Raw genomic sequence first — 144,179 nt, 5'->3', positions numbered from 1 at the left:
AACTTCAAAAAACGGGCCATTGTCAGCAACCCGTCTTAGTTTAGTCAGGATACTTGAGCAAGCACGTTGTACACCGTTAGTATCGACTTCCTTACGGCACTTCCGGATGCGACGTGTCAGCTGCTTAAAATTTTGGGCCTTTCAACCATTTTCATACGCTAAAGCTTTGTCCTCTCCAAAAAAATTCTCCATCGTCCGGCATTGTGGTAAGTTTTTCGCATTCTTTTCTTTAGGCACAAAGTAGATGTTTTTGTTGACCAAGAGCTCTAATGTCGCATTTACCTAATGAGAAGAGGGTTTGTCCGGCCAAAATACGAATTCATGGTGTTTATGTTTGAATAAAGTTGTACCCAAGATATTGGGGAGCACACACTATTTATCTAAAATTAACACTTGCTTTATTTCAGAGAAACGCTCGCAAATGCTTTTTAATCAAAATGCCCGCATATGGGGCGTAAGCAATTTATTTCACTTCTATACAATATGTTGTATATTTAATGTTGTATACACAATGAATAAAAGCACAAATTAGTTTATATAACGAATTGAAAATGCGTCAAAAAAGGTAGCGCCCAGGTTCGTATAGCGAAAACCAATATATAGGATCGCTGTAGCAGCTGTCCAAAAATCGAATGTCCGTTTTGCGATGATCCCGTCCTTTTTTCTTAGGTGTCTTCGTGCAAGTTGTTCTCAGAGGCAGAGTGCGGTGAAATTCCTTGAGTGTTCACAGGTGTGGTGTGTTTCATTAGGGAGTGTCAGTTTTTCCCGAGTAGAATTGTGCACTTGTAGGAGGGAGTTTAAACTCATTTAAACATCCTGGGCCCCCTAGGCGAATATTTTGCCTAGTATTACACGTATATGCTTATATTGCATGTATTTCGGTGTACTGCTGGTTGAGTAGCCGGGGGCGCGGCATACATGGTGATAGAGTTATATCCATATTTACCTGTATGGGCAGAAGGCATATTCGGTATGCATTTTGCTGTGCGTGCAAAAGATATGTAACTTAATTTTGCGGGTTTTGAGTTTGTATGTGCTTTTCATACTTATTGTATTGCGGTTGTTTCTTTTAAAATTTTATTTATTATATTTATTGTTTGTTTAAAACTTCTTTACCATCGGTTTATTACGGTTAGCGACTCCACGCCTGGCTCAGATATGGCCAGAATGGGTGCTCCTTTGAAACCTTTGAAGAGGGATCTTGCGAGAGTGAGATTTGTGATTTTCGCCCACTTTTTGAAGTGAGGTTTACAACTTTTACAAGTGTTTCCCATAAACTACCCGTTTGATGAGCGCTTAGATAGTTGCGATAAGTGCGACCTTTGCTTTTTGTAAGTCTGGGTGCGTCACTGCATCACATTGTAAATATGGTGATCTCTTAACTTTATTTTTGAAGTTTTATACATTATGAAAATGTTGTCAACTATCAGGCACTATAGTAAGAGAGGTGTCGATTTTTCGACAATCTTTGGACAATTTTGTTATATGTTATGTTAAGTGCGATTTTGGCAAGTAGTAGCGCGCCACATAAATCAAGATTTTTGAAGCAGGATTTTTGTATCATTATTGGCAGAAGCCATCCTGCGGGGTCGAAAAGTTACATATTTGTGTTTTTAAACCTGATCTTGTCAGAAGGGACTCTAACTTGATTTTTTTCTGCCAATTAGTGGAGTGTTGGAACGTTGGGAGTTTAGTGGTAGTCGTATGACGTACCGGCCATTATTTGATCGAGTAGTTGTGGCTTTGTGGAAGTCTTCACAATACTGATCCTTTGGGGTTGTAATTGATATGAGGGGGCATTTTTCTAACTCCTCAAATTTCCTTAATTGTGAATTAAGGTATTCTTTTGAATTTTCGTCAACTTGAGTTGTTGATGTGGAAACTGGTTCAGTAACTAGTCCACTTAGAATCCAACCGAATATAGAATTTTGGGCTAGAAGGGTCGTTGAAATTTTTTCAACACCTTCAAGCATTATTTGCGGTATAAGGTCGCTGCCTACTATTATATCTATTTGAGCGGGGGTATTGCAGTTGGGATCTGCTAGCTTCAGGTGTGAAACCTTTTGCCAATGCTTGCTATTTGTATGATAGCTTGGAAGCATATTTGTTAGCTGCGGTAAGACTATAGCTTCTGCTTTAATTCTCTTATCCGCTTGGGAGGAAATTAGGGTAATGGGGCAGATTTTATTTGAGTTTTTGACTACTCTTCCGCCCATTCCCGTGATTTCAAAGTTAGCTTGTTTTGTTGGCAGTTGTAGCCTATTTTGTGCCCTAGACGCTATGAAAGATCGTTGTGATCCTTGGTCTATTAAGGCCCTAAGTTTAAACAGTTCTCCTCGGTGTTCGATGGAGATGACTGCTGTGGGTAGTAATGCCCTATTTTGTATTTCGCTGTGTAGCGTTTGAGTGTTTTGTGCCTTTGAGCAACATGGTGTCATTAGGCAATTTTCGGTATTGTGGTTTTCGGGATTTGTAGTTGATACTAAACCCGTGGTTCTTTTTATACTAATATATGCACTCTTTTGGGGTGAGCTGGGAAATGTGCTGTAGTGAAGCATTGTGTGATGTCTTTTTCGACAGTAGATGCAATTGAATTTGCTTTTACAATTTTTATGAGTATGCGTATGTGACAAGCAATTTGTACATAATCTTTTTGTTCTTATAAAATTGTGTCTTTCGTGAATTTTTAATTTTTTAAATATCTCGCAAAATTGTAGTTTATGCCCTCTTGTGCATAGTTCGCATGACGTATGCTTATTCTGTTCGGATGTGAACGATTGCGTTTTGTAAAAGCTTCTGTTTAATTTATTTTTGCTACTAGCTTGGGGTCTATTGAAGCTTCTTTTTAGGTCGTGTTGAACAATTTTTGTTTTAATTAGTTTTTTATCTACCCTTTCAGCGATTTCGTACTGGGTAGTTAGAAAGTCTTTCATTTGTTGCCACGTGGGGCATTTCTTTCGTGATGAGAGCGATTGCTCCCATAAAAGTAACGATTTTTCTGGTAATGCGGCAGTGCATATGTTTACCAGTATGGGGTCCCAGCTGTCTGTGGGAATATTTTGTTTCGATAAAACCGACAAACAGTTTGAAACAGTGGACTGTAGTCTTATAAACTCTTCACTGGTTTCTTTTTGAATCTTAGGCAAGTTTAATAGTGTCGTTACTTGGTTATCGACCAATATTCTTTCATTTTCATATCTTGCTTTTAGAGCTTCCCAAGCCAAATTGAAATTGTCGTCATTAAGTGCGAACTGTTTGACTATTACGCCTGCTTGACCTTGCGTTTTGTATCGGAGGTGATACAATTTTTGCGCTTTTGATAATTTTGGATGGTTGATGTATATGGCAGTGAACATGTCCCGGAAGGACGGCCATTCTTCATAGACTCCATAAAATATTTCTGTGTCACATGCGGGCACCTCGAGATGGATGCCCGAACTTGCCTCTTGACTTCGGATTTGTGGCAGCTCTACTCTCGGATGTGGAGTAGGTGCAATCGCTTTTATTAGCTTTAATTGATCAGAAATCATAGCTTTTGTTTCTTCGTACTGGTCTAAGCAGTTTTCGTATAGTACGTAAGCCGATGATTTAAAATCGTGTGGTAGATCTGAATTGTCATAATCTACTATGGCGTCATGAGCCGTTTGGAGACGAGTCCAAAAATTGTCAATATATTGTTTTTTTATTTCCAATAACGATTCAGAGATGTCTTGAATCGGTGAAGATGAAAATCGAGTGCAGTATCGTGTTAATCTGTCACTCTCAGAAATGAATTTGGTGGCACAAATATTTTTGCCTTTTGTTTGCTTTGTGGTAAACTGTATTTGCTAGCAATATAATTTTGTTGTGGTTTTATTTTGAATGTATTGCTTTAATTTATTTAATTATTAAAAATCGCACTTTTAATTCAATAATACTTTTTATGTCCTTATATTGATGTATTTAGGTACACCCTAATAAACGGACTTGTTAGTATATATTTATGTGCTCGTAAAATTGAGAGCTCGTTGAAGAGATCAATTGGTTGTGCGTATGTATGTATACTTTCTAATGCAATTGAGAGCTCGTTGAAGAGATCAATGTGCTTTTAGTTTTTTATGTACGCAATCCTGCTTGTTTGTTACAAGGGGTATTGCGGGGTGTATGCCAATGTGGACTTTGAAAATATGTACAACTATAATTGTATATGTTTTAATATGTTATTTATTATTTTTAATTTTTTAATATCTAGTAGTGTTATCTTTACCACAACGTTTATTGTTTTATTTTTCATTTAATTTTACAACTTTGTAATTTTGTAAATTTTCAATGTGTAATTGACCCAATGTATATAGGGTATATAAGCATAGGCATAGATTATATGCCGTATGTATAAATATGTATGTTCGCACTGCGAAGAGAGCGCGAAATCGAAGTGAATAATGTGCAGGTATGTTCCCGTATGCACTTTGTATGTAAATATGTATAACAAAAATATATATAGGTATAAGATGTAAGCAAATATGCATATATGTATGCTTTTGTTTGTTTTCTCTCTTTTTGTAAATATTAGAATTTTGATTTATACTTGTGCCTTTGCTTACTTAGTTCATGCTTATTGTTTTTTTTTTTTTTTAAACATAAGGGGTATTGCGGGAGAAATGTGCAAGTATAGGTATACTTGAATTTGTTTTTTGTGTTTGTTAATTGGTGTGTTTGAATACACAAAGGTAAGCTTGTAGTTAGGCAACAAAGTAATATTAAATTTTTTTTGTTTTAATATATAAGTATGTTTTTTGAAATATATGTTATACCAGACTGTGTTCGGGTTTTCCCGCAAAAAAAAACTCGAAACTGAGACAATTTGGTAACCGTTTTTTTTGGTAAACGTATTTATTATTACAGGTTCTATATATATAAAACTGTAATTTTTACATACATATATGCACGATAAAATAAAATAATAGGAAACGATACGACTCACATTTTGCTCCCTCAAGGGTTTTTTGAGGGGATAATATATATGTATGTACGTCTGTGTATTCCTTTGTTGTCAATTCCATTTTCTCCGCTTCCAGTTGTGCTTGGTTTTAGTGAGTGTTGTTTTTGTTTATTATCGTTTGTTTTAAATTCGCGCCCGTATATGTTGTTTTTATTTATGTTGTTGCATTTAGGTGCTTTTGTATTTCGCGCCCGTTTGTGTGAATTTTTGTTTGTTTAAACCCTTTTGTATTTGTTATTGTCTTTATGTTTTGGGCTACACGCACTTTTTCTTTATATAATATGTATATATACGAGTATGGATATTTTTCCACCACTGCACTGCGCTTTGTTTATATATATATATATATATATATATATTTTTTTTTAAGTCACTGCACTCTTCTTTAGTAGTTTTGTATATGTTTATGTATATTATTTTGTTTTCCACTACACTTAACTTCACTGTATCTTTGGTAGGTTTGTGTTTAAACTTTTTGTTTTTTGTCACCAAATTTTGTGTCTTGGACGTAAATTATAGTGCCTTTCGTTTAGGCTCGAAGGACCATGAATAAAGTTGTACCCAAGATATTGGGGAGCACACACTATTTATCTAAAATTAACACTTGCTTTATTTCAGAGAAACGCTCGCAAATACTTTTTAATCAAAATGCCCGCATATGGGGCGTAAGCAATTTATTTCACTTCTATACAATATGTTGTATATTTAATGTTGTATACACAATGAATAAAAGCACAAATTAGTTTATATAACGAATTGAAAATGCGTCAAAAAAGGTAGCGCCCAGGTTCGTATAGCGAAAACCAATATATAGGATCGCTGTAGCAGCTGTCCAAAAATCGAATGTCCGTTTTGCGATGATCCCGTCCTTTTTTCTTAGGTGTCTTCGTGCAAGTTGTTCTCAGAGGCAGAGTGCGGTGGTGTCGTTGTGTGGGGTGAAATTCCTTGAGTGTTCACAGGTGTGGTGTGTTTCATTAGGGTGTGTCAGTTTTTCCCGAGTAGAGTGGTGCACTTGTAGGAGGGAGTTTAAACTCATTTAAACAATGTTTATGTATGAGAGGAACCAAAATTTTGTCCAAACATTGATTGATGTACGTGTCATGATTTATTGCCAGCATTTTTAGTTTCAAGAATGGCTCAGAAATACTCTAAGGAGAAACTGCTACGTAGAGCATAACTTTTGACTCAAATTTTGTTTTTAATTTATACATTATCTCAGAAATCGTTGTAGACATATCGTTTGTGTAATAAATATCGTTGCCCGGCATTTGCGGACCGCTGAGTGAAAATTAGCTCTCGTCATCCAAATTGAATGGTTTTCCACTCCTGCACATCCACCGACATTGTGATTTCTCTTGACTTATCTGCTCTTCAGTGTAACATACCCTGGACAACGCTGCTTTTTCTGGTTTCAATGTTAATACTATGTTCGCACCGACACAAAATTCGTATTTTCATAAACAAAAGAGGTTTTTACGCGAAAACTTGTGTTTTCATCCATACAAAATCTGTCAAACGAAAACACAGTTTTCGCTGAAAACCCCTAGAAAACTTACATTCCACTCATTATAATCGGTGCCTGCTCTAGTTTAATCGATATTATTAGAAGACATATTTGTCCAGCCCTAAATGTCTGTTGACAATTTGTTTACATTCCATAATTGGCCTAAACGTACCCTACAATAAACTGCTGTTGGGTTCACCAATCCACTCACATTTTATATGTCAGTACTGTTTATTTACATTTGCATTTTTAAATTCAGAACTATCCACTGATTGGAGAAAGACGTACGCAGAGCTATTGAGAGGAGGAGATGGCGTCAAGTGAAAATTTATTTTTATATTTTCATATTTTATTATATTTTTTGTTGCATTTCTTTTTATATTTAAGTACATTATTATAACTAATTTTGATTAAAAGTTTGCAAGTTTGCAATGTATTAAAGAAATAAAAATTATATTATCTACTGCGCAAAAGAATTTTTCACTTCTGATAGCGTTTCAGTCATAACTGACAATTTTCAGCTATGACGGATTTATGGTCAGCAATGACTCAGAAAAAACAAAACAAACAAACAAAAAGAAAACAAGGATCTTAAGAAAATGATAGAAACTTTGTTCTGCGCGCTGACAAAATTTTTTCAGCTATGACTGTCATATATCCAAAACACACAATGTCGTTTTGTTTTTTTTAATTATAAAACTCAATAGGAATATTGTCTGAAAATTTCAAGTCGATTTTGGACACTTTTCTGACGCAGACGTTAGTTAATTTTTGTACATGATGTTGACATTATATCCACATACGTCTAATAGGAAAAATATATAACACTAATGTTTCACATAAAAATAATCACGCATATGTAAAGTGACATTTCTAGTTTTTGTTCAAAGTATGTCATTTTTCTTTTAAATTTTCATCTCACCTAAATAGTAGCGAATACCACAGAAAATGGTGAATTCCCTGCTTGGAATTTTTCAGCTCTGCTAGCCGTCCAATCGAGCATCATACAAAAATTCTATTTGCATCTCTCGTTCTTCTAAGTTCTCTGATTATATTGTACTACAACAAATATAAAATATAAACTTCATAGTCGAAGTTAAATAAAAAAACAGCAACAGTACATACCATACATATAAGCATATATACAATATATAATATACCCAGTCTTTCGATAATTATCTATTGTAAAAATAAAAGAGAAAATTTTAAAACTACAAATGTGATCAGCCAGGAGGGGGCACAGCCAATGGGGGTTAGGAGCTTTGTCGAAGTAGACTTCGAAATTTCAATTCTAATTTAAGAACGTTTAATGTATTGCAAACTCTGATACTAATTTCTGGAAATTATATATATCTGTTACTTACAATTTGAAATCACATGTGTCCAACCAAGCCAATCAAAAAGATGGTTTTGAGGCTACCATCTCTGTAAGCCACCTATCGGTTATATCACCGAAATTTTACCCAACAGCGCTATCAAAGATTTCTGTTAAAAATTCTTAAAGCCCAATTGACAATTCTAACCGAAACTCTTGTGTGCGTGTGATCGTTTATCAATTTCTTACGCATTGGGTTTATGTTAGTTGCACGGTGTTAGTTTCCGTGTTAATTCCTTTAATGTATTGGAGTTTCCGTAGCCGTTACTTGCTAGGATTTTATCCAAAATTACACTTAGCATTTGGTATTACCAGACTATATAATTATGTAACTTTATTAAGTAAAATTTTGCAATTTTATGAAAACTCTTTGTAAATCAGTTAAAGCATAAATCATCGATAATCAAAATATACTATCGATAGTGAGAAGAAAATAAAACTATCGATACTATTGATAGTCCCATCGATTGTTTTGCAGCTCTAATGGCAAGCGTGAATAAAAAGTTTATCATGGATAAAATGATCCGAAACTCTTCTCTTTGCCTTCTGAGAGAGCTCATGATCTCGTGGTTTTTTTTGGCAGCACTAAAAGTTCATGAGCTACTGAACAGATGACAAGCAAAACAACGAACTACCACTAAGAACCGCAGAAATAAATTGCAAAATCAGTGGTTTATTTGTGTGATCAGATTTTTTAGTGACGTTTACGTGTGCTTCTAATCTTTATTTAAAGAGATTTAATATAGTTTTGTTTTTTAGAAAGAGCGGTTATTTTGTCGCAGAGTATTGTTTTGCTTAGCAGTACCAATTGTCAATGTATATACATATTTTGGTTCGATTTCCCTGCAAACTATCAATATGAAACAGAAAAAAGCCTAGCAAGTAAACACATGAATTGTTTCCATCATTCCTTGAATATTTATATATGAATCATTAAAAAATTATGAAAATAATAACATGTAAGTGTTATTATAGCATTTTTTTCAGAAGCCAAATTCAATGTTGTGTGTAAAACTCTAAAACGATTTGCTAATATATTCCAAAAAAAGGAGATTTTTCAGATCAAGAATATATATAGATATAGGCGCGGGAAACTTATAGTTTTCGAGATATTTGCGTTTAAAATTTAAAATTTCAAATATTTCACGTACGTTTTTCGATTTAAACAAAATTTTCACTATATATCCACTAACACTTCGCTAATTCTTTTGTATATATTTATTTTATAAATGCGCGACAAAATGATAAGGTCACTTCGAAGTTAGCAAACGGAAATTCCTTTAAAAAATTCTATATATAAATGAGAGAAAAAAATCGCTTTGGGACGTGGAAAAATACCGTTGAATTCACCAAAAATTGCGTTTACTTAAATAAAGGCACAATATATTGCGACAAAATGATAAGGTCGGTAATTTGGTAACAAAATTTTTATTTCAGTTGTAACATTTTTAAGTTTTTATTAATTTATAAACTTTGTTGAGCATGGAGTTTATAAGGTTTTACATTACGTCAGAGCGAATTTGTTGCAAATTTCCACAGTTAGTTTTTCAATTGATCCGTACTGTTTATTTTCGGCATACCACTGGCGTACTAGCAGTCTCCATAACATTCATATAAGGACACTTACATGAATTGCTGCGTTACGTTGTTCAAAAATTAAACTTTTGTTGGAATTTTCAGCAAGATAAGGCAGCAAACCGTCAGAGCGAACACTATGATAATCCAGGTTGTTCATCCGATTTGATGAAAAGTGGAGTTCAAAGGTACCACTGGAACTGAAAGCGCCCCACACCATCAACGAACCTTCGCCGGAATTCCGATTCGAAAAGCACATTGGTTCCTTACGTAAATCTGGCCAATAATAGTTGAAACCGTCTGGTCCATCAGAATTAAATATTTTCGGATGTAACCGAACATTTTATACTCTCGCAAAGTTAAATGGTATATTCGTTTGAGACTTCTTTATATATTTTAATAATTAGAAGTAGGAACTGTTGCCTTAGTTATTTACTTTTCACTCACAGTGAAAATAATTAGAGTAATTTGTAAACTAAATTTACTCAAATTATGAGAAATCGTTCTTGTGCTTTTTGTATACGCTTATAATTAATTTTATATAGAATGCATTACAACTGTATTGAGAAGTATGAAAAGAAATCGTTTTTGGACAATGAATAACATTTTTTATTTATTATATCGATATTATTATACATGTTTAGCTTAAAAATAATAAATATTAACAACTTTAAAAATGATATAATATTATTATATTAATTTGTATATAATATTTACAATATTAAACATAAATTTTTGTAGAGATTCTTATACATATATCCAAATTATATTTCTTTTTTCCTTATACTATTTAATTTCTATCATATATTTATAAAATAATGCCATATATAATAACAAATTATATACATAATTTAAATTTTCTTAATTAGATTATTTACATTGTTTTTTTTAATTGTCTTAAAAACTACTGTCAAAATTCCTATACCATTCCAATTCGATTATATTTGGAAAAAAAAATGAAGAACTATTGCACTAAGTCTGAGTTCGAAATAGAGACACAAATACTGTCATGATAGCTGTGTACTGTCTCAAAAGTAATTGCATTTACACGGGAAGGATCCATGTTTGAAAATGCCCAATCAATTTGTGTACCGGCAGGTGTAGTTGAATATTCTGCACCAAGCAGGGAACTAAAGTTTTTTTCTTGGAGCAGATTTCTTATTGCAGTCCCTGTAGACATTAAACAAATGTTAAAATCTCCAACAATTAGTACATTTTGATTGCCTAACTCAGAAGTAAGGACTTCCTGAAGTTCTACAATTAATTGTCTGACAGAGAAAGCTGAATTTCTATATAGAACCAGAATATTAATATTGAAACATTAAACAAAACCGCTTCTGAAACTTTGCGGCCTAAATAAATTTTCTTTACAGCCTTTGATTCTATAGAGCAACCAATACTATGCTTTGCATATATTATAATGCCCCCTTTATTTCTCTTGGTTGTTTCCGTGCTATCTATCCTCAGCTCGTTAATTGGAGTAAATCCTGGTATATCAAAACTTTCGCAAGGTTAACTCCAAGTTTCTACAAAACATAAAATATCTGAAGATAGCATCAAACAGTCGCTTTTTATATCATTAATGTGAGCGTGAAGACTCTGAACATTATGGAATAAAATTTGATGTCCTGATGTTCGGGAAATCATAAAATTGAAACTTGTTGTCAAAGCCATATTTGTGTTCAATTCCCTCAGTTCCATAAATACGGGATCCGATTCAGAAAATTTGTTAGGAGGAATAAAATTTCCTATGATGAATAGACCTTCTGCAGAAGTAGCTCGACTACAAGCGACATATATTGAAGCTCTAGGCATTCTGGGTCGAGTATGAACTACAACTTTATTATATGTGGCACCCTGACTTTTATGAATAGTTATTCCCTCAGCCGGAACAACTGGAAACTGATTTCTTTCAATTGAAATTTGTTCATTTCTTTTATATTGAAAAGATTTTAGAACTTTTTCAATTGGTCTCCTAGAACTTTCTAGAAAATGAAAAAGAACAATAGAAATCAATTTGCATAAGTTGTCCAGCTGCCCCATTAACCAAGCCAAACCATCACACGTGTTTATGTTCACTGTAATCATATATTTGGCGGAGGTTTTTAGTGTCAATTCATAGGGCAGTCCCTGCGTTTCAGAAGTTTTGAAAAGTTTAACTCTTTCCAAAATATTATCATTTTCATTTATACCAATTCCTTTAATTGAGTCTTTTGCAGTTGAAAGGAAAGCTTCTGTTGGGATTCGACTGAGCTTAAGGGCATTGAAATTATTTGTCTCTTCATTGGACCAAAATAAATGTATGGCATCATTGGGAACTTCTTCGAAATTAACTACTCGAGTTTCAATGAGTGATATGTCCTCATTTGTCATAGTACCAGATGCCATATGATTTAATGCAATTGCAAAGGCCTGATCCTCCCGTTGTCTCATTATCTCTGTTAATTCAAAGTATTTAAATAACTCCCACAAAGGGGAACCAACTAAAGTGCTGTATGCATCATTGGGATTAAGAGAGTATCCACCTATCTCCAACAGGTGAGAGTTGCTTCAAATCACCAAACACTAAGATCGATATACCACCGAAGGGGCTATCTGTTTTGAAAATTTGTTTTAATCTCGCATCAACAGAGCTAAACATACGAGCACCTACCATCGATATTTCATCAATTATGATTAATTTTAAATCGATAAGTCTGGAATACAATGAATTCACTGTGTCATTGCTAAGTGGCCTCAACTCTCTATTCAACTGATTAACAGGTAAAGAGAATATTGAATGAAGGGTCATTCCACCTATTCCGAATGCTGCTTTACCCGTAGGTGCGCAAAGAAGAACTTTTAAGGAACTCATAAAATGGGAGATTTGTTTTTAGGTGGTGCATCAAATGTGTCAAATAGGTTCTTTGCTTAGTATTTAGACTTTGAACTAAAGAAAATAATTCCTCAACTGGAATAAAAGGGGGTAGTTTAATAAGTCTAATGTTGCAATCAGATTCAGTGCCATTATCTGTTGAATCTTCGCCATGCAAGTCCAGCAAATTTATATTTGGGTTTATTTCTGGAAGTGCCAACACTCTGAACTGTTTTTCCACGATAGGTATTCAATTTTGAGCACCTTCCTCCAATTCCATTTCATTATAAAGACTTTCTAGAACATTTTCGAGTTCTCTTTGCTCAAAAACATCATATTTTCTTTGATTTTCCTCAATTATAATACGATGTGTTATGCAAGTGTGCTCCTTATCGTTTTCAATGAGATCTTGCTGTTCATTCCGCCAAGGATAGTAAAGCATTAACATTTTGCGGAAATACTCAACTCTGGCCAAATCTGGTTTAAACCTTCTATACCGAATAATACAAGGTTTGGTACGTTTTTTCACAAAACCGCTACCGTCTTTAAGAGGCATGACAACCCCGCTTTCTGGTAAATTATCGTCTTCCCTCTCTTCTTCTTCATGATCACTATCTTGTGCTCTTCTACTAGATTTAAAATATTTATACCTAGATGCAAAATCAGCTAAACAAATAGTTTCTAACTGATCGGATCTTTGAACATAACGATCTAAAATACCGGCTCTGAATATTTCAGTCGAACCTGAAGGAAGGTTCTGAAGTTCCGCTCTAGGTTTTACCATTCGAACACGTTCCTCAGGTCGAGAGGTATTTATAAATATTTCTGCATTACTTGCTTCCGAAAGATGGAGCCCAATGCAGCAATATACTGCTTCTTGTGCAGATATTTCTGTGCCTGATATAAATTTGTGAACGATCCTGTAATTTTCTTTTTAGAAAAATTTTGGGTTTTGTTAAACTTGACCTAAGGGCTAACAAATAGTCATCAAAAGACATATTTATTCTACTATCAGACAGGAAGTGTTCAAAATCGTTTAAATTAGAAAAGTCTTCTGTAGTCATATTTGAATTTAAAACGTTTTGAATTTTGAAAAAGGTTTCCTTGTGTCTTTCTGAATTTTGACTTGTTTCTGTAAGAGGTAACAGTATTTGCGTTGAAGGCATTGGTGGATATGGTATACCAAAACGACAAAACTGTTGTCCTCTTATTTCCCTAGTACAAGACCGACTGTGGTTATGCTTTTGATAACCCAAATAATTTTCTAAGTGGCTGATCGAACCATCGGTAGAAATATAATTGTTAATAAAACTAATGACATCAGGGAATGTCTGAGGATCTTGAAGGTTGATCCTGGGAGCATTATTAAGCCAATACATGCGGTGTATATGCGGAGAACCTCTCTGTTGAAACTCCACTCTCCAGTAGAAATTTGTAACAAAATGCTCTCCAAAAATGCCGGCGTTATTTTTAAAAAGCTTAAGAATTTGTCGATAGCGGTAGTCAAAATATCTAGCACAAGTAACCGCGTCTGACCGAATTAAGCGATATCTATCTTGGGTTGTTAAACTGTTGGCTTCCTCTTCCGAAATATTTTTAGAATCAACAGTTTTAGAGAGGATGACCAAAAGCTCAACCCACTGAGATTCTACAGCCGATAAAGTGATAAAGAAGGTTGGAAGCCCAAATTGGCGAATCATAGCGATTGTCTTTTTCTTCTCAGCTTCCCAGTGCGCAGGTGAGGATCTAACGCCTTTCAAAACCTTGATCGTGTTGAATCAAGTTTTGAACAAAGTTTTCATTTAATAGATTTTGGGCCGTAACTCGGTTGCGACCTGAAAACTTTCTAAGGCAAATGGATGTACTATTCTTAATTTGTAGCAGTTCTAATTTTTTGTAATCATAGAACAACTTTGGAATGGTACACGCTCTCCTGTTAAAACGGCGAACGTATTATCTTGCTATACGTTTCAGAGCATGTACGCTTCTGCCCAACGTATATTGTTCCAAATGACAACTCTTCTGAATTATTATCTTGAATAATGCCAATTGGTCTTTGTCCTTCACCTGGCGCTATAACAAAATGGTTATAGTCTAAGTTTTCTACAGGCATATTGTCCAAAAGAGTTTCTTGACCGCCTGGATTTAGCTCTGAAGGTAAAAGACCCGTGGGAATATTATTACCTGAGGGATTATCATGAGAAGTTTGTGCCGCATGAAAAGATTAAACCAATCGAGAATCCTCTGCAGATGCAACAAACGAAATTTCTTCTTGGTTATTAAATTCTGAAATCCAGTTTTCATTAATATGTATATTGTGCTCACGATACAGAGGGGTATTCACTAAGAACTGCAAAGCTTCCATAATCTTTGCGGGGCGTATGGTATCGATCATGTAATCATGATTGTATTCCAAAGGCCTTCTTAAGTGAATTTGTGTAACATGAGCCTCATCAAAGGACCTTGGTAGAGATGTCACAATATTGTTAACAGAAATTGGTATATTAACAACAGCACCTTTGAGCAAACTCTGACCTTGATATCCTAACGGACGGATTGTCATAACAGGCAATCTAGGCATTATAAGACGTTTTTCAATTGGGGTTAAACCTTTCAAACAATCCGGTATTTCAGGAAAGTCTAGACCGTTAGCTAAACATATTTTGGAACGTTCATTTTAACAATCGCATATTTGCAAGTAGCACAAAAATTGTAATTTCCATCTTCTGAAGGAAATTTTTGCATCAAAAAGAAGGCGGATGCAGCATTCGGGTGACCTTGCGCAATAGTTTCGAAATTTAATTTGCGAACTTGGTGTGAAAACCATAAGCCGCCGCAGAAAATACATATTTCAGTAGGGCCCTTATTAATATTTTGGAAATAAATGTTTTTGAAATCTGTTAAATTGCCACTATTATCAGTTTCTATAACATTATTTTCTCTCGTTAATCGGATTCGTTGGGACTGACTTTGGTTTTCAATTTGTCTATTGAGTGGGTTATCTCTACGAAGGCGAACTTGACCTTGTCTAAGACGTCTCTGATTCAAAATTTCTTGCCTCATACCCCTCCTACTAAGCTGTTGACGTTGTGTTTCTCTATCACGCTCCTCTCTCCTTATTTCAGGATTTCTTCTTGCATGTTCCCTTTGCATTTGATCACGAATGCGCTCTAAATTCCTATACTCAGGATTTCTTGCGCGAAGTTCTCTATGATCCCCAGTGTTCCTACTTTGTTCATCATAACGTACCTCAGGATTTTCTCGACGAGATCTATGACCTCGAGTATTTCTTATTTGCTCTTCAGAGCGAATTTGGGGATCTTGCCGCCTTGTTCTATGTTGAACAGTATTTGCAACTTGCTCAACAGATCGAACCTCGGGGTCTTCACGCCGAGACCTATGACCTCGAGTATCTCTTATTTGCTCTTCAGAGCGAATTTAGGGATCTTGCCGCCTTGTTCTACGTTGAACAGTATTTAAATTTTGTTCAAAAGACCGTACCTCGAGATTTTTCCGCCTGGTTCTATGTTGATTTGTATTGATAATTTGTTCGGACAGACGTACATCGGAATCTTATCTACGATTAGCGTGACTTACAGTATTTTGTGACTGCTCACTATCTCTATATAAAGAGTTTGCACGAAGAACTCTCATACGTCTTCTATTCTGAAGACGACTTAGTAATATAGATTTTCTACTTAATCTAGGCATAATTAATTAATAATAAATGGTTTAATATATAAAATACTTATAGATAATACTTATATAATTCAGTCCGTCCGGGTGTTACAAGTTGGATTATAGGTGCTGCTCTCTTTCACTGTAATTCCTTGTAAGTCCTTGCTATGACTTCTTTCCTGTTCCGTGTATAGGTACTATGGTATACTGGTGCACATATGTATATGTGTTTGCTCGCCACTGTATATAATACGGTTTTGCTCGTCACTGTATATAATAATACTTGAAACACTGTATAACTAATACATTTAAATTAGTTGGAATAAAGCACTTTGCTGGTAAAGACATCTAGTGAATCTGAAACTACAAACACAGTGTACTGATATTTATTATACTCTTGCCACATGTTGGTACAGCTTACGTACTTTTGTATACCTATATATTACTTAGCTATTCACTAACATAATAATACATAATATTTAGTTATATTTATATTTTAGAAATTAGTAGTTTATTTCATTGTATTGAAATTAAGTTTTTGGAAAACCGTCATGCGACCCGTGCCGAAGATCAACCTGGCTGGGGGCCCTTAAATAGCCCAGTCTCGCACGGATCTTACGGATACCTGGCGCCCTCCGTAATAAGATAGCCTCACTTGCGTAGCGGGGGCTATGCGCAAGCGGACATACTTTCCCCTACACTCGTGGGTCCAAAATATGAGCCAAAACATTAATAACAATAATAAAAACAAAAACAAAAAGGGGTCCGGACCTCCTTTAAAAAGACCGGAGGGAGCGGATTGCTCCCAGAGAAGAGCAGCGTTTGGCACGAGCTCGACAACAGCCAAAGCGAGGACAGGAGCGAAGCTTGGTCCTGGAGCAAAGGCGAATACTAAGGGTTCAGTAGCCAAGGCTGGCGCCACAAAAACAGCAACACTGGAGGCAGCCCATACCAACCCCTGTAGCCAAGGCTTGGCAGCTAAGCAAGAGAAGGTGGGAGATGCCAAAAGCGAAGCTGCCAGCAGTGGGTCAGCCAGAGAGTGGCCTTCCTTCAGGATTGATGACCCGGCAAAGGCAAAGTATGCAGAGAGGCGACGCGCTGCATACCTGTTGAAGAAGGTGGAGCTGCAACCGCCAACCAATGAGGAGCTCACAAAGGAGCTCCGAGAATCCATTGACTGCGCGAGAGCTGTCCTACCTAACTTCAAGCTAGAAGCGCCGGTAGTGGCTACAAAAAGACAAAGGTCCGCTGAAGAGGCTTAGCCGTCAGCTAAGAGACCGAAAACTAAGGGCGTGACGCCCGTAAGATCTTTTGCTGATGTGGCCCGAAACCGCATTGTCATTGGGGTACTGGATGAGGGTGACCCCGAAGGAAATGTGTGCAAGCTGCACTGACGAATGTGGCTTTGGAAGTGCTACTAAGCAATCCAGGTCCACCCCCGTCATGTGCGGATGCCGGATGGTATCAAGGGCAGATAAAGATGATAGCGTGTGACGACGAGAGATCGGTCCAGCTATATAAAGCAGCAATAGCTAAGGTGGGAGAGGTCTACCCCGGAGCCAAATTAGTGGCGGTAGACAAGAAAGATATCCCATCCCCACCGAGAGCAAGGGTATGGATCCCGGCTACACCATCGCAGCCGGACCAAATAATGCAGCTCATAAGAGCCTGCAACCCAAATCTGCCAACGGAGGGATGGAGATTCGTCAAGACTTTTGACGACCCCGCAGCAGAATCTGGTGTGGAGACGAAGCGAGCCACAATGCAGATTCTGCTGCTTCTAACAAAAGAATCCGTAGAACCGCTAACGAAAAGTGGCGGAGAGATCAACAACGGATTCACAAAAGTAAAGGTCATGACCTACAAAACCATACGCCGATGCGGGAGAAAACTTGGCATCGGAATCGGAGTGCGAAGTCGAGGAAGATCCAGTGGAGTCCTCGAGCGACGCAGAGATCACGGATCAAGGTGAGTGTACTTCGGGGTCTGAACTTGCGGACAGACTCTCTAAACTCTACACTGAGAGTGAGCTTTTGAGCGACTCTCATGATGATGCAGAGAAGACCATAACTAATGCGTCTTCTCCAAATTAATTTACACCACAGCAAACTAGCGTATCTAGCCCTAGTTAACCGCATGGCAGAAGAACGACTTTGTCCTCATTCAGGAGCCATGGGTTAACGGAGGGCGTATTTGCGTCTGAGGGCACCAGGTAACAATCTATACGCGAATGGTTGTGTAGGTAAGCCTAGGACATGTATATTGGCTAACAAAAAGCTTAATGTCTTTTTATAACACAGTTACAGTAGTAAGGACACTACGGTGGTAAGCTGGGAGACGAGCAAGAGGAAATACCGGCTCGCATCATGCTACATGCCGTACGACGAGGTAGCAGTACCATCGTAGCTGTTCAAGGAGCTCGTACGAGACGCCGAAGCATCCAAGTGTTCGATCATACTTGGGTGCGACTCCAATGCGCACCATAATCTATGGGGAAGCACGGACATTAATGAAAGGGGTGAGTTGCTCTTTAATTATCTAATAGGAAGTAAGCTTTTGTTATGTAACAAAGGTAGTACGCCCACATTTATAACCAGAAACCGACAGGAAGTATTAGATATAACACTGGTATCGGAAAAACTGGTGGATAAAATAACACATTGGAGGGTATTGGCAGAACACTCCTTCTCAGACCACCGCTACATTGAGTGTATAATTGAAGAAAATGTAGTTAGGGACGAGAAATTTAGGAATCATAGGAAAACGAACTGGCAGATGCACATGCAGGAGCTAAAAAAGCGTATTCCTATGATTCCACCATTCCAACCGGATAAGAAAGAGGACCTAGACATCCTCGTTAAACGATTCATAGATTCTTGTCGTCAAGCACTAGAGGTATCTTGTCCATTAACGTACAGTAAGGGAAGAATTAGACCTCCTTGGTGGACCCCAATACTTAAGAACATGCAGAAGAATTGCAGGAGGTAATTCAATTCTGCCAAACTATCCCAAGAAGATATAGGGTGGGATAACTATCACAACCACCTTCGGGCATACAAAAAGGAGGTAAGAAAAGCAAAAAGAAATTCGTGGAAATCTTTTTGTAGTGACATCGAAGATACGGCAGAAGTGTCCCGACTGAGAAAGATAATGACACAGTCGAAACATAGCATCGGATACCTTCAGAGGCCAGATCACAGCTGGACGGAATCCAGTAAAGAGACTCTGGGCCTACTAATGGACACTCACTTCCCAGACAGTTCCGAGAACTTCACAGGGGAGCATATAATGGAGAGTGAAGTAAGCTCAGAGACCCCTCCGCTAGACATAGTGTCAGATGACAATGTTTATTTGGCAATATGCAGCTTCAAGCCTTATAAAACGCCGGGACCAGACGGTTTATTCCCGGCCCAGTTACAGCAATCTATGAGCTACACAATAAACTGGATAACAACCATGTTTAGAGGGGCGCTGAAATTGAACTATATTCCCTCGACATGGAGGGAAGTTAAGGTAATATATATCCCAAAGGCGGGCAAAAGCTCACATATTAATCCAAAGGATTTTAGACCAATTAGTCTTTCATCATTTCTTTTAAAAACGCTGGAAAGACTAATAGAAATACATATAAAGGACATACTAAACCCAAGAAAAATGGCAGTTTCGCAGCATGCGTACTCGAAGGGTAGATCCACAGAAACGGCATTAAGCTCAGTGGTAGCAGAGATTGAAAAATCTCTGGAAATAAAAGAATACACCCTCGTAGCCTTGTTAGACATAGAAGGTGCCTTTAACAACATCCAGCCGAAGGCCATATTGAGCGCGCTTAAAGATCTGGGCATCTCTGAGCCTCTCCGGAAATTAATTGAACAGATGCTCTTGGGTAGGTCAATTATTTCAACGCTGGGAGCTTCAACGATGTACAGATCTGTCCGAAGGGGCACACCCCAAGGAGGCGTGTTATCCCCACTTCTCTGGGTCCTGACAATGAATAAAATGCTTGTGGATCTAGAAAAGAAGGGGGTACATGTTGTGGCCTACGCTGATGACGTGGCAGTCTCGGTTAGGGGCAAGTTCCCGAACACCCTCGCTAGTCTCATGCAGACAATACTAAACGAGATTAATCGATGGGCCGTATCATGCGGACTGAATTTAAATGCTAGCAAGACAGAACTAGTATTGTTTACTAAGAAACACAGTACTCCCGAAATCACGCCGCCATTTTTAAATGGCACCAGGCTAACGATAGGGGATAAAGCAAGCTACTTGGGACTAATTTTGGACAGGAAGCTTTCTTGGAAACAAAACCTGGAAGCGAGGGTAAACAAAGCTGCTACAGCGCTTTACACATGTAAAAGAATGATGGGGCCCAGGTGGGGACTGACACCTCGGGTGGCTCACTGGCTGTACACAGCAATTGTAAGGCCGATCATGACCTACGGGATAGTAGTATGGTGGCCGATTACAGAAAAGAAATATGCGATTATAAGCATGGAAAGTATACACAGAGCAGCTAGTATTTGCATCAGTGGAGCTCTCAGAACTACGCCAAGCCAGGCACTCAACATAATTTTACACTTGCTGCCAACAGACTTATATTGCAAGCAAATGGCAGCGAAGTCAGCTCTTAGACTGAGGGAAGCCTCCCTACTAGTCGCCTGCATCAAGGGGCATTCTAGGATACTTAGGAAGTTCCCGTTTCTTCCCATAACTACGGATTTTCGCAATCCGGGGGAGCTGAACCTAAATCCGGTCCTCAATATTGCCTTTCCCTCCAAAGAGGAGTGGGAAAGGGATGTAGTGGACAAGGAAGAAGGTCACTGCAATTAAAGAAAGCCTTCTTGTACTAACAAAAAGCGTAATCACAACAAGAAGTGTATTTATATATACAGACAGCCAAGCGGCTTTGAAATCTCTGATGTCTCATAGGATTTCGTCGAAGACAGTGAAGGATTGCCATGATCTTCTAGCGGATCTGTCATTATATTTCACGGTAAATCTGCAATGGGTTCCAGGACACAGTGACATCCCTGGTACAGCAGATGAAATAGCCAGAACAGGCACCGCCCTACAACTAGATCCTGGTAAGGTGGACATAAATATGCCTCTGGCTACGTGTAGATACTTAATCGACAAACATGTCATTAATATAGCCGATTGTCAGTGGAATCAATCCCTGACCTGCTCAACCAGCAGGCAAACGTGGCAAGAATGGAATATGAGCCGCACATGCCGACTGTTAAAATTCAAGAGGAATGATATAAGAACTCTCGTAGGAGTACTAACAGGCCACTGTCTAATAGGCAGACATGCAAGTAGACTTGGCGCGCCACATAACGACTATTGTAGAAGCTGTCAGGAAGTAGAAGAGGAGGAGACCATTACACATCTTCTATGCGATTGCGCAGCACTATAGGAAAAGAATCGCAACCATCGGTCGTGGGTTTCTTGACGACGTCTCGGAGGTTGCACAGATAAAACTTGTCTCACTGATGAAGTTCATCAGAAGTACGGGGTGGTTCAGAGAGGAGCCAATAGAGTGAGGGGATCACAGTCCCAGTGGCATCACAATGGCCCTCCTAAAGGCCTAAGTGTGTCGAATGACAGCCACTTTACCTACCTACCTACCTACATATAATTAAGTATGGTATACACATATGTAGAGCAAGTATGTAGATTTTCTTCTTTCTGTCTTAATATCTAAACCTTTCATAAGCTGCCAACGGCGCTAGGTAAAAATGTAATTTCTTGAGTTTACAGTTCACCTCATGACCTTCATATTAAAATGTGGCGCAAAACTGAAATAATAGACAGTAGCATGTAAACCGATGGTCGCAGTTTATCTATAACCACATAAAAAGGGTCTTTAGCCCTTTTGATACTACATTACTAATATTTATTTCATGCAATTTTTTCTAGAAAGATTGATCATGGATTTATTTTGTGGCAATACTATTTTTTTCTCCGAAATGTTAACTTTTATAAAAAGAAGCTATTTAACTCAAACATGGTATATGTGATATGAACTGAACCAAAGGGGTTAGATTTAATATGTGGGGTATATGAGGTTGCTGTTGTACCAGAGGAGCGGAAATCAGTATATTAAGGTTATAAGGTTTAAACAAAGTCTAGACCAATTTCATTCATATGCAGCGATATACATTATTTTTAAGAAAAACTGTCCATTTAATTTCATTAAATTATCAAATTGACGAAAAAATTTATACCATCAGTAGTACATGTGAGCTGGGAAAATCAAAGACCAGAAAATTACTCCAAACCGTATATAAAAAAATGTTGAATTAAACATCCATTATTAAATGATATCGTGATTAAATTACAATCAAATTTCGTATCTTTTTTACTTATATTAAAGGCCATAAACTAAGTATCAGTTTTATTGCTTGAAGTGAGATATACATAAGTATGAATGTGATATAATATTAACTCCACCAAAGTGCCTAAATTTTATATTATAAGCTTAGGTGGCAAACGTCAACCAGAGAATCGGAATTCATTATATGAAGGTGTGAGGTTTAGACTTAGTATATACTAATTTCATTCTAATTCCGCGTCAAGCCACATAATTTTTAAGAAATCTTTTCCACTTAATTTCGTTAAAATATCACGTTGATCAACCGGAACGGTGTAAAGTCAGGTGGAAAGACGGAAATGATATATATATTGGGGATAGAAAAATATATTAATTTTGACATTGCTCAGCTATACTCGAGAACATATTTTGAAGCAATTTTATATATAAAAAAAAATATTAATACTCACTGACCGACATATTCGGCATAAAACTGGTTAGAATAACGAAAAGCATTATAAGTAGTATATGGAATTTGAGAACAGTGTTAACCCGATTTTATTAATTTTTTCCAATACCACATACTACTAACATGCCACAGACTAATAAAATGCTCCCACTGTTTCATTAAGGTACCTCACATACCATCACCAATCAAATGGAGTAAAGTCAGACGAATGTTCGAAAATCCTGATATTAGTTACATGGGAGCTAAGGAAAATTTTCACCCGATTTGATCTTGTTATGAGTAAAACACGCTCTCATTTTCATTGAGATAACTCACATATGCGGTATAAAGTCACGCGGAAGTTCAAAAATATTTATATTAGATATATGAGGGATACAAGAACTATTGATCCGATTCAACCCATTTTTGAAACAAAGACATACTATTATCGATTGTTTCATTTATTTATTCTATTATATGAATTTCAATTATATATCTTACACAATGGCCGATATTTACGGTAAAAAGTCAACTATAGGTACTGGGGTCCACATATTCAGTACCTAGGGGTTTGAACAGTTTTGGTTCGATTTACGCCGATATAATCATTGTTGCTTGATTTGCATAGTGGAAAGTGAAAGAATCAAGTGGAATTTAAAATGGTGTCATATGGAAAATAACCGTATACCATTCCAGTGATAAAATTTAATGTCTCTGGCGTGTTTAGTGCTTGATTTATCGCGCTTTTAGTAGTTTTTAACAGTACCGTTACATGGGGAGTGGGCGGGGTTGTCCCGATGTCACCCATGTTCACACCGTAGGTAGAGTTGCTAAAAACATTTGCTTCCAGTGAATTTTGTAATTATAGCTTTAGTAGTTTAGGAGATATGCACATTAAACCTATTAGGGGCGGGACCACGCCCACTTAAAAAAAAATTTAACTGCAGATGCCCCTCCCTAATGTGATCTCGTGTACCAAATAATAGTCTTGTATCTTATTGCGGAGCTTAGTTATGACAATTTATTTGTTTTTGATTAATAGCGTTTTGTGGGCGTGGCAGTTGTCCGATTACGCCCATTTGCAATACCAACCGTCTGTACCAACTGTACCAAGAAACATGTGTACCAAATTTCATAAAGATATCTCAATTTTTACTCAAGTTACAGCTTGCACGGATGGACGGACAGACAGTCTCCCGGATTTCAACTCGTCTCTTCATCCTGATCATTTATATATACATAACCCTATATCTAACTCGATTAGTTTTAGGTGATACAACTAACCGCTAGGTGAACAGAACTATTATACTTTGTAGCAACATGTTGCGAGAGTATAAATAATATGTGCATTAAATTAAACGTGCTTGTGTTAATAAATTGTTAACCTGATGCTAGTTGGTCCTCATATTTCTTATTTATAAAGACTGACTTTATCATTTCGTCGCAAAATATTGTGCACTTATATAAATAAACGCACTTTTCTTAAATCTAACGGTATATTTTTTCACTCTCATTTGGATATAAATTTTTTTTAATGTGATTACCATTTTCAATGAATTCCCGTTTTCTTACACTATACTAACTACGAAATGACCTTATCATTTTGTCGCGCACCTTATATAGTGTAAAAATAGCTGTATTATAATATCTAACTAATTTTTCAATTTTATTAATTCACACAATAACAAAAGGATTGCAATGACAAATAACCAGTGTTACCTTATTGACATCAATGACAATGAGCAATAGAAATTGTATGCTAAAACATATCCACTTTTGTAAGTATTGGAAACCAACTTACATTTCGAATTTTCTTTACAACTGTTCATCGTCTACTTCCCAATATTCATGTTGTTGTAGCGGGAAAAAAAAAACTCTTAAAGTAAGGATTAAAATCTGGTTACTTAGACCCGATTGCGTGGGAACGGACCCAATATGCATCATAATTTCGAATGAAGTTATAACTTCTACTTCAAGTCAGGCATTCCAACAACTATTCGACAGTCCAGTTCTTCAAGATTTTAGTGTATAACATACATTTCAAAAATAGTATTAATTTCTGAACACAGTACAAACTAGTATTTTGTAAATATAAGTTATTTGATCGCAATATTTATATATATATATATATTTTTTTTTAAATAATTATATTTATCTTTAATGTGAAATTCAATCTTTCAACGACTTTTATATAAATATGAATTTGCCAGCGGTATATGTACATATAACTTGAATAAATGGCTTTAATGCAGCAAATTTTTTTTTATTTATTATTATTTTTTTTTTGCCGGGGAAGGTTGAGAAAAATGTCATCACAGCAATGGTATGTACCACTTGCAGGTCACTAATAAACTCTCCTCTAGGGAACCGCTTTCGCATTATTTCAGGGTGGCGTTCCATATTTCTCATCTTAAGACTTACATGTCATTGCCTGCGTCCAAGTCCCGTTTTTTAATCCGTAGTTTTCTATATAATTTTTTACGTTCTTCTAGTGTAAATCGTTTTGAAGCATGACAGGTATGATGTTATCCGCATTCAGGGGCCAACCAAAGTATGGAGCCTATTTCGCTGCATTTGCCAGCGTGTGCATTTGAAAAATGTGTGTTCAGCGTCGTCCTCGATCTCGTCGTTGCATATACAGGACGGCTCTTCGACTTTTCCGATTTTATATAGATACTTCCTAAAATAGCCATGACCGGATAGCATCTGAGTAGTGTAAAAATCCACCTCACTATGTTGCCGTGGCGTCCTTGCTCCCAGCGAGCTTGCCATTGTTCCAAGGTGTCGTTCTTTATTTCCTCTTTTGTAGCAGCAGCATCTGTTCCTTGTTTCTTCAATGTCCACATTTTCTTTCGTTCAAATGCTAATCAGTCGATGGGTGTGTTTCCGCTTATTACATATACAGCTTCGCCCTAGACTGTGCGATATACCGATGCTACCCTTAGAGCAGCTGTGCGATACACTTTTTCGGGGGATTTGCGTAGATTATTTTTCCTCAATGTGTCTGCCCATTACTCTGCTCCGGAGAGCAAGACATTTAGTCTTGTCGACATCAAAAGTTTCCGTTTTTCCTGTCTCGGTCCTCCTATATTAGACATCAGTCTGCTCAATTGACTAGTTATTATGGACGCTTTTTCCGCAGCGTGTTGAATTTGTGACCAGTAGGTAAGCCTGGAGTCTATTCTTACTCCCAGGTAGTTGACAACCTTTTGTGTCCTCAATGTTTCTGTTGTTGTCCGTATGTCTATTATAGTCGGAATGTGCTTCTTTGTTAGCAGGACCAGCTCGGTTTTTTCAGTGGCAAGTTTCAGACCTTTCGCAACAAACCACATTTGAGCTCTGATCATCACCTGGTTTAACTTCCTGCGCACATCTTCGGTGTCTCTCGCAGTGATTATCGCGGCAATGTCGTCTGCGTAGCCAACTAGATAAGTATCATCGGGCATATCGAGGCTTAATATGCCGTCGTAACTGACGCTCTAGAGGTATGGGCGGATGATTGATCCCTGCGCAGCTCCTGACGTGACCTTCAAGTGTCGTGGCCCTTCAGAGGTTTTATACAGCAAAACTCTGTCTTCCAAATAGCTCCTCACCATTATGCTGAGATATGTGGGTATTTTAAAACTTCAATCATGTTTTCCCATCGAGCGCTGTTGAAGGCGTTCCGAACGTCAAGGGTGGCGAGTAAAACAACTCGTCTGAGTTTATTGCATCCTCTGTTCGCTTCTTCTACGCTCCTCACGACAATCTCAATAGCCCCCAGTGTTGATTTACCAGGTCTGAAACCGTATTGCTTCGGTGATAAGCCGCCTGCCGTCGTGATTGCTTCTTCTATCCGCGGTTTCAGCATTCTCTCGAGAAGCTTACCGGCTGTGTCAAGCATGCAAAGAGGCCGGTATGCTGATGGACTATCTGGATCACCTTTTCCTTTACTAATTAACACGAGCTGTTGTTTTTTCCAAATTTCTGGGAATACGCCGGCTTTGAGACAGATATTAAACATTCCGAGTAGCACGTTTGTGCGGCTTTCGGCGATTATTTTTAGTGCCTCTGCTGGTATACCATCTGGTCCGGGTGCTTTGTTGGGTTTAAATTTATTTGCGGCCGTTTGCAACTCTTCGATGGTGAAGAGGGGTGCGTCGTTGGGCGGTTCCGTCGATCTTATTTTCTCGGCTCTTGTTTCATGTGTGGGAAAAAGGCATTGACGATTTTTTTTCAGTTGCGGGGGTGGGGCCCGAGTACCTAGTTTAAGCAACTTATGGAGCAACTATAATAGTCTCAAAAAAAAACATCATAGTCGTATGAAACCCATCGGAAGCGAAAGATCTAATAACAAACATTAATGAAAAAATAATTAAGGGTGATCTGAGGTCGGGAAAAGGAGGCGGAGGGGCGTGGCTGAATTTTTAAGGGCTAAGAATGGCTTATCTCGAATCACGGCTAATCTATAGATCCTATAGAAAAAAGTTATATGGCAATGTTGTAGATATTGAAATGTTCTATAACTTTTGAATATAGACTTTTTTCACATAACCTCAAAACTTATGTAAAAATTTCAATAACCAAATTTTTGGGTTTATGCTCTCTATATGTAGTGGCATTCATACGCAAACAATTTTTGAAATCCTTGTACAAGTATTATTAATTTCAATGTCTTTTAACAAATGAATATTGGACTATTCTGCTTAGAAGCTCTCCATATGTAGTGGCATCCATACAATTTTTGAATCCTTGTACTACTAATTTCCATGTCTTCTAACAAATGTATATGCGAACGCCTTTTTCATTTGCATAACTATTTTTCCATCCATTATCACATTATCCGTCGTTTACTGTTTGAAGAATGAAACTCTGAATACATAGACGTTGGCAAGCGACTGTCAGATATATCATACACACGTTCTTATGGGCGCAGTTATTTAGTCAACAGCACGACTTCACTGCAGCAGACTTGCAGTTGTCGCTGCCGCTAAATTAAAACCATTTCTAATTTTGCCGACGAAAATGGGCAGCTGTAGTGATGTAACTAATATGAGAAATGTAAAATTTTTTAAAGCTCTAACAAGTCTAAAACTCTCTTACCAACAGAAGCATAAAATAGCGCTGATGTATCATTTGTAATAATAATTTATAATATAAAACAAATAAATCGTCCTATTTACTTATTTTTTGCACAAAAAATTTCACCAAAATATTTAAATTTAATTCAAGTGGAAAGATTTAGTATTCAACAACGAAATTGTGTACATAAGATGATTGATATGTCGCTGCCATCTTCAAAATGTTCAACTAGCTGTCTTCAAGACGACATTTGCCGGCAAGAAAATTTCGCTGTCGTGCAGTCGTGTCGTGCCGTTGGCTTTGTGTTCAAAGCATGAACATATAATATTAATGGCTATTTTAAATGAATTTTTGAAAGCGCCGCATAAATAAATATGTACTCGTATATGTACAAACGACTTTATTCTAACTATGATACATCTCACAATAAAAATTATATAAATACATAAAATGGCCAAGAAATCTAATTTATTTAGGAAGAAGTGTGTGTATATATTTTGACTAAATTTTATTCGCCAACGCCTATAAGCGGACAAAAATTGTGGTACCGTTAGTGTCCGGTTGTGGGAGATTTGACTGTATACATATATAAGTTATTAATTAATTTTAATACTAGTTTAAGTAAGTTTAAGTAAGTACGGGGATTGGATGGAAAGCTGTGACGACTCATTAGAAGGCCCAGTCAGTGCGTGTACTTCCTGGCTGTAAGGACGCGGTAAGTCTTAGCAATGAAAGGAATAGTGGTGTAAACTTTCCCGAACACATTACGATGAATAAAATAAAATCGGCAATCCGCTTCTTCGACCTATACGAATCTCCCAGTACCTCCCTGAAGTTAATATTTGTGCCGCAGTCATAGGGAGAGGCTAGGATAATTTTCATACCGAAGGCAGGTAGAATAAACCCAACTTACTCGAAGGATTTGATGCTTAACTTCCTTCCTGTTAAAAACGTTAGAGAAAGTCGTGGACGGACACATCAGGGCCGCAGCGACTTCTGGAAGCCTGTTCAAAGCGCAAAACGCATACACAAAAGGCAGATCAGTAGAGACTGCACTTCATACACAGGTATTTAATGTCGAAAGGGCTCTTGATTATAAGGAATATACTCTTGAAGCAGTCTTGGATATTTCTGGAGCAATCAACAAATCCAACAACGTTTTTTACAAAATTTATTCTAAACAGTATCCAGTCAATAGGTGTCCATTCTACTGTACAACGTAGGATCAGAAGCCTCTTGATCGACGCTTGAATGACCAAAAAAGTCTGTAGAGGCACTGCGCAAGATGGAGTGCTATCTTCGCTCCTATGGACATTGGTGGTGAATAAACTGCTAAGGGAATCAGACGGCAAAGCCCCTAAGATAGTGGCATATGTGGACGACATTGTCATCTTAATAACGGGTAGGTGTCTACACACCATTAGCATTATTATAACCATCACGATCACGGGGGAATCCGGAGAAAATGGATCAGCTTGTGTTCACAAGGAAGTTCAAACTGCCTCCATGGAGGCTCCCCTCTATAAATGAGATACAACTCTCTCTCAAGGACTTTTAAACCCATGCATTGTCTCAACGACGATCTGGACAAAAGCATGGCAAGGAAGGTTAAATGCACGTACCACGTGGTTACAAATGCGTAAGTAGATAAATTGTTAAACTAATATAAACAAAAAAAAAAAAAATACGGTTGCACCAAAACTATAATACTATTCACAAATACAAAGGTTCCTTACAAGAACTTAATTCCGATCGTTCAATTGTGTGGCAGCTATATGATATAGTTATTTGGTCTGAACAATTTCTTCAAAGATTGCATTGTTCCGTTGTCAATAACTCATGCCTAATTTTGTGAAGATACCTCGTCAAATGAAAAAGTTTTTCGTGCAAGGACCTTATTCCCATCGTTAATTTACTATGGCAGCTATATGCTATAGACCTCCGATCTATACCACTTCTTCGGAGTTTACATTATTTTCCTAAATAATAAACCATGCCAAGTTTTGTAAAAATATTACGTCCAATGAAAAAGTTTCTCTTACAAGCACTTGATTCCGATTGTTCAGTTTGTGTGGCAGCTATGTGCTATGGTGGTCCGATATCGGCCGTTCCAACAAATGCGCAGCTTCTTAGTGAGAAAAGGACAGGTGCAAAATTTCAGATCGATAGCTTAAAAACTGAGCGACTAGTTCGTATATATACAAGTAGACAGACTGACATGGCTAAATCAACTCAGCTCAACATGCTGATAATATAGTATATGTATGTACAATATATATTTTCCAGGGTCTCCGACGTATCCTTCTGGGTGTTACAAACTTCGTGGCAAACATAATATACCCTGATCTGAATATAATTATTAAATTACATTATTTTTTATTATATTATATTATATTAATACTTGTACTATTTATTATTATATTTAATACAATTAGGTGTGGTTAAAATCATTCTTCGTTTGGTCGAGCACAAACACTATCATTGGGTGGTAAATCATCGTTTCATCCTTGGCTTAGCGAGAATATTTTAAAAATAATATACTAATTATTAAATATAATTATTTTATACACTTTCATGAGGTGTGATTAGAACCATCTGGGCCATAGTGCTTATTTGAAACGTGTTTTAGCAACTAATGACTCAATTACGAAACTACTATTTAATACGTCAAAGCCTCCATCACCTCTTACTACGGATGAGGTATTGATTTCAACGGATTTATGCAACCATATTGCCTATTTTATGGTGAAACGTCTTTTAGCAACTAATGACTCTATTTCGAAAGTACTACTTAGTACATCAAAGGCATCATCACCTCTCACTGCGGATGAGGTATTGGTTTTAACAGATTTATGCAAACTAATTACTCATTTTCATTATGGTACTGTGCTCACTTCATCCAGCAGCACTATCACAATTTCTTTGCTAATTCCACTTACTTTTGGTCTATATAAAAGTTTGAATAATTTGAAAACCCAAGTGAAAACATCTGAAGGGTTTGTATTGCCTACTTTTTTTAATGGAGCGATTAAAAATGCGTATTTTTCATATTCAAAAACAGCACCGTCACAAAAATAACCACTATTTTGGACGCGCGATTCAAAAATGAAGGTTTTCGTACCTAACCAGTAACTCAGTGTACAGAACAGCCTTCAACGTCGTTCAACACGCAATCGCAACCACTCATTCAACCACTTTTGAGTTTCCTCAATAAAAAAATTTAGGAAAAAATTAAATCACACATAGGGGATGCAATAAATTCAGTTCGATACTATCTCGAGCTTCCAAATGCTTCAACAGTTTATTCACCTTCGGACTATTTGAAGGTTATTACTTTTAAAGTCCTTTTGAAAACGTAGACATATTTAGATCGTCTGTGAGGCCACTCCTGTTCTCTCCGATCACAGTTGATACATTTTTTTACTCTTTAAGTATTAAAGGGTCAAAAATCAGTTGTTTTCACATATCACAAAATCACAAAAATGGATTTAAATAGTTTTTCCATATGTTTAACGGATACATGTATAATAATATTTAATCTTAATAAATGTTGCGTATTTTAATTTAGATGCCCAATAATTGTTATTTTGTCCGATCTGGCTACAGTGGAAAATGTTATAAAAAAAAACGCTAATTTTGAGGCGCTCTTACACTGGAAAGAGTTGGGCATCCCATTATCCCTGGCCATAGTTTCTTAATTTTTTTTATTCAAACGAATAAGTAAATTTTAAGGGGGAAAACTATTAGCGGCCTTTACACGGTCATTTTTGTATGCAAACATGGTATGATGCAAAAAAAAAATGGTTTTCGTTTAAACGGTCGAACATGCAATCATACTTTATTTCTCTGTTATTTGTGAACGAAGCAACATCAAGGATGAAATGACAAGGATGACATGAAGCGAGACTCTCTCATTTTCGCGGATTTTTCTGTTATTCTCTTTCCCTGATTATTAAAATCAGGGAATTTCGAACAGCTGATGTCAAAAAAGGCGGGATGCCAGAAATAAACCCGCTAAAAATAGCTAACAAAAGCAGTGCGAAACAAAATTTCAGGGAACGACACAAATATTTTTGAACAACGTGCAACTAAATTTTATTTGCTAATTTAATTTAAAATGTTCATCATAAAACCATGATATTTTATTATGACTTGTATTGTTTCTCTGTTATAATTTTTTTTTATTTATATATATTTTTTTATATTATATGATTTTTTTAAAAATTTATAATCCAGCCATCCAGAACGCTTAGATAAATTTCAAAGAAGTCCTTCCACAGTTCTTCGTTTATCCGTGACGTCATTACGCCTAAATGTTTGCTTACGACTGAAAAAATATACTGCGTGCATGATGCAAGCGTTTACACCATAAACATGTTCATAACAACATCATGTTTTTAAAAAATTTTAAAAACCATCGCACATGTATGACGAACACGAATTTATTATGTTTACACGCTCATTCTTCTCATCACGCCGCACGTGCTTGCAAACATGAATGACAGTGTAAAGGCCGCTATTGATAGTATTTTTTTAAACTATCGACACTATCGAGTAATCCGACTTTCGATAGTTTTGTAGCTCTATTTTCTGCTATTGTTTTTCAAATAAATCTAATGATTATTTCATAAAAATGAAGTGTACAAAGCCATAGTCTCTTATTTTAAGCGAAAAAGTAGATTTCAAGGGGGAAAACTATCGAAAGTATTGTCGCGAACACGAATTCCGGAACAAATCAGAATCGACGATAGACTGCTAGAACTAACTATGTAGCCAAATTCGTAGTTGCCAGAATGTTCGAGTAGCGAAGTTTTGCTACCAATATACTATATAAGCGCACAGTGTTACATTAGAGTGTTGCCGTGTAAAGAGAAATTGAGCTATAAGTAATAAGTTTTTAACTTTAATAAGGAGTAATAAGTGTTAATTTGTTTAAATTAGAAATATCAATAAGCTTATAGTCATTCAATTGAGACTTTTATTTAACAATCTAGTGATCGAACTCAAAAGTGAGTTACAAGGTAGGCGATTTATCGATAAATCCGTTACGAATGGTGTCAGAAGTGGGATTGTCAAATAAATTTCCAAGGAGATAGATTATTATATTGTAACGGATTTCTCGATAAATCGTCTAACTCACTCATGAGCTCGATTACTGGATTGTTAAATTAAAATACACTTATCTTTATTTCCAATTTCAACAACTTAACACTTATTGCTCGCTATTCGAACTTACAACTTATTGCTTATAGCTTAATTGCTCTTTACACAGCAACACTCTAATTAGAACTGTGTCTGCTGCACAATCCGGCAGCCCTTATATAGTAAATTTTTAACAAAAGTTCGCTACTAAAACATTCTGGCAACTACGAATTCGCTGTCTAGTTGCTTCTGGCAGTTTATCGTTAATTCCGATTTGTTCTGGTACTCGTGTTCGCCACAATATGAAAATGGCCGAGTTGAACGATTTGAAGATTCCACAACTGAAAAAGGAGCTGGAAAAACGTGGTTTTGCGACAATTGTATAACAACCTGAATTAAAATCACGGTTTGAGGCGGTAAACATTAATGTTGAGATGTCTTTCAATTGGAAATAGAGGAAGAGATACCGAAGAAAAGGAAGAGACTCGCTCATTAAACGCTATGGACATAAACATGATTTTGGCTGTAATATCGCAGATGTCAGCGCAAATGTCCCAAATGTAAATAGAGATGTCAACGCAGACCCTACAAGCAGTTAGAAACGCGATTGTCAACACATATATCAGCACAGGTGTCCTCACAGTTGGAAGAGCAGCTTGAAGCACAGATGTCCCTACAGTTGAGGGATGCACGGATATCGCAGGTGATCTCACAAAAAGCAGAAGTCTCCTCACAGATTTCGAAGGAGCGGAATAAAATTAAAACTGAAGTAGATAAATTGAATGATCGTCTCTGCGAGCTACAATTAAATCGGCCAATTATGTCGTCAGCTTCTATCAAGGTAAAACCTCTATCCTTTGATCGCACAGTTCCGTTCCATGTTTTTAAGCTTCAATTCGAAAAGACGGCATCTTCAAAAAATTTTAAGGCTGAAGATTAAATAGCAGCATTGTTCATTGCATTAAAACGATCTGCAGCGGAGATATTGCAAACCATTCCAAACTGCGAGTCGAGTAATTATGAAACGTTGATTGGTGCATTAGAAATACGGTATACGGTAATAAGCACAGGAAACATTTGTTCCAAATCGAGTTGCAAAATCGCCGCCAGGGAGCCAATAAGTCTCTGCAGGAGTTTTCTACAGAGGTTGACTCACTTAGCTTATGCACATAAATTCGTGGAGTCCATCGAGGACACGAAAATTCAGAACTTCTTCAATGGAATAGTGGATGTATAGACGGCAAGAAGCCGTCACATTCCATAATTCGATGTGATCTGGTTAATAAAGAGGTGAGACCATTAGCTGGGGCGAAGTTACGTACTGCAACTGGAGAAGATATCCAAGTTCTCAAAAAAGAAACGCGCGAGATCGTAATTGGGAAGGCAGCAGTGTTACACAGTTTTATAGTGGCAGTAATCGTCGACGAAGTCAAAATTGGAGTCGACTTTCTTGCGAATTGAAAATCTATATGGAGAATTATGACCAATGCAAATATGGGAGTGCCATGTTTGTTCGGTTACGATAATAAGTTCAACGTTAGACGAGTGATAACAACAGAGAGCCAGCAGATTCCACCAAAATCAGAAGCACTTATTTGGGCAGAAATAGATGGAGCCTATATCCCAAAGAAGTTTTGGATTGTTGGGGCGACAAAAGAATCGACACTAAACTTACTTACAGGTAAAACCCTGGCTATGACAAGACAATATAAACGTGTTCCTGTAAGAGTACTTAATGGGTGAAAGTCACCAAACAAACTTTCCAAATGAGATATATTAGGGCAGTGACAGGAGATTGATTGATTACCAAACACGTCCTGAGGGAAATTCTATTGGTGAAAACGACATATGAAGCGAAATTAATGCATAGGAGTCTGCCGAGGAACCAAAAGCAGACCATTAAAATAAGGCTGATAAAGATGATCGCAACATTGTTGGAAACATTTTACCAATCCGACAGGCTCCTAGAAGTATTCCACTAGCGAAACTAAGCCAGTCCATGAGCGAAATCGGCGTAATCGAACCGTGAACGAGTCCATGGAGTTCTGTGTGGGCTATAGAAGTTTGATTGATGTAACGAAGAAAGAACCGGTGACACGCTAGACTTCAGGTTCAAAATGGTTCTCAACACTTGATTTGAAAAGTGGTTATTGGTAAATGGTGGTAAACGAAGAAGACAAAGAAAATACGGCTTTTAGCGTTGGAGATGGTCTATAGCGATTTTCCGTAATGCCCTTAGAATCTTGTAGCGCTCCTGTTACCATTGAGAGACTTATGGACCAAGTATTAAAAGGATTGTATTTGAAGAGCTGTTTGGTATACTTGGACGATGTCATCGTGTTGGCTTAAAGCTTCGATGAACACCTTAAGTACCTGGAAAAGGTTTTTCAACGGATTGCTGGCGCTGATCTAAAGCTGAGCTCGAGGAAATGTTCCCAGTAAGGAATTAAGTTATTTAAGACACAAAGTGAAACAGAGGGCATTTGCACAGCTAACGAAAAGATAAAGGCAGTAAAAGATTCGCCCTCCCCTCAAAACTTACATGAATTACGAAGTTTCTTTGGATTGTGTATTTATTATCGACGATTCGTTCCAAATTTGCTTAGCTACGCTGACCTCCATTAACTCACGAAAAAGAGCAAAGTATTTTCAGTAAGGGAAAATCATACAGCATTAAAATGGCGTCCATGATTCAGGAAACCAAAGGTCATTTGGCACGACGGATTGAGAGAGTTACTACTTCTCTATAGAACATCGCAAAGGTAGTATTAATGGTAATGCAGATGCGATGTCCCACCATCCCTGTAATTTGGTTGCAGACACTGCTTATAAGCTGTGGCCAAAGAAGACATTATAGATGTCCGATTAATGAGAATAACACAGACTAGAATTAGAAGAAACAACGAAAATGACGGCACAGTAAAAAGGTATATTGAGCACAATCGAACAATTTAAAATTGGTGTCTGGTTGCTAGAATCGCGTATGGGAAAGCGAAGATGGGCTAAGCTCCCAAACTCTGATGATTGTTCAGAAAGTAAGAATTCCCAAAGTTTTCAACGAGCTGCAGAACGGTCCAAGTGGAGGACACATGGGTTTCTCTAAAACCTTGGAGAAATTAAAACAGAGATTTTATTGGATTGGTTGTCGTCAATCAGTTATGGAGTGGATCGCCAATTGTGTCGAGTGCGTTGCTACTAAAGGGCCAAGGTCTAGGAGTCATTGCCAGATGAAGCAGTACAATTCGGGAGCTCCGTTTGAGCGAGTTGCCATGGGTGTAGCTGGTTCATTTCTTATCAGTAAATTAGGAAACATATATGTTTTGGTAGCCATGGACTATTTCATCAAATGGCCAGAGGTATACGCAATTCCCAACCAAGAGGCAGGATCAGTAGCGGATGTATTCATTAAAAATTTGGCATCGAGATACGGTGTTCCACTAGAACTACTTTCAAAACAAGCGAGAAATTTTGAATCAGCTCTTATTCAGGAGATATGCCTGCAACTGGGTATCCGAAAAACCTATACAACTGCACTACATCCGCAGTCTGATGGCATAGTAGAACGATTCCATCGAACATTTGAGGAAAGTTGACTCGAACACTTGACTGAGTTACAAGGTAGGCGATTTATAGAGAAATTATAATTAAGACAGTATTTTTTTAAACTTTCGAGTAGGCCGAGTATCGATAGTTTAGCAGATCTCTAACAATTGGTAGCCCGTTCACTAATGCTGGACTAAACCAAATTTGCCAAAAGTTTTGTCTATAGTGGCAACGTAGAAATTAGTTTTTCTCATTTGTTTTCATTTGATAAATGTTGCCTTTGTTTAAGTTTTGTATACGATTTTTCACATATTTAGATTTTTAGTTATAATGTAAACGTTCAAAACTAAAATCCGATTATTAAAAATAGTCTTCCTATTTATAAATAAATGTATTGTAATGACAGTGATTTTGAGTTAGTTTAAGAATATTTCAAATATATTCAAGTTTATTTTTTAATTACTACAAAATATCGAGACTGGTAACCCTGCATAGCAAGAAAGCAATCAGCTCACTCCAGATATCCTGGCGTACGTTCTGTAGAAGCGGACGGTAGATACAGTGGTGAGTGTTCATTTATAGTGGGCTCTCATAGGTTAGGTCGCATCAGCTGGTTCGGTCTACTGTTTTGCGTCGGTGACTGTTTCCAGCATAACCCATTCGCTAACGCATGTAAATAGGAACACATAGTTTACATTTTCGGTAACAAATGCATTGGTTATATCTAACGCATGTAAACAGAATCGGTAACGCATAATAATTTCGGTCGGATAATGCCAGAAACGATGAAATGCCAATGCCGCATGTTTTATGCTTTGTTGCGTAATCTTCTATTAGGTTAAGTTATATTCATAAAAAAAATGATAAAACAAAACATGGAAAATAGTAATATGTATGGTATGTAATGTATATGTTTAATATTTTATTGATAATTGTTAGCATATAGTTGAAGAGCTCAGACATGCGCTATATCAGCTCGATCATACCTACACGACTATTTCATGAATGAAGCCGCCGGAAACTTATATTTTTGAGATATTAAAATTTTAAGTTGAAAATTTTACTTACTTTATCTTACAATATTTCGATTTATAGTTAATTTTCTTTTTTTAATAGTGTGCTCTTATTATCCACTAACACTTCACTACATTGTTTCTACGTGTTTTATTTATATGAATTATTTTAATATTTGCTTTAAATAATTTTTTTTTGCACAATTTTCATTATATGCACAATATCCATGTTGACAAATAATAAGTGTTGCCATGTCCTCATTAACATTACTTTTATTTTGGTTAGATTTCCATTTTGCATTGGTGGCATGCGACCGCGCTTAAAAAAATATCCCTGGTCGATCCAACACCGCTGATGACTGCATTGACGGCCTTCGAATGCCCTTCAAAAACATAACTCTGGCCGATCCCAAATCGTTATTTATTTATAGAAGTAAACTAAGTGATTATGGTTCATGTATTTTTGATAAAAATATATATGTAGAAACACTGTAGTGAAGTGTTAGTGTATAATAAGTGCATAATATAAAAGAAAAATTAACTATAAAACGAACAATTGCAAAATAAAATTTGTAGATTTCTGAACTTATTTCAACTGCGAATATCTCGAAAACTATAGGTTGCCGGTGGTTATATTCTTAATCTGGAGAATCTGCTCTATCCAACCATACCCCTTTTAATTCTGAAATATTGGGATGATATACTGGAGCAGACCTAGTGCACTTTTACACAGGGATTCAAAAGAGTCTGATGTTTTTCAAATTTTCTTTTGGTGTCGCTCTGGGCATTCACACGGTCAAAAAGAGTCCAGCAACTCGAGTCTAGTTTTTCTGCATTCCTTTTCATTCCTTAAATATTTGTTCGGTTCGACTCCGCAACACTTAGAGCGTGTTGCATATTTCATTTGTATGTTGGGATGGTGGTCCCACATTTTGCTTGCAATGAATTAGCATGAATGTGGTAGAACAATATGCTTAATACCTACCCTTCAAAGAAATACTTAAGACGGGAATTCCCTAATCCACCAGAATGTATAGAATATCCGCTACTAATATTTTCAAGGCCAAATTTATAACAGGAATTTCCTAATCTTTAATTATTAAAAATTCATAATTTCTTTACTCCGTATTAAAAATTCATAATTTCTTTACTCCATAATCTATATCTTAATTTTCTTCTTATTTACAATTTGTCATAATATTTCTATTATTCTATGCATACGTATTTGCATATTACATACTAAAATAGATAACAGAACTCAAATTTGCGATCGAATTCATTTGAAACCGAGCGCTCTTGCAACCATTCAAAGAATTTGAAAGTGAAAAGGAAAGCTGAAAAGGGTAGCAGCGAGCTGTTACGAACAAGAACACAAAGCGTGCCACCCGAACACGAGTGGTACGGTCCCTTCGTCTTTCCTCGTCGTCCCCTCGCCCACAATAAACTGGTATGAGACTCTTTTGAGTCCCAATGTGAAACGGCACCTATTGTGCAGATGGTTAGCATTGTACATTGCCTGTGGAGATGCGGCGATTTATATGACATACTGCTAACCAAAATAAAACCAATTAGGTACATAAAAGTGGTATGTGAATCATATATAAGACTATTATTAAGGTAATATATTTTCCACACTATTGAAAGAAATCTGGCCACAACTGCAAACGAAAGTTATAGCATTGAACACCCTACAAAAATTGTTTCATTTCCATTTATTCCAGTTTTTAGGGCATGATCTAAATATTTATTGGGAGTTATTAGTAGTATGCAATAAGATGGCAGAAATTGAGGTTTTAAATAAATTTTATAAAATAAAAGGTGTATTGTTTTGAAATAATAATTATTATTATTTGCAGTTGTCTAAAGCATTGCGTGACTTACCGAATCGAGTCCTGTCAGCTACATGTGATGAGAGAACAGTTTTGTTTCAAAACGTGACAACTGTGCTGAGTAATCCTGGTATAAAACAAAAGCGTTTTAATTTTGGAAATCATTAAAACATTATATTTCAGGTATTAATGCGTCTATTGTGAAAGGCTTATGTAAAGTAATTGGAACAACTTTGACCAAATACAAGGATACGCCATCACAAATTCTTGTTAGAAATTTAATTGTGGATATCGTAAAGCAACATCATGACGTGGCTACTGAAAGTCTTAGCTCTGTAGTTAAAACTGTTTTAAACAAAGAAATTTTAGTTTTGACCCCTCAAAAGTCGGCAAAGTATTCGCTTATTGCTTTAGGATGGACTGATTTAATTATAAGAAATGGGGATTTTCATTCGAACATATTTAAAACCGAATATTCTAAGTTGGTAGAATACCAAAGTCAATTGTATCATCATATATTTCTTTCCCACAATATGCGAATAATAGAAATGACTGAGAAATTACTATTTGAGTCCTGGATAAATGCAGAAAATTACATACTATGCTCGTCCACAATTTTATTAAAGGAACCTTCATTTAACATTATCAACTTTCTAATGCTATTTTTACGATTTGAAAACATCAAAGGACAAGAAAAATATGTACTAAAAAAGCACAAATCAGAGCTACTTGATCACTTTATCAAAAGTATTATTATAAATAAAACACGGCCCCAAACTTCAATTGTAATAGGGTGTGAGCCATTATTAAAAATAATTACACAAAAGGAATTTGAAGAAGTGATACATCCGGTTTTACTTAAAAGCATATTAAGGAGCCCTGAAATGGCAATACGTGTGATGGGATTAATTTTTCACCAATTAAATATAGACTTGAGTGAATATGCCTCATCATTAGGAAAGGTGCTGTTACAACATTTATATTGTAAGGATGACATAGTGAGAAGAGAATCTTTAGAAACTCTGAAGGAATTATCGCTTAAGTGTACCACTGTTGAGTCGGTTGAGTATTTACTGAACGGAATTTTCGATACTCTTAATGGACACAATGGTAAAATAACAGTAGCGGAGTACAGAATACATCTGATTCAGGTATTTACTACTATGATACATATTGAACTTTTATATTTTTACTACCTTTAAAATTCAGTTTAAAAAATTACCTATTTTTTATGGGTTATTATGATAAAAATATAAAATCTTCGAGTCTATACTTTACGAAATGTGTATATCATACAAGAATTCTTAATGCGATTTTTAATGTAGGTGTATTCATCAACCAATTTATAGTTTTATATGGTTTAGTAGGTTATTATTAAGTTATCATATTCATTTGTTGAATTTAGTGTTTCAGCTTACCGTTATCCTTTCTTAGTACTGCGCAGTATAAAATTAGTAAAGCTTACAATTGAAATACATTAACCCGACATTGTTAATTTTAAGTATACCTTGAACGGGGTATTAAGTTTGTCACGGTGATTATACTACTTAGAAGGAATCGTCGGAAAACCAATAAATACATAAATGATCAGCAATGCGTCTGTCTGCCTGTATATCCGCGTTTTTGAGATATCGATCTGAAATTTTGCGTACGTTCTTTTTTCGCCAAAGAGGCTGTGTACATAACCGACCATTTCAATCCACTTTAACATAAAGCTGCCGTACAAACTGACCGATAAAAGTCAAGTTCTTGTATAGAATCTTCTGTATTAGAAATGGCTCAAAATTTTCTTTACGATCTGTTTCGCTCAGCTTTAACTTTGCACTGCCTGTCCGTTTTCGTATGAAAATGTATGCATACATACAGTTTTGAAGCTTATTTATAGCATTCATAAGCTTTGCGCTCATCAAATATAAAACTGAAACCAGTAAGGAAGGCTAAGTTCGGATGTAACCGAACATTTTATACTCTCGCAAAGTTAAATGGTATATTCGTTTGAGACTTCTTTATATATTTTAATAATTAGAAGTAGGAACTGTTGCCTTATTTATTTACTTTTCACTCACAGTGAAAATAATTAGAGCAATTTGTAAACTAAATTTACTCAAATTATGAGAAATCGTTCTTGTGCTTTTTGTATACGCTTATAATTGATTTTATATAGAATGCATTACAACTGTATTGAGAAGTATGAAAAGAAATCGTTTTTGAACAATGAATAACATTTTTATACTCTCGCAACCTGTTGCTACAGAGTATAATAGTTTTGTTCACCTAACGGTTGTTTGTATCACCTAAAACTAATCGAGTTAGATATAGGGTTATATATATATAAATGATCAGAATGAAGAGACGAGTTGAAATCCGGGTGACTGTCTGTCCGTCCGTCCGTCTGTCCGTCCGTCTGTCCGTCTGTCCGTGCAAGCTCTAACTTGAGTAAAAATTGAGATATCTTTATGAAACTTGGTAGACATGTTTCATGGTACCGTGAGACGGTTGGTATTGCAGATGGGCGTAATCGGACCACTGCCACGCCCACAAAACGCCATTAATCAAAAACAAATAACTTGCCATAACTAAGCTCCGCAATAAGATACAAGACTGTTATTTGGTACACAGGATCACATTAGGGAGGGGCATCTGCAGTTAAAATTTTTTTTAAAAAAGTGGGCGTGGTCCCGCCTCTAATAGGTTTAATGTGCATATCTCCTAAACCGCTAATGCTATAATAACAAAATTCACTGGAAGCAAATATTTTTAGCACTTCTATTGACGGTGTGAAAATAGTTGAAATCGGGTTCAACTCCGCCCACTCCCCATATAACGGTACTGTTAAAAACTACTAAAAGCGCGATAAATCAAGCACTAAACACGCCAGAGTCATTAAATTTTATCTCTGGGATGGTATGAGATGACTTTATAGGAACCGCGTTCAAAATTAGACAGTGGGCGTGGCACAGCCCACTTTTAGGTGAAAACCCATATCTTGAGATCTGCTTAACCGATTTCAACCAAATTCGGTGCATAACGTTCTTTTCATGTTTCTATGTCACAGTGCAAAAATGGGCGAAATCGGACTACAACCACGCCTACTTTCCATATAACACCATTTTAAATTCCATCTGATTATTTCACTTTCCACTATGCAAATCAGGCAACAATGACTGTATCGGGATAAAACTTTGCGTGAATAATGCGATTAAAGTATGCCACCTTGTGGCCAAAAATTGTCTAAATCGAACCAAAACTGTTTAAGCCCCTAAGTACTAAATATGTGGACCCCAGTGCCTATAGTTGACCTTCTACCGAAAATATCAGCCAATCCACAAAGAAATATCAAACGAGTATACTATTTGACTTTGCGAGAGTATAAAATGTTCGGTTACATCCGAACTTAGCCCTTCCTTACTTGTTTATTTATTATATCGATATTATTATACATGTTTAGCTTAAAAATAATAAATATTAACAACTTTAAAAATGATATAATATTATTATATTAATTTGTATATAATATTTACAATATTAAACATAAATTTTTGTAGAGATTCTAAATTAGAGAAATTATATTTCTTTTTTCCTTATACTATTTAATTTCTATCATATATTTATACAATAATGTCATATATAATAACAAATTATATATATAATTTAAATTTTCTTAATTAGATTATTTACATTGTTTATTTTAATTGTCTTAAAAACTACTGTCAAAATTCCTATACCATTCCAATTCGATTATATTTGGAAAAAAAAAAATGAAGAACTATTGCACTAAGTCTGAGTTCGAAATAGAGACACAAATACTGTCATGATAGCTGTGTACTGTCTCAAAAGTAATTGCATTTACACGGGAAGGATCCATGTTTGAAAATGCACAATCAATTTGTGTACCGGCAGGTGTAGTTGAATATTCTGCACCAAGCAGGGAACTAAAGTTTTTTTCTTGGAGCAGATTTCTTATTGCAGTCCCTGTAGACATTAAACAAATGTTAAAATCTCCAACAATTAGTACATTTTGATTGCCTAACTCAGAAGTAAGGACTTCCTGAAGTTCTACAATTAATTGTCTGACAGAGAAAGCTGAATTTCTATATAGAACCAGAATATTAATATTGAAACATTAAACAAAACCGCTTCTAAAACTTTCCGGCCTAAATAAATTTTCTTTACAGCCTTTGATTCTATAGAGCAACCAATACTATGCTTTGCATATATTATAATGCCCCCTTTATTTCTCTTGGTTGTTTCCATGCTATCTATCCTCAGCTCGTTAATTGGAGTAAATCCTGGTATATCAAAACTTTCGCAAGGTTAACTCCAAGTTTCTACAAAACATAAAATATCTGAAGATAGCATCAAACAGTCGTTTTTTATATCATGAATGTGAGCGTGAAGACTCTGAACATTATGGAATAAAGTTTGATATCCTGATGTTCGGGAAATCATAAAATTGAAACTTGTTGTCAAAGCTTTATTTGTGTTCAATTCCCTCAGTTCCCTAAATACGGGATCCGATTCAGAAAATTTGTTAGGAGAAATAAAATTTCCTATGATGAATAGACCTTCTGCAGAAGTAGCTCGACTACAAGCGACATATATTGAAGCTCTAAGCATTCTGGGTCGAGTATGAACTACAACTTTATTATATGTGGCACCCTGACTTTTATGAATAGTTATTCCCTCAGCCGGAACAACTAGAAACTGATTTCTTTCAATTGAAATTTTTTCATTTCTTTTATATTGAAAAGATTTTAGAACTTTTTCAATTGGTGTCCAAGAACTTTCTGGAGGATGAGGCTTTTTTGATCTTGCTATCAAACCAACAGAAGGTTCAAAAAATTTAATCCACAGAATTGTTGGAAAAGAATAATGGAAATCAATTTGCATAAGTTGTCCAGCTGCCCGATTAACCAAGCCATCACACGTGTTTATGTACACTGTAATCATATATTTGGCGGAGGTTTTTAGTGTCAATTCATAGGGCAGTCCCTGCGTTTCAGAAGTTTTGAAAAGTTTAACTCTTTCCAAAATATTATCATTTTCATTTATACCAATTCCTTTAATTGAGTCTTTTGCAGTTGAAAGGAAAGCTTCTGTTGGGATTCGACTGGGAACTTCTTCGAAATTAACTACTCGAGTTTCAATGAGTGATATGTCCTCATTTGTCATAGTACCAGATGCCATATGATTTAATGCAAAGGCCTGATCCTCCCGTTGTCTCATTATCTCTGTTAATTCAAAGTATTTAAATAACTCCCACAAAGGGGAACCAACTAAAGTGCTGTATGCATCATTGGGATTAAGAGAGTATCCACCTATCTCCAACAGGTGAGAGTTGCTTCAAATCACCAAACACTAAGATCGGTATACCACCGAAGGGGCTGTCTGTTTTGAAAATTTGTTTTAATCTCGCATCAACAGAGCTAAACATACGATCACCTACCATCGATATTTCATCAATTATGATTAATTTTAAATCGATAAGTCTGGAATACAATGAATTCACTGTGTCATTGCTAAGTGGCCTCAACTCTCTATTCAACTGATTAACAGGTAAAGAGAATATTGAATGAAGGGTCATTCCACCTATTCCGAATGCTGCTTTACCCGTAGGTGCGCAAAGAAGAACTTTTAAGGAACTCATAAAATGGGAGATTTGTTTTTAGGTGGTGCATCAAATGTGTCAAATAGGTTCTTTGCTTAGTATTTAGACTTTGAACTAAAGAAAATAATTCCTCAACTGGAATAAAAGGGGGTAGTTTAATAAGTCTAATGTTGCAATCAGATTCAGTGCCATTATCTGTTGAATCTTCGCCATGCAAGTCCAGCAAATTTATATTTGGGTTTATTTCTGGAAGTGCCAACACTCTGAACTGTTTTTCCACGATAGGTATTTAATTTTGAGCACCTTCCTCCAATTCCATTTCATTATAAAGACTTTCTAGAACATTTTCAAGTTCTCTTTGCTCAAAAACATCATATTTTCTTTGATTTTCCTCAATTATAATACGATGTGTTATGCAAGTCTGCTCCTTATCGTTTTCAATGAGATCTTGCTGTTCATTCCGCCAAGGATAGTAAAGCATTAACATTTTGCGGAAATACTCAACTCTGGCCAAATCTGGTTTAAACCTTCTATACCGAATAATACAAGGTTTGGTACGTTTTTTCACAAAACCGCTACCGTCTTTAAGAGGCATGACAACCCCGCTTTCTGGTAAATTATCGTCTTCCCTCTCTTCTTCTTCATGATCACTATCTTGTGCTCTTCTACTAGATTTAAAATATTTATACCTAGATGCAAAATCAGCTAAACAAAGAGTTTCTAACTGATCGGATCTTTGAACATAACGATCTAAAATACCGGCTCTGAATATTTCAGTCGAACCTGAAGGAAGGTTCTGAAGTTCCGCTCTAGGTTTTACCATTCGAACACGTTCCTCAGGTCGAGAGGTATTTATAAATATTTCTGCATTACTTGCTTCCGAAAGATGGAGCCCAATGCAGCAATATACTGCTTCTTGTGCAGATATTTCTGTGCCTGATATAAATTTGTGAACGATCCTGTAATTTTCTTTTTAGAAAAATTTTGGGTTTTGTTAAACTTGACCTAAGGGCTAACAAATAGTCATCAAAAGACATATTTATTCTACTATCAGACAGGAAGTGTTCAAAATCGTTTAAATTAGAAATGTCTTCTGTAGTCATATTTGAATTTAAAACGTTTTGAATTTTGAAAAAGTTTTCCTTGTGTCTTTCTGAATTTTGACTTGTTTCTGTAAGAGGTAACAGTATTTGCGTTGAAGAGTTTGCACGAAGAACTCTCATACGTCTTCTATTCTGAAGACGACTTAGTAATATAGATTTTCTACTTAATCTAGGCATAATTAATTAATAATAAATGGTTTAATATATAAAATACTTATAGATAATACTTATATAATTCAATCCGTCCGGGTGTTACAAGTTGGATTATAGGTGCTGCTCTCTTTCACTGTAATTCCTTGTAAGTCCTTGCTATGACTTCTTTCCTGTTCCGTGTATAGGTACTATGGTATACTGGTGCACATATGTATATGTGTTTGCTCGCCACTGTATATAATACGGTTTTGCTCGTCACTGTATATAATAATACTTGAAACACTGTATAACTAATACACTCAAATTAGTTGGAATAAAGCACTTTGCTGGTAAAGACATCTAGTAAATCTGAAACTACAAACACAGTGTACTGATATTTATTATACTCTTGCCACATGTTGGTACAGCTTACGTACTTTTGTATACCTATATATTACTTAGCTATTCACTAACATAATAATACATAATATTTAGTTATATTTATATTTTAGAAATTAGTAGTTTATTTCATTGTATTGAAATTAAGTTCTCGGAAAACCCCTCCGTAAATTACTTTTGTTAAACGCTTTCTAAAACAAGGGAATCTATGGTACCTATTTTGAAGGGTCTACCCATGAAGGCTAAATTAACAACAACTTACATATAATTAAGTATGGTATACACAAATGTAGAGCAGGTATGTAGATTTTCTTCTTTCTGTCTTAATATCTTAACCTTTTATAAGCTGCCAACGGCGCTAGGTAAAAATGTAATTTTCTTGAGTTTACAGTTCACCTCATGACCTTCATATTAAAATGTGTCGCAAAACTGAAATAATAGACAGTAGCATGTAAACCGATGGTCGCAGTTTATCTATAACCACATAAAAAGGGTCTTTAGCCCTTTTGATACTACATTACTAATATTTATTTCATGCAATTTTTTCTAGAAAGATTTTTTTGCTCTATACAAAGTCCAGCACTCTAAGAAACTTTTTTAGCATTGTTGACTGGTATATTTTATAATAAGTTCAACATGATGGCTGAGAAAATATACCTAACCCCTGATTATCACCAAATATTAGAAGAAATATATGTACATAGAAATCTATATCTATCACTTTAGGTGATGCAAACAACTCTTTGGTGAACAAAACTATACTCTGTTGCAACATGTTGAGAAAGTATAATTATTATTTGGTATTTTATTAACTTATGTTATTGATCATAGATTTATTTTGTGGCAATATTATTTTTTTCTCCGAAATGTTAACTTTTATAAAAAGAAGCTATTTAACTCAAACATGGTATATGTGATATGAACTGAACCAAAGGGGTTAGATTTAATATGTGGGGTATATGAGGTTGCTGTTGTACCAGAGGAGCGGAAATCAGTATATTAAGGTTATAAGGTTTAAACCAAGTCTAGACCAATTTCATTCATATGCAGCGATATACATTATTTTTAAGAAAAACTGTCCATTTAATTTCATTAAATTATCAAATTGACGAAAAAAATTATACCATAAGTAGTACATGTGAGCTGGGAAAATCAAAGACCAGAAAATTCCTCCAAACCGTATATTAAAAAATGTTGAATTAAACATCCATTATTAAATGATATCGTGATTAAATTACAATTAAATTTGGTATCTTCTTGACTTATATTAAAGGCCATAAACTAAGACTCAGTTTTATTGCTTGAAGTGAGATATACATAAGTATGAATGTGATATTAACTCCACCAAAGTGGCTAAATTTTATATTATAAGCTTAGCTGGTAAACGTCAACCAGAGAATCGCAATTCATTCTAATTCAGCGTCAAACCACATTATTTTAAAAAAAATTTTTCCACTTAATTTCGTTAAAATATCACGTTGATCAACCGGAACGGTGTAAAGTCAGGTGGAAAGACGGAAATCATATATATAATATATTGGGGATAGAGAAATATATTAATTTTGATACTCGAGAACATATTTTGAAGCAATTTTATATATAAAAAAAAATATTAATACTCACTGACCGAAATATTCGGCATAAAACTGGTTAGAATAACGAAAAGCATTATAAGTAGTATATGGAATTTGAGGGCAGTATTAACCCGATTTTATTAACTTTTTCTAATACCACAAATTACTAACATGCCACAGACTAATAAAATGCTCCCACTGTTTCATTAAGGTACCTCACATACCATCACCAATCAAATGGAGTAAAGCCAGACGAATGTTCGAAAATCCTGATATTCATCTCATACCATCCCTGAGATAAAATTTAATGTCTCTGGCGTGTTTAGTGCTTGATTTATCGCGCTTTTAGTCATGGGGAGTGGGCGGGGTTGTTACCCGATTTCACCCATTTCCACACCGTAGGTAGAGGTGCTAAAAACATTTGCTTCCAGTGAATTTTGTTATTATAGCTTTAGTAGTTTAGGAGATATGCACATTAAACCTATTAGAGGCGGGACCACGCCCACTTAAAAAAAAAATTAACTGCAGATGCCCCTCCCTAATGTGATCTCGTGTACCAAATAACAGTCTTATATCTTATTGCGGAGCTTAGTTACGACAATTTATTTATTTTTGATTAATAGCGTTTTGTGGGCGTGGCAGTGGTCCGATTACGTCCACAAAACGCCAATAATCAAAAACAAATAAATGGCCATATCTAAGCTCCACAACAAGATACAAGACTTTTATTTAGTACACAGGATCACATTCGGGAAAGGCATCTGCAGTTCAAATTTTTTTTAAAAGTGGGCGTGGTCCCGCCCCCTAATACGTTTAATGTGCATATCTCCTATACCACTGAAGCTATTATAACAAAATTCGCTGGGAACAAATGTTTTAAGCATCTCTATCGACGGTGTGAAAAAGAAACCAATTCCCACAACAGCCGGTTCTGCGATACCGGAATTGACCCGGATTTTATCCGGCCAAGGGCTGTTATTTCGACGATGCAACCCTGTTGGGATCGGTAAGTTCTAGGTTAAGTTTGTCGTCATTGGAGCAACGCTTAGCAGCAGGGTTGCTCCGTATCCTCCTGACCCGTGCTGGCATCGAGTCCAACCCCGAGGAATTCTACTGCTGCGTTTGCGCTAAAAGGCTCCATCCAAACTCCATCTCGGTTAGGTGCAATACATGCTATGGATGGAGCCATCTTAAGACCTGTTCTGGCCTTAAGACCAGCACTGACTGGTGTCACTTTTTGTCGTGTTCCGCGCACAATACGAGAGTGGAGTGCGTCGTATGTTGCCCCATGCTGTAGGAGTCTGCCCCCGCAATCACATACAGTGGCGTCGCCAATTAACACCACAGTGCGACAACCGCCCATGCGGATAGTACAGCTGCAACAACCACCACCTACACGCACCCCACTCCCCCCTAGGATCACGACCGGACACCCGCGACAAACGCGACTCCTACAATTCAACTGCAACGGACTCCAGAGTAAGATCGAGGAGATAGTTGCATTCATGAGCCGGGAGCGCGTAACGATAAGTCCAAAGTCCCAGCACCACCCAGCGGGGCAATCTAGATGCATATGTGCACTTTACATAGAGATGTTAACGTCTTAAATGGGTTGAACGCAAGAGTGACAATTGAAAACCCAAAAAACTCAAAATACCTAGCAACTTTCGGCTTTGTTTTTCCGGCTAATAAAGTATGTGGGCCTAAAAAACAATATGAATCGCCTAGACGACCACTCGGGCATTCATAGTCATAATCATATAACCGCCTACCACAAACAGGAACGTGGCAATTGGAATCAGGTGTTCTGGTGTTTCCAGCCCCATGTCGCAGAATCGGCAGTTGCCACAAGAAGCCATGCCCATGTTTGACAGGTGTTTCTTTAGCCTACAGTGCCCAGTTTAGAGTGAGACTAGGAGTCGGAGTTTGTCTCTGGGGAGGTTTATCATTATTCTGAACCTGGCTAGGTTGAACCCTCCCAATAGCCGTTTAGCATGGAGCATCCCTGCAGCCTGTTGCCAGTGACTGTCTCTGTTCGCTCTCTCCTCCGTACGGAGCAGCTCCTTTATTGTATGGGGCCCCACCGCAATGCATGGTTCTGGCCCTATCATTCTGGTAGCAGCAGCAGAGCAGGCGAGTTCATCTGCCAGCTCGTTACCTGCTACCCATTTATGCCCCGGCACCCAGATCAGGTGTACACGGTTGCAAGCTGATAGGCGGTTAAGCCTTCCTATACACTCCTCCATTAATAGCGATCGAATCTCGTAGGCCGATATCGCTTTTAGCGCCGCTTGGCTATCGCTGAGTATTGCGATACTCTTATTACGGTAGTTGCGTTGGAGATTTATTACTGCACACTTACTAATGGCAAACACTTCTGCCTGAAAGATGCTTGGAAAACAACCCATGGGAATGGAAAGCTTGGTATGCGGTCCCGCAATGCCAGCTCCAATTCCTTCTGGTGTTTTCGAGCCGTCAGTGTACCACGGAATAGTGCTGCCTCTCAGCAGTTGGTCGAGTGTGGAATCGCTTCAGTCCGCCTTACTGCCGAGAGTCATAAGCAGCATGATATGCTTCGCAGTCTGGTTGATAACTAAATGGAGCGGTGGGAGCTCTAGCATGACTTCGAGTGCTGCGGTGGGGCACGTGCGCATTGCCCCAGTGACGCAGACGCAGGCAAGTCTTTGCAGCTTCGGTAGTTGAAGACCTATCGAAGTCTGTGCTGCTTTCGATGTCCAGACCACCGCTCCATAAGTAACAATAGGCCTCAAGATCATGGTGTACAGCCACCTGATGATATTAGGCTTGCAGCCCCAGGATCTGCCGGCCAGGCGTCTGCACACCATGAGTACCTTTGTGGCTTTAGATATCGTTAACTCCACATGCCTATTCCACCGCAAGGTGGAGTCCAGTGTGATGCCTAAGTATTTTGCTTCCCTGGACACTTCTAACTCTCTGCCCCCAAGGGATAGTATTTTAAAGCCCGAACGGTTGTTTTTTGCGGGTTAATGCTCAATACTACCGTATCGCACCATCCCTTTGCTAGGCTTAGGCTCCTTTGGACTATGTCGCAGAGAGTGTTCTCAAATTTCCCTCTTGCTATTATAACAATGTCGCCGGCGTACCCCTGGTACCGAATTCCACGAGGCTCCATAGAAGGGGTGACAATACCCCACCCTGAGGGCAGCCTCTCGTAGTACCAAGACGTATCTTGCTCTCCTCCACCGTAGTTTCTGCAATCCTAGTATGCAGTACGGCCTTAATCCATCTGCATAAAGGAGCTTCCACGTTGCTTTTCTCCAGTGCTCTTGTCACGCTTGCGTGGGACGCATTATCAAAAGCACCTTCAATGTCTAGGAAAGCACATATCGCAACCTCATTGTTCTCCACCGAGTTCTGGATTTCAGTAGTTAGTTGGTACAGAGCAGTATTAGTAGACCTACCTGCTCTGTACGCGTGCTGATTTGCATGCAGAGGTGCTGCTTTTAGTGCATTCGATCTTATATGGTTGTCTATAATCTTTTCCATACCTTTAAGCATGAAGGAGGTGAGACTAATAGGCCTGAAGGACTTGGCTAGTGAATAGTCCTTACTTCATACCTTAGGTATGAAGATTACCTTTGCTACTCTCCACGGTGATGGGATGTACGCCAACGCAAGGCTATCTCTCATCAGCCCTACAAGGTGCGGCAATAGAGCTTGCCCACTTTGCTGTAGAAGTGCTGGGAAGATGCCGTCAGCCCCTGGTGACCTATATTTCGAGAAGGAAGCCATTGCCCACTTGATTAAGTCTGCATTGAATAACTTCTTCGCAGCTGTCCAATCTGAGCGATCTGGCTTATGTGCGACCACTGGTGGAATTTGGTCGTCCCGAATAGTATACGGGAAGTGCTCAAGCAAGAGTGCCATTGCCCTTTCATTTGCGTTGGTCGTATAGGTCCCATCAGATTGTTTTATGGCTAATGCTGTGTCAGTCTTACCTCTGGCCAGAGCCTTGTGCAGTCTGGCTGCCTCTGGGGTTGAGGAGACATTTTCGCAGAATTTCCTGAAATTACTGGTTTTTGCAGACCTAATTTCCTTATTATAGGTAGTTAGGTGCTGCCTGTAATTCTCCCAGTTGCCGGTTCTTTTGGCTTTGTAAAAAAGCCTGCGAACCGATTTTCTGAGCACCGAGAGTTTACTGGTCCACCAAGGACAGCCCTGCCTTTTGGTGGTTTTCTTTAGTGGGCAACCGCAATGGTACGCGTCTATTATGAACTGGTTAGTCGCAGCCAGCCTGCTCTCTAGTCCTCGCGGCGTAGCATCGCTTCCTACCTGCCTCACTCTACTGATATTTAACTCAAGAGTCTCTCTGAAAACGTCCCATTTTGTATTTCTGGGAATACGGACTGGCAAAAGGTCCCTGACATCCACTTTCAATGCGAACCGTATGATCCTGTGATCTGACATAGAGGGCTCTTTCGAAACCCTCCATTGTGAGATCAGCCCAGACATTGGCTCATTGCACTAAGTTATGTCATGTGACTGAAAGTCTTAGCTCTGTGGTTAAAACTGTTTTAAACAAAGAAATTTTAGTTTTGACCCCTCAAAAGTCGGCAAAGTATTCACTTATTGCTTTAGGATGGACTGATTTAATTATAAGAAATGGCGATTTTCATTCGAACATATTTAAAACCGAATATTCTAAGTTGGTAGAATACCAAAGTCAATTGTATCATCATATATTTCTTTCCCATAATATGCGAATAATACAAATGACTGAGAAATTACTATTTGAGTCCTGGATAAATGCAGAAAATTACATACTATGCTCGTGCACAATTTTATTAAAGGAACCTGCATTTAACATTATCAACTTTCTAATGCTATTTTTACGATTTGAAAACATCAAAGACCTCCCTTCTGATACTGGTAATGAATGTGGGTTCACAACCCACATTCTCAATACTTAAATTATTACTTATGATAAATTCGAGTAGAGACTCACCCCTTGCGTTGCAGTCCGTGCTGCGCCACTCCGTGTGGTGCGCGTTGGCATCGCACCCTAGTATGAGGGGGAGCTTATTACTCCTGCAGTATTCCAATAGATGGTGAATTGCGGGGGGGAAGCTGTGGTTGTCTCCCCTGGGAAATAGGACGATGCAAGGACGAAGTCTGCACCTTCCTTGTCCTTCACCTGCACCGCGACCAAATCCTTCGTTAGGAACTCTGAAATACAGAAGAAATCAATATCGTTCCTGACCACTACACAAGACCGGGGTCTCTCAGATGAGAGATCCCAGATTACCTTGCTTGCTCTTGAATTGAGGCCCCTGACCTCCCCTCTTAAGACCCACGGCTCCTGAATCAGTAGGATACCCAGATTATCCGAAAGGAACCTACTCGCGATAACAGCTGAGGCTGCTGTCGCGTGGTGTAGGTTCACCTGGGCCACATCAATATAGGTACTGACGGTCACAGGATTGGTTCCAGGAGGGACAGATCGTCGTCGCTATCTTCGTTATTCCCCTGCTGGTCCTGCCGCTTCAGCCCCTCTAGGAGCTCTTGTGTGGAGGGTAGCTCCCCTTCACACTCCTTAACACCCATGTTTGTTGCTTCTTCCGCGACAGCTGTAGCACCTTGCATCACCGTAGCAGTAGCAACCTGCTCGAGTGTGCTGGTACCGGACTGAGTGGGCGTCTCATCCACCAGCATTGCTTCCTCCGCCGTTCCTTCCGCCGGTGTGGTTTTAGGCCTCCACGGCCTCATTACCACACTGCTGAATCTAAAATTCAGCCTGAACCCCTCCTTTCGGATGAACTTGTAGGACTCATCATCGATGGTGATGTTGAGCCTCCATCCGGCGTCCTCAATACTGCAATATAATACAGAACGTAGTCCTCCGATCGCTAGTGGCTGATTCCCCTTTTGATGCATTCTCCCTCCTCCGCTTGCTCTTCCTCTTGCGCACACCTTCTGTGCCATCGGTTTTGGTTCGTCCTCCTCTGAGCAGCTGAGCCTGCTTGACGAGGTTTCTGTGGGATCCGCCTTATCTGCACTCGTCGCAGTAGCCGCCTTACGATTGCCACTGAAAGAGGGCACGTCGTCATCATCACGCGCGTGCTCCTCAAACAGTGCGCGCTCTTCTGGCGAAAGAGCGTCCAGGAAGCTGAACTTGCGCCTAGCTCCTGGACCACTCTTACCTGCAACGGACCCGTTGCAGTCTGATGTTGTTGTCGTCGTTGTTGCTCCGTTTTTTGGGTTTTTTGTGTTGGTTTGTTGTTGTTTTCGTTCATTCTGTTTCTTACGACCCTTGGCTCAACCGGGGAACTTCCGGGTCTATTCTGTTTTAGGGAGTACGTTATGATCCGCCGCGCCAGAGCCCCTTGACGTGGTAAGGCCACAGTTACTTCCCAAGGCGACCCGGTGTTGGGAACGCTCCGTTGTAATACAGCCGAATTTACCTCCTGGCTGCAAATCATCCAAGGACACGGGAGTCGCGTAACACCCTGGATTAGGAGGTGGCAGCTCTTGGTTGTCGCACGCATGCGGCTCCTGACAACCCGCGTGAGAGGTGCTAGACAGCACTTCTCACCCAGGTTGGGAGATGCCGAGAATGCCTTGCGACCTAAGCCCCTGCACCACGGCAAGGTGCCTGCCATTCGCAGGAGATCAGCGTATAGCTGTCCGGTCAGGCGATGTCGAGCTCGAAATATTTAATATATACATCCCCCCAGTTACATGTTGCCCAACAGGATGTCACCCGAACATAGATGCGCTACTTCGTGGTGAAAACCATTTTGTGCTAGGCGACTTTAACATCACGCATTCCGATCTTTGGCATTCCGATCTTTGGTATTCCTGGCTGTCAAACGATCGTAGTGGGGTGGGGATGGCGGAACAGATTTACGATTCGACATTCTGCACAATGAATGACGAAGCCCCCACCAAAATTATGGGCACCAGATATTACCATCGCTAGCGGTGGTCTGATAAATAGTATAACCTGGCGACCTATGCCCATAATTATCTCGATCGAGAAACCTCCTGACTTTATTTCTGTGGACAACCGCACCTTTGTTAACTTTAACAAAGCTAACTTGCCTGATAAATAGTATAACCTGGCGACCTATGCCCATAATTATCTCGATCGAGAAACCTCCTGACTTTATTTCTGTGGACAACCGCACCTTTGTTAACTTTAACAAAGCTAACTGGGTTGGCTTCACAGAATTTACCGAGAGCACTTTCAACGCACTACCCATTTATACGGACGTCATCGTCGGCGAGCGTCAAATCCGCAAGGTGATCGCCGCTGCTTCTGCTCGCTTCATACCGGCTGGAAGAATCGCAGAACTATGGCCTAATTTTCCAGCCGAAGCAGCTGTACTAGCAAACGAGCGCAACACCTTACGCCATGCCGATCCCTGTGATCCCCGAATAAGGGATCTCAATTTGGAGACTCGGCAAATGGTAAACCATCATAGGCGGACAAAATGGATAGAGTACCTAAAGTCCTGCAATCTCTCCACCGGTGTGAGTAAGCTTTGGACTACTGTCAAGGCCCTATCAAATCCGAGGAGACATGACGATCGGGTTGAAATTCAATTCGATGGCCATGCCTCCTCGGACCCGAAGAAGTGCGCCACCACAGCACTTAGCGCCATAAACGCCCAGATAATTCATGGTCTAAACCAGAAGCCACCCTGCAAGAGGACGATCCTCGTAGCGTTGGACTTGTTGAAAGCCTTCGACACAGCAACCACACAACGCTACTCGAGGACATCGAACAATCTACGTTCCCTTCAGGGCAGAAGCGGTGGACCATGAACTACCTGAGCGGTCGGCAATCATCCGTACTATTTCGAGGTCAAAACTCCAAACTGGGAAGAATTAAACAGAGGGTTCCGCAGAGTGGTGTCCTCTCCCCTTTACTGTTTAATTTCTACATCTCGAAACTCCCTCAACCACCAGAGTTATTTGCCGTGACCTCGTACGCTGATGACTACACGATATTGACGTCTGGCAATGGAATCGATGGCATGTGCTCGACAGTAAACAGCTATCTCTATGATCTTTCTCGCTTCTTCTCTGCAAGGAGTCTGACACTCTCCCCCACTGAATCCACAGCGACCATATTTACAAACTGGACGAAGGAGTACATACTGGATCTAAACACTAGACAGTCTTTGCTCCTTCACTCCCCACACGACCGCGATAACTGCCAAAGTACAGAGCCGCAACAAAATCCTCAAATCGCTGCCGGCAGCTCTTGGGGAAAAGACAAAGAAACGTTGCTGGCAACATACAAGGCAATCGGCCGGCCAATCCTAAATTATGCGGCACCAATATGGTCGCCTGGATGCAGTGCCACGCAGGCGAGGAAGCTTCAGACCTGTCAGAACACTGCACTCCGGACTGTCATGGGATGCCTCTTGATGTCTCCAAACGAACACCTACACAGTGAGGCCCGTATGCTTCCGGTTAAGGAACATAACGAGCTCCTCTCCAAGCAGTTTCTGCTAGGGTGTTTTCGTAGAAACCACCCCTGTAGTCGCCTGCTTGTAGCGGAGCCGCCTCCTAGGAACATCAAGAGGTCTTTCCTTGATTACGTCGACGACATTAGACAGTACGCCGACCGGACTTCGGACGCAACGAACTTCAGACAGGCACTGACCGCCATTCACAGTGGAGCCGACCCCTCTCTGTGAATGGCGTATTACGAGTCAAACTACCAAACATAGCAAATGTAGAGCTCGAGTTGCCTCGCGAAACCAGAGTAACCCCCGCGCAACTTCGTTCTGAATACTGTAGCAGGTTAAACTCCTACTTATCCAGAATAGACCCCGACATACCAAACACATGTCCTGCGTGCAATGAGTCTCCGCATGACACTAACCACCTCTTTGCATGCCCAACATACCCCACTCATCTAACACCCTTCTCCCTATGGTCCGACCCCGTCGAAACAGCTCGTTTCCTGGGCCTCCCGTTAGATGACCTCGACGACAACGAATCTGGAATTTATCACCCAAACGGGGACTAGGTAATCGTTACAACAACAACAACATTGTGAAATTAGGAACTCACCCCGCCCACTCTTCATATAACGGTACTGTTAAAAACTACTAAAAGCGCGATAAATCAAGCACTAAACAAGTCAGAGACATTAAATTTTATCTCTGGGATGGTATAAGATGATTTTGTAGGAACCACGTTCAAAATTAGATAGTGGACGTGTCACCGCTCACTTTTAGGTGAAAACCCATATCTTGGGATCTGCTTAACCGATTTCAACCAAATTCGGTACATAATATTCTTCTCATATTTCTATATTATAGTACGAAATTGGACGAAATCGGATAACAACAACGCCTATTTCCCATATAACATCATTTTAAATTCCATCTGATTTTTTCACTGAATAATTTTTCCGTGAATAATACGTTTAAAGTATGCCACCTTGTGACCAAAAATTATCTAAATTGAACCAAAACTGTTTAAGCCCCTATGTACTGAATATGTGGACCCCAGTGCCTATAGTTGACTTTTTACCGAAAATATCGGTCAACATAGAACAAGGCGGCAAGATCCACAAAGAAATCTAAAACGAGTATACCATTTGTCCTTGCGAGAGTATAAAATGTTCGGTTACATCTTTACTTGTTTTCCTTCAATTGTAGTAGAGTATCTAGGTAAAAGATGAAGATACGTAGCACTTCGTGATAAACTAAAACCTGATGCTTATAGTTATTTAAACAAGTCATCTAGAGTTCGACAGCACCACCTCCAAAGCTTGCAATTTCTGCTAAAACTTTCAACAACTCAAGTTGAGATTCCTCTAAACGCGGGCGACCAACTGTTTCGTGCACATTTAATTGTTGTTTTACAACTGAATCCTTGATAACGTTTTTGATTAATGCCTGTCTTTGTTTTCTAAAATTTATATTCAGCGTTACGTTTTTTGCTTTTAAGTAGTTTTCTCGATGCATCAAGACTTTTTTGCAATTTAGTTATTTCTTGATTAATCTGTAGCCCTCCAAGACCCGCATCACGACTTAAAAGACTGGTATTCAACTCACTCTCTATCAGTGAAATTTGAAGCTGTAGAGTTTTAACCATCAAAGCAAAAGGCCCACTAGACACATTTTGCTGTAAAAAGAGATTTAGATTAGAGTTTATCATACAAACCAAAATTTGCATAACTAACAACTTTAATGAGTAGAATTTAAGTGATAGTAATGACTTGAAAATAATATAAAAACAGTAATATTATAATGATATTGAATTATAGTGCCAACTAACCTGTTTAAGAAAAAATCAAGCATGTTGGTTTATTTTAGCAGTAGCAAACTGTTTCAAATCATTTATTTTCTGAGTTATAAATTTTCCAAAAGCACTGTTGTCATTTTTAAATATTTTTTTGTTGTCCAGAACAAGTTTGACTTTTGTTGACAAACCTTAGGTGTTTTTTTTTAGGAAACCTTCTACCCACCATGCTTTAAATAACAGTGGATAAAATATTCAGTATACAATTAAATGACGTATATTTTCAAAAGTCCAAATAACAGGTAAATCCCCGGTCAACGAAAATAACAATAGAATAATAGAAGTCTAAAAGTACTGAGAACATATGATTTTTATCTGTTTTAATATCAAGTTAAATAGATGAAGTACAAATGGCGCTATTCTATAAAGTCAACTCTTACCTCGAGAGTCTATCGTAATATCAAGTTCACTACCCCCTGCCCATGGTAAGATGTTATGAGATTCACTCAACATATATGCCAATGCATGGATGCATCATTACACACCTGTGTCTAATTGGCAATCTGGTAAATGGTGAAACTGGTGTTTTTATTTACGTTCTTAAAGTGTCTTAATTCACGGTACTATTATTTGGGGATTTATTGAGGGATTATTTATTAATTATAAGCTCTTGTAAAATTAATCCATTATTTTTAAATTAATATTAAACTGAAGGTTTTATTTAGCATCGTTAGAATGGTTGGATTTAGGTCAAATATGCACCGTTTATTCGATAAGTTTTTGCCATTTTGATGGTAATATCATAATGCTACTCATATAAACCCTCGTCCTTACCATTAGTGTGATTTTCCCGGACCTTCCATTAATGTGATTTTTGAGTTATTACAATTGCGATGCAATTTGTTGCAATTACAATTGAATGTCTGATACTCTAAAAATCTAAATGCCAACGCCTCAGGTGGCTGGCACATGCTTTGTTTTTTAGGTATTCCCGATTTTGGCTCTGCAGTCACGTACGTCGCTGCATTTGTTGTTGCAACCTACTGTGGTATGTTAAGAATTACCCTGCTAGAAGAGGAGGCGTCCACGGATCCCTTATGAATGTTACTCAATGTAGAAATACCAACGTTCCGTTTTCGGCTCTTGTTGATTATGTAGGATAATAATCGTAGGCAAACGTCTCTAAGAATCGCATATCTCCGCCCCAATTTCTCAGTCGAAGCGGTCCTCATACTCAGATTATTGTACGATATTGACGTCATGTGTCTAAAAGTAAACAGCTATCTCACCGATTTCGTTTTTTCTCTGCAACCATATTCACGAAGAAGTACAGATTGGATTTTAATATCACAATCGATGTCATTGAAATTCCGACTGTCAAAACCCAATGATTTGAGGCGTTACACTCGACAGCTTCTGCTGCACTTCGCATACGATCGCGGTCCTCAAGTCGCACCCAGGAAAAACACAAAATTTGTTGGCAACATACAACCCAATCGGCCGAGCGGCCAATAACTACGCAACACCGATATGGTCCCGTAGATGTAGTGAAACGCAGACGAAGAAGCTTCAGCCGTGTCAGAACACTGATATCCGTACGATAACAGGATGCCTCTTGCAGTCTCACCTGCATAGAGATACTTGGTTGCTTCGGGTTAAGAAAAACAATGCACTCCTCTCCAAACAGTTTCTGCTTTAAAGTTTTCGCAGAAATCATGCCTGCAGTCATCTGTTTGAAGTCGAGCCGCCTCCTAATAGCAAGAAGAGGCCATGTTTCGTGAAGATACCTCGTCAAATGAAAAAGTTTTCCATACAAGCACTTTATTCCGATTGTTCAGTTTGTATGGCAGCTATATGCTATAGTCATCCGATCTATACAATTTCTTCGGAGATTAGATAAATGCCTTAAATAATAATACATGCCAAATTCGTGAAGATACTTTGTCAAATGAAAGAGTTTTTCATACAAACACTTGATTCCGATTCTTCAGTTTGTAATGCAGCTATATGCTATAGTGGTCCGATATCGGCCGTTCCGACAAATGAGCAGCTTCTTTGTGAGAAAAGGACAGGTGCAAAATTTCAGATCGATAGCTTAAAAACTGAGGGACTAGTTTGTATATAATATATACAGACAGACAGACGGACATGGCTAAATCAACTCAGCTCATTATCATCATTTATGTATACATTTTATAGGGTCTCCGGCGTTTCCTTCTGGGTGTTACAAACTTCATGGCAAACTTAATATACCCTGTTCATGGTATAATGAATAAATTTCTTATGTACATACATACATATGTACAAACATAATTATATCCTATTATTCCTAAAATTTGATCTAAAGTAAGTGTAAAATATTTCATCTATTGCAATATTGTTATATAATTTCCTTAATAACTATATATCTTTCTAAGCACACTATTTTATTTTGTAGGGCGCAGGATACTTAAGTTGCAACGCAATTTCTGAGGAGGAAACCTCAATTGTACTACATCTCGCTATGGAACTTTTTTCGAAGGCACTTCAAACCGAAATTCAAGAAAGAGTTATATGCTGCACCTTAGATATGTTTAGCTTGTGGATGCTAAAATTTATTGGTGAATTACCTAAATCAATCATCGATATCTTTAAAAGAGGGTTGGATCTAAAAACAACTACGCAAACAGTAAGAATATCATATCTTCAATGGTTTTTAGCTGGTCTTAACAATGCAAAATTGCACCATGATCTTAACTTGACACCCCTACTTATAAAAATAGTAGAGAGAGGGTTACAAAGCCCTCTTCAAATTTCACTTGTATGCGAATCGGTTTGCGCTGCTTGCATCATAATACAAACAATTAAAATAACTAGTGATCCTATATTTGGAAGTTTTTGGAGCACTATATTTGACATGAATAAGCAGATATTTTTTTCCGAACGATTCATGGCAGCTGCGCCCCCTGAAACATTATGCTACGTATCATTAATGGCTGAAAAATTATTAACGCAATACTCTGATAAACTTAAAGGCCCATTGAATGTTCTATTCAAGGCTCTTGTTTGTAATTTGATATCAAATTCCGAAAAACTCAGAACATATACTTTGAGTTTACTTCCAAGATTGATGAATGCCAATGGGGGTGTAGACTATATTAACAAAATTATGATCGAACTTGAAAATCAGATCGATAATATTAAATTCAGTAACGATTATGATGGTCATCACGAAGAAAATCTTGCTACTAAAAACATCTTAGTAGAAATAATGCAAAGTATATGTAACTTTGAACAAATTCCTGATGAAGCTAAAAAACTAGCTTTGCAGTCTCTACTTATATGTCATCATCCTGGTGTGTTTTGTAACAATTCGGTTTTGTGGGAAACCATTTTAAAAAGCAAGTTTAATTTTGATCCAGAAATATTTGTTTCGGTTAATGCTAAAGAAATTACAAATATAATAATGGATAACTTTCAATTGAAAAAAACCTATGAAAATTCTATTTCTACAATTGTTCGGCTAAGTGCTGGGAAATTATTATCAACGCTAATGCAAAAAATTATAACCGATTTAATAAGTGTTGAAAGTAGTGATATTACTGAAGAGGAATACTATTTATATCTAACACCAAAACGAGAGATATTCGATGAGACAGCTATTAAAAGTGATATATATTCTGCAACTGGACACGCGCGAGACAACAAACATCAAAATGAAAAAACAATTAGTAGTGAAAGTGAGAAAAAACGATATAAGGCAAAAGCAAATCTTTCCGAACTTTCACAAAAACAACAAGAGGTTATTAAAAATCAGATTGAGAAAGAAAACTATACGAAAGATCGTGTTGGCATTCTCGATAAAAAGTTAAAAAATGCCATATCTATGTTAGAAGCGGCATTCGCAGGAAATCCTAAAGCAGTTTCATTACATTTTCATAAGTTATTAATGCAACTATTAAAGTTACTTACATGTCCAATCGCAGCTAAATCGTTGGCAAAACTTTATTTCAAATTACGAGAAGCATGCTTTGAAGATAGCTTTGATTTGGGTAGAGATATTGCTATAATGACCGTACGATTAGAAAACCCACGGATAGATTTGCCAAATGAATGGATAACAAACGATATGAACGAGATCATCAAAAGTATTTTACTCAACATCCATAAACTCTTAATATACCGTCATACTGATGGACATAAAAAAACATCAAACACTCTATTTAGCGCACCGTCCTTCACATATACATTCGAGTTTTTAAAACGAGCGTTTGCGACAAATTTCGTAGTGAACAGCGAAGAATTGTTGTTGATTGGTATTCAATTGATTGAAAGTCATGCTCAAATTAGAGGCTTTACGGTGTTTGGTGAAGTGACAGACTACAACCACCCTAAGTACATGCCTCGTTTAGAAATGTCGAAATTACTACTCAATTTTATAAATATGTACCAAGGCAGAGTTCAAACACAAGCCGTAGGTGCACTTTTGGAAGTGGCAAACTTAAGTTCTGGGGAAGACTACTGTGCATATGCTACTAACGATGAGATAGAGCTATTTTTAAATTCGTTGGAAAGCAGCAAAGAGTCAGTAAGAGAAGTTTCATTGAGGGTTCTGAAAATTATTAAAAAAGTTATTTTGTTTAAAAATGAAATGCACCAAAATTTAATTTCTCGTTTAAAACTTCGATTGTGGATTGCTAAATATGACACTTCGGGTGAAAATCGCATATTAGCTTCAGATTTGTGGGAATCGGCTAAATTTGTACCACCTGAATTAGATGATGTACTTTTGCTTGTCACACATAAGGAGCTTTGTATACAAAAAGCTGCTTCTGCTTCTCTTGTGCAATTACTTTCCACTAATCATGAACAGGTAAAATATACAGCAAAATCTTTACTCGATATATACAGAGAAAAATTGACCATGATTCCTCCTAAATTGGATCAATTCGATCGAGAAATTTTTCCTGCTATAGATCAATGGGAGCCTCGAAGAGGAATTGCCATATCAATATCACAGGTTTCCAAATTTTTTGATGTTGACGACGTTAATGAAATTATGCAATTTATGGTAGCACAAGGATTTAGAGATCGTAATGAAACTGTCCATAAAGAAATGCTTGCATCTGCTCTTTGTATAGTGGATTGTCATGGACAAGAAACTATAGTCAACTTGTTACCAGTTTTCGAAGACTTTTTAGACAAAGCACCGAAATCACAAACCTTCGATAACGTTAGACAAGCTGTGGTCATTTTAATGGGATCATTAGCTCGACACTTAGAAGCTGATGATATTCGAATTGAACCTATAGTGCGAAGGCTAATTTCAGCTCTGTCAACACCTTCTCAGCAAGTACAAGAAGCCGTGGCTAATTGCTTACCACATTTAGTTTCATCGGTGAAAGATAAAGCTCCTGAAATTATAAAGAAATTATTGCAACAACTAATAAAATCTGATAAGTATGGAGAGCGGAGGGGTGCAGCTTATGGAATTGCGGGCATTGTGAAAGGCTTGGGAATTTTGTCATTGAAACAATTCGATATAATGTCAAAATTAACGACATTTATACAAGAGAAAAAAAATTATAAATCACGGGAAGGTGCACTTTTTGCTTTTGAAGTATTATGTACAACCCTTGGACGTTTATTTGAGCCTTACATTGTTCATGTACTACCTCATCTATTGCAATGCTTTGGAGACTCGTCTCAATACGTTAGGCAAGCAGCTGATGATACGGCAAAAGTAGTTATGGGTAAACTTTCGGCACATGGAGTTAAACTTGTTCTTCCATCGTTACTTAATGCTTTAGATGAAGATTCCTGGCGAACGAAGACAGCTTCGGTTGAACTTCTCGGAGCTATGGCATTTTGTGCACCCAAACAATTGTCATCATGTTTACCTAACATAGTTCCAAAACTAATCGAAGTACTTGGTGACTCGCATACTAAAGTGCAGGAAGCTGGTGCTGACGCACTCAAAGTAATAGGATCCGTAATAAAAAATCCCGAAATTCAAGCTATCGTTCCTATATTATTGACAGCTTTAGAAGATCCATCAAAAAATACTTCAAATTGTTTGCACAGTTTACTTCAAACAAAATTTGTACATTTTATAGATGCACCATCTTTGGCCCTAATAATGCCTGTGGTTGAGAGAGCATTCATGGATAGATCTACCGAGACTCGAAAAATGGCAGCTCAAATCATAGGTAATATGTACTCTCTTACCGATCAAAAGGATTTAGTGCCATATTTGCCTAATATAATTCCTGGTCTAAAGATGTCTCTTCTTGACCCCGTGCCGGAGGTTAGAGCCATCTCTGCGAGAGCATTAGGAGCTATGGTTCGTGGAATAGGTGAATCTTCATTTGAAGATCTACTACCATGGTTGATGCAAACCTTGACATCAGAATCTAGTAGTGTCGACCGCAGTGGAGCTGCTCAAGGTCTTGCCGAAGTTGTTGGCGGTTTAGGAGTGCAAAAGTTGCATCAATTAATGCCAGATATTATCACAACTGCGGAGAGAACAGATATTGCCCCACATGTGAAAGATGGATATATAATGATGTTTATATATATGCCAGGGCCTTTCCCTAAAGATTTTACTCCTTATATTGGCCAAATAATTAATCCTATATTAAAAGCATTGGCTGATGAGAATGAGTATGTTCGGGACACGGCATTAAAAGCGGGGCAACGCATAGTGAATTTGTACGCCGAATCAGCAGTGATGCTTCTTCTTCCTGAACTAGAAAAGGGTTTATTTGATGATAACTGGAGAATACGGTTTAGTTCTGTTCAATTATTAGGAGATTTGCTATACAGAATATCGGGCGTATCTGGAAAAATGACTACAGAAACGGCAAGTGAAGATGATAATTTTGGAACCGAACAGTCACATACTGCCATAATAAGATTTTTAGGCGAAGAAAGGCGAAATAGAGTTCTTTCAGGCCTTTATATGGGTCGGAGTGATGTATCACTGATGGTACGACAAGCGTCACTACATGTTTGGAAAGTCGTAGTAACAAACACACCACGCACACTAAGGGAAATCTTACCTACATTATTTAGTTTACTATTAGGATGTTTGGCAAGCACCAGCTATGATAAACGTCAAGTTGCTGCGCGAACGTTAGGAGATTTGGTGAGAAAATTGGGAGAGAGAGTACTTCCCGAAATAATACCAATATTAGAGAAGGGACTTAATTCGGAACATCCAGATCAACGTCAAGGAGTTTGCATTGGCCTATCGGAAATAATGACCTCAACTTCTAAAGAAATGGTATTGTCGTTCGTTAACAGTCTAGTTCCAACAGTAAGAAGAGCTTTATCGGATCCTTTGCCTGAGGTGAGAGGAGCCGCGGCAAAAACTTTTGAATCTTTACATTCAACTGTTGGCTCACGTGCTTTAGACGATATTTTACCTTCAATGCTTGAGGGGTTGAATGACCCTGATCCAACTGTTGCAGAATATACATTAGATGGCCTTCGCCAAGTGATGACAATTAAATCTCGAGTGGTATTGCCATATCTTGTTCCCCAATTAACATCAACTCCAGTAAATACAAAAGCCCTTTCCATATTAGTTTCCGTGGCAGGGGATGCATTAACAAAGTACCTTCCAAAAATTCTGGATGCTTTGCTACATGCACTTTCCGATGCACAAGGAACTGCCTATGAGTACCAAGAATTAGATTATTGTCAAGCAGTAATACTGTCAGTTACAGACGAAATCGGTGTTCGGACAATTGTCGACACTCTAATGATGTCAGCAAAATCTGATTGCATAAATATAAGAAAGTCGGCGTCAAGTTTACTTTGTGTATTCTGTACTCACTCTCCAGGTGATTATTCCCAATATGTTCCACAATTGTTACGCAGTTTATTACGCCTAATGGCTGATTCCAATCGCGACATTTTACAAAATTCATGGGATGCGTTAAACTCAGTTGTGAAAACTTTAGATTCAACCCAACAAATTTCTCTAGTGTGTGACGTTAGACAAGCCGTTCGGTTTGCTTCGAGCGAAATTAAAGGTTCCGAGCTGCCGGGCTTTTGCCTTCCGAAAGGAATTACGCCTCTACTTCCCGTCTTTCGGGAAGCAATTTTGAATGGAATGCCAGATGTTAAAGAAAATGCAGCCGAAGGGTTAGGTGAAATTATTTCTCTAACCAGTGCTCAGTCTTTACAGCCATCTGTTGTTCAAATAACTGGACCGTTAATTCGAATTCTAGGAGATCGTTTTAATGCAGGTGTCAAGGCAGCTGTACTGGAAACATTAGCTATTTTATTGAAAAAAGTTGGAGTCATGTTGAAACAATTTTTACCGCAGTTACAAACAACATTTCTGAAGGCTTTACACGACTCGAACAGAAGTGTTCGCATGAAAGCTGGGCAAGCAATATCTGAATTGGTTATCATACATTCACGGCCTGATTCAATATTTAATGAAATTCACAATGGGATAAAATCTAATGACGACCCGTCCATGCGAGAAACTATGTTAGCGGCAATACGTTTAAGTATTAATTTAGCTGGAGAAAAAATGTCTGAATGTTTAAAGCTACAATTAAGCGCTACTCTACTAAATATGATAGGACATTCAGAAGAAATTAGTCGATCTGCTTCTGCAGGTTGTTTAGGAGCACTTTTGAAATATTTATCGATTCAACAAGTTGATGATTTATTAGAGCTTCATATCTTCGTTGCTGGAAATGGTGACGTATTATTAAAACACGGACGAACCGCAGCCCTGTTTGTGGCATTGAAAGAGAGTCCTGCTATTATTACTTCGAAATATGAATCCAAGTTGATAGAATTTATCACTTCTAGTATTTCATCAGACAAAATAAATATTGCAAGCAGTGGTGTTCGCGCAATGACGTGTTTATTGCACTATTATATGTCGAATGATATTATGTGCTCTCCAATAATAGTTTCATGCTTTACAAGGGCTATGAATCACAAAAGCAACGAAATAAAACAGATTGTTGCTAAAAGCTGTAATTACTTGGCAAAAACGTTAGCTATTGATAAGATGAGCCCAGATGTTATTAAACAGCTCGTACCAATGCTAGTTAACGGTACCAAAGAAAAAAATGGTTATGTAAAGTCTAATTCTGAGATAGCTTTAGTTTCAATTTTGCATCTCCGTGATAACGATACTACTTTTAGCTATGTTTGTCAACTTTTAGAAGTTGGCGCGAGGGATTCCTTAAATGAAGTTGTAAACAAAGTTTTGCGTAAAGTTGCTGTCCAAGCTATTGGTAAAGACGAAGAATTTGATGACACAATATTGAATTGAAGTAAAATTATAGATGTAAGAATACACCCTATTAAAATTGTCCGAAATGATTTTGTCTTATGTACTGTAAATGAATAAATTATTTATTTCGAAATAAAAAAATAAAAATATTTTTGTTGTTAAGTTATTGTATTGAATAGATTTAATAAAAGATAAACATTCTCAATAAAAAGTTAAAAAGTGCCATGTCTATGTTAAAGGCGGCATTCGCAGGAAATCCTAAAGCAGTTTCATTACATTTTGATAAGTTATTAATGCAATTATTAAAGTTACTTACATGTCCAATCGCAGCTGAATCGTTGGAAAAACTTTATTTCAAATTTCGAGAAGCATGCTTTGAAGATAGCTTTGACTTGGGTAGAGATATTGCTGTAATGACCGTACGATTAGAAAACCCACGGATAGATTTGCCAAATGAATGGATAACAAACGATATGAACGAGATCATTGAAAGTATTTTACTCAACATCCATAAACTCTTAATATACCGTCATACTGATGAACATAAAAATACATCAAACACTCTATTTAGCGCACCGTCCTTTACATACATATACATTCGAGTTTTTAAAACGAGCGTTTGCGACAAATTTCGTAGTGAACAGCGAAGAATTGTTGTTGATTGGTATTCAATTGATTGAAAGTCATGCTCAAATTAGAGGCTTTACGGTGTTTGGTGAAGTGACAGACTACAACCACCCTAAGTACATGCCTCGTTTAGAAATGTCGAAATTACTACTCAATTTTATAAATATGTACCAAGGCAGAGTTCAAACACAAACCGTAGGTGGACTTTTGGAAGTGGCAAACTTAAGTTCTGGGGAAGACTACTGTGCATATGCTACTAACGATGAGATAGAGATATTTTTAAATTCGTTGGAAAGCAGCAAAGAGTCAGTAAGAGAAGTTTCATTGAGGGTTCTGAAAATTATTAAAAAAGTTATTTTGTTTAAAAATGAAATGCACCAAAATTTAATTTCTCGTTTAAAACTTCGATTGTGGATTGCTAAATGTGACACTTCGGGTGAAAATCGCATATTAGCTTCAGATTTGTGGGAATCGGCTAAATTTGTACCACCTGAATTAGATGATGTACTTTTGCTTGTCACACATAAGGAGCTTTGTATACAAAAAGCTGCTTCTGCTTCTCTTGTGCAATTACTTTCCACTAATCATGAACAGGTAAAATATACAGCAAAATCTTTACTCGATATATACAGAGAAAAATTGACCATGATTCCTCCTAAATTGGATCAATTCGATCGAGAAATTTTTCCTGCTATAGATCAATGGGAGCCTCGAAGAGGAATTGCCATATCAATATCACAGGTTTCCAAATTTTTTGATGTTGACGACGTTAATGAAATTATGCAATTTATGGTAGCACAAGGATTTAGAGATCGTAATGAAACTGTCCATAAAGAAATGCTTGCATCTGCTCTTTGTATAGTGGATTGTCATGGACAAGAAACTATAGTCAACTTGTTACCAGTTTTCGAAGACTTTTTAGACAAAGCACCGAAATCACAAACCTTCGATAACGTTAGACAAGCTGTGGTCATTTTAATGGGATCATTAGCTCGACACTTAGAAGCTGATGATATTCGAATTGAACCTATAGTGCGAAGGCTAATTTCAGCTCTGTCAACACCTTCTCAGCAAGTACAAGAAGCCGTGGCTAATTGCTTACCACATTTAGTTTCATCGGTGAAAGATAAAGCTCCTGAAATTATAAAGAAATTATTGCAACAACTAATAAAATCTGATAAGTATGGAGAGCGGAGGGGTGCAGCTTATGGAATTGCGGGCATTGTGAAAGGCTTGGGAATTTTGTCATTGAAACAATTCGATATAATGTCAAAATTAACGACATTTATACAAGAGAAAAAAAATTATAAATCACGGGAAGGTGCACTTTTTGCTTTTGAAGTATTATGTACAACCCTTGGACGTTTATTTGAGCCTTACATTGTTCATGTACTACCTCATCTATTGCAATGCTTTGGAGACTCGTCTCAATACGTTAGGCAAGCAGCTGATGATACGGCAAAAGTAGTTATGGGTAAACTTTCGGCACATGGAGTTAAACTTGTTCTTCCATCGTTACTTAATGCTTTAGATGAAGATTCCTGGCGAACGAAGACAGCTTCGGTTGAACTTCTCGGAGCTATGGCATTTTGTGCACCCAAACAATTGTCATCATGTTTACCTAACATAGTTCCAAAACTAATCGAAGTACTTGGTGACTCGCATACTAAAGTGCAGGAAGCTAGTGCTGACGCACTCAAAGTAATAGGATCCGTAATAAAAAATCCCGAAATTCAAGCTATCGTTCCTATATTATTGACAGCTTTAGAAGATCCATCAAAAAATACTTCAAATTGTTTGCACAGTTTACTTCAAACAAAATTTGTACATTTTATAGATGCACCATCTTTGGCCCTAATAATGCCTGTGGTTGAGAGAGCATTCATGGATAGATCTACCGAGACTCGAAAAATGGCAGCTCAAATCATAGGTAATATGTACTCTCTTACCGATCAAAAGGATTTAGTGCCATATTTGCCTAATATAATTCCTGGTCTAAAGATGTCTCTTCTTGACCCCGTGCCGGAGGTTAGAGCCATCTCTGCGAGAGCATTAGGAGCTATGGTTCGTGGAATAGGTGAATCTTCATTTGAAGATCTACTACCATGGTTGATGCAAACCTTGACATCAGAATCTAGTAGTGTCGACCGCAGTGGAGCTGCTCAAGGTCTTGCCGAAGTTGTTGGCGGTTTAGGAGTGCAAAAGTTGCATCAATTAATGCCAGATATTATCACAACTGCGGAGAGAACAGATATTGCCCCACATGTGAAAGATGGATATATAATGATGTTTATATATATGCCAGGGCCTTTCCCTAAAGATTTTACTCCTTATATTGGCCAAATAATTAATCCTATATTAAAAGCATTGGCTGATGAGAATGAGTATGTTCGGGACACGGCATTAAAAGCGGGGCAACGCATAGTGAATTTGTACGCCGAATCAGCAGTGATGCTTCTTCTTCCTGAACTAGAAAAGGGTTTATTTGATGATAACTGGAGAATACGGTTTAGTTCTGTTCAATTATTAGGAGATTTGCTATACAGAATATCGGGCGTATCTGGAAAAATGACTACAGAAACGGCAAGTGAAGATGATAATTTTGGAACCGAACAGTCACATACTGCCATAATAAGATTTTTAGGCGAAGAAAGGCGAAATAGAGTTCTTTCAGGCCTTTATATGGGTCGGAGTGATGTATCACTGATGGTACGACAAGCGTCACTACATGTTTGGAAAGTCGTAGTAACAAACACACCACGCACACTAAGGGAAATCTTACCTACATTATTTAGTTTACTATTAGGATGTTTGGCAAGCACCAGCTATGATAGGATAGATTTGGTGAGAAAATTGGGAGAGAGAGTACTTCCCGAAATAATACCAATATTAGAGAAGGGACTTAATTCGGAACATCCAGATCAACGTCAAGGAGTTTGCATTGGCCTATCGGAAATAATGACCTCAACTTCTAAAGAAATGGTATTGTCGTTCGTTAACAGTCTAGTTCCAACAGTAAGAAGAGCTTTATCGGATCCTTTGCCTGAGGTGAGAGGAGCCGCGGCAAAAACTTTTGAATCTTTACATTCAACTGTTGGCTCACGTGCTTTAGACGATATTTTACCTTCAATGCTTGAGGGGTTGAATGACCCTGATCCAACTGTTGCAGAATATACATTAGATGGCCTTCGCCAAGTGATGACAATTAAATCTCGAGTGGTATTGCCATATCTTGTTCCCCAATTAACATCAACTCCAGTAAATACAAAAGCCCTTTCCATATTAGTTTCCGTGGCAGGGGATGCATTAACAAAGTACCTTCCAAAAATTCTGGATGCTTTGCTACATGCACTTTCCGATGCACAAGGAACTGCCTATGAGTACCAAGAATTAGATTATTGTCAAGCAGTAATACTGTCAGTTACAGACGAAATCGGTGTTCGGACAATTGTCGACACTCTAATGATGTCAGCAAAATCTGATTGCATAAATATAAGAAAGTCGGCGTCAAGTTTACTTTGTGTATTCTGTACTCACTCTCCAGGTGATTATTCCCAATATGTTCCACAATTGTTACGCAGTTTATTACGCCTAATGGCTGATTCCAATCGCGACATTTTACAAAATTCATGGGATGCGTTAAACTCAGTTGTGAAAACTTTAGATTCAACCCAACAAATTTCTCTAGTGTGTGACGTTAGACAAGCCGTTCGGTTTGCTTCGAGCGAAATTAAAGGTTCCGAGCTGCCGGGCTTTTGCCTTCCGAAAGGAATTACGCCTCTACTTCCCGTCTTTCGGGAAGCAATTTTGAATGGAATGCCAGATGTTAAAGAAAATGCAGCCGAAGGGTTAGGTGAAATTATTTCTCTAACCAGTGCTCAGTCTTTACAGCCATCTGTTGTTCAAATAACTGGACCGTTAATTCGAATTCTAGGAGATCGTTTTAATGCAGGTGTCAAGGCAGCTGTACTGGAAACATTAGCTATTTTATTGAAAAAAGTTGGAGTCATGTTGAAACAATTTTTACCGCAGTTACAAACAACATTTCTGAAGGCTTTACACGACTCGAACAGAAGTGTTCGCATGAAAGCTGGGCAAGCAATATCTGAATTGGTTATCATACATTCACGGCCTGATTCAATATTTAATGAAATTCACAATGGGATAAAATCTAATGACGACCCGTCCATGCGAGAAACTATGTTAGCGGCAATACGTTTAAGTATTAATTTAGCTGGAGAAAAAATGTCTGAATGTTTAAAGCTACAATTAAGCGCTACTCTACTAAATATGATAGGACATTCAGAAGAAATTAGTCGATCTGCTTCTGCAGGTTGTTTAGGAGCACTTTTGAAATATTTATCGATTCAACAAGTTGATGATTTATTAGAGCTTCATATCTTCGTTGCTGGAAATGGTGACGTATTATTAAAACACGGACGAACCGCAGCCCTGTTTGTGGCATTGAAAGAGAGTCCTGCAATTATTACTTCGAAATATGAATCCAAGTTGATAGAATTTATCACTTCTAGTATTTCATCAGACAAAATAAATATTGCAAGCAGTGGTGTTCGCGCAATGACGTGTTTATTGCACTATTATATGTCGAATGATATTATGTGCTCTCCAATAATAGTTTCATGCTTTACAAGGGCTATGAATCACAAAAGCAACGCAATAAAACAGATTGTTGCTAAAAGCTGTAATTACTTGGCAAAAACGTTAGCTATTGATAAGATGAGCCCAGATGTTATTAAACAGCTCGTACCAATGCTAGTTAACGGTACCAAAGAAAAAAATGGTTATGTAAAGTCTAATTCTGAGATAGCTTTAGTTTCAATTTTGCATCTCCGTGATAACGATACTACTTTTAGCTATGTTTGTCAACTTTTAGAAGTTGGCGCGAGGGATTCCTTAAATGAAGTTGTAAACAAAGTTTTGCGTAAAGTTGCTGTCCAAGCTATTGGTAAAGACGAAGAATTTGATGACACAATATTGAATTGAAGTAAAATTATAGATGTAAGAATACACCCTATTAAAATTGTCCGAAATGATTTTGTCTTATGTACTGTAAATGAATAAATTATTTATTTCGAAATAAAAAAATAAAAATATTTTTGTTGTTAAGTTATTGTATTGAATAGATTTAATAAAAGATAAACATTCTCAATAAAAAGTTAAAAAGTGCCATGTCTATGTTAAAGGCGGCATTCGCAGGAAATCCTAAAGCAGTTTCATTACATTTTGATAAGTTATTAATGCAATTATTAAAGTTACTTACATGTCCAATCGCAGCTGAATCGTTGGAAAAACTTTATTTCAAATTTCGAGAAGCATGCTTTGAAGATAGCTTTGACTTGGGTAGAGATATTGCTGTAATGACCGTACGATTAGAAAACCCACGGATAGATTTGCCAAATGAATGGATAACAAACGATATGAACGAGATCATTGAAAGTATTTTACTCAACATCCATAAACTCTTAATATACCGTCATACTGATGAACATAAAAATACATCAAACACTCTATTTAGCGCACCGTCCTTTACATACATATACATTCGAGTTTTTAAAACGAGCGTTTGCGACAAATTTCGTAGTGAACAGCGAAGAATTGTTGTTGATTGGTATTCAATTGATTGAAAGTCATGCTCAAATTAGAGGCTTTACGGTGTTTGGTGAAGTGACAGACTACAACCACCCTAAGTACATGCCTCGTTTAGAAATGTCGAAATTACTACTCAATTTTATAAATATGTACCAAGGCAGAGTTCAAACACAAACCGTAGGTGGACTTTTGGAAGTGGCAAACTTAAGTTCTGGGGAAGACTACTGTGCATATGCTACTAACGATGAGATAGAGATATTTTTAAATTCGTTGGAAAGCAGCAAAGAGTCAGTAAGAGAAGTTTCATTGAGGGTTCTGAAAATTATTAAAAAAGTTATTTTGTTTAAAAATGAAATGCACCAAAATTTAATTTCTCGTTTAAAACTTCGATTGTGGATTGCTAAATGTGACACTTCGGGTGAAAATCGCATATTAGCTTCAGATTTGTGGGAATCGGCTAAATTTGTACCACCTGAATTAGATGATGTACTTTTGCTTGTCACACATAAGGAGCTTTGTATACAAAAAGCTGCTTCTGCTTCTCTTGTGCAATTACTTTCCACTAATCATGAACAGGTAAAATATACAGCAAAATCTTTACTCGATATATACAGAGAAAAATTGACCATGATTCCTCCTAAATTGGATCAATTCGATCGAGAAATTTTTCCTGCTATAGATCAATGGGAGCCTCGAAGAGGAATTGCCATATCAATATCACAGGTTTCCAAATTTTTTGATGTTGACGACGTTAATGAAATTATGCAATTTATGGTAGCACAAGGATTTAGAGATCGTAATGAAACTGTCCATAAAGAAATGCTTGCATCTGCTCTTTGTATAGTGGATTGTCATGGACAAGAAACTATAGTCAACTTGTTACCAGTTTTCGAAGACTTTTTAGACAAAGCACCGAAATCACAAACCTTCGATAACGTTAGACAAGCTGTGGTCATTTTAATGGGATCATTAGCTCGACACTTAGAAGCTGATGATATTCGAATTGAACCTATAGTGCGAAGGCTAATTTCAGCTCTGTCAACACCTTCTCAGCAAGTACAAGAAGCCGTGGCTAATTGCTTACCACATTTAGTTTCATCGGTGAAAGATAAAGCTCCTGAAATTATAAAGAAATTATTGCAACAACTAATAAAATCTGATAAGTATGGAGAGCGGAGGGGTGCAGCTTATGGAATTGCGGGCATTGTGAAAGGCTTGGGAATTTTGTCATTGAAACAATTCGATATAATGTCAAAATTAACGACATTTATACAAGAGAAAAAAAATTATAAATCACGGGAAGGTGCACTTTTTGCTTTTGAAGTATTATGTACAACCCTTGGACGTTTATTTGAGCCTTACATTGTTCATGTACTACCTCATCTATTGCAATGCTTTGGAGACTCGTCTCAATACGTTAGGCAAGCAGCTGATGATACGGCAAAAGTAGTTATGGGTAAACTTTCGGCACATGGAGTTAAACTTGTTCTTCCATCGTTACTTAATGCTTTAGATGAAGATTCCTGGCGAACGAAGACAGCTTCGGTTGAACTTCTCGGAGCTATGGCATTTTGTGCACCCAAACAATTGTCATCATGTTTACCTAACATAGTTCCAAAACTAATCGAAGTACTTGGTGACTCGCATACTAAAGTGCAGGAAGCTGGTGCTGACGCACTCAAAGTAATAGGATCCGTAATAAAAAATCCCGAAATTCAAGCTATCGTTCCTATATTATTGACAGCTTTAGAAGATCCATCAAAAAATACTTCAAATTGTTTGCACAGTTTACTTCAAACAAAATTTGTACATTTTATAGATGCACCATCTTTGGCCCTAATAATGCCTGTGGTTGAGAGAGCATTCATGGATAGATCTACCGAGACTCGAAAAATGGCAGCTCAAATCATAGGTAATATGTACTCTCTTACCGATCAAAAGGATTTAGTGCCATATTTGCCTAATATAATTCCTGGTCTAAAGATGTCTCTTCTTGACCCCGTGCCGGAGGTTAGAGCCATCTCTGCGAGAGCATTAGGAGCTATGGTTCGTGGAATAGGTGAATCTTCATTTGAAGATCTACTACCATGGTTGATGCAAACCTTGACATCAGAATCTAGTAGTGTCGACCGCAGTGGAGCTGCTCAAGGTCTTGCCGAAGTTGTTGGCGGTTTAGGAGTGCAAAAGTTGCATCAATTAATGCCAGATATTATCACAACTGCGGAGAGAACAGATATTGCCCCACATGTGAAAGATGGATATATAATGATGTTTATATATATGCCAGGGCCTTTCCCTAAAGATTTTACTCCTTATATTGGCCAAATAATTAATCCTATATTAAAAGCATTGGCTGATGAGAATGAGTATGTTCGGGACACGGCATTAAAAGCGGGGCAACGCATAGTGAATTTGTACGCCGAATCAGCAGTGATGCTTCTTCTTCCTGAACTAGAAAAGGGTTTATTTGATGATAACTGGAGAATACGGTTTAGTTCTGTTCAATTATTAGGAGATTTGCTATACAGAATATCGGGCGTATCTGGAAAAATGACTACAGAAACGGCAAGTGAAGATGATAATTTTGGAACCGAACAGTCACATACTGCCATAATAAGATTTTTAGGCGAAGAAAGGCGAAATAGAGTTCTTTCAGGCCTTTATATGGGTCGGAGTGATGTATCACTGATGGTACGACAAGCGTCACTACATGTTTGGAAAGTCGTAGTAACAAACACACCACGCACACTAAGGGAAATCTTACCTACATTATTTAGTTTACTATTAGGATGTTTGGCAAGCACCAGCTATGATAGGATAGATTTGGTGAGAAAATTGGGAGAGAGAGTACTTCCCGAAATAATACCAATATTAGAGAAGGGACTTAATTCGGAACATCCAGATCAACGTCAAGGAGTTTGCATTGGCCTATCGGAAATAATGACCTCAACTTCTAAAGAAATGGTATTGTCGTTCGTTAACAGTCTAGTTCCAACAGTAAGAAGAGCTTTATCGGATCCTTTGCCTGAGGTGAGAGGAGCCGCGGCAAAAACTTTTGAATCTTTACATTCAACTGTTGGCTCACGTGCTTTAGACGATATTTTACCTTCAATGCTTGAGGGGTTGAATGACCCTGATCCAACTGTTGCAGAATATACATTAGATGGCCTTCGCCAAGTGATGACAATTAAATCTCGAGTGGTATTGCCATATCTTGTTCCCCAATTAACATCAACTCCAGTAAATACAAAAGCCCTTTCCATATTAGTTTCCGTGGCAGGGGATGCATTAACAAAGTACCTTCCAAAAATTCTGGATGCTTTGCTACATGCACTTTCCGATGCACAAGGAACTGCCTATGAGTACCAAGAATTAGATTATTGTCAAGCAGTAATACTGTCAGTTACAGACGAAATCGGTGTTCGGACAATTGTCGACACTCTAATGATGTCAGCAAAATCTGATTGCATAAATATAAGAAAGTCGGCGTCAAGTTTACTTTGTGTATTCTGTACTCACTCTCCAGGTGATTATTCCCAATATGTTCCACAATTGTTACGCAGTTTATTACGCCTAATGGCTGATTCCAATCGCGACATTTTACAAAATTCATGGGATGCGTTAAACTCAGTTGTGAAAACTTTAGATTCAACCCAACAAATTTCTCTAGTGTGTGACGTTAGACAAGCCGTTCGGTTTGCTTCGAGCGAAATTAAAGGTTCCGAGCTGCCGGGCTTTTGCCTTCCGAAAGGAATTACGCCTCTACTTCCCGTCTTTCGGGAAGCAATTTTGAATGGAATGCCAGATGTTAAAGAAAATGCAGCCGAAGGGTTAGGTGAAATTATTTCTCTAACCAGTGCTCAGTCTTTACAGCCATCTGTTGTTCAAATAACTGGACCGTTAATTCGAATTCTAGGAGATCGTTTTAATGCAGGTGTCAAGGCAGCTGTACTGGAAACATTAGCTATTTTATTGAAAAAAGTTGGAGTCATGTTGAAACAATTTTTACCGCAGTTACAAACAACATTTCTGAAGGCTTTACACGACTCGAACAGAAGTGTTCGCATGAAAGCTGGGCAAGCAATATCTGAATTGGTTATCATACATTCACGGCCTGATTCAATATTTAATGAAATTCACAATGGGATAAAATCTAATGACGACCCGTCCATGCGAGAAACTATGTTAGCGGCAATACGTTTAAGTATTAATTTAGCTGGAGAAAAAATGTCTGAATGTTTAAAGCTACAATTAAGCGCTACTCTACTAAATATGATAGGACATTCAGAAGAAATTAGTCGATCTGCTTCTGCAGGTTGTTTAGGAGCACTTTTGAAATATTTATCGATTCAACAAGTTGATGATTTATTAGAGCTTCATATCTTCGTTGCTGGAAATGGTGACGTATTATTAAAACACGGACGAACCGCAGCCCTGTTTGTGGCATTGAAAGAGAGTCCTGCAATTATTACTTCGAAATATGAATCCAAGTTGATAGAATTTATCACTTCTAGTATTTCATCAGACAAAATAAATATTGCAAGCAGTGGTGTTCGCGCAATGACGTGTTTATTGCACTATTATATGTCGAATGATATTATGTGCTCTCCAATAATAGTTTCATGCTTTACAAGGGCTATGAATCACAAAAGCAACGCAATAAAACAGATTGTTGCTAAAAGCTGTAATTACTTGGCAAAAACGTTAGCTATTGATAAGATGAGCCCAGATGTTATTAAACAGCTCGTACCAATGCTAGTTAACGGTACCAAAGAAAAAAATGGTTATGTAAAGTCTAATTCTGAGATAGCTTTAGTTTCAATTTTGCATCTCCGTGATAACGATACTACTTTTAGCTATGTTTGTCAACTTTTAGAAGTTGGCGCGAGGGATTCCTTAAATGAAGTTGTAAACAAAGTTTTGCGTAAAGTTGCTGTCCAAGCTATTGGTAAAGACGAAGAATTTGATGACACAATATTGAATTGAAGTAAAATTATAGATGTAAGAATACACCCTATTAAAATTGTCCGAAATGATTTTGTCTTATGTACTGTAAATGAATAAATTATTTATTTCGAAATAAAAAAATAAAAATATTTTTGCTGTTAAGTTATTGTATTGAATAGATTTAATAAAAGATAAACATTCTCAATAAAAAGTTAAAAAGTGCCATGTCTATGTTAAAGGCGGCATTCGCAGGAAATCCTAAAGCAGTTTCATTACATTTTGATAAGTTATTAATGCAATTATTAAAGTTACTTACATGTCCAATCGCAGCTGAATCGTTGGAAAAACTTTATTTCAAATTTCGAGAAGCATGCTTTGAAGATAGCTTTGACTTGGGTAGAGATATTGCTGTAATGACCGTACGATTAGAAAACCCACGGATAGATTTGCCAAATGAATGGATAACAAACGATATGAACGAGATCATTGAAAGTATTTTACTCAACATCCATAAACTCTTAATATACCGTCATACTGATGAACATAAAAATACATCAAACACTCTATTTAGCGCACCGTCCTTTACATACATATACATTCGAGTTTTTAAAACGAGCGTTTGCGACAAATTTCGTAGTGAACAGCGAAGAATTGTTGGTAAAAATTGGTATTCAATTGATTGAAAGTCATGCTCAAATTAGAGGCTTTACGGTGTTTGGTGAAGTGACAGACTACAACCACCCTAAGTACATGCCTCGTTTAGAAATGTCGAAATTACTACTCAATTTTATAAATATGTACCAAGGCAGAGTTCAAACACAAACCGTAGGTGGACTTTTGGAAGTGGCAAACTTAAGTTCTGGGGAAGACTACTGTGCATATGCTACTAACGATGAGATAGAGATATTTTTAAATTCGTTGGAAAGCAGCAAAGAGTCAGTAAGAGAAGTTTCATTGAGGGTTCTGAAAATTATTAAAAAAGTTATTTTGTTTAAAAATGAAATGCACCAAAATTTAATTTCTCGTTTAAAACTTCGATTGTGGATTGCTAAATGTGACACTTCGGGTGAAAATCGCATATTAGCTTCAGATTTGTGGGAATCGGCTAAATTTGTACCACCTGAATTAGATGATGTACTTTTGCTTGTCACACGTAAGGAGCTTTGTATACAAAAAGCTGCTTCTGCTTCTCTTGTGCAATTACTTTCCACTAATCATGAACAGGTAAAATATACAGCAAAATCTTTACTCGATATATACAGAGAAAAATTGACCATGATTCCTCCTAAATTGGATCAATTCGATCGAGAAATTTTTCCTGCTATAGATCAATGGGAGCCTCGAAGAGGAATTGCCATATCAATATCACAGGTTTCCAAATTTTTTGATGTTGACGACGTTAATGAAATTATGCAATTTATGGTAGCACAAGGATTTAGAGATCGTAATGAAACTGTCCATAAAGAAATGCTTGCATCTGCTCTTTGTATAGTGGATTGTCATGGACAAGAAACTATAGTCAACTTGTTACCAGTTTTCGAAGACTTTTTAGACAAAGCACCGAAATCACAAACCTTCGATAACGTTAGACAAGCTGTGGTCATTTTAATGGGATCATTAGCTCGACACTTAGAAGCTGATGATATTCGAATTGAACCTATAGTGCGAAGGCTAATTTCAGCTCTGTCAACACCTTCTCAGCAAGTACAAGAAGCCGTGGCTAATTGCTTACCACATTTAGTTTCATCGGTGAAAGATAAAGCTCCTGAAATTATAAAGAAATTATTGCAACAACTAATAAAATCTGATAAGTATGGAGAGCGGAGGGGTGCAGCTTATGGAATTGCGGGCATTGTGAAAGGCTTGGGAATTTTGTCATTGAAACAATTCGATATAATGTCAAAATTAACGACATTTATACAAGAGAAAAAAAATTATAAATCACGGGAAGGTGCACTTTTTGCTTTTGAAGTATTATGTACAACCCTTGGACGTTTATTTGAGCCTTACATTGTTCATGTACTACCTCATCTATTGCAATGCTTTGGAGACTCGTCTCAATACGTTAGGCAAGCAGCTGATGATACGGCAAAAGTAGTTATGGGTAAACTTTCGGCACATGGAGTTAAACTTGTTCTTCCATCGTTACTTAATGCTTTAGATGAAGATTCCTGGCGAACGAAGACAGCTTCGGTTGAACTTCTCGGAGCTATGGCATTTTGTGCACCCAAACAATTGTCATCATGTTTACCTAACATAGTTCCAAAACTAATCGAAGTACTTGGTGACTCGCATACTAAAGTGCAGGAAGCTGGTGCTGACGCACTCAAAGTAATAGGATCCGTAATAAAAAATCCCGAAATTCAAGCTATCGTTCCTATATTATTGACAGCTTTAGAAGATCCATCAAAAAATACTTCAAATTGTTTGCACAGTTTACTTCAAACAAAATTTGTACATTTTATAGATGCACCATCTTTGGCCCTAATAATGCCTGTGGTTGAGAGAGCATTCATGGATAGATCTACCGAGACTCGAAAAATGGCAGCTCAAATCATAGGTAATATGTACTCTCTTACCGATCAAAAGGATTTAGTGCCATATTTGCCTAATATAATTCCTGGTCTAAAGATGTCTCTTCTTGACCCCGTGCCGGAGGTTAGAGCCATCTCTGCGAGAGCATTAGGAGCTATGGTTCGTGGAATAGGTAAATCTTCATTTGAAGATCTACTACCATGGTTGATGCAAACCTTGACATCAGAATCTAGTAGTGTCGACCGCAGTGGAGCTGCTCAAGGTCTTGCCGAAGTTGTTGGCGGTTTAGGAGTGCAAAAGTTGCATCAATTAATGCCAGATATTATCACAACTGCGGAGAGAACAGATATTGCCCCACATGTGAAAGATGGATATATAATGATGTTTATATATATGCCAGGGCCTTTCCCTAAAGATTTTACTCCTTATATTGGCCAAATAATTAATCCTATATTAAAAGCATTGGCTGATGAGAATGAGTATGTTCGGGACACGGCATTAAAAGCGGGGCAACGCATAGTGAATTTGTACGCCGAATCAGCAGTGATGCTTCTTCTTCCTGAACTAGAAAAGGGTTTATTTGATGATAACTGGAGAATACGGTTTAGTTCTGTTCAATTATTAGGAGATTTGCTATACAGAATATCGGGCGTATCTGGAAAAATGACTACAGAAACGGCAAGTGAAGATGATAATTTTGGAACCGAACAGTCACATACTGCCATAATAAGATTTTTAGGCGAAGAAAGGCGAAATAGAGTTCTTTCAGGCCTTTATATGGGTCGGAGTGATGTATCACTGATGGTACGACAAGCGTCACTACATGTTTGGAAAGTCGTAGTAACAAACACACCACGCACACTAAGGGAAATCTTACCTACATTATTTAGTTTACTATTAGGATGTTTGGCAAGCACCAGCTATGATAGGATAGATTTGGTGAGAAAATTGGGAGAGAGAGTACTTCCCGAAATAATACCAATATTAGAGAAGGGACTTAATTCGGAACATCCAGATCAACGTCAAGGAGTTTGCATTGGCCTATCGGAAATAATGACCTCAACTTCTAAAGAAATGGTATTGTCGTTCGTTAACAGTCTAGTTCCAACAGTAAGAAGAGCTTTATCGGATCCTTTGCCTGAGGTGAGAGGAGCCGCGGCAAAAACTTTTGAATCTTTACATTCAACTGTTGGCTCACGTGCTTTAGACGATATTTTACCTTCAATGCTTGAGGGGTTGAATGACCCTGATCCAACTGTTGCAGAATATACATTAGATGGCCTTCGCCAAGTGATGACAATTAAATCTCGAGTGGTATTGCCATATCTTGTTCCCCAATTAACATCAACTCCAGTAAATACAAAAGCCCTTTCCATATTAGTTTCCGTGGCAGGGGATGCATTAACAAAGTACCTTCCAAAAATTCTGGATGCTTTGCTACATGCACTTTCCGATGCACAAGGAACTGCCTATGAGTACCAAGAATTAGATTATTGTCAAGCAGTAATACTGTCAGTTACAGACGAAATCGGTGTTCGGACAATTGTCGACACTCTAATGATGTCAGCAAAATCTGATTGCATAAATATAAGAAAGTCGGCGTCAAGTTTACTTTGTGTATTCTGTACTCACTCTCCAGGTGATTATTCCCAATATGTTCCACAATTGTTACGCAGTTTATTACGCCTAATGGCTGATTCCAATCGCGACATTTTACAAAATTCATGGGATGCGTTAAACTCAGTTGTGAAAACTTTAGATTCAACCCAACAAATTTCTCTAGTGTGTGACGTTAGACAAGCCGTTCGGTTTGCTTCGAGCGAAATTAAAGGTTCCGAGCTGCCGGGCTTTTGCCTTCCGAAAGGAATTACGCCTCTACTTCCCGTCTTTCGGGAAGCAATTTTGAATGGAATGCCAGATGTTAAAGAAAATGCAGCCGAAGGGTTAGGTGAAATTATTTCTCTAACCAGTGCTCAGTCTTTACAGCCATCTGTTGTTCAAATAACTGGACCGTTAATTCGAATTCTAGGAGATCGTTTTAATGCAGGTGTCAAGGCAGCTGTACTGGAAACATTAGCTATTTTATTGAAAAAAGTTGGAGTCATGTTGAAACAATTTTTACCGCAGTTACAAACAACATTTCTGAAGGCTTTACACGACTCGAACAGAAGTGTTCGCATGAAAGCTGGGCAAGCAATATCTGAATTGGTTATCATACATTCACGGCCTGATTCAATATTTAATGAAATTCACAATGGGATAAAATCTAATGACGACCCGTCCATGCGAGAAACTATGTTAGCGGCAATACGTTTAAGTATTAATTTAGCTGGAGAAAAAATGTCTGAATGTTTAAAGCTACAATTAAGCGCTACTCTACTAAATATGATAGGACATTCAGAAGAAATTAGTCGATCTGCTTCTGCAGGTTGTTTAGGAGCACTTTTGAAATATTTATCGATTCAACAAGTTGATGATTTATTAGAGCTTCATATCTTCGTTGCTGGAAATGGTGACGTATTATTAAAACACGGACGAACCGCAGCCCTGTTTGTGGCATTGAAAGAGAGTCCTGCAATTATTACTTCGAAATATGAATCCAAGTTGATAGAATTTATCACTTCTAGTATTTCATCAGACAAAATAAATATTGCAAGCAGTGGTGTTCGCGCAATGACGTGTTTATTGCACTATTATATGTCGAATGATATTATGTGCTCTCCAATAATAGTTTCATGCTTTACAAGGGCTATGAATCACAAAAGCAACGCAATAAAACAGATTGTTGCTAAAAGCTGTAATTACTTGGCAAAAACGTTAGCTATTGATAAGATGAGCCCAGATGTTATTAAACAGCTCGTACCAATGCTAGTTAACGGTACCAAAGAAAAAAATGGTTATGTAAAGTCTAATTCTGAGATAGCTTTAGTTTCAATTTTGCATCTCCGTGATAACGATACTACTTTTAGCTATGTTTGTCAACTTTTAGAAGTTGGCGCGAGGGATTCCTTAAATGAAGTTGTAAACAAAGTTTTGCGTAAAGTTGCTGTCCAAGCTATTGGTAAAGACGAAGAATTTGATGACACAATATTGAATTGAAGTAAAATTATAGATGTAAGAATACACCCTATTAAAATTGTCCGAAATGATTTTGTCTTATGTACTGTAAATGAATAAATTATTTATTTCGAAATAAAAAAATAAAAATATTTTTGTTGTTAAGTTATTGTATTGAATAGATTTAATAAAAGATAAACATTCTCAATAAAAAGTTAAAAAGTGCCATGTCTATGTTAAAGGCGGCATTCGCAGGAAATCCTAAAGCAGTTTCATTACATTTTGATAAGTTATTAATGCAATTATTAAAGTTACTTACATGTCCAATCGCAGCTGAATCGTTGGAAAAACTTTATTTCAAATTTCGAGAAGCATGCTTTGAAGATAGCTTTGACTTGGGTAGAGATAACAAACGATGGATAACAAACGATATGAACGAGATCATTGAAAGTATTTTACTCAACATCCATAAACTCTTAATATACCGTCATACTGATGAACATAAAAATACATCAAACACTCTATTTAGCGCACCGTCCTTTACATACATATACATTCGAGTTTTTAAAACGAGCGTTTGCGACAAATTTCGTAGTGAACAGCGAAGAATTGTTGTTGATTGGTATTCAATTGATTGAAAGTCATGCTCAAATTAGAGGCTTTACGGTGTTTGGTGAAGTGACAGACTACAACCACCCTAAGTACATGCCTCGTTTAGAAATGTCGAAATTACTACTCAATTTTATAAATATGTACCAAGGCAGAGTTCAAACACAAACCGTAGGAGGACTTTTGGAAGTGGCAAACTTAAGTTCTGGGGAAGACTACTGTGCATATGCTACTAACGATGAGATAGAGATATTTTTAAATTCGTTGGAAAGCAGCAAAGAGTCAGTAAGAGAAGTTTCATTGAGGGTTCTGAAAATTATTAAAAAAGTTATTTTGTTTAAAAATGAAATGCACCAAAATTTAATTTCTCGTTTAAAACTTCGATTGTGGATTGCTAAATATGACACTTCGAGTGAAAATCGCATATTAGCTTCAGATTTGTGGGAATCGGCTAAATTTGTACCACCTGAATTAGATGATGTACTTTTGCTTGTCACACATAAGGAGCTTTGTATACAAAAAGCTGCTTCTGCTTCTCTTGTGCAATTACTTTCCACTAATCATGAACAGGTAAAATATACAGCAAAATCTTTACTCGATATATACAGAGAAAAATTGACCATGATTCCTCCTAAATTGGATCAATTCGATCGAGAAATTTTTCCTGCTATAGATCAATGGGAGCCTCGAAGAGGAATTGCCATATCAATATCACAGGTTTCCAAATTTTTTGATGTTGACGACGTTAATGAAATTATGCAATTTATGGTAGCACAAGGATTTAGAGATCGTAATGAAACTGTCCATAAAGAAATGCTTGCATCTGCTCTTTGTATAGTGGATTGTCATGGACAAGAAACTATAGTCAACTTGTTACCAGTTTTCGAAGACTTTTTAGACAAAGCACCGAAATCACAAACCTTCGATAACGTTAGACAAGCTGTGGTCATTTTAATGGGATCATTAGCTCGACACTTAGAAGCTGATGATATTCGAATTGAACCTATAGTGCGAAGGCTAATTTCAGCTCTGTCAACACCTTCTCAGCAAGTACAAGAAGCCGTGGCTAATTGCTTACCACATTTAGTTTCATCGGTGAAAGATAAAGCTCCTGAAATTATAAAGAAATTATTGCAACAACTAATAAAATCTGATAAGTATGGAGAGCGGAGGGGTGCAGCTTATGGAATTGCGGGCATTGTGAAAGGCTTGGGAATTTTGTCATTGAAACAATTCGATATAATGTCAAAATTAACGACATTTATACAAGAGAAAAAAAATTATAAATCACGGGAAGGTGCACTTTTTGCTTTTGAAGTATTATGTACAACCCTTGGACGTTTATTTGAGCCTTACATTGTTCATGTACTACCTCATCTATTGCAATGCTTTGGAGACTCGTCTCAATACGTTAGGCAAGCAGCTGATGATACGGCAAAAGTAGTTATGGGTAAACTTTCGGCACATGGAGTTAAACTTGTTCTTCCATCGTTACTTAATGCTTTAGATGAAGATTTTTGGCGAACGAAGACAGCTTCGGTTAAACTTCTGGGAGCTATGGCATTTTGTGCACGCAAACAATTGTCATCATGTTTACCTAACATAGTTCCAAAACTAATCGAAGTACTTGGTGACTCGCATACTAAAGTGCAGGAAGCTGGTGCTGACGCACTCAAAGTAATAGGATCCGTAATAAAAAATCCCGAAATTCAAGCTATCGTTCCTATATTATTGACAGCTTTAGAAGATCCATCAAAAAATACTTCAAATTGTTTGCACAGTTTACTTCAAACAAAATTTGTACATTTTATAGATGCACCATCTTTGGCCCTAATAATGCCTGTGGTTGAGAGAGCATTCATGGATAGATCTACCGAGACTCGAAAAATGGCAGCTCAAATCATAGGTAATATGTACTCTCTTACCGATCAAAAGGATTTAGTGCCATATTTGCCTAATATAATTCCTGGTCTAAAGATGTCTCTTCTTGACCCCGTGCCGGAGGTTAGAGCCATCTCTGCGAGAGCATTAGGAGCTATGGTTCGTGGAATAGGTGAATCTTCATTTGAAGATCTACTACCATGGTTGATGCAAACCTTGACATCAGAATCTAGTAGTGTCGACCGCAGTGGAGCTGCTCAAGGTCTTGCCGAAGTTGTTGGCGGTTTAGGAGTGCAAAAGTTGCATCAATTAATGCCAGATATTATCACAACTGCGGAGAGAACAGATATTGCCCCACATGTGAAAGATGGATATATAATGATGTTTATATATATGCCAGGGCCTTTCCCTAAAGATTTTACTCCTTATATTGGCCAAATAATTAATCCTATATTAAAAGCATTGGCTGATGAGAATGAGTATGTTCGGGACACGGCATTAAAAGCGGGGCAACGCATAGTGAATTTGTACGCCGAATCAGCAGTGATGCTTCTTCTTCCTGAACTAGAAAAGGGTTTATTTGATGATAACTGGAGAATACGGTTTAGTTCTGTTCAATTATTAGGAGATTTGCTATACAGAATATCGGGCGTATCTGGAAAAATGACTACAGAAACGGCAAGTGAAGATGATAATTTTGGAACCGAACAGTCACATACTGCCATAATAAGATTTTTAGGCGAAGAAAGGCGAAATAGAGTTCTTTCAGGCCTTTATATGGGTCGGAGTGATGTATCACTGATGGTACGACAAGCGTCACTACATGTTTGGAAAGTCGTAGTAACAAACACACCACGCACACTAAGGGAAATCTTACCTACATTATTTAGTTTACTATTAGGATGTTTGGCAAGCACCAGCTATGATAGGATAGATTTGGTGAGAAAATTGGGAGAGAGAGTACTTCCCGAAATAATACCAATATTAGAGAAGGGACTTAATTCGGAACATCCAGATCAACGTCAAGGAGTTTGCATTGGCCTATCGGAAATAATGACCTCAACTTCTAAAGAAATGGTATTGTCGTTCGTTAACAGTCTAGTTCCAACAGTAAGAAGAGCTTTATCGGATCCTTTGCCTGAGGTGAGAGGAGCCGCGGCAAAAACTTTTGAATCTTTACATTCAACTGTTGGCTCACGTGCTTTAGACGATATTTTACCTTCAATGCTTGAGGGGTTGAATGACCCTGATCCAACTGTTGCAGAATATACATTAGATGGCCTTCGCCAAGTGATGACAATTAAATCTCGAGTGGTATTGCCATATCTTGTTCCCCAATTAACATCAACTCCAGTAAATACAAAAGCCCTTTCCATATTAGTTTCCGTGGCAGGGGATGCATTAACAAAGTACCTTCCAAAAATTCTGGATGCTTTGCTACATGCACTTTCCGATGCACAAGGAACTGCCTATGAGTACCAAGAATTAGATTATTGTCAAGCAGTAATACTGTCAGTTACAGACGAAATCGGTGTTCGGACAATTGTCGACACTCTAATGATGTCAGCAAAATCTGATTGCATAAATATAAGAAAGTCGGCGTCAAGTTTACTTTGTGTATTCTGTACTCACTCTCCAGGTGATTATTCCCAATATGTTCCACAATTGTTACGCAGTTTATTACGCCTAATGGCTGATTCCAATCGCGACATTTTACAAAATTCATGGGATGCGTTAAACTCAGTTGTGAAAACTTTAGATTCAACCCAACAAATTTCTCTAGTGTGTGACGTTAGACAAGCCGTTCGGTTTGCTTCGAGCGAAATTAAAGGTTCCGAGCTGCCGGGCTTTTGCCTTCCGAAAGGAATTACGCCTCTACTTCCCGTCTTTCGGGAAGCAATTTTGAATGGAATGCCAGATGTTAAAGAAAATGCAGCCGAAGGGTTAGGTGAAATTATTTCTCTAACCAGTGCTCAGTCTTTACAGCCATCTGTTGTTCAAATAACTGGACCGTTAATTCGAATTCTAGGAGATCGTTTTAATGCAGGTGTCAAGGCAGCTGTACTGGAAACATTAGCTATTTTATTGAAAAAAGTTGGAGTCATGTTGAAACAATTTTTACCGCAGTTACAAACAACATTTCTGAAGGCTTTACACGACTCGAACAGAAGTGTTCGCATGAAAGCTGGGCAAGCAATATCTGAATTGGTTATCATACATTCACGGCCTGATTCAATATTTAATGAAATTCACAATGGGATAAAATCTAATGACGACCCGTCCATGCGAGAAACTATGTTAGCGGCAATACGTTTAAGTATTAATTTAGCTGGAGAAAAAATGTCTGAATGTTTAAAGCTACAATTAAGCGCTACTCTACTAAATATGATAGGACATTCAGAAGAAATTAGTCGATCTGCTTCTGCAGGTTGTTTAGGAGCACTTTTGAAATATTTATCGATTCAACAAGTTGATGATTTATTAGAGCTTCATATCTTCGTTGCTGGAAATGGTGACGTATTATTAAAACACGGACGAACCGCAGCCCTGTTTGTGGCATTGAAAGAGAGTCCTGCAATTATTACTTCGAAATATGAATCCAAGTTGATAGAATTTATCACTTCTAGTATTTCATCAGACAAAATAAATATTGCAAGCAGTGGTGTTCGCGCAATGACGTGTTTATTGCACTATTATATGTCGAATGATATTATGTGCTCTCCAATAATAGTTTCATGCTTTACAAGGGCTATGAATCACAAAAGCAACGCAATAAAACAGATTGTTGCTAAAAGCTGTAATTACTTGGCAAAAACGTTAGCTATTGATAAGATGAGCCCAGATGTTATTAAACAGCTCGTACCAATGCTAGTTAACGGTACCAAAGAAAAAAATGGTTATGTAAAGTCTAATTCTGAGATAGCTTTAGTTTCAATTTTGCATCTCCGTGATAACGATACTACTTTTAGCTATGTTTGTCAACTTTTAGAAGTTGGCGCGAGGGATTCCTTAAATGAAGTTGTAAACAAAGTTTTGCGTAAAGTTGCTGTCCAAGCTATTGGTAAAGACGAAGAATTTGATGACACAATATTGAATTGAAGTAAAATTATAGATGTAAGAATACACCCTATTAAAATTGTCCGAAATGATTTTGTCTTATGTACTGTAAATGAATAAATTATTTATTTCGAAATAAAAAAATAAAAATATTTTTGTTGTTAAGTTATTGTATTGAATAGATTTAATAAAAGATAAACATTCTCAATAAAAAGTTAAAAAGTGCCATGTCTATGTTAAAGGCGGCATTCGCAGGAAATCCTAAAGCAGTTTCATTACATTTTGATAAGTTATTAATGCAATTATTAAAGTTACTTACATGTCCAATCGCAGCTGAATCGTTGGAAAAACTTTATTTCAAATTTCGAGAAGCATGCTTTGAAGATAGCTTTGACTTGGGTAGAGATATTGCTGTAATGACCGTACGATTAGAAAACCCACGGATAGATTTGCCAAATGAATGGATAACAAACGATATGAACGAGATCATTGAAAGTATTTTACTCAACATCCATAAACTCTTAATATACCGTCATACTGATGAACATAAAAATACATCAAACACTCTATTTAGCGCACCGTCCTTTACATACATATACATTCGAGTTTTTAAAACGAGCGTTTGCGACAAATTTCGTAGTGAACAGCGAAGAATTGTTGTTGATTGGTATTCAATTGATTGAAAGTCATGCTCAAATTAGAGGCTTTACGGTGTTTGGTGAAGTGACAGACTACAACCACCCTAAGTACATGCCTCGTTTAGAAATGTCGAAATTACTACTCAATTTTATAAATATGTACCAAGGCAGAGTTCAAACACAAACCGTAGGTGGACTTTTGGAAGTGGCAAACTTAAGTTCTGGGGAAGACTACTGTGCATATGCTACTAACGATGAGATAGAGATATTTTTAAATTCGTTGGAAAGCAGCAAAGAGTCAGTAAGAGAAGTTTCATTGAGGGTTCTGAAAATTATTAAAAAAGTTATTTTGTTTAAAAATGAAATGCACCAAAATTTAATTTCTCGTTTAAAACTTCGATTGTGGATTGCTAAATATGACACTTCGGGTGAAAATCGCATATTAGCTTCAGATTTGTGGGAATCGGCTAAATTTGTACCACCTGAATTAGATGATGTACTTTTGCTTGTCACACATAAGGAGCTTTGTATACAAAAAGCTGCTTCTGCTTCTCTTGTGCAATTACTTTCCACTAATCATGAACAGGTAAAATATACAGCAAAATCTTTACTCGATATATACAGAGAAAAATTGACCATGATTCCTCCTAAATTGGATCAATTCGATCGAGAAATTTTTCCTGCTATAGATCAATGGGAGCCTCGAAGAGGAATTGCCATATCAATATCACAGGTTTCCAAATTTTTTGATGTTGACGACGTTAATGAAATTATGCAATTTATGGTAGCACAAGGATTTAGAGATCGTAATGAAACTGTCCATAAAGAAATGCTTGCATCTGCTCTTTGTATAGTGGATTGTCATGGACAAGAAACTATAGTCAACTTGTTACCAGTTTTCGAAGACTTTTTAGACAAAGCACCGAAATCACAAACCTTCGATAACGTTAGACAAGCTGTGGTCATTTTAATGGGATCATTAGCTCGACACTTAGAAGCTGATGATATTCGAATTGAACCTATAGTGCGAAGGCTAATTTCAGCTCTGTCAACACCTTCTCAGCAAGTACAAGAAGCCGTGGCTAATTGCTTACCACATTTAGTTTCATCGGTGAAAGATAAAGCTCCTGAAATTATAAAGAAATTATTGCAACAACTAATAAAATCTGATAAGTATGGAGAGCGGAGGGGTGCAGCTTATGGAATTGCGGGCATTGTGAAAGGCTTGGGAATTTTGTCATTGAAACAATTCGATATAATGTCAAAATTAACGACATTTATACAAGAGAAAAAAAATTATAAATCACGGGAAGGTGCACTTTTTGCTTTTGAAGTATTATGTACAACCCTTGGACGTTTATTTGAGCCTTACATTGTTCATGTACTACCTCATCTATTGCAATGCTTTGGAGACTCGTCTCAATACGTTAGGCAAGCAGCTGATGATACGGCAAAAGTAGTTATGGGTAAACTTTCGGCACATGGAGTTAAACTTGTTCTTCCATCGTTACTTAATGCTTTAGATGAAGATTTTTGGCGAACGAAGACAGCTTCGGTTAAACTTCTGGGAGCTATGGCATTTTGTGCACGCAAACAATTGTCATCATGTTTACCTAACATAGTTCCAAAACTAATCGAAGTACTTGGTGACTCGCATACTAAAATGCAGGAAGCTGGTGCTGACGCACTCAAAGTAATAGGATCCGTAATAAAAAATCCCGAAATTCAAGCTATCGTTCCTATATTATTGACAGCTTTAGAAGATCCATCAAAAAATACTTCAAATTGTTTGCACAGTTTACTTCAAACAAAATTTGTACATTTTATAGATGCACCATCTTTGGCCCTAATAATGCCTGTGGTTGAGAGAGCATTCATGGATAGATCTACCGAGACTCGAAAAATGGCAGCTCAAATCATAGGTAATATGTACTCTCTTACCGATCAAAAGGATTTAGTGCCATATTTGCCTAATATAATTCCTGGTCTAAAGATGTCTCTTCTTGACCCCGTGCCGGAGGTTAGAGCCATCTCTGCGAGAGCATTAGGAGCTATGGTTCGTGGAATAGGTGAATCTTCATTTGAAGATCTACTACCATGGTTGATGCAAACCTTGACATCAGAATCTAGTAGTGTCGACCGCAGTGGAGCTGCTCAAGGTCTTGCCGAAGTTGTTGGCGGTTTAGGAGTGCAAAAGTTGCATCAATTAATGCCAGATATTATCACAACTGCGGAGAGAACAGATATTGCCCCACATGTGAAAGATGGATATATAATGATGTTTATATATATGCCAGGGCCTTTCCCTAAAGATTTTACTCCTTATATTGGCCAAATAATTAATCCTATATTAAAAGCATTGGCTGATGAGAATGAGTATGTTCGGGACACGGCATTAAAAGCGGGGCAACGCATAGTGAATTTGTACGCCGAATCAGCAGTGATGCTTCTTCTTCCTGAACTAGAAAAGGGTTTATTTGATGATAACTGGAGAATACGGTTTAGTTCTGTTCAATTATTAGGAGATTTGCTATACAGAATATCGGGCGTATCTGGAAAAATGACTACAGAAACGGCAAGTGAAGATGATAATTTTGGAACCGAACAGTCACATACTGCCATAATAAGATTTTTAGGCGAAGAAAGGCGAAATAGAGTTCTTTCAGGCCTTTATATGGGTCGGAGTGATGTATCACTGATGGTACGAAAAGCGTCACTACATGTTTGGAAAGTCGTAGTAACAAACACACCACGCACACTAAGGGAAATCTTACCTACATTATTTAGTTTACTATTAGGATGTTTGGCCAGCACCAGCTATGATAAACGTCAAGTTGCTGCGCGAACGTTAGGAGATTTGGTGAGAAAATTGGGAGAGAGAGTACTTCCCGAAATAATACCAATATTAGAGAAGGGACTTAATTCGGAACATCCAGATCAACGTCAAGGAGTTTGCATTGGCCTATCGGAAATAATGACCTCAACTTCTAAAGAAATGGTATTGTCGTTCGTTAACAGTCTAGTTCCAACAGTAAGAAGAGCTTTATCGGATCCTTTGCCTGAGGTGAGAGGAGCCGCGGCAAAAACTTTTGAATCTTTACATTCAACTGTTGGCTCACGTGCTTTAGACGATATTTTACCTTCAATGCTTGAGGGGTTTAATGACCCTGATCCAACTGTTGCAGAATATACATTAGATGGCCTTCGCCAAGTGATGACAATTAAATCTCGAGTGGTATTGCCATATCTTGTTCCCCAATTAACATCAACTCCAGTAAATACAAAAGCCCTTTCCATATTAGTTTCCGTGGCAGGGGATGCATTAACAAAGTACCTTCCAAAAATTCTGGATGCTTTGCTACATGCACTTTCCGATGCACAAGGAACTGCCTATGAGTACCAAGAATTAGATTATTGTCAAGCAGTAATACTGTCAGTTACAGACGAAATCGGTGTTCGGACAATTGTCGACACTCTAATGATGTCAGCAAAATCTGATTGCATAAATATAAGAAAGTCGGCGTCAAGTTTACTTTGTGTATTCTGTACTCACTCTCCAGGTGATTATTCCCAATATGTTCCACAATTGTTACGCAGTTTATTACGCCTAATGGCTGATTCCAATCGCGACATTTTACAAAATTCATGGGATGCGTTAAACTCAGTTGTGAAAACTTTAGATTCAACCCAACAAATTTCTCTAGTGTGTGACGTTAGACAAGCCGTTCGATTTGCTTCGAGCGAAATTAAAGGTTCCGAGCTGCCGGGCTTTTGCCTTCCGAAAGGAATTACGCCTCTACTTCCCGTCTTTCGGGAAGCAATTTTGAATGGAATGCCAGATGTTAAAGAAAATGCAGCCGAAGGGTTAGGTGAAATTATTTCTCTAACCAGTGCTCAGTCTTTACAGCCATCTGTTGTTCAAATAACTGGACCGTTAATTCGAATTCTAGGAGATCGTTTAAATGCAGGTGTCAAGGCAGCTGTACTGGAAACATTAGCTATTTTATTGAAAAAAGTTGGAGTCATGTTGAAACAATTTTTACCGCAGTTACAAACAACATTTCTGAAGGCTTTACACGACTCGAACAGAAGTGTTCGCATGAAAGCTGGGCAAGCAATATCTGAATTGGTTATCATACATTCACGGCCTGATTCAATATTTAATGAAATTCACAATGGGATAAAATCTAATGACGACCCGTCCATGCGAGAAACTATGTTAGCGGCAATACGTTTAAGTATTAATTTAGCTGGAGAAAAAATGTCTGAATGTTTAAAGCTACAATTAAGCGCTACTCTACTAAATATGATAGGACATTCAGAAGAAATTAGTCGATCTGCTTCTGCAGGTTGTTTAGGAGCACTTTTGAAATATTTATCGATTCAACAAGTTGATGATTTATTAGAGCTTCATATCTTCGTTGCTGGAAATGGTGACGTATTATTAAAACACGGACGAACCGCAGCCCTGTTTGTGGCATTGAAAGAGAGTCCTGCAATTATTACTTCGAAATATGAATCCAAGTTGATAGAATTTATCACTTCTAGTATTTCATCAGACAAAATAAATATTGCAAGCAGTGGTGTTCGCGCAATGACGTGTTTATTGCACTATTATATGTCGAATGATATTATGTGCTCTCCAATAATAGTTTCATGCTTTACAAGGGCTATGAATCACAAAAGCAACGAAATAAAACAGATTGTTGCTAAAAGCTGTAATTACTTGGCAAAAACGTTAGCTATTGATAAGATGAGCCCAGATGTTATTAAACAGCTCGTACCAATGCTAGTTAACGGTACCAAAGAAAAAAATGGTTATGTAAAGTCTAATTCTGAGATAGCTTTAGTTTCAATTTTGCATCTCCGTGATAACGATACTACTTTTAGCTATGTTTGTCAACTTTTAGAAGTTGGCGCGAGGGATTCCTTAAATGAAGTTGTAAACAAAGTTTTGCGTAAAGTTGCTGTCCAAGCTATTGGTAAAGACGAAGAATTTGATGACACAATATTGAATTGAAGTAAAATTATAGATGTAAGAATACACCCTATTAAAATTGTCCGAAATGATTTTGTCCTATGTACTGTAAATGAATAAATTATTTATTTCGAAATAAAAAAATAAAAATATTTTTGTTGTTAAGTTATTGTATTGAATAGATTTAATAAAAGATAAACATTCTCAATAAAAAGTTAAAAAGTGCCATGTCTATGTTAAAGGCGGCATTCGCAGGAAATCCTAAAGCAGTTTCATTACATTTTGATAAGTTATTAATGCAATTATTAAAGTTACTTACATGTCCAATCGCAGCTGAATCGTTGGAAAAACTTTATTTCAAATTTCGAGAAGCATGCTTTGAAGATAGCTTTGACTTGGGTAGAGATATTGCTGTAATGACCGTACGATTAGAAAACCCACGGATAGATTTGCCAAATGAATGGATAACAAACGATATGAACGAGATCATTGAAAGTATTTTACTCAACATCCATAAACTCTTAATATACCGTCATACTGATGAACATAAAAATACATCAAACACTCTATTTAGCGCACCGTCCTTTACATACATATACATTCGAGTTTTTAAAACGAGCGTTTGCGACAAATTTCGTAGTGAACAGCGAAGAATTGTTGTTGATTGGTATTCAATTGATTGAAAGTCATGCTCAAATTAGAGGCTTTACGGTGTTTGGTGAAGTGACAGACTACAACCACCCTAAGTACATGCCTCGTTTAGAAATGTCGAAATTACTACTCAATTTTATAAATATGTACCAAGGCAGAGTTCAAACACAAACCGTAGGTGGACTTTTGGAAGTGGCAAACTTAAGTTCTGGGGAAGACTACTGTGCATATGCTACTAACGATGAGATAGAGATATTTTTAAATTCGTTGGAAAGCAGCAAAGAGTCAGTAAGAGAAGTTTCATTGAGGGTTCTGAAAATTATTAAAAAAGTTATTTTGTTTAAAAATGAAATGCACCAAAATTTAATTTCTCGTTTAAAACTTCGATTGTGGATTGCTAAATATGACACTTCGGGTGAAAATCGCATATTAGCTTCAGATTTGTGGGAATCGGCTAAATTTGTACCACCTGAATTAGATGATGTACTTTTGCTTGTCACACATAAGGAGCTTTGTATACAAAAAGCTGCTTCTGCTTCTCTTGTGCAATTACTTTCCACTAATCATGAACAGGTAAAATATACAGCAAAATCTTTACTCGATATATACAGAGAAAAATTGACCATGATTCCTCCTAAATTGGATCAATTCGATCGAGAAATTTTTCCTGCTATAGATCAATGGGAGCCTCGAAGAGGAATTGCCATATCAATATCACAGGTTTCCAAATTTTTTGATGTTGACGACGTTAATGAAATTATGCAATTTATGGTAGCACAAGGATTTAGAGATCGTAATGAAACTGTCCATAAAGAAATGCTTGCATCTGCTCTTTGTATAGTGGATTGTCATGGACAAGAAACTATAGTCAACTTGTTACCAGTTTTCGAAGACTTTTTAGACAAAGCACCGAAATCACAAACCTTCGATAACGTTAGACAAGCTGTGGTCATTTTAATGGGATCATTAGCTCGACACTTAGAAGCTGATGATATTCGAATTGAACCTATAGTGCGAAGGCTAATTTCAGCTCTGTCAACACCTTCTCAGCAAGTACAAGAAGCCGTGGCTAATTGCTTACCACATTTAGTTTCATCGGTGAAAGATAAAGCTCCTGAAATTATAAAGAAATTATTGCAACAACTAATAAAATCTGATAAGTATGGAGAGCGGAGGGGTGCAGCTTATGGAATTGCGGGCATTGTGAAAGGCTTGGGAATTTTGTCATTGAAACAATTCGATATAATGTCAAAATTAACGACATTTATACAAGAGAAAAAAAATTATAAATCACGGGAAGGTGCACTTTTTGCTTTTGAAGTATTATGTACAACCCTTGGACGTTTATTTGAGCCTTACATTGTTCATGTACTACCTCATCTATTGCAATGCTTTGGAGACTCGTCTCAATACGTTAGGCAAGCAGCTGATGATACGGCAAAAGTAGTTATGGGTAAACTTTCGGCACATGGAGTTAAACTTGTTCTTCCATCGTTACTTAATGCTTTAGATGAAGATTTTTGGCGAACGAAGACAGCTTCGGTTAAACTTCTGGGAGCTATGGCATTTTGTGCACGCAAACAATTGTCATCATGTTTACCTAACATAGTTCCAAAACTAATCGAAGTACTTGGTGACTCGCATACTAAAATGCAGGAAGCTGGTGCTGACGCACTCAAAGTAATAGGATCCGTAATAAAAAATCCCGAAATTCAAGCTATCGTTCCTATATTATTGACAGCTTTAGAAGATCCATCAAAAAATACTTCAAATTGTTTGCACAGTTTACTTCAAACAAAATTTGTACATTTTATAGATGCACCATCTTTGGCCCTAATAATGCCTGTGGTTGAGAGAGCATTCATGGATAGATCTACCGAGACTCGAAAAATGGCAGCTCAAATCATAGGTAATATGTACTCTCTTACCGATCAAAAGGATTTAGTGCCATATTTGCCTAATATAATTCCTGGTCTAAAGATGTCTCTTCTTGACCCCGTGCCGGAGGTTAGAGCCATCTCTGCGAGAGCATTAGGAGCTATGGTTCGTGGAATAGGTGAATCTTCATTTGAAGATCTACTACCATGGTTGATGCAAACCTTGACATCAGAATCTAGTAGTGTCGACCGCAGTGGAGCTGCTCAAGGTCTTGCCGAAGTTGTTGGCGGTTTAGGAGTGCAAAAGTTGCATCAATTAATGCCAGATATTATCACAACTGCGGAGAGAACAGATATTGCCCCACATGTGAAAGATGGATATATAATGATGTTTATATATATGCCAGGGCCTTTCCCTAAAGATTTTACTCCTTATATTGGCCAAATAATTAATCCTATATTAAAAGCATTGGCTGATGAGAATGAGTATGTTCGGGACACGGCATTAAAAGCGGGGCAACGCATAGTGAATTTGTACGCCGAATCAGCAGTGATGCTTCTTCTTCCTGAACTAGAAAAGGGTTTATTTGATGATAACTGGAGAATACGGTTTAGTTCTGTTCAATTATTAGGAGATTTGCTATACAGAATATCGGGCGTATCTGGAAAAATGACTACAGAAACGGCAAGTGAAGATGATAATTTTGGAACCGAACAGTCACATACTGCCATAATAAGATTTTTAGGCGAAGAAAGGCGAAATAGAGTTCTTTCAGGCCTTTATATGGGTCGGAGTGATGTATCACTGATGGTACGACAAGCGTCACTACATGTTTGGAAAGTCGTAGTAACAAACACACCACGCACACTAAGGGAAATCTTACCTACATTATTTAGTTTACTATTAGGATGTTTGGCAAGCACCAGCTATGATAAACGTCAAGTTGCTGCGCGAACGTTAGGAGATTTGGTGAGAAAATTGGGAGAGAGAGTACTTCCCGAAATAATACCAATATTAGAGAAGGGACTTAATTCGGAACATCCAGATCAACGTCAAGGAGTTTGCATTGGCCTATCGGAAATAATGACCTCAACTTCTAAAGAAATGGTATTGTCGTTCGTTAACAGTCTAGTTCCAACAGTAAGAAGAGCTTTATCGGATCCTTTGCCTGAGGTGAGAGGAGCCGCGGCAAAAACTTTTGAATCTTTACATTCAACTGTTGGCTCACGTGCTTTAGACGATATTTTACCTTCAATGCTTGAGGGGTTGAATGACCCTGATCCAATGAGAAACTATGTTAGCGGCAATACGTTTAAGTATTAATTTAGCTGGAGAAAAAATGTCTGAATGTTTAAAGCTACAATTAAGCGCTACTCTACTAAATATGATAGGACATTCAGAAGAAATTAGTCGATCTGCTTCTGCAGGTTGTTTAGGAGCACTTTTGAAATATTTATCGATTCAACAAGTTGATGATTTATTAGAGCTTCATATCTTCGTTGCTGGAAATGGTGACGTATTATTAAAACACGGACGAACCGCAGCCCTGTTTGTGGCATTGAAAGAGAGTCCTGCAATTATTACTTCGAAATATGAATCCAAGTTGATAGAATTTATCACTTCTAGTATTTCATCAGACAAAATAAATATTGCAAGCAGTGGTGTTCGCGCAATGACGTGTTTATTGCACTATTATATGTCGAATGATATTATGTGCTCTCCAATAATAGTTTCATGCTTTACAAGGGCTATGAATCACAAAAGCAACGAAATAAAACAGATTGTTGCTAAAAGCTGTAATTACTTGGCAAAAACGTTAGCTATTGATAAGATGAGCCCAGATGTTATTAAACAGCTCGTACCAATGCTAGTTAACGGTACCAAAGAAAAAAATGGTTATGTAAAGTCTAATTCTGAGATAGCTTTAGTTTCAATTTTGCATCTCCGTGATAACGATACTACTTTTAGCTATGTTTGTCAACTTTTAGAAGTTGGCGCGAGGGATTCCTTAAATGAAGTTGTAAACAAAGTTTTGCGTAAAGTTGCTGTCCAAGCTATTGGTAAAGACGAAGAATTTGATGACACAATATTGAATTGAAGTAAAATTATAGATGTAAGAATACACCCTATTAAAATTGTCCGAAATGATTTTGTCTTATGTACTGTAAATGAATAAATTATTTATTTCGAAATAAAAAAATAAAAATATTTTTGTTGTTAAGTTATTGTATTGAATAGATTTAATAAAAGATAAACATTCTCAATAAAAAGTTAAAAAGTGCCATGTCTATGTTAAAGGCGGCATTCGCAGGAAATCCTAAAGCAGTTTCATTACATTTTGATAAGTTATTAATGCAATTATTAAAGTTACTTACATGTCCAATCGCAGCTGAATCGTTGGAAAAACTTTATTTCAAATTTCGAGAAGCATGCTTTGAAGATAGCTTTGACTTGGGTAGAGATATTGCTGTAATGACCGTACGATTAGAAAACCCACGGATAGATTTGCCAAATGAATGGATAACAAACGATATGAACGAGATCATTGAAAGTATTTTACTCAACATCCATAAACTCTTAATATACCGTCATACTGATGAACATAAAAATACATCAAACACTCTATTTAGCGCACCGTCCTTTACATACATATACATTCGAGTTTTTAAAACGAGCGTTTGCGACAAATTTCGTAGTGAACAGCGAAGAATTGTTGTTGATTGGTATTCAATTGATTGAAAGTCATGCTCAAATTAGAGGCTTTACGGTGTTTGGTGAAGTGACAGACTACAACCACCCTAAGTACATGCCTCGTTTAGAAATGTCGAAATTACTACTCAATTTTATAAATATGTACCAAGGCAGAGTTCAAACACAAACCGTAGGTGGACTTTTGGAAGTGGCAAACTTAAGTTCTGGGGAAGACTACTGTGCATATGCTACTAACGATGAGATAGAGATATTTTTAAATTCGTTGGAAAGCAGCAAAGAGTCAGTAAGAGAAGTTTCATTGAGGGTTCTGAAAATTATTAAAAAAGTTATTTTGTTTAAAAATGAAATGCACCAAAATTTAATTTCTCGTTTAAAACTTCGATTGTGGATTGCTAAATATGACACTTCGGGTGAAAATCGCATATTAGCTTCAGATTTGTGGGAATCGGCTAAATTTGTACCACCTGAATTAGATGATGTACTTTTGCTTGTCACACATAAGGAGCTTTGTATACAAAAAGCTGCTTCTGCTTCTCTTGTGCAATTACTTTCCACTAATCATGAACAGGTAAAATATACAGCAAAATCTTTACTCGATATATACAGAGAAAAATTGACCATGATTCCTCCTAAATTGGATCAATTCGATCGAGAAATTTTTCCTGCTATAGATCAATGGGAGCCTCGAAGAGGAATTGCCATATCAATATCACAGGTTTCCAAATTTTTTGATGTTGACGACGTTAATGAAATTATGCAATTTATGGTAGCACAAGGATTTAGAGATCGTTATGAAACTGTCCATAAAGAAATGCTTGCATCTGCTCTTTGTATAGTGGATTGTCATGGACAAGAAACTATAGTCAACTTGTTACCAGTTTTCGAAGACTTTTTAGACAAAGCACCGAAATCACAAACCTTCGATAACGTTAGACAAGCTGTGGTCATTTTAATGGGATCATTAGCTCGACACTTAGAAGCTGATGATATTCGAATTGAACCTATAGTGCGAAGGCTAATTTCAGCTCTGTCAACACCTTCTCAGCAAGTACAAGAAGCCGTGGCTAATTGCTTACCACATTTAGTTTCATCGGTGAAAGATAAAGCTCCTGAAATTATAAAGAAATTATTGCAACAACTAATAAAATCTGATAAGTATGGAGAGCGGAGGGGTGCAGCTTATGGAATTGCGGGCATTGTGAAAGGCTTGGGAATTTTGTCATTGAAACAATTCGATATAATGTCAAAATTAACGACATTTATACAAGAGAAAAAAAATTATAAATCACGGGAAGGTGCACTTTTTGCTTTTGAAGTATTATGTACAACCCTTGGACGTTTATTTGAGCCTTACATTGTTCATGTACTACCTCATCTATTGCAATGCTTTGGAGACTCGTCTCAATACGTTAGGCAAGCAGCTGATGATACGGCAAAAGTAGTTATGGGTAAACTTTCGGCACATGGAGTTAAACTTGTTCTTCCATCGTTACTTAATGCTTTAGATGAAGATTCCTGGCGAACGAAGACAGCTTCGGTTGAACTCCTCGGAGCTATGGCATTTTGTGCACCCAAACAATTGTCATCATGTTTACCTAACATAGTTCCAAAACTAATCGAAGTACTTGGTGACTCGCATACTAAAGTGCAGGAAGCTGGTGCTGACGCACTCAAAGTAATAGGATCCGTAATAAAAAATCCCGAAATTCAAGCTATCGTTCCTATATTATTGACAGCTTTAGAAGATCCATCAAAAAATACTTCAAATTGTTTGCACAGTTTACTTCAAACAAAATTTGTACATTTTATAGATGCACCATCTTTGGCCCTAATAATGCCTGTGGTTGAGAGAGCATTCATGGATAGATCTACCGAGACTCGAAAAATGGCAGCTCAAATCATAGGTAATATGTACTCTCTTACCGATCAAAAGGATTTAGTGCCATATTTGCCTAATATAATTCCTGGTCTAAAGATGTCTCTTCTTGACCCCGTGCCGGAGGTTAGAGCCATCTCTGCGAGAGCATTACGAGCTATGGTTCGTGGAATAGGTGAATCTTCATTTGAAGATCTACTACCATGGTTGATGCAAACCTTGACATCAGAATCTAGTAGTGTCGACCGCAGTGGAGCTGCTCAAGGTCTTGCCGAAGTTGTTGGCGGTTTAGGAGTGCAAAAGTTGCATCAATTAATGCCAGATATTATCACAACTGCGGAGAGAACAGATATTGCCCCACATGTGAAAGATGGATATATAATGATGTTTATATATATGCCAGGGCCTTTCCCTAAAGATTTTACTCCTTATATTGGCCAAATAATTAATCCTATATTAAAAGCATTGGCTGATGAGAATGAGTATGTTCGGGACACGGCATTAAAAGCGGGGCAACGCATAGTGAATTTGTACGCCGAATCAGCAGTGATGCTTCTTCTTCCTGAACTAGAAAAGGGTTTATTTGATGATAACTGGAGAATACGGTTTAGTTCTGTTCAATTATTAGGAGATTTGCTATACAGAATATCGGGCGTATCTGGAAAAATGACTACAGAAACGGCAAGTGAAGATGATAATTTTGGAACCGAACAGTCACATACTGCCATAATAAGATTTTTAGGCGAAGAAAGGCGAAATAGAGTTCTTTCAGGCCTTTATATGGGTCGGAGTGATGTATCACTGATGGTACGACAAGCGTCACTACATGTTTGGAAAGTCGTAGTAACAAACACACCACGCACACTAAGGGAAATCTTACCTACATTATTTAGTTTACTATTAGGATGTTTGGCAAGCACCAGCTATGATAAACGTCAAGTTGCTGCGCGAACGTTAGGAGATTTGGTGAGAAAATTGGGAGAGAGAGTACTTCCCGAAATAATAATAATATTAGAGAAGGGACTTAATTCGGAACATCCAGATCAACGTCAAGGAGTTTGCATTGGCCTATCGGAAATAATGACCTCAACTTCTAAAGAAATGGTATTGTCGTTCGTTAACAGTCTAGTTCCAACAGTAAGAAGAGCTTTATCGGATCCTTTGCCTGAGGTGAGAGGAGCCGCGGCAAAAACTTTTGAATCTTTACATTCAACTGTTGGCTCACGTGCTTTAGACGATATTTTACCTTCAATGCTTGAGGGGTTGAATGACCCTGATCCAACTGTTGCAGAATATACATTAGATGGCCTTCGCCAAGTGATGACAATTAAATCTCGAGTGGTATTGCCATATCTTGTTCCCCAATTAACATCAACTCCAGTAAATACAAAAGCCCTTTCCATATTAGTTTCCGTGGCAGGGGATGCATTAACAAAGTACCTTCCAAAAATTCTGGATGCTTTGCTACATGCACTTTCCGATGCACAAGGAACTGCCTATGAGTACCAAGAATTAGATTATTGTCAAGCAGTAATACTGTCAGTTACAGACGAAATCGGTGTTCGGACAATTGTCGACACTCTAATGATGTCAGCAAAATCTGATTGCATAAATATAAGAAAGTCGGCGTCAAGTTTACTTTGTGTATTCTGTACTCACTCTCCAGGTGATTATTCCCAATATGTTCCACAATTGTTACGCAGTTTATTACGCCTAATGGCTGATTCCAATCGCGACATTTTACAAAATTCATGGGATGCGTTAAACTCAGTTGTGAAAACTTTAGATTCAACCCAACAAATTTCTCTAGTGTGTGACGTTAGACAAGCCGTTCGGTTTGCTTCGAGCGAAATTAAAGGTTCCGAGCTGCCGGGCTTTTGCCTTCCGAAAGGAATTACGCCTCTACTTCCCGTCTTTCGGGAAGCAATTTTGAATGGAATGCCAGATGTTAAAGAAAATGCAGCAAATGAAGGGTTAGGTGAAATTATTTCTCTAACCAGTGCTCAGTCTTTACAGCCATCTGTTGTTCAAATAACTGGACCGTTAATTCGAATTCTAGGAGATCGTTTTAATGCAGGTGTCAAGGCAGCTGTACTGGAAACATTAGCTATTTTATTGAAAAAAGTTGGAGTCATGTTGAAACAATTTTTACCGCAGTTACAAACAACATTTCTGAAGGCTTTACACGACTCGAACAGAAGTGTTCGCATGAAAGCTGGGCAAGCAATATCTGAATTGGTTATCATACATTCACGGCCTGATTCAATATTTAATGAAATTCACAATGGGATAAAATCTAATGACGACCCGTCCATGCGAGAAACTATGTTAGCGGCAATACGTTTAAGTATTAATTTAGCTGGAGAAAAAATGTCTGAATGTTTAAAGCTACAATTAAGCGCTACTCTACTAAATATGATAGGACATTCAGAAGAAATTAGTCGATCTGCTTCTGCAGGTTGTTTAGGAGCACTTTTGAAATATTTATCGATTCAACAAGTTGATGATTTATTAGAGCTTCATATCTTCGTTGCTGGAAATGGTGACGTATTATTAAAACACGGACGAACCGCAGCCCTGTTTGTGGCATTGAAAGAGAGTCCTGCAATTATTACTTCGAAATATGAATCCAAGTTGATAGAATTTATCACTTCTAGTATTTCATCAGACAAAATAAATATTGCAAGCAGTGGTGTTCGCGCAATGACGTGTTTATTGCACTATTATATGTCGAATGATATTATGTGCTCTCCAATAATAGTTTCATGCTTTACAAGGGCTATGAATCACAAAAGCAACGAAATAAAACAGATTGTTGCTAAAAGCTGTAATTACTTGGCAAAAACGTTAGCTATTGATAAGATGAGCCCAGATGTTATTAAACAGCTCGTACCAATGCTAGTTAACGGTACCAAAGAAAAAAATGGTTATGTAAAGTCTAACTCTGAGATAGCTTTAGTTTCAATTTTGCATCTCCGTGATAACGATACTACTTTTAGCTATGTTTGTCAACTTTTAGAAGTTGGCGCGAGGGATTCCTTAAATGAAGTTGTAAACAAAGTTTTGCGTAAAGCTGCTGTCCAAGCTATTGGTAAAGACGAAGAATTTGATGACACAATATTGAATTGAAGTAAAATTATAGATGTAAGAATACACCCTATTAAAATTGTCCGAAATGATTTTGTCTTATGTACTGTAAATGAATAAATTATTTATTTCGAAATAAAAAAATAAAAATATTTTTGTTGTTAAGTTATTGTATTGAATAGATTTAATAAAAGATAAACATTCTCAATAAAAAGTTAAAAAGTGCCATGTCTATGTTAAAGGCGGCATTCGCAGGAAATCCTAAAGCAGTTTCATTACATTTTGATAAGTTATTAATGCAATTATTAAAGTTACTTACATGTCCAATCGCAGCTGAATCGTTGGAAAAACTTTATTTCAAATTTCGAGAAGCATGCTTTGAAGATAGCTTTGACTTGGGTAGAGATATTGCTGTAATGACCGTACGATTAGAAAACCCACGGATAGATTTGCCAAATGAATGGATAACAAACGATATGAACGAGATCATTGAAAGTATTTTACTCAACATCCATAAACTCTTAATATACCGTCATACTGATGGACATAAAAATACATCAAACACTCTATTTAGCGCACCGTCCTTCACATACATATACATTCGAGTTTTTAAAACGAGCGTTTGCGACAAATTTCGTAGTGAACAGCGAAGAATTGTTGTTGATTGGTATTCAATTGATTGAAAGTCATGCTCAAATTAGAGGCTTTACGGTGTTTGGTGAAGTGACAGACTACAACCACCCTAAGTACATGCCTCGTTTAGAAATGTCGAAATTACTACTCAATTTTATAAATATGTACCAAGGCAGAGTTCAAACACAAGCCGTAGGTGGACTTTTGGAAGTGGCAAACTTAAGTTCTGGGGAAGACTACTGTGCATATGCTACTAACGATGAGATAGAGATATTTTTAAATTCGTTGGAAAGCAGCAAAGAGTCAGTAAGAGAAGTTTCATTGAGGGTTCTGAAAATTATTAAAAAAGTTATTTTGTTTAAAAATGAAATGCACCAAAATTTAATTTCTCGTTTAAAACTTCGATTGTGGATTGCTAAATATGACACTTCGGGTGAAAATCGCATATTAGCTTCAGATTTGTGGGAATCGGCTAAATTTGTACCACCTGAATTAGATGATGTACTTTTGCTTGTCACACATAAGGAGCTTTGTATACAAAAAGCTGCTTCTGCTTCTCTTGTGCAATTACTTTCCACTAATCATGAACAGGTAAAATATACAGCAAAATCTTTACTCGATATATACAGAGAAAAATTGACCATGATTCCTCCTAACTTGGATCAATTCGATCGAGAAATTTTTCCTGCTATAGATCAATGGGAGCCTCGAAGAGGAATTGCCATATCAATATCACAGGTTTCCAAATTTTTTGATGTTGACGACGTTAATGAAATTATGCAATTTATGGTAGCACAAGGATTTAGAGATCGTAATGAAACTGTCCATAAAGAAATGCTTGCATCTGCTCTTTGAATAGTGGATTGTCATGGACAAGAAACTATAGTCAACTTGTTACCAGTTTTCGAAGACTTTTTAGACAAAGCACCGAAATCACAAACCTTCGATAACGTTAGACAAGCTGTGGTCATTTTAATGGGATCATTAGCTCGACACTTAGAAGCTGATGATATTCGAATTGAACCTATAGTGCGAAGACTAATTTCAGCTCTGCCAACACCTTCTCAGCAAGTACAAGAAGCCGTGGCTAATTGCTTACCACATTTAGTTTCATCGGTGAAAGATAAAGCTCCTAAAATTATAAAGAAATTATTGCAACAACTAATAAAATCTGATAAGTATGGAGAGCGGAGGGGTGCAGCTTATGGAATTGCGGGCATTGTGAAAGGCTTGGGAATTTTGTCATTGAAACAATTCGATATAATGTCAAAATTAACGACATTTATACAAGAAAAAAAAAATTATAAATCACGGGAAGGTGCACTTTTTGTTTTTGAAGTATTATGTACAACCCTTGGACGTTTATTTGAGCCTTATATTGTTCATGTACTACCTCATCTATTGCAATGCTTTGGAGACTCGTCTCAACACGTTAGGCAAGCAGCTGATGATACGGCAAAAGTAGTTATGGGTAAACTTTCGGCACATGGAGTTAAACTTGTTCTTCCATCGTTACTTAATGCTTTAGATGAAGATTCCTGGCGAACGAAGACAGCTTCGGTTGAACTTCTGGGAGCTATGGCATTTTGTGCACGCAAACAATTGTCATCATGTTTACCTAACATAGTTTCAAAACTAATCGAAGTACTTGGTGACTCGCATACTAAAGTGCAGGAAGCTGGTGCTGACGCACTCAAAGTAATAGGATCCGTAATAAAAAATCCCGAAATTCAAGCTATCGTTCCTATATTATTGACAGCTTTAGAAGATCCATCAAAAAATACTTCAAATTGTTTGCACAGTTTACTTCAAACAAAATTTGTACATTTTATAGATGCACCATCTTTGGCCCTAATAATGCCTGTGGTTGAGAGAGCATTCATGGATAGATCTACCGAGACTCGAAAAATGGCAGCTCAAATCATAGGTAATATGTACTCTCTTACCGATCAAAAGGATTTAGTGCCATATTTGCCTAATATAATTCCTGGTCTAAAGATGTCTCTTCTTGACCCCGTGCCGGAGGTTAGAGCCATCTCTGCGAGAGCATTAGGAGCTATGGTTCGTGGAATAGGTGAATCTTCATTTGAAGATCTACTACCATGGTTGATGCAAACCTTGACATCAGAATCTAGTAGTGTCGACCGCAGTGGAGCTGCTCAAGGTCTTGCCGAAGTTGTTGGCGGTTTAGGAGTGCAAAAGTTGCATCAATTAATGCCAGATATTATCACAACTGCGGAGAGAACAGATATTGCCCCACATGTGAAAGATGGATATATAATGATGTTTATATATATGCCAGGGCCTTTCCCTAAAGATTTTACTCCTTATATTGGCCAAATAATTAATCCTATATTAAAAGCATTGGCTGATGAGAATGAGTATGTTCGGGACACGGCATTAAAAGCGGGGCAACGCATAGTGAATTTGTACGCCGAATCAGCAGTGATGCTTCTTCTTCCTGAACTAGAAAAGGGTTTATTTGATGATAACTGGAGAATACGGTTTAGTTCTGTTCAATTATTAGGAGATTTGCTATACAGAATATCGGGCGTATCTGGAAAAATGACTACAGAAACGGCAAGTGAAGATGATAATTTTGGAACCGAACAGTCACATACTGCCATAATAAGATTTTTAGGCGAAGAAAGGCGAAATAGAGTTCTTTCAGGCCTTTATATGGGTCGGAGTGATGTATCACTGATGGTACGACAAGCGTCACTACATGTTTGGAAAGTCGTAGTAACAAACACACCACGCACACTAAGGGAAATCTTACCTACATTATTTAGTTTACTATTAGGATGTTTGGCAAGCACCAGCTATGATAAACGTCAAGTTGCTGCGCGAACGTTAGGAGATTTGGTGAGAAAATTGGGAGAGAGAGTACTTCCCGAAATAATACCAATATTAGAGAAGGGACTTAATTCGGAACATCCAGATCAACGTCAAGGAGTTTGCATTGGCCTATCGGAAACAATGACCTCAACTTCTAAAGAAATGGTATTGTCGTTCGTTAACAGTCTAGTTCCAACAGTAAGAAGAGCTTTATCGGATCCTTTGCCTGAGGTGAGAGGAGCCGCGGCAAAAACTTTTGAATCTTTACATTCAACTGTTGGCTCACGTGCTTTAGACGATATTTTACCTTCAATGCTTGAGGGGTTGAATGACCCTGATCCAACTGTTGCAGAATATACATTAGATGGCCTTCGCCAAGTGATGACAATTAAATCTCGAGTGGTATTGCCATATCTTGTTCCCCAATTAACATCAACTCCAGTAAATACAAAAGCCCTTTCCATATTAGTTTCGGTGGCAGGGGATGCATTAACAAAGTACCTTCCAAAAATTCTGGATGCTTTGCTACATGCACTTTCCGATGCACAAGGAACTGCCTATGAGTACCAAGAATTAGATTATTGTCAAGCAGTAATACTGTCAGTTGCAGACGAAATCGGTGTTCGGACAATTGTCGACACTCTAATGATGTCAGCAAAATCTGATTGCATAAATATAAGAAAGTCGGCGTCAAGTTTACTTTGTGTATTCTGTACTCACTCTCCAGGTGATTATTCCCAATATGTTCCACAATTGTTACGCAGTTTATTACGCCTAATGGCTGATTCCAATCGCGACATTTTACAAAATTCATGGGATGCGTTAAACTCAGTTGTGAAAACTTTAGATTCAACCCAACAAATTTCTCTAGTGTGTGACGTTAGACAAGCCGTTCGGTTTGCTTCGAGCGAAATTAAAGGTTCCGAGCTGCCGGGCTTTTGCCTTCCGAAAGGAATTACGCCTCTACTTCCCGTCTTTCGGGAAGCAATTTTGAATGGAATGCCAGATGTTAAAGAAAATGCAGCCGAAGGGTTAGGTGAAATTATTTCTCTAACCAGTGCTCAGTCTTTACAGCCATCTGTTGTTCAAATAACTGGACCGTTAATTCGAATTCTAGGAGATCGTTTAAATGCAGGTGTCAAGGCAGCTGTACTGGAAACATTAGCTATTATATTGAAAAAAGTTGGAGTCATGTTGAAACAATTTTTACCGCAGTTACAAACAACATTTCTGAAGGCTTTACAAGACTCGAACAGAAGTGTTCGCATGAAAGCTGGGCAAGCAATATCTGAATTGGTTATCATACATTCACGGCCTGATTCAATATTTAATGAAATTCACAATGGGATAAAATCTATTGACGACCCGTCCATGCGAGAAACTATGTTAGCGGCAATACGTTTAAGTATTAATTTAGCTGGAGAAAAAATGTCTGAATGTTTAAAGCTACAATTAAGCGCTACTCTACTAAATATGATAGGACATTCAGAAGAAATTAGTCGATCTGCTTCTGCAGGTTGTTTAGGAGCACTTTTGAAATATTTATCGATTCAACAAGTTGATGATTTATTAGAGCTTCATATCTTCGTTGCTGGAAATGGTGACGTATTATTAAAACACGGACGAACCGCAGCCCTGTTTGTGGCATTGAAAGAGAGTCCTGCAATTATTACTTCGAAATATGAATCCAAGTTGATAGAATTTATCACTTCTAGTATTTCATCAGACAAAATAAATATTGCAAGCAGTGGTGTTCGCGCAATGACGTGTTTATTGCACTATTATATGTCGAATGATATTATGTGCTCTCCAATAATAGTTTCATGCTTTACAAGGGCTATGAATCACGAAATAAAACAGATTGTTGCTAAAAGCTGTAATTACTTGGCAAAAACGTTAGCTATTGATAAGATGAGCCCAGATGTTATTAAACAGCTCGTACCAATGCTAGTTAACGGTACCAAAGAAAAAAATGGTTATGTAAAGTCTAACTCTGAGATAGCTTTAGTTTCAATTTTGCATCTCCGTGATAACGATACTACTTTTAGCTATGTTTGTCAACTTTTAGAAGTTGGCGCGAGGGATTCCTTAAATGAAGTTGTAAACAAAGTTTTGCGTAAAGCTGCTGTCCAAGCTATTGGTAAAGACGAAGAATTTGATGACACAATATTGAATTGAAGTAAAATTATAGATGTAAGAATACACCCTATTAAAATTGTCCGAAATGATTTTGTCTTATGTACTGTAAATGAATAAATTATTTATTTCGAAATAAAAAAATAAAAATATTTTTGTTGTTAAGTTATTGTATTGAATAGATTTAATAAAAGATAAACATTCTCAATAAAAAGTTAAAAAGTGCCATGTCTATGTTAAAGGCGGCATTCGCAGGAAATCCTAAAGCAGTTTCATTACATTTTGATAAGTTATTAATGCAATTATTAAAGTTACTTACATGTCCAATCGCAGCTGAATCGTTGGAAAAACTTTATTTCAAATTTCGAGAAGCATGCTTTGAAGATAGCTTTGACTTGGGTAGAGATATTGCTGTAATGACCGTACGATTAGAAAACCCACGGATAGATTTGCCAAATGAATGGATAACAAACGATATGAACGAGATCATTGAAAGTATTTTACTCAACATCCATAAACTCTTAATATACCGTCATACTGATGGACATAAAAATACATCAAACACTCTATTTAGCGCACCGTCCTTCACATACATATACATTCGAGTTTTTAAAACGAGCGTTTGCGACAAATTTCGTAGTGAACAGCGAAGAATTGTTGTTGATTGGTATTCAATTGATTGAAAGTCATGCTCAAATTAGAGGCTTTACGGTGTTTGGTGAAGTGACAGACTACAACCACCCTAAGTACATGCCTCGTTTAGAAATGTCGAAATTACTACTCAATTTTATAAATATGTACCAAGGCAGAGTTCAAACACAAGCCGTAGGTGGACTTTTGGAAGTGGCAAACTTAAGTTCTGGGGAAGACTACTGTGCATATGCTACTAACGATGAGATAGAGATATTTTTAAATTCGTTGGAAAGCAGCAAAGAGTCAGTAAGAGAAGTTTCATTGAGGGTTCTGAAAATTATTAAAAAAGTTATTTTGTTTAAAAATGAAATGCACCAAAATTTAATTTCTCGTTTAAAACTTCGATTGTGGATTGCTAAATATGACACTTCGGGTGAAAATCGCATATTAGCTTCAGATTTGTGGGAATCGGCTAAATTTGTACCACCTGAATTAGATGATGTACTTTTGCTTGTCACACATAAGGAGCTTTGTATACAAAAAGCTGCTTCTGCTTCTCTTGTGCAATTACTTTCCACTAATCATGAACAGGTAAAATATACAGCAAAATCTTTACTCGATATATACAGAGAAAAATTGACCATGATTCCTCCTAACTTGGATCAATTCGATCGAGAAATTTTTCCTGCTATAGATCAATGGGAGCCTCGAAGAGGAATTGCCATATCAATATCACAGGTTTCCAAATTTTTTGATGTTGACGACGTTAATGAAATTATGCAATTTATGGTAGCACAAGGATTTAGAGATCGTAATGAAACTGTCCATAAAGAAATGCTTGCATCTGCTCTTTGTATAGTGGATTGTCATGGACAAGAAACTATAGTCAACTTGTTACCAGTTTTCGAAGACTTTTTAGACAAAGCACCGAAATCACAAACCTTCGATAACGTTAGACAAGCTGTGGTCATTTTAATGGGATCATTAGCTCGACACTTAGAAGCTGATGATATTCGAATTGAACCTATAGTGCGAAGACTAATTTCAGCTTTGCCAACACCTTCTCAGCAAGTACAAGAAGCCGTGGCTAATTGCTTACCACATTTAGTTTCATCGGTGAAAGATAAAGCTCCTAAAATTATAAAGAAATTATTGCAACAACTAATAAAATCTGATAAGTATGGAGAGCGGAGGGGTGCAGCTTATGGAATTGCGGGCATTGTGAAAGGCTTGGGAATTTTGTCATTGAAACAATTCGATATAATGTCAAAATTAACGACATTTATACAAGAAAAAAAAAATTATAAATCACGGGAAGGTGCACTTTTTGTTTTTGAAGTATTATGTACAACCCTTGGACGTTTATTTGAGCCTTATATTGTTCATGTACTACCTCATCTATTGCAATGCTTTGGAGACTCGTCTCAACACGTTAGGCAAGCAGCTGATGATACGGCAAAAGTAGTTATGGGTAAACTTTCGGCACATGGAGTTAAACTTGTTCTTCCATCGTTACTTAATGCTTTAGATGAAGATTTTTGGCGAACGAAGACAGCTTCGGTTAAACTTCTGGGAGCTATGGCATTTTGTGCACGCAAACAATTGTCATCATGTTTACCTAACATAGTTTCAAAACTAATCGAAGTACTTGGTGACTCGCATACTAAAGTGCAGGAAGCTGGTGCTGACGCACTCAAAGTAATAGGATCCGTAATAAAAAATCCCGAAATTCAAGCTATCGTTCCTATATTATTGACAGCTTTAGAAGATCCATCAAAAAATACTTCAAATTGTTTTCACAGTTTACTTCAAACAAAATTTGTACATTTTATAGATGCACCATCTTTGGCCCTAATAATGCCTGTGGTTGAGAGAGCATTCATGGATAGATCTACCGAGACTCGAAAAATGGCAGCTCAAATCATAGGTAATATGTACTCTCTTACCGATCAGAAGGATTTAGTGCCATATTTGCCTAATATAATTCCTGGTCTAAAGATGTCTCTTCTTGACCCCGTGCCGGAGGTTAGAGCCATCTCTGCGAGAGCATTAGGAGCTATGGTTCGTGGAATAGGTGAATCTTCATTTGAAGATCTACTACCATGGTTGATGCAAACCTTGACATCAGAATCTAGTAGTGTCGACCGCAGTGGAGCTGCTCAAGGTCTTGCCGAAGTTGTTGGCGGTTTAGGAGTGCAAAAGTTGCATCAATTAATGCCAGATATTATCACAACTGCGGAGAGAACAGATATTGCCCCACATGTGAAAGATGGATATATAATGATGTTTATATATATGCCAGGGCCTTTCCCTAAAGATTTTACTCCTTATATTGGCCAAATAATTAATCCTATATTAAAAGCATTGGCTGATGAGAATGAGTATGTTCGGGACACGGCATTAAAAGCGGGGCAACGCATAGTGAATTTGTACGCCGAATCAGCAGTGATGCTTCTTCTTCCTGAACTAGAAAAGGGTTTATTTGATGATAACTGGAGAATACGGTTTAGTTCTGTTCAATTATTAGGAGATTTGCTATACAGAATATCGGGCGTATCTGGAAAAATGACTACAGAAACGGCAAGTGAAGATGATAATTTTGGAACCGAACAGTCACATACTGCCATAATAAGATTTTTAGGCGAAGAAAGGCGAAATAGAGTTCTTTCAGGCCTTTATATGGGTCGGAGTGATGTATCACTGATGGTACGACAAGCGTCACTACATGTTTGGAAAGTCGTAGTAACAAACACACCACGCACACTAAGGGAAATCTTACCTACATTATTTAGTTTACTATTAGGATGTTTGGCAAGCACCAGCTATGATAAACGTCAAGTTGTTGCGCGAACGTTAGGAGATTTGGTGAGAAAATTGGGAGAGAGAGTACTTCCCGAAATAATACCAATATTAGAGAAGGGACTTAATTCGGAACATCCAGATCAACGTCAAGGAGTTTGCATTGGCCTATCGGAAATAATGACCTCAACTTCTAAAGAAATGGTATTGTCGTTCGTTAACAGTCTAGTTCCAACAGTAAGAAGAGCTTTATCGGATCCTTTACCTGAGGTGAGAGGAGCCGCGGCAAAAACTTTTGAATCTTTACATTCAACTGTTGGCTCACGTGCTTTAGACGATATTTTACCTTCAATGCTTGAGGGGTTGAATGACCCTGATCCAACTGTTGCAGAATATACATTAGATGGCCTTCGCCAAGTGATGACAATTAAATCTCGAGTGGTATTGCCATATCTTGTTCCCCAATTAACATCAACTCCAGTAAATACAAAAGCCCTTTCCATATTAGTTTCCGTGGCAGGGGATGCATTAACAAAGTACCTTCCAAAAATTCTGGATGCTTTGCTACATGCACTTTCCGATGCACAAGGAACTGCCTATGAGTACCAAGAATTAGATTATTGTCAAGCAGTAATACTGTCAGTTGCAGACGAAATCGGTGTTCGGACAATTGTCGACACTCTAATGATGTCAGCAAAATCTGATTGCATAAATATAAGAAAGTCGGCGTCAAGTTTACTTTGTGTATTCTGTACTCACTCTCCAGGTGATTATTCCCAATATGTTCCACAATTGTTACGCAGTTTATTACGCCTAATGGCTGATTCCAATCGCGACATTTTACAAAATTCATGGGATGCGTTAAACTCAGTTGTGAAAACTTTAGATTCAACCCAACAAATTTCTCTAGTGTGTGACGTTAGACAAGCCGTTCGGTTTGCTTCGAGCGAAATTAAAGGTTCCGAGCTGCCGGGCTTTTGCCTTCCGAAAGGAATTACGCCTCTACTTCCCGTCTTTCGGGAAGCAATTTTGAATGGAATGCCAGATGTTAAAGAAAATGCAGCCGAAGGGTTAGGTGAAATTATTTCTCTAACCAGTGCTCAGTCTTTACAGCCATCTGTTGTTCAAATAACTGGACCGTTAATTCGAATTCTAGGAGATCGTTTAAATGCAGGTGTCAAGGCAGCTGTACTGGAAACATTAGCTATTATATTGAAAAAAGTTGGAGTCATGTTGAAACAATTTTTACCGCAGTTACAAACAACATTTCTGAAGGCTTTACAAGACTCGAACAGAAGTGTTCGCATGAAAGCTGGGCAAGCAATATCTGAATTGGTTATCATACATTCACGGCCTGATTCAATATTTAATGAAATTCACAATGGGATAAAATCTATTGACGACCCGTCCATGCGAGAAACTATGTTAGCGGCAATACGTTTAAGTATTAATTTAGCTGGAGAAAAAATGTCTGAATGTTTAAAGCTACAATTAAGCGCTACTCTACTAAATATGATAGGACATTCAGAAGAAATTAGTCGATCTGCTTCTGCAGGTTGTTTAGGAGCACTTTTGAAATATTTATCGATTCAACAAGTTGATGATTTATTAGAGCTTCATATCTTCGTTGCTGGAAATGGTGACGTATTATTAAAACACGGACGAACCGCAGCCCTGTTTGTGGCATTGAAAGAGAGTCCTGCAATTATTACTTCGAAATATGAATCCAAGTTGATAGAATTTATCACTTCTAGTATTTCATCAGACAAAATAAATATTGCAAGCAGTGGTGTTCGCGCAATGACGTGTTTATTGCACTATTATATGTCGAATGATATTATGTGCTCTCCAATAATAGTTTCATGCTTTACAAGGGCTATGAATCACGAAATAAAACAGATTGTTGCTAAAAGCTGTAATTACTTGGCAAAAACGTTAGCTATTGATAAGATGAGCCCAGATGTTATTAAACAGCTCGTACCAATGCTAGTTAACGGTACCAAAGAAAAAAATGGTTATGTAAAGTCTAACTCTGAGATAGCTTTAGTTTCAATTTTGCATCTCCGTGATAACGATACTACTTTTAGCTATGTTTGTCAACTTTTAGAAGTTGGCGCGAGGGATTCCTTAAATGAAGTTGTAAACAAAGTTTTGCGTAAAGCTGCTGTCCAAGCTATTGGTAAAGACGAAGAATTTGATGACACAATATTGAATTGAAGTAAAATTATAGATGTAAGAATACACCCTATTAAAATTGTCCGAAATGATTTTGTCTTATGTACTGTAAATGAATAAATTATTTATTTCGAAATAAAAAAATAAAAATATTTTTGTTGTTAAGTTATTGTATTGAATAGATTTAATAAAAGATAAACATTCTCAATAAAAAGTTAAAAAGTGCCATGTCTATGTTAAAGGCGGCATTCGCAGGAAATCCTAAAGCAGTTTCATTACATTTTGATAAGTTATTAATGCAATTATTAAAGTTACTTACATGTCCAATCGCAGCTGAATCGTTGGAAAAACTTTATTTCAAATTTCGAGAAGCATGCTTTGAAGATAGCTTTGACTTGGGTAGAGATATTGCTGTAATGACCGTACGATTAGAAAACCCACGGATAGATTTGCCAAATGAATGGATAACAAACGATATGAACGAGATCATTGAAAGTATTTTACTCAACATCCATAAACTCTTAATATACCGTCATACTGATGGACATAAAAATACATCAAACACTCTATTTAGCGCACCGTCCTTCACATACATATACATTCGAGTTTTTAAAACGAGCGTTTGCGACAAATTTCGTAGTGAACAGCGAAGAATTGTTGTTGATTGGTATTCAATTGATTGAAAGTCATGCTCAAATTAGAGGCTTTACGGTGTTTGGTGAAGTGACAGACTACAACCACCCTAAGTACATGCCTCGTTTAGAAATGTCGAAATTACTACTCAATTTTATAAATATGTACCAAGGCAGAGTTCAAACACAAGCCGTAGGTGGACTTTTGGAAGTGGCAAACTTAAGTTCTGGGGAAGACTACTGTGCATATGCTACTAACGATGAGATAGAGATATTTTTAAATTCGTTGGAAAGCAGCAAAGAGTCAGTAAGAGAAGTTTCATTGAGGGTTCTGAAAATTATTAAAAAAGTTATTTTGTTTAAAAATGAAATGCACCAAAATTTAATTTCTCGTTTAAAACTTCGATTGTGGATTGCTAAATATGACACTTCGGGTGAAAATCGCATATTAGCTTCAGATTTGTGGGAATCGGCTAAATTTGTACCACCTGAATTAGATGATGTACTTTTGCTTGTCACACATAAGGAGCTTTGTATACAAAAAGCTGCTTCTGCTTCTCTTGTGCAATTACTTTCCACTAATCATGAACAGGTAAAATATACAGCAAAATCTTTACTCGATATATACAGAGAAAAATTGACCATGATTCCTCCTAACTTGGATCAATTCGATCGAGAAATTTTTCCTGCTATAGATCAATGGGAGCCTCGAAGAGGAATTGCCATATCAATATCACAGGTTTCCAAATTTTTTGATGTTGACGACGTTAATGAAATTATGCAATTTATGGTAGCACAAGGATTTAGAGATCGTAATGAAACTGTCCATAAAGAAATGCTTGCATCTGCTCTTTGTATAGTGGATTGTCATGGACAAGAAACTATAGTCAACTTGTAACCAGTTTTCGAAGACTTTTTAGACAAAGCACCGAAATCACAAACCTTCGATAACGTTAGACAAGCTGTGGTCATTTTAATGGGATCATTAGCTCGACACTTAGAAGCTGATGATATTCGAATTGAACCTATAGTGCGAAGACTAATTTCAGCTCTGCCAACACCTTCTCAGCAAGTACAAGAAGCCGTGGCTAATTGCTTACCACATTTAGTTTCATCGGTGAAAGATAAAGCTCCTGAAATTATAAAGAAATTATTGCAACAACTAATAAAATCTGATAAGTATGGAGAGCGGAGGGGTGCAGCTTATGGAATTGCGGGCATTGTGAAAGGCTTGGGAATTTTGTCATTGAAACAATTCGATATAATGTCAAAATTAACGACATTTATACAAGAGAAAAAAAATTATAAATCACGGGAAGGTGCACTTTTTGTTTTTGAAGTATTATGTACAACCCTTGGACGTTTATTTGAGCCTTATATTGTTCATGTACTACCTCATCTATTGCAATGCTTTGGAGACTCGTCTCAACACGTTAGGCAAGCAGCTGATGATACGGCAAAAGTAGTTATGGGTAAACTTTCGGCACATGGAGTTAAACTTGTTCTTCCATCGTTACTTAATGCTTTAGATGAAGATTTTTGGCGAACGAAGACAGCTTCGGTTAAACTTCTGGGAGCTATGGCATTTTGTGCACGCAAACAATTGTCATCATGTTTACCTAACATAGTTTCAAAACTAATCGAAGTACTTGGTGACTCGCATACTAAAGTGCAGGAAGCTGGTGCTGACGCACTCAAAGTAATAGGATCCGTAATAAAAAATCCCGAAATTCAAGCTATCGTTCCTATATTATTGACAGCTTTAGAAGATCCATCAAAAAATACTTCAAATTGTTTTCACAGTTTACTTCAAACAAAATTTGTACATTTTATAGATGCACCATCTTTGGCCCTAATAATGCCTGTGGTTGAGAGAGCATTCATGGATAGATCTACCGAGACTCGAAAAATGGCAGCTCAAATCATAGGTAATATGTACTCTCTTACCGATCAGAAGGATTTAGTGCCATATTTGCCTAATATAATTCCTGGTCTAAAGATGTCTCTTCTTGACCCCGTGCCGGAGGTTAGAGCCATCTCTGCGAGAGCATTAGGAGCTATGGTTCGTGGAATAGGTGAATCTTCATTTGAAGATCTACTACCATGGTTGATGCAAACCTTGACATCAGAATCTAGTAGTGTCGACCGCAGTGGAGCTGCTCAAGGTCTTGCCGAAGTTGTTGGCGGTTTAGGAGTGCAAAAGTTGCATCAATTAATGCCAGATATTATCACAACTGCGGAGAGAACAGATATTGCCCCACATGTGAAAGATGGATATATAATGATGTTTATATATATGCCAGGGCCTTTCCCTAAAGATTTTACTCCTTATATTGGCCAAATAATTAATCCTATATTAAAAGCATTGGCTGATGAGAATGAGTATGTTCGGGACACGGCATTAAAAGCGGGGCAACGCATAGTGAATTTGTACGCCGAATCAGCAGTGATGCTTCTTCTTCCTGAACTAGAAAAGGGTTTATTTGATGATAACTGGAGAATACGGTTTAGTTCTGTTCAATTATTAGGAGATTTGCTATACAGAATATCGGGCGTATCTGGAAAAATGACTACAGAAACGGCAAGTGAAGATGATAATTTTGGAACCGAACAGTCACATACTGCCATAATAAGATTTTTAGGCGAAGAAAGGCGAAATAGAGTTCTTTCAGGCCTTTATATGGGTCGGAGTGATGTATCACTGATGGTACGACAAGCGTCACTACATGTTTGGAAAGTCGTAGTAACAAACACACCACGCACACTAAGGGAAATCTTACCTACATTATTTAGTTTACTATTAGGATGTTTGGCAAGCACCAGCTATGATAAACGTCAAGTTGTTGCGCGAACGTTAGGAGATTTGGTGAGAAAATTGGGAGAGAGAGTACTTCCCGAAATAATACCAATATTAGAGAAGGGACTTAATTCGGAACATCCAGATCAACGTCAAGGAGTTTGCATTGGCCTATCGGAAATAATGACCTCAACTTCTAAAGAAATGGTATTGTCGTTCGTTAACAGTCTAGTTCCAACAGTAAGAAGAGCTTTATCGGATCCTTTACCTGAGGTGAGAGGAGCCGCGGCAAAAACTTTTGAATCTTTACATTCAACTGTTGGCTCACGTGCTTTAGACGATATTTTACCTTCAATGCTTGAGGGGTTGAATGACCCTGATCCAACTGTTGCAGAATATACATTAGATGGCCTTCGCCAAGTGATGACAATTAAATCTCGAGTGGTATTGCCATATCTTGTTCCCCAATTAACATCAACTCCAGTAAATACAAAAGCCCTTTCCATATTAGTTTCGGTGGCAGGGGATGCATTAACAAAGTACCTTCCAAAAATTCTGGATGCTTTGCTACATGCACTTTCCGATGCACAAGGAACTGCCTATGAGTACCAAGAATTAGATTATTGTCAAGCAGTAATACTGTCAGTTACAGACGAAATCGGTGTTCGGACAATTGTCGACACTCTAATGATGTCAGCAAAATCTGATTGCATAAATATAAGAAAGTCGGCGTCAAGTTTACTTTGTGTATTCTGTACTCACTCTCCAGGTGATTATTCCCAATATGTTCCACAATTGTTACGCAGTTTATTACGCCTAATGGCTGATTCCAATCGCGACATTTTACAAAATTCATGGGATGCGTTAAACTCAGTTGTGAAAACTTTAGATTCAACCCAACAAATTTCTCTAGTGTGTGACGTTAGACAAGCCGTTCGGTTTGCTTCGAGCGAAATTAAAGGTTCCGAGCTGCCGGGCTTTTGCCTTCCGAAAGGAATTACGCCTCTACTTCCCGTCTTTCGGGAAGCAATTTTGAATGGAATGCCAGATGTTAAAGAAAATGCAGCCGAAGGGTTAGGTGAAATTATTTCTCTAACCAGTGCTCAGTCTTTACAGCCATCTGTTGTTCAAATAACTGGACCGTTAATTCGAATTCTAGGAGATCGTTTTAATGCAGGTGTCAAGGCAGCTGTACTGGAAACATTAGCTATTTTATTGAAAAAAGTTGGAGTCATGTTGAAACAATTTTTACCGCAGTTACAAACAACATTTCTGAAGGCTTTACACGACTCGAACAGAAGTGTTCGCATGAAAGCTGGGCAAGCAATATCTGAATTGGTTATCATACATTCACGGCCTGATTCAATATTTAATGAAATTCACAATGGGATAAAATCTAATGACGACCCGTCCATGCGAGAAACTATGTTAGCGGCAATACGTTTAAGTATTAATTTAGCTGGAGTAAAAATGTCTGAATGTTTAAAGCTACAATTAAGCGCTACTCTACTAAATATGATAGGACATTCAGAAGAAATTAGTCGATCTGCTTCTGCAGGTTGTTTAGGAGCACTTTTGAAATATTTATCGATTCAACAAGTTGATGATTTATTAGAGCTTCATATCTTCGTTGCTGGAAATGGTGACGTATTATTAAAACACGGACGAACCGCAGCCCTGTTTGTGGCATTGAAAGAGAGTCCTGCAATTATTACTTCGAAATATGAATCCAAGTTGATAGAATTTATCACTTCTAGTATTTCATCAGACAAAATAAATATTGCAAGCAGTGGTGTTCGCGCAATGACGTGTTTATTGCACTATTATATGTCGAATGATATTATGTGCTCTCCAATAATAGTTTCATGCTTTACAAGGGCTATGAATCACAAAAGCAACGAAATAAAACAGATTGTTGCTAAAAGCTGTAATTACTTGGCAAAAACGTTAGCTATTGATAAGATGAGCCCAGATGTTATTAAACAGCTCGTACCAATGCTAGTTAACGGTACCAAAGAAAAAAATGGTTATGTAAAGTCTAATTCTGAGATAGCTTTAGTTTCAATTTTGCATCTCCGTGATAACGATACTACTTTTAGCTATGTTTGTCAACTTTTAGAAGTTGGCGCGAGGGATTCCTTAAATGAAGTTGTAAACAAAGTTTTGCGTAAAGCTGCTGTCCAAGCTATTGGTAAAGACGAAGAATTTGATGACACAATATTGAATTGAAGTAAAATTATAGATGTAAGAATACACCCTATTAAAATTGTCCGAAATGATTTTGTCTTATGTACTGTAAATGAATAAATTATTTATTTCGAAATAAAAAAAATAAAAATATTTTTGTTGTTAAGTTATTGTATTGAATAGATTTAATAAAAGATAAACATTCTCAATAAAAAGTTAAAAAGTGCCATGTCTATGTTAAAGGCGGCATTCGCAGGAAATCCTAAAGCAGTTTCATTACATTTTGATAAGTTATTAATGCAATTATTAAAGTTACTTACATGTCCAATCGCAGCTGAATCGTTGGAAAAACTTTATTTCAAATTTCGAGAAGCATGCTTTGAAGATAGCTTTGACTTGGGTAGAGATATTGCTGTAATGACCGTACGATTAGAAAACCCACGGATAGATTTGCCAAATGAATGGATAACAAACGATATGAACGAGATCATTGAAAGTATTTTACTCAACATCCATAAACTCTTAATATACCGTCATACTGATGAACATAAAAATACATCAAACACTCTATTTAGCGCACCGCCCTTTACATACATATACATTCGAGTTTTTAAAACGAGCGTTTGCGACAACTTTCGTAGTGAACAGCGAAGAATTGTTGTTGATTGGTATTCAATTGATTGAAAGTCATGCTCAAATTAGAGGCTTTACGGTGTTTGGTGAAGTGACAGACTACAACCACCCTAAGTACATGCCTCGTTTAGAAATGTCGAAATTACTACTCAATTTTATAAATATGTACCAAGGCAGAGTTCAAACACAAGCCGTAGGTGGACTTTTGGAAGTGGCAAACTTAAGTTCTGGGGAAGACTACTGTGCATATGCTACTAACGATGAGATAGAGATATTTTTAAATTCGTTGGAAAGCAGCAAAGAGTCAGTAAGAGAAGTTTCATTGAGGGTTCTGAAAATTATTAAAAAAGTTATTTTGTTTAAAAATGAAATGCACCAAAATTTAATTTCTCGTTTAAAACTTCGATTGTGGATTGCTAAATATGACACTTCGGGTGAAAATCGCATATTAGCTTCAGATTTGTGGGAATCGGCTAAATTTGTACCACCTGAATTAGATGATGTACTTTTGCTTGTCACACATAAGGAGCTTTGTATACAAAAAGCTGCTTCTGCTTCTCTTGTGCAATTACTTTCCACTAATCATGAACAGGTAAAATATACAGCAAAATCTTTACTCGATATATACAGAGAAAAATTGACCATGATTCCTCCTAACTTGGATCAATTCGATCGAGAAATTTTTCCTGCTATAGATCAATGGGAGCCTCGAAGAGGAATTGCCATATCAATATCACAGGTTTCCAAATTTTTTGATGTTGACGACGTTAATGAAATTATGCAATTTATGGTAGCACAAGGATTTAGAGATCGTAATGAAACTGTCCATAAAGAAATGCTTGCATCTGCTCTTTGTATAGTGGATTGTCATGGACAAGAAACTATAGTCAACTTGTTACCAGTTTTCGAAGACTTTTTAGACAAAGCACCGAAATCATAAACCTTCGATAACGTTAGACAAGCTGTGGTCATTTTAATGGGATCATTAGCTCGACACTTAGAAGCTGATGATATTCGAATTGAACCTATAGTGCGAAGACTAATTTCAGCTCTGTCAACACCTTCTCAGCAAGTACAAGAAGCCGTGGCTAATTGCTTACCACATTTAGTTTCATCGGTGAAAGATAAAGCTCCTAAAATTATAAAGAAATTATTGCAACAACTAATAAAATCTGATAAGTATGGAGAGCGGAGGGGTGCAGCTTATGGAATTGCGGGCATTGTGAAAGGCTTGGGAGTTTTGTCATTGAAACAATTCGATATAATGTCAAAATTAACGACATTTATACAAGAAAAAAAAAATTATAAATCACGGGAAGGTGCACTTTTTGTTTTTGAAGTATTATGTACAACCCTTGGACGTTTATTTGAGCCTTATATTGTTCATGTACTACCTCATCTATTGCAATGCTTTTTAGACTCGTCTCAATACGTTAGGCAAGCAGCTGATGATACGGCAAAAGTAGTTATGGGTAAACTTTCGGCACATGGAGTTAAACTTGTTCTTCCATCGTTACTTAATGCTTTAGATGAAGATTTTTGGCGAACGAAGACAGCTTCGGTTAAACTTCTGGGAGCTATGGCATTTTGTGCACGCAAACAATTGTCATCATGTTTACCTAACATAGTTCCAAAACTAATCGAAGTACTTGGTGACTCGCATACTAAAGTGCAGGAAGCTGGTGCTGACGCACTCAAAGTAATAGGATCCGTAATAAAAAATCCCGAAATTCAAGCTATCGTTCCTATATTATTGACAGCTTTAGAAGATCCATCAAAAAATACTTGAAATTGTTTGCACAGTTTACTTCAAACAAAATTTGTACATTTTATAGATGCACCATCTTTGGCCCTAATAATGCCTGTGGTTGAGAGAGCATTCATGGATAGATCTACCGAGACTCGAAAAATGGCAGCTCAAATCATAGGTTATATGTACTCTCTTACCGATCAGAGGGATTTAGTGCCATATTTGCCTAATATAATTCCTGGTCTAAAGATGTCTCTTCTTGACCCCGTGCCGGAGGTTAGAGCCATCTCTGCGAGAGCATTAGGAGCTATGGTTCGTGGAATAGGTGAATCTTCATTTGAAGATCTACTACCATGGTTGATGCAAACCTTGACATCAGAATCTAGTAGTGTCGACCGCAGTGGAGCTGCTCAAGGTCTTGCCGAAGTTGTTGGCGGTTTAGGAGTGCAAAAGTTGCATCAATTAATGCCAGATATTATCACAACTGCGGAGAGAACAGATATTGCCCCACATGTGAAAGATGGATATATAATGATGTTTATATATATGCCAGGGCCTTTCCCTAAAGATTTTACTCCTTATATTGGCCAAATAATTAATCCTATATTAAAAGCATTGGCTGATGAGAATGAGTATGTTCGGGACACGGCATTAAAAGCGGGGCAACGCATAGTGAATTTGTACGCCGAATCAGCAGTGATGCTTCTTCTTCCTGAACTAGAAAAGGGTTTATTTGATGATAACTGGAGAATACGGTTTAGTTCTGTTCAATTATTAGGAGATTTGCTATACAGAATATCGGACGTATCTGGAAAAATGACTACAGAAACGGCAAGTGAAGATGATAATTTTGGAACCGAACAGTCACATACTGCCATAATAAGATTTTTAGGCGAAGAAAGGCGAAATAGAGTTCTTTCAGGCCTTTATATGAGCCGGAGTGATGTATCACTGATGGTGGTACGACAAGCGTCACTACATGTTTGGAAAGTCGTAGTAACAAACACACCACGCACACTAAGGGAAATTTTACCTACATTATTTAGTTTACTATTAGGATGTTTGGCAAGCACCAGCTATGATAAACGTCAAGTTGCTGCGCGAACGTTAGGAGATTTGGTGAGAAAATTGGGAGAGAGAGTACTTCCCGAAATAATACCAATATTAGAGAAGGGACTTAATTCGGAACATCCAGATCAACGTCAAGGAGTTTGCATTGGCCTATCGGAAATAATGACCTCAACTTCTAAAGAAATGGTATTGTCGTTCGTTAACAGTCTAGTTCCAACAGTAAGAAGAGCTTTATCGGATCCTTTACCTGAGGTGAGAGGAGCCGCGGCAAAAACTTTTGAATCTTTACATTCAACTGTTGGCTCACGTGCTTTAGACGATATTTTACCTTCAATGCTTGAGAGGTTGAATGACCCTGATCCAACTGTTGCAGAATATACATTAGATGGCCTTCGCCAAGTGATGACAATTAAATCTCGAGTGGTATTGCCATATCTTGTTCCCCAATTAACATCAACTCCAGTAAATACAAAAGCCCTTTCCATATTAGTTTCGGTGGCAGGGGATGCATTAACAAAGTACCTTCCAAAATTTCTGGATGCTTTGCTACATGCACTTTCCGATGCACAAGGAACTGCCTATGAGTACCAAGAATTAGATTATTGTCAAGCAGTAATACTGTCAGTTACAGACGAAATCGGTGTTCGGACAATTGTCGACACTCTAATGATGTCAGCAAAATCTGATTGCATAAATATAAGAAAGTCGGCGTCAAGTTTACTTTGTGTATTCTGTACACACTCTCCAGGTGATTATTCCCAATATGTTCCACAATTGTTACGCAGTTTATTACGCCTAATGGCTGATTCCAATCGCGACATTTTACAAAATTCATGGGATGCGTTAAACTCAGTTGTGAAAACTTTAGATTCAACCCAACAAATTTCTCTAGTGTGTGACGTTAGACAAGATGTTCGGTTTGCTTCGAGCGAAATTAAAGGTTTCGAGCTGCCGGGCATTTGCCTTCCGAAAGGAATTACGCCTCTACTTCCCGTCTTTCGGGAAGCAATTTTGAATGGAATGCCAGATGTTAAAGAAAATGCAGCCGAAGGGTTAGGTGAAATTATTTCTCTAACCAGTGCTCAGTCTTTACAGCCATCTGTTGTTTAAATAACTGGACCGTTAATTCGAATTCTAGGAGATCGTTTTAATGCAGGTGTCAAGGCAGCTGTACTGGAAACATTAGCTATTTTATTGAAAAAAGTTGGAGTCATGTTGAAACAATTTTTACCGCAGTTACAAACAACATTTCTGAAGGCTTTACACGACTCGAACAGAAGTGTTCGCATGAAAGCTGGGCAAGCAATATCTGAATTGGTTATCATACATTCACGGCCTGATTCAATATATAATGAAATTCACAATGGGATAAAATCTAATGACGACCCGTCCATGCGAGAAACTATGTTAGCGGCAATACGTTTAAGTATTAATTTAGCTGGAGAAAAAATGTCTGAATGTTTAAAGCTACAATTAAGCGCTACTATACTAAATATGATAGGACATTCAGAAGAAATTACTCGATCTGCTTCTGCAGGTTGTTTAGGAGCACTTTTGAAATATTTATCGATTCAATAAGTTGATGATTTATTAGAGCTTCATATCTTCGTTGCTGGAAATGGTGACGTATTAGTAAAACACGGACGAACCCCAGCCCTGTTTGTGGCATTGAAAGAGAGTCCTGCAATTATTACTTCGAAATATGAATCCAAGTTGATAGAATTTATCACTTCTAGTATTTCATCAGACAAAATAAATATTGCAAGCAGTGGTGTTCGCGCAATGACGTGTTTATTGCACTATTATATATCGAATGATATTATGTGCTCTCCAATAATAGTTTCATGCTTTACAAGGGCTATGAATCACAAAAGCAACGAAATAAAACAGATTGTTGCTAAAAGCTGTAATTACTTGGCAAAAACGTTAGCTATTGATAAGATGAGCCCAGATGTTATTAAACAGCTCGTACCAATGCTAGTTAACGGTACCAAAGAAAAAATGGTTATGTAAAGTCTAATTCTGAGATAGCTTTAGTTTCAATTTTGCATCTCCGTGAGAACGATACTACCTTTAGCTATGTTTGTCAACTTTTAGAAGTTGGCGCGAGGGATTCCTTAAATGAAGTTGTAAACAAAGTTTTGCGTAAAGTTGCTGTCCAAGCTATTGGTAAAGACGAAGAATTTGATGACACAATGATGTAAGAATACACCCTATTAAAATTGTCCGAAATGATTTTGTCTTATGTACTGTAAGTGAATAAATTATTTATTTCGAAATAAAAAAATAAAAATATTTTTGTTTTTAAGTTATTGTATTGAATAGATTTAATAAAAGATAAACATTAATGCAATTATTAAAGTTACTTACATGTCCAATCGCAGCTGAATCGTTGGCAAAACTTTATTTCAAATTTCGAGAAGCATGCTTTGAAGATAGCTTTGACTTGGGTAGAGATATTGCTGTAATGACCGTACGATTAGAAAACCCACGGATAGATTTGCCAAATGAATGGATAAAAAACGATATGAACGAGATCATTGAAAGTATTTTACTCAACATCCATAAACTCTTAATATACCGTCATACTGATGGACATAAAAATACATCAAACACTCTATTTAGCGCACCGTCCTTCACATACATATACATTCGAGTTTTTAAAACGAGAGTTTGCGACAAATTTCGTAGTGAACAGCGAAGAATTGTTGTTGATTGGTATTCAATTGATTGAATGTCATGCTCAAATTAGAGGCTTTACGGTGTTTGGTGAAGTGCCAGACTACAACCATCCTAAGTACATGCCTCTTTTAGAAATGTCGAAATTACTACTCAATTTTATAAATATGTACCAAGGCAGAGTTCAAACACAAGCCGTAGGTGGACTTTTGGAAGTGGCAAACTTAAGTTCTGGGGAAGACTACTGTGCATATGCTACTAACGAAGAGATAGAGCTATTTTTAAATTCGTTGGAAAGCAGCAAAGAGTCAGTAAGAGAAGTTTCATTGAGGGTTCTGAAAATTATTAAAAAAGTTATTTTGTTTTGATTAGCTCGACACTTAGAAGCTTATGATATTCGAATCGGTGAAAGATAAAGCTCCTGAAATTATAAAGAAATTATTGCAACAACTAATAAAATCTGATAAGTATGGAGAGCGGAGGGGTGCAGCTTATGGAATTGCGTTCATTGTGAAAGGCTTGGGAATTTTGTCATTGAAACAATTCGATATAATGTCAAAATTAACGAAATTTATACAAGAGGAAAAAAATTATAAATCACGGGAAGGTGCATTTTTGGCTTTTGAAGTATTATGTACAACCCTTGGACGTTTATTTGAGCCTTACATTGTTCATGTACTACCTCATCTATTGCAATGCTTTGGAGACTCGTCTCAATACGTTAGGCAAGCAGCTGATGATACGGCAAAAGTAGTTATGGGTAAACTTTCGGCACATGGAGTTAAACTTGTTCTTCCATCGTTACTTAATGCTTTAGATGAAGATTCCTGGCGAACGAAGACAGCTTCGGTTGAACTCCTCGGAGCTATGGCATTTTGTGCACCCAAACAATTGTCATCATGTTTACCTAACATAGTTCCAAAACTAATCGAAGTACTTGGTGACTCGCATACTAAAGTGCAGGAAGCTGGTGCTGACGCAATCAAAGTAATAGGATCCGTAATAAAAAATCCCGAAATTCAAGCTATCGTTCCTATATTATTGACAGCTTTAGAAGATCCATCAAAAAATACTTCAAATTGTTTGCACAGTTTACTTCAAACAAAATTTGTACATTTTATAGATGCACCATCTTTGGCTCTAATAATGCCTGTGGTTGAGAGAGCATTCATGGATAGATCTACCGAGACTCGAAAAATGGCAGCTCAAATCATAGGTAATATGTACTCTCTTACCGATCAAAAGGATTTAGTGCCATATTTGCCTAATATAATTCCTGGTCTAAAGATGTCTCTTCTTGATCCCGTGCCGGAGGTTAGAGCCATCTCTGCGAGAGCATTAGGAGCTATGGTTCGTGGAATAGGTGAATCTTCATTTGAAGATCTACTACCATGGTTGATGCAAACCTTGACATCAGAATCTAGTAGTGTCGACCACAGTGGAGCTGCTCAAGGACTTGCCGAAGTTGTTGGCGGTTTAGGAGTGCAAAAGTTGCATCAATTAATGCCAGATATTATCACAACTGCGGAGAGAACAGATATTGCCCCACATGTGAAAGATGGATATATAATATGTTTATATATATGCCAGGGCCTTTCCCTAAAGATTTTACTCCTTATATTGGCCAAATAATTAATCCTATATTAAAAGCATTGGCTGATGAGAATGAGTATGTTCGGGACACGGCATTAAAAGCGGGGCAACGCATAGTGAATTTGTACGCCGAATCAGCAGTGATGTTCTTCTTCCTGAACTAGAAAAGGGTTTATTTGATGATAACTGGAGAATACGGTTTAGTTCTGTTCAATTATTAGGAGATTTGCTATACAGAATATCGGGCGTATCTGGAAAAATGACTACAGAAACGGCAAGTGAAGCTGATAATTTTGGAACCGAACAGTCACATACTGCCATAATAAGATTTTTAGGCGAAGAAAGGCGAAATAGAGTTCTTCCAGGCCTTTATATGTATACATGTTTGGAAAGTCGTAGTAACAAACACACCACGCACACTAAGGGAAATCTTACCTACATTATTTAGTTTACTATTAGGGTGTTTGGCAAGCACCAGCTATGATAAACGTCAAGTTGCTGCGCGAACGTTAGGAGATCGGAACATCCAGATCAACGTCAAGGAGTTTGCATTGGCCTATCGGAAATAATGACCTCAACTTCTAAAGAAATGATATTGTCGTTCGTTAACAGTCTAGTTCCAACAGTAAGAAGAGCTTTATCGGATCCTTTGCCTGAGGTGAGAGGAGCCGCGGCAAAAACTTTTGAATCTTTACATTCAACTGTTGGCTCACGTGCTTTAGACGATATTTTACCTTCAATGCTTGAGGGGTTGAATGACCCTGATCCAACTGTTGCAGAATATACATTAGATGGCCTTCGCCAAGTGATGACAATTAAATCTCGAGTGGTATTGCCATATCTTGTTCCCCAATTAACATCAACTCCAGTAAATACAAAAGCCCTTTCCATATTAGTTTCGGTGGCAGGGGATGCATTAACAAAGTACCTTCCAAAAATTCTGGATGCTTTGCTACATGCACTTTCCGATGCACAAGGAACTGCCTATGAGTACCAAGAATTAGATTATTGTCAAGCAGTAATACTGTCAGTTGCAGACGAAATCGGTGTTCGGACAATTGTCGACACTCTAATGATGTCAGCAAAATCTGATTGCATAAATATAAGAAAGTCGGCGTCAAGTTTACTTTGTGTATTCTGTACACACTCTCCAGGTGATTATTCCCAATATGTTCCACAATTGTTACGCAGTTTATTACGCCTAATGGCTGATTCCAATCGCGACATTTTACAAAATTCATGGGATGCGTTAAACTCAGTTGTGAAAACTTTAGATTCAACCCAACAAATTTCTCTAGTGTGTGACGTTAGACAAGCCATTCGGTTTGCTTCGAGCGAAATTAAAGGTTCCGAGCTGCCGGGCTTTTGCCTTCCGAAAGGAATTACGCCTCTACTTCCCGTCTTTCGGGAAGCAATTTTGAATGGAATGCCAGATGTTAAAGAAAATGCAGCCGAAGGGTTAGGTGAAATTATTTCTCTAACCAGTGCTCAGTCTTTACAGCCATCTGTTGTTCAAATAACTGGACCGTTAATTCGAATTCTAGGAGATCGTTTTAATGCAGGTGTCAAGGCAGCTGTACTGGAAACATTAGCTATTTTATTGAAAAAAGTTGGAGTCATGTTGAAACAATTTTTACCGCAGTTACAAACAACATTTCTGAAGGCTTTACACGACTCGAACAGAAGTGTTCGCATGAAAGCTGGGCAAGCAATATCTGAATTGGTTATCATACATTCACGGCCTGATTCAATATTTAATGAAATTCACAATGGGATAAAATCTAATGACGACCCGTCCATGCGAGAAACTATGTTAGCGGCAATACGTTTAAGTATTAATTTAGCTGGAGAAAAAATGTCTGAATGTTTAAAGCTACAATTAAGCGCTACTCTACTAAATATGATAGGACATTCAGAAGAAATTAGTCGATCTGCTTCTGCAGGTTGTTTAGGAGCACTTTTGAAATATTTATCGATTCAATAAGTTGATGATTTATTAGAGCTTCATATCTTCGTTGCTGGAAATGGTGACGTATTATTAAAACACGGACGAACCGCAGCCCTGTTTGTGGCATTGAAAGAGAGTCCTGCAATTATTACCTCGAAATATGAATCCAAGTTGATAGAATTTATCACTTCTAGTATTTCATCAGACAAAATAAATATTGCAAGCAGTGGTGTTCGCGCAATGACGTGTTTATTGCACTATTATATGTCGAATGATATTATGTGCTCTCCAATAATAGTTTCATGCTTTACAAGGGCTATGAATCACAAAAGCAACGAAATAAAACAGATTGTTGCTAAAAGCTGTAATTACTTGGCAAAAACGTTAGCTATTGATAAGATGAGCCCAGATGTTATTAAACAGCTCGTACCAATGCTAGTTAACGGTACCAAAGAAAAAAATGGTTATGTAAAGTCTAATTCTGAGATAGCTTTAGTTTCAATTTTGCATCTCCGTGATAACGATACTACTTTTAGCTATGTTTGTCAACTTTTAGAAGTTGGCGCGAGGGATTCCTTAAATGAAGTTGTAAACAAAGTTTTGCGTAAAGTTGCTGTCCAAGCTATTGGTAAATACGAAGAATTTGATGACACAATATTGAATTGAAGTAAAATTATAGATGTAAGAATACACCCTATTAAAATTGTCCGAAATGATTTTGTCTTATGTACTGTAAATGAAGAAATTATTTATGTCGAAATAAAAAAATAAAAATATTTTTGTTGTTAAGTTATTGTATTGAATAGATTTAATAAAAGATAAACATTCTCAATAAAAAGTTAAAAAGTGCCATGTCTATGTTAAAGGCGGCATTCGCAGGAAATCCAAAAGCAGTTTCATTACATTTTGATAAGTTATTAATGCAATTATTAAAGTTACTTACATGTCCAATCGCAGCTGAATCGTTGGCAAAACTTTATTTCAAATTTCGAGAAGCATGCTTTGAAGATAGCTTTGACTTGGGTAGAGATATTGCTGTAATGACCGTACGATTAGAAAACCCACGGATAGATTTGCCAAATGAATGGATAACAAACGATATGAACGAGATCATTGAAAGTATTTTACTCAACATCCATAAACTCTTAATATACCGTCATACTGATGGACATAAAAATACATCAAACACTCTATTTAGCGCACCGTCCTTCACATACATATACATTCGAGTTTTTAAAACGAGCGTTTGCGACAAATTTCGTAGTGAACAGCGAAGAATTGTTGTCAATTGATTGAATGTCATGGTATTCAATTGATTGAATGTCATGCTCAAATTAGAGGCTTTACGGTGTTTGGTGACGTGACAGCCTACAACCATCCTAAGTACATGCCTCTTTTAGAAATGTCGAAATTACTACTCAATTTTATTATATAATATGTACCAAGGCAGAGTTCAAACACAAGCCGTAGGTGGACTTTTGGAAGTGGCAAACTTAAGTTCTGGGGAAGACTACTGTGCATATGCTACTAACGATGAGATAGAGCTATTTTTAAATTCGTTGGAAAGCAGCAAAGAGTCAGTAAGAGAAGTTTCATTGAGGGTTCTGAAAATTATTAAAAAAGTTATTTTGTTTTGATTAGCTCGACACTTAGAAGCTTATGATATTCGAATCGGTGAAAGATAAAGCTCCTGAAATTATAAAGAAATTATTGCAACAACTAATAAAATCTGATAAGTATGGAGAGCGGAGGGGTGCAGCTTATGGAATTGCGTTCATTGTGAAAGGCTTGGGAATTTTGTCATTGAAACAATTCGATATAATGTCAAAATTAACGAAATTTATACAAGAGGAAAAAAATTATAAATCACGGGAAGGTGCATTTTTGGCTTTTGAAGTATTATGTACAACCCTTGGACGTTTATTTGAGCCTTACATTGTTCATGTACTACCTCATCTATTGCAATGCTTTGAGAATACGGTTTAGTTCTGTTCAATTATTAGGAGATTTGCTATACAGAATATCAGGCGTATCTGGAAAAATGACTACAGAAACGGCAAGTGAAGATGATAATTTTGGAACCGAACAGTCACATACTGCCATAATAAGATTTTTAGGCGAAGAAAGGCGAAATAGAGTTCTTTCAGGCCTTTATATGGGCCGGAGTGATGTATCACTGATGGTACGACAAGCGTCACTACATGTTTGGAAAGTCGTAGTAACAAACACACCACGCACACTAAGGGAAATCTTACCTACATTATTTAGTTTACTATTAGGATGTTTGGCAAGCACCAGCTATGATAAACGTCAAGTGGCTGCGCGAACGTTAGGAGATTTGGTGAGAAAATTGGGGGAGAGAGTACTTCCCGAAATAATACCAATATTAGAGAAGGGACTTAATTCGGAACATCCAGATCAACGTCAAGGAGTTTGCATTGGCCTATCGGAAATAATGACCTCAACTTCTAAAGAAATGGTATTGTCGTTCGTTAAAAGTCTAGTTCCAACAGTAAGAAGAGCTTTATCGGATCCTTTACCTGAGGTGAGAGGAGCCGCGGCAAAAACTTTTGAATCTTTACATTCAACTGTTGGCTCACGTGCTTTAGACGATATTTTACCTTCAATGCTTGAGGGGTTGAATGACCCTGATCCAACTGTTGCAGAATATACATTAGATGGCCTTCGCCAAGTGATGATAATTAAATCTCGAGTGGTATTGCCATATCTTGTTCCCCAATTAACATCAACTCCAGTAAATACAAAAGCCCTTTCCATATTAGTTTCGGTGGCAGGGGATGCATTAACAAAGTACCTTTAAAAAATTCTGGATGCTTTGCTACATGCACTTTCCGATGCACAAGGAACTGCCTATGAGTACCAAGAATTAGATTATTGTCAAGCAGTAATACTGTCAGTTACAGACGAAATCGGTGTTCGGACAATTGTCGACACTCTAATGATGTCAGCAAAATCTGATTGCATAAATATAAGAAAGTCGGCGTCAAGTTTACTTTGTGTATTCTGTACACACTCTCCAGGTGATTATTCCCAATATGTTCCACAATTGTTACGCAGTTTATTACGCCTAATGGCTGATTCCAATCGCGACATTTTACAAAATTCATGGGATGCGTTAAACTCAGTTGTGAAAACTTTAGATTCAACCCAACAAATTTCTCTTGTATGTGACGTTAGACAAGATGTTCGGTTTGCTTCGAGCGAAATTAAAGGTTTCGAGCTGCCGGGCATTTGCCTTCCGAAAGGAATTACGCCTCTACTTCCCGTCTTTCCGGAAGCAATTTTGAATGGAATGCCAGATGTTAAAGAAAATGCAGCCGAAGGGTTAGGTGAAATTATTTCTCTAACCAGTGCTCAGTCTTTACAGCCATCTGTTGTTTAAATAACTGGACCGTTAATTCGAATTCTAGGAGATCGTTTTAATGCAGGTGTCAAGGCAGCTGTACTGGAAACATTAGCTATTTTATTGAAAAAAGTTGGAGTCATGTTGAAACAATTTTTACCGCAGTTACAAATAACATTTCTGAAGGCTTTACACGACTCGAACAGAAGTGTTCGCATGAAAGCTGGGCAAGCAATATCTGAATTGGTTATCATACATTCACGGCCTGATTCAATATTTAATGAAATTCACAATGGGATAAAATCTAATGACGACCCGTCCATGCGAGAAACTATTTTAGCGGCAATACGTTTAAGTATTTATTTAGCTGGAGAAAAAATGTCTGAATGTTTAAAGCTACAATTAAGCGCTACTCTACTAAATATGATAGGACCTTCAGAAGAAATTACTCGGTCTGCTTCTGCAGGTTGTTTAGGAGCACTTTTGAAATATTTATCAATCCAACAAGTTGATGATTTATTAGAGCATTGTTTGTGGCATTGAAAGAGAGTCCTGCAATTATTGCTTTGAAATATGAATCCAAGTTGATAGAATTTATCACTTCTAGTATTTCATCAGACAAAATAAATATTGCAAGCAGTGGTGTTCGCGCAATGACGTGTTTATTGCACTATTATATATCGAATGATATTATGTGCTCTCCAATAATAGTTTCATGCTTTACAAGGGCTATGAATCACAAAAGCAACGAAATAAAACAGATTGTTGCTAAAAGCTGTAATTACTTGGCAAAAACGTTAGCTATTGATAAGATGAGCCCAGATGTTATTAAACAGCTCGTACCAATGCTGGTTAACGGTACCAAAGAAAAAAATGGTTATGTAAAGTCTAATTCCGAGATAGCTTTAGTTTCAATTTTGCATCTCCGTGATAACGATACTACTTTTAGCTATGTTTGTCAACTTTTAGAAGTTGGCGCGAGGGATTCCTTAAATGAAGTGGTAAACAAAGTTTTGCGTAAAGTTGCTGTCCAAGCTATTGGTAAAGACGAAGAATTTGATGACACAATATTGAATTGAAGTAAAATTATAGATGTAAGAATACACCCTATTAAAATTGTCCGAAATGATTTAATCTTATGTACTGTAAATGAATAAATTATTTATTTCGAAATAAAAAAATAAAAATATTTTTGTTGTTAAGTTATTGTATTGAATAGATTTAATAAAAGATAAACATTCTCAATAAAAAGTTAAAAAGTGCCATGTCTATGTTAAAGGCGGCATTCGCAGGAAATCCTAAAGCAGTTACATTACATTTTGATAAGTTATTAATGCAATTATTAAAGTTACTTACATGTCCAATCGCAGCTGAATCGTTGGCAAAACTTTATTTCAAATTTCGAGAAGCATGCTTTGAAGATAGCTTTGACTTGGGTAGAGATATTGCTGTAATGACCGTACGATTAGAAAACCCACGGATAGATTTGCCAAATGAATGGATAACAAACGATATGAACGAGATCATTGAAAGTATTTTACTCAACATCCATAAACTCTTAATATACCGTCATACTGATGGACATAAAAATACATCAAACACTCTATTTAGCGCACCGTCCTTCACATACATATACATTCGAGTTTTTAAAACGAGCGTTTGCGACAAATTTCGTAGTGAACAGCGAAGAATTGTTGTTGATTGGTATTCAATTGATTGAATGTCATGCTCAAATTAGAGGCTTTACGGTGTTTGGTGAAGTGACAGACTACAACCATCCTAAGTACATGCCTCTTTTAGAAATGTCGAAATTACTACTCAATTTTATAAATATGTACCAAGGCAGAGTTCAAACACAAGCCGTAGGTGGACTTTTGGAAGTGGCAAACTTAAGTTCTAGGGAAGACTACTGTGCATATGCTACTAACGATGAGATAGAGCTATTTTTAAATTCGTTGGAAAGCAGCAAAGAGTCAGTAAGAGAAGTTTCATTGAGGGTTCTGAAAATTATTAAAAAAGTTATTTTGTTTTGATTAGCTCGACACTTAGAAGCTTATGATATTCGAATCGGTGAAAGATAAAGCTCCTGAAATTATTGCAACAACTAATAAAATCTGATAAGTATGGAGAGCGGAGGGGTGCAGCTTATGGAATTGCGTTCATTGTGAAAGGCTTGGGAATTTTGTCATTGAAACAATTCGATATAATGTCAAAATTAACAAAATTTATACAAGAGGAAAAAAATTATAAATCACGGGAAGGTGCATTTTTGGCTTTTGAAGTATTATGTACAACCCTTGGACGTTTATTTGAGCCTTACATTGTTCATGTACTACCTCATCTATTGCAATGCTTTGGAGACTCGTCTCAATACGTTAGGCAAGCAGCTGATGATACGGCAAAAGTAGTTATGGGTAAACTTTCGGCACATGGAGTTAAACTTGTTCTTCCATCGTTACTTAATGCTTTAGATGAAGATTTTTGGCGAACGAAGACAGCTTCGGTTGAACTTCTGGGAGCTATGGCATTTTGTGCACCCAAACAATTGTCATCATGTTTACCTAACATAGTTCCAAAACTAATCGAAGTACTTGGTGACTCGCATACTAAAGTGCAGGAAGCTGGTGCTGACGCAATCAAAGTAATAGGATCCGTAATAAAAAATCCCGAAATTCAAGCTATCGTTCCTATATTATTGACAGCTTTAGAAGATCCATCAAAAAATACTTCAAATTGTTTCCACAGTTTACTTCAAACAAAATTTGTACATTTTATAGATGCACCATCTTTGGCTCTAATAATGCCTGTGGTTGAGAGAGCATTCATGGATAGATCTACCGAGACTCGAAAAATGGCAGCTCAAATCATAGGTAATATGTACTCTCTTACCGATCAAAAGGATTTACTGCCATATTTGCCTAATATAATTCCTGGTCTAAAGATGTCTCTTCTTGATCCCGAGCCGGAGGTTAGAGCCATCTCTGCGAGAGCATTAGGAGCTATGGTTCGTGGAATAGGTGAATCTTCATTTGAAGATCTACTACCATGGTTGATGCAAGCCTTGGCATCAGAATCTAGTAGTGTCGACCGCAGTGGAGCTGCTCAAGGTCTTGCCGAAGTTGTTGGCGGTTTAGGAGTGCAAACGTTGCATCAATTAATGCCAGATATTATCACAACTGCGGAGAGAACAGATATTGCCTCACATGTGAAAGATGGATATATAATGATGTTTATATATATGCCAAGGCCTTTCCCTGAGGATTTTACTCCTTATAGTGGCCAAATAATTAATCCTATATTAAAAGCATAATAATTTTGGAACCGAACAGTCACATACTGCCATAATAAGATTTTTAGGCGAAGAAAGGCGAAATAGAGTTCTTTCAGGCCTTTATATGGGTCGGAGTGATGTATCACTGATGGTACGACAAGCGTCACTACATGTTTGGAAAGTCGTAGTAACAAACACACCACGCACACTATGGGAAATCTTACCTACATTATTTAGTTTACTATTAGGATGTTTGGCAAGCACCAGCTATGATAAACGTCAAGTTGCTGCGCGAGCGTTAGGAGATTTGGTGAGAAAATTGGGAGAGAGAGTACTTCCCGAAATAATACCAATATTAGAGAAGGGACTTAAATCGGAACATCCAGATCAAAGTCAAGGAGTTTGCATTGACCTATCGGAAATAATGACCTCAACTTCTAAAAAAATGGCATTGTCGTTCGTTAACAGTCTAGTTCCAACATTAAGAAAAGCTTTATCGGATCCTTTACCTGAGGTGAGAGGAGCCGCGGCAAAAACTTTTGAATCTTTACATTCAACTGTTGGCTCACGTGCTTTAGACGATATTTTACCTTCAATGCTTAAGGGGTTGAATGACCCTGATCCAGCTGTAGCAGAATATACATTAGATGGCCTTCGCCAAGTGATGATAATTAAATCTCGAGTGGTATTGCCATATCTTGTTCCCCAATTAACATCAACTCCAGTAAATACAAAAGCCCTTTCCATATTAGTTTCGGTGGCAGGGGATGCATTAAAAAAGTACCTTCCAAAAAGTCTGGATGCTTTGCTACATGCACTTTCCGATGCACAAGGAACTGCCTATGAGTACCAAGAATTAGATTATTGTCAAGCAGTAATACTGTCAGTTACAGACGAAATCGGTGTTCGGAAAATTGTCGACACTCTAATGATGTCAGCAAAATCTGATTGCATAAATATAAGAAAGTCAGCGTCAGGTTTACTTTGTGTATTCTGTACACACTCTACAGGTGATTATTCCCAATATGTTCCACAATTGTTACGCAGTTTGTTACGCCTAATGGCTGACTCCAATCGCGACATTTTACAAAATTCATGGGATGCGTTAAACTCAGTTGTGAAAACTTTAGATTCAACCCAACAATTTGCTCTAGTGTGTGACGTTAGACAAGCCGTTCGGTTTGCTTCGAGCGAAATTAAAGGTTCCGAGCTGCCGGGCTTTTGCCTTCCGACAGGAATTACGCCTCTACTTCCCGTCTTTCGGGAAGCAATTTTGAATGGAATGCCAGATGTTAAAGAAAATGCAGCCGAAGGATTAGGTGAAATTATTTCTGTAACAAGTGCTCAGTCTTTACAGCCATCTGTTGTTCAAATAACTGGACCGTTAATTCGAATTCTAGGAGATCGTTTTAATGCAGGTGTCAAGGCAGCTGTACTGGAAACATTAGCTATTTTATTGAAAAAAGTTGGAGTCATGTTGAAACAATTTTTACCGCAGTTACAAACAACATTTCTGAAGGCTTTACACGACTCGAACAGAAGTGTTCGCATGAAAGCTGGGCAAGCAATATCTGAGTTGGTTATCATACATTCACGGCCTGATTCAATATTTAATGAAATTCACAATGGGATAAAATCTGATGACGACCCGTCCATGCGAGAAACTATGTTAGCGGCAAATACGTTTAAGTATTAATTTAGCTGGAGAAAAAATGTCTGAATGTTTAAAGCTACAATTAAGCGCTACTCTACTAAATATGATAGGACATTCAGAAGAAATTACTCGATCTGCTTCTGCAGGTTGTTTAGGAGCACTTTTGAAATATTTATCGATTCAACAAGTTGATGATTTATTAGAGCTTCATATCTTCGTTGCTGGAAATGGTGACGTATTATTAAAACACGGACGAACCGCAGCCTGTTTGTGGCATTGAAAGAGAGTCCTGCAATTATTACTTCGAAATATGAATCCAAGTTGATAGAATTTATCACTTCTAGTATTTCATCAGACAAAATAAATATTGCAAGCAGTGGTGCAACGAAATAAAACAGATTGTTGCTAAAAGCTGTAATTACTTGGCAAAAACGTTAGCTATTGATAAAATGAGCCCAGATGTTATTAAACAGCTCGTACCAATGCTGGTTAACGGTACCAAAGAAAAAAATGGTTATGTAAAGTCTAATTCTGGGATAGCTTTAGTTTCAATTTTGCATCTCCGTGATAACGATACTACTTTTAGCTATGTTTGTCAACTTTTAGAAGTTGGCGCGAGGGATTCCTTAAATGAAGTTGTAAACAAAGTTTTGCGTAAAGTTGCTGTCCAAGCTATTGGTAAAGACGAAGAATTTGATGACACAATATTGAATTGAAGTAAAATTATAGATGTAAGAATACACCACATTAAAATTGTCCGAAATGATTTTGTCTTATGTACTGTAAATGAATAAATTATTTATTTCGAAATAAAAAAATAAAAATATTTTTGTTGTTAAGTTATTGTATTGAACAGATTTTATAAAAGATAAACATTCTCTATAAAAGGTTAAAAAGCCATATCTATGTTAAAAACGGCATTCGCAGGAAATCCTAAAGCAGTTTCATTACATTTTCATAAGTTGTTAATGCAATTATTAAAGTTACTTACATGTTCAATCGCAGCTGAATCGTTGGCAAAACTTTATTTCAAATTACGAGAAGCATATAGGTGGCAACACTTCAAGCTGTAAAGCTGTAATTGTGTTTATTTTTAAACTTTAATTCTGCATCTAAAACTGCTCGCTATATTGCTTTTTCAAACGGTCTTGGTTTTGAACTTTGATAAAAAAAAATAAAAATTATTTTTGCGTTTGTTCTTAATTGAATTTATTATTATTAATATTTTATTAACACACTAATTTATTCTACATCCATCAAATTATGTTATACTTACTTTTTTATTTGATCTTCATTCTAGTTGTTTATTATGTCTTGTAACTTTCCTAATTGTAACATTTAAGGCGAGTCATGCTGGCTTTGTGATGGGCGTGCCCATACTAAATGTGCTGGACTGACAGGTAGAATCTTAGATTCTATTCTCGACTATAAGGGATTGCGTTGGTCCTGTTTAAATTGTAGATCTATTGAAATCGATCTATTTAAAGTTTATAGGGAGATACGCAATGGCCTTAACGAAATCTGTCGAGATCTTGTAACCCTCACTAAAAAATTTAGGCACTACGAAAAATTGTTCAAATCTTTTAAGTGCCTGAATGATTCTCATGAGTCCTCCAAACCTGCTCCTAAGCGTAAACGTCCTTCCGATGAAGTAACACTTAGTTCTTCTATACAGAAAAGAACCTCTCCGCCCAATGACCTAATAAATCTCTCTTCTCCTTGCCCTCAAGGCAATAAGCCGCCAACTTCCAAAGAGCTCAATTCCCCAAAAGCTCTATCTAATAGTAATAAGTGTCTCACAATTCCAGAGGCTCCTCCTAATAACTTAGTAACATCTATTAAAAATTTGGTAGTTATTCCACCTAAAAAATCTATATTTATTTCCAGACTTGCCAAAGATACCTTGGTGGAGAATATTAAGTCTTACATTTCGTCACGTTTAAAAATTGACGATATCAATATCCGTAAATTTAACTTCAATTATGATAGAAGTATATCAGCGTTTAAAATAGACGTATCTCTTGAAACATGCAAAAAGATCTTAGATAGTTCATTCTGGCCACCTGGGGCTTTTGTACGTGAATTTAAGCCTACACTTAGAAGTCAAAGTGAGGAAAACATTGCTAAATTACCAAAAGCAACCACCGATATAAAAAATTGATTGGTAAAAATTCGCTAAGCATTTATTATCAAAATGTTAGAGGTCTTAATACAAAAATAACCGACTTGTATTTAAACAGTTCCAATTTCAATTTCCATATAATTGGATTTACAGATTTACAGTTTGTATCACCTAAAACTAATCGAGTTAGGTATAGGGTTATATATATATAAATGATCAGGATGAAGAGACGAGTTGAAATCCGGGTGACTGTCTGTCCGTCCGTTCGTCCGTCCGTGCAAGCTCTAACTTGAGTAAAAATTGAGATATCTTTATGAAACTTGGTAGACATGTTTCTCGGTACCGTGAGACGGTTGGTATTGCAGATGGGCGTAATCGGACCACTCCCACGCCCACAAAACGCCATTATTCAAAAACAAATAAATTGCCATCACTAGGCTCCACAACAAGATACAAGACTCTTATTTGGTATACAGGATCACAACAGGAAGGGCATCTGCAGTTAAAAATTTTTTTTAAAGTGAGCGTGGTCTTGCCCCTAATAGGTTTAATGTGCATATCTCCTAAACCGCTAATGCTATAATAACAAAATTCACTGGAATCAAATGTTTTTAGAGCCTCTACCTACAGTGTGAATAGTTGAAATCGGGTGGCCCACTCCCCATATAAAGGTACTGTTAAAAACTACTAAAAGCGCGATAAATCAAGCAGTAAACACGCCAGAGGCAAAATTAGACAGTGCGCGTGGCACAGCCCACTTTTAGGTGAAAACACATATTTTGAGATCTGCTTAACCAATTTCAACCAAATATAATAACATTCTTCTCATATCTCTATGTTATATTGCGAAAATGGGCGAAATCGGATTACAACCACGCCTATTTCCCATATAACACCATTTTAAATTCTATTTGATTCTTTCACTTTCCAGTATGCAAATCAAGCAACAATGATTGTATCGTGGTAAAACTTTGCGTGAATAATGCGTTTAAGGTATGCCACCTTGTGACCAAAAATGCTCTTAACTGTTTAAGCCTCTAGGTACTGAATATGTGGACCCCAGTGCCTATAGTTGACTTTTTACCGAAAATATCGGTCAATGTATAAGATATATAATTGAAATTCATATAATAAAATTATCGATAGTGGTATGTTTTTGTGTCAAAAATGGATTCAATCGGATCAATACTTCCCATAGCCCTCATATACCTAATATAAAGATTTTTAAACTTCAGGGTGACTTTATACCGCGTATATCGGCCAGTATGTGAGTTATCTCAATGAAAATGAGAGAGCGTGATTTGCTCATAACAAGGTATCTTTGTGTCTTAAATGGATGAAATCGGGTGAAAATTTTACCTAGCCCCCATGTAACTAATATCAGGATTTTCGAACATTCGTCCGACATTATATAAAAAGAATACGGGCGGAAAAGTTGGACGTCTCCATGCTCGAATTGCTACCGAAAAAGAAGCCATCTGGTCCTCTGTTAGT

The 144,179-nt window shown here is 37.3% G+C and overlaps 13 protein-coding genes and 4 pseudogenes across 13 annotated transcripts; all 17 read left to right on the top strand.

Annotated features, from left to right (window-relative positions):
* The first annotated feature begins 39,173 nt into the window (after positions 1 to 39,173).
* On the top strand, positions 39,174 to 67,776 carry LOC106625457 (stalled ribosome sensor GCN1). The gene is made up of 4 exons (XM_036365831.2): positions 39,174 to 39,277; positions 39,344 to 39,446; positions 39,500 to 40,467; positions 60,818 to 67,776. The coding sequence occupies exons 1-4, from the start codon at positions 39,263 to 39,265 to the stop codon at positions 67,664 to 67,666; spliced, it is 7,935 nt and encodes a 2,644-aa protein (XP_036221724.2). The 5' UTR covers positions 39,174 to 39,262; the 3' UTR covers positions 67,667 to 67,776.
* A 75-nt stretch (positions 67,777 to 67,851) lies between these two features.
* Positions 67,852 to 73,368, top strand: LOC138858905 (stalled ribosome sensor GCN1-like). Its single transcript, XM_070112951.1, is given in 2 exon segments — positions 67,852 to 68,214; positions 68,216 to 73,368. Coding segments are annotated over 2 exon segments (5,406 nt in total). The 3' UTR covers positions 73,259 to 73,368.
* A 75-nt stretch (positions 73,369 to 73,443) lies between these two features.
* Positions 73,444 to 78,960, top strand: LOC138858904 (stalled ribosome sensor GCN1-like). Its single transcript, XM_070112950.1, is given in 2 exon segments — positions 73,444 to 73,806; positions 73,808 to 78,960. Coding segments are annotated over 2 exon segments (5,406 nt in total). The 3' UTR covers positions 78,851 to 78,960.
* A 60-nt stretch (positions 78,961 to 79,020) lies between these two features.
* LOC138858903 (stalled ribosome sensor GCN1-like) lies at positions 79,021 to 84,555 on the top strand. Its single transcript, XM_070112949.1, is given in 2 exon segments — positions 79,021 to 79,398; positions 79,400 to 84,555. Coding segments are annotated over 2 exon segments (5,409 nt in total). The 5' UTR covers positions 79,021 to 79,035; the 3' UTR covers positions 84,446 to 84,555.
* Positions 84,556 to 84,898: 343 nt separating this feature from the next.
* Positions 84,899 to 90,102, top strand: LOC138855803 (stalled ribosome sensor GCN1-like). The gene has a single exon (XM_070105821.1). It carries the CDS (start codon positions 84,899 to 84,901, stop codon positions 89,990 to 89,992), a length of 5,094 nt encoding a protein of 1,697 aa, XP_069961922.1. The 3' UTR covers positions 89,993 to 90,102.
* Positions 90,103 to 90,177: 75 nt separating this feature from the next.
* On the top strand, positions 90,178 to 95,659 carry LOC138858902 (stalled ribosome sensor GCN1-like). Its single transcript, XM_070112947.1, is given in 2 exon segments — positions 90,178 to 90,540; positions 90,542 to 95,659. Coding segments are annotated over 2 exon segments (5,430 nt in total). The 3' UTR covers positions 95,609 to 95,659.
* Positions 95,660 to 95,679: 20 nt separating this feature from the next.
* On the top strand, positions 95,680 to 99,382 carry LOC138855796 (stalled ribosome sensor GCN1-like; the record flags this gene model as incomplete). Its single annotated transcript, XM_070105807.1, is given in 2 exon segments — positions 95,680 to 96,156; positions 96,158 to 99,382. Coding segments are annotated over 2 exon segments (3,588 nt in total), but the record flags the coding sequence as incomplete, so codon positions are not given.
* LOC138858901 (stalled ribosome sensor GCN1-like) lies at positions 99,382 to 100,303 on the top strand. The gene has a single exon (XM_070112946.1). The coding sequence runs from the start codon at positions 99,390 to 99,392 to the stop codon at positions 100,191 to 100,193; it is 804 nt and encodes a 267-aa protein (XP_069969047.1). The 5' UTR covers positions 99,382 to 99,389; the 3' UTR covers positions 100,194 to 100,303.
* A 75-nt stretch (positions 100,304 to 100,378) lies between these two features.
* LOC138858894 (stalled ribosome sensor GCN1-like) lies at positions 100,379 to 105,922 on the top strand. Its single transcript, XM_070112941.1, is given in 2 exon segments — positions 100,379 to 100,741; positions 100,743 to 105,922. Coding segments are annotated over 2 exon segments (5,433 nt in total). The 3' UTR covers positions 105,813 to 105,922.
* A 373-nt stretch (positions 105,923 to 106,295) lies between these two features.
* LOC138858897 (stalled ribosome sensor GCN1-like) lies at positions 106,296 to 111,529 on the top strand. Its single transcript, XM_070112944.1, is given in 1 exon segment — positions 106,296 to 111,529. A coding segment is annotated over 1 exon segment (5,109 nt). The 5' UTR covers positions 106,296 to 106,310; the 3' UTR covers positions 111,420 to 111,529.
* A 373-nt stretch (positions 111,530 to 111,902) lies between these two features.
* Positions 111,903 to 117,136, top strand: LOC138858896 (stalled ribosome sensor GCN1-like). Its single transcript, XM_070112943.1, has one exon. It carries the CDS (start codon positions 111,918 to 111,920, stop codon positions 117,024 to 117,026), a length of 5,109 nt encoding a protein of 1,702 aa, XP_069969044.1. The 5' UTR covers positions 111,903 to 111,917; the 3' UTR covers positions 117,027 to 117,136.
* Positions 117,137 to 117,509: 373 nt separating this feature from the next.
* Positions 117,510 to 122,860, top strand: LOC138858895 (stalled ribosome sensor GCN1-like). The gene is given in 1 exon segment (XM_070112942.1): positions 117,510 to 122,860. A coding segment is annotated over 1 exon segment (5,118 nt). The 5' UTR covers positions 117,510 to 117,524; the 3' UTR covers positions 122,643 to 122,860.
* Positions 122,861 to 123,240: 380 nt separating this feature from the next.
* LOC138858898 (stalled ribosome sensor GCN1-like) lies at positions 123,241 to 128,243 on the top strand. Its single transcript, XM_070112945.1, is given in 1 exon segment — positions 123,241 to 128,243. A coding segment is annotated over 1 exon segment (4,716 nt). The 5' UTR covers positions 123,241 to 123,351; the 3' UTR covers positions 128,068 to 128,243.
* A 634-nt stretch (positions 128,244 to 128,877) lies between these two features.
* LOC138855790 (stalled ribosome sensor GCN1-like) lies at positions 128,878 to 133,009 on the top strand (annotated as a pseudogene).
* Positions 132,987 to 133,911, top strand: LOC138855785 (stalled ribosome sensor GCN1-like; annotated as a pseudogene).
* Positions 133,912 to 134,285: 374 nt separating this feature from the next.
* Positions 134,286 to 136,827, top strand: LOC138858899 (stalled ribosome sensor GCN1-like; annotated as a pseudogene).
* A 643-nt stretch (positions 136,828 to 137,470) lies between these two features.
* On the top strand, positions 137,471 to 141,387 carry LOC118681395 (stalled ribosome sensor GCN1-like; annotated as a pseudogene).
* The last annotated feature ends 2,792 nt before the right edge of the window (positions 141,388 to 144,179 follow it).

This window comes from Bactrocera oleae, chromosome 2, assembly GCF_042242935.1.
Source record: "Bactrocera oleae isolate idBacOlea1 chromosome 2, idBacOlea1, whole genome shotgun sequence".
Classification (NCBI taxonomy): Eukaryota; Metazoa; Arthropoda; class Insecta; order Diptera; family Tephritidae; genus Bactrocera; species Bactrocera oleae.
The sequence above is the reverse complement of the archived record's forward strand: the minus strand, read 5'-3'. Positions and strand labels throughout refer to the sequence as shown.

What these genes read in the sequence shown, in the direction of transcription:
- LOC138858896 (XM_070112943.1), top strand. Translation starts at nt 111,918, where the DNA reads ATGGACATAAAAATACATCAAACACTCTATTTAGCGCACCGTCCTTCA.
- LOC138858901 (XM_070112946.1), top strand. Translation starts at nt 99,390, where the DNA reads ATGTTAGCGGCAATACGTTTAAGTATTAATTTAGCTGGAGAAAAAATG.
- LOC106625457 (XM_036365831.2), top strand. An exon ending in AACTGTGCTGAGTAATCCTG is followed by an intron (nt 39,447 to 39,499) that starts GTATAAAACAAA and finishes ATTATATTTCAG; the next exon opens with GTATTAATGCGTCTATTGTG. An exon ending in ACAGAATACATCTGATTCAG is followed by an intron (nt 40,468 to 60,817) that starts GTATTTACTACT and finishes TTTATTTTGTAG; the next exon opens with GGCGCAGGATACTTAAGTTG.
- LOC138855803 (XM_070105821.1), top strand. Translation starts at nt 84,899, where the DNA reads ATGAACATAAAAATACATCAAACACTCTATTTAGCGCACCGTCCTTTA.